Source organism: Cornus florida, unplaced genomic scaffold, assembly GCF_030987335.1.
Source record: "Cornus florida cultivar Cherokee Brave unplaced genomic scaffold, ASM3098733v1 CherokeeBrave_3.0.0_Hap2_Chr03, whole genome shotgun sequence".
NCBI classification, from domain to species: domain Eukaryota; kingdom Viridiplantae; phylum Streptophyta; class Magnoliopsida; order Cornales; family Cornaceae; genus Cornus; species Cornus florida.
The window spans coordinates 91,153,924-91,298,102 of record NW_026775573.1 but is presented as its reverse complement, the minus strand read 5'-3'; the positions used below and the strand labels follow the sequence as shown (position 1 = coordinate 91,298,102).

Genomic DNA, 144,179 nt, shown 5'->3' with positions numbered 1-144,179 from the left:
TCTCAACTAAAGTCCCTAGCAATGTGTATGAACCCAGAATATATCTAGACGACGTAAGAAATGAAAGGTAAAATAGAAATGAGGGAGGAATAAGGTTGTAAACCCTACGAAGCATTAGTGTTTAACGTTTCTAGCAAGACGTTGGGCTCTATTAGCCCGGATCAAAAATCTTGTTGTGCATCCCCTTCTTAACTGGGTGAATGGCACCTTGAATCCTACCCAACAAATGGTTCCCTAAAGAACTTGTTGGATTTGACTCAAAGAAGATTGATGGTCCTTTATCAATGCAATTCTTGGGCTTCCATGCCCTTTTAGCACTAGCTTTGCACATATTTTTCTTTGAGCTCTTTTTGGTAAGTAAACCATGGGAATGTTCAACATCAAGCAAAGACTCAACTTTATCAAGTTCATTTTCAATACATTTTTCAACAACACAAATTTCTTCATGTTTATCCATTGAATTCGGGGTTGGGTTGAAAATGTTCAACTTCACTTTCATGTGGCCAAATGAGATTTTCATTATCCCCATCTTGCAATTGATGTTGGTATTTACGGTTGTCAAGAAGGGATAGCCCAGGATAACGGGAATTTGGCTCTTGGGATTTGGAACCGGTTCCGTGTTAATGACAACGAAATCAACGGGTAAGAAGAACTTATCAATCTTAATCAAAATATCCTTAATAATACCCCGGGGCTTTTTGATGAATCGGTTGGTAAGTGGCAAAAATACCAACGTCGGTTTTAAGTCTCTTAAGCCCAATTTAACATATACTGAATATGGAAGAAGGTTAACACTTGCCTAAAATCAAGAAGAGCCCGATTAATGACATGGTCACCAATGATGTAAGAAGTAGTAGGTGAACCAGGGTCCTTAAATTTTGGGAGAGTGTTGTGTTGCAAAATAGAGCTCACTTGCTCGGTCAAGACCACTTTCTTTGGTGCTTGGCTTTTGTTCTTCCTCTTTTGGGTGCAAAGATCTTTCAAGAACTTAGCATAAGCCGGAATTTGCTTAATTGCATCTAAAAGTGGAAGATTGATCTTCACTTGCCTAAACACTTTAATTATTTCATTCACTTTGGTCTTTTGTTTTTCAAGAGAAATGATCCTTTCAAGGCATCTGGAAATGGAGCCTTTAGCTCAAAAACTTTTTCAAAATCTTTCCTTAAAACATCTTCAACACAAGAATTCTTCAAATCATTGTTCAAATCACTTTTCAAATCATTTTTCAACACTTTCTCATAAAGATGATCATGCATATGCAATGAAGGAGGAATAAAATGTGAAACGGGACGGGTGTCAACTTTTGGTTGCACCGGTTCACTCTTTTCATTTGAAACACCAATTCAATTGTCCACAATTTTCCCACTTCTCAAGGTCATCACCGCATTAACATGTTCAATTGTGTGACCTTCATTGGTTTCTACAACAAATTATTGCTTTGGTGGGGCATTTAGAGGTGTCTTCCCTTTCTCTCTAGCATTTAAAGCACTAACTATTTGTCTGACTTGGGTTTCTAGCTTAGTAATGGATTGAGAATGGGAATGAAGCAAATTGAGTGTTTGCCTCTAGAGTACCCAAAGCGGTTAACACTTTCTCCTTAAAAGCGGGACTCCTAGAATTTCCTTGGGAATAAAATGATTGATTAAGAAAATGAGAATTAGAGAATTGGTTTCTATGGGATGATTGAAATGATGATCTATAACCTTGGGAACCTTGGCTTTGCATTGGAGGTAGAACATACTTTCCTTGAAAACCACCTTGGGGTGGGTTTAAGCCTTCCCCTTGGCTTTTCCAAGAGAAGTTTGGATGGTTTTTCCATCCGAGATTGTAGTGTGTGCCATAGGGATTATTCCTTTGGTTGACAAATGCAACATTAACTTGTTCATGATGCTCATTTTGCACATATCCATGAGGACAATTAGATGTAGAATGTAAGACACTAGAACAAGTCATACAAGATTCATTAGATAAATGATAAATATGATTAGGGGAGGAAGACATTTGATTTGCCGAATTTTGGTTGACCAAAAATTGATCAAACCTTTTAAATAAAGATTTCACCTCGGTGGCTATGTCATTTGAATTGTCAACTTAATATAAGCCGACATTCTTTTTTCCACCTAGAATTCTACCATATTTAGAGGACAAAGATCGATGCATGGAATTTTCACTCATACTTTCATACAATTGCCAAACATCATTTTCATGTTTATCAACATAAGAAGCACCCATAGATGCATCTACCATTCCTTTTTGATTATCCGGTAAACTTTAAAGAAGTATTTGACTAATTGCCATTTAGGAATGTCATGATGAGGGCACTTCCTAAGCAAATCATTAAATCTTTCCCTTGCCTCATGAAACAATTCCCCTTCCCCTTGAGAAAATTCACGAATGGAAGTTCTCATAGCATTGGTCTTTGATACCGGGTAGTACTTTTTCAAGAACTTTTGTTGCATTTCTGCCCAAGAAGTTATCGAAAAATGCCTAAGATTGTTTAACTAATATTTTGCTTTGTCCTTAAGGGTAAAAGGAAAAAGTTTGAGTCTCAAAACCTCTTCCGGCATGTCCGTGTATTTCACGGTGGAACACACTTTAAGAAAATTATCCAAATGCTTGTACGGTTCTTCACTTGGAAGTTCATGATAGTTAGGAAACATTTGGATGGTTTGTGGTTTAATCTCATAGTGATGTGCTCTAAATGGGGGCAATTGAATGCATGTTGGCGCATTATATTCATTTGGAACATAATGATCACGCAAAACAATGGGAGTATTCACAACCGGTAGTGCTAAACGAACACTGTGATTAACTAGAACCATGGGAGGTTGTGGAGCAAAAATTAGCCGAGGCATTTCCAATGGAATTTGGCCTTGTTGTTGTGGTGGAATGAATGGTCTACGCATGACTAATGGTACTTGAATGTTGTCATGATGCACATTAGGGTGGAGGATGCCTTGTTGGTCTATGTGACCAAGGTCCTCCACATGGTCGTCATGTTGCTCGTCCATTGAAGAAATTGAGTGATGAGAACTACCTCTTCCCCTATGATTACGAACAACCAATTCAAGATGGAAATCGAATGGGACAAGGGTATGATTTAATGACCTACGACCATGCATGCACTAACAAAACAAATAACAAATAATCAATCAAATAGCAATCACTTCGCCCCCACAACAAATCAATTAACGAACATCCTCCACATACATTGATCCCATACTCCCATTCTTGAACAATATGCAAAGAAAGTAAATTGCCTCCACGCGGGTTCACGATTTATTTAAGAATTTAAGAACTTGCTACCACGAGGGTGGACGATTTAACTAGAGATTGAGTTAAGAAAAGCTCACAAAGGGTCTTTAAGCAACTTCATTTCATTTTTCAATTTTCGTTTAGATTTGCAAAATTTTTAGATTTTAACCTTTTTATGCTTAGCTTAGCTTAGCTCATTGCTTTTCAATTCTCCTTTGCTTGACTTACTTTGCTCAATTCACCTAGCCAATCTAGAACAAACACAATAAGTAACTAAAAATAAAGTAAAGTAAAAAGACGATTAAAAGAGTACTAATTCCGAATTGTTTCCAAAACACGGCGTTGCCAAATCAATCGCCGACAACGGTGCCAAAACTTAGTGGCGGTCAAAGGTCGTAACACCCCAAGTTGCAATGAAAGTGTAGCCAAGTTTAAATTTATAAAGTGCCATTATTACATCTAACTACTAATATTGCTCGGGTGAGTAGGGATCATCCCAAGGGATTGGGGGCAATGTTAATATGGAAACAAAGTTGGATTAGTAGGTCGAGTGATCAAAAGATGGTTTGATTGGTTAATTAAATTACAATGTAAATAAATTCAATACAAGGCAATTAAAACAAATAAAGGGGTAAAGAACAAAAGTGCGAGGTCTTGGGAACTAGAGGTCACCATTAAACATCACCATTCTAAATACTCAATGTGAAATGAATGAGGGGAAATATGTGTTGTAATACAAAGAGGTTTGATTGATTGAATCAACAAGCATGGATTGACTAGTTAAGTATACATTGTCTAGATAACCTAGTGAACAGTATAATATATCAAACTAAGCCATTATTCCTTCCTTTAAGCTCACAATCAATACATTAACAAGTTAGAGAATTATACTACTTGTATTCATAAGCATGGAATATTAAACAACAAACATGGATTGTCCTTACATCTAAGAAAGTAAAGCAACTACACTACATCTAAGTTAAGGAGATGAAAATTAAACTACTTAAACTAAGGTAGAGGCACAATCCATCAAGAAATGAGTATGAACCTGTAATACCCCTAATTTTAAAAAGGCTATTTCTGGTATTTAATTTATGATTTTTATTCATTTTTTTTTATTTAATGGATTACTTGAATTAATTGACTTATTTGCTTTAATTAATTATTTGCATTATTTGCATTAATTATGATTAATTGAGTTAATTGTTTTAATTATTTATTTGGCTTTAATTTTCATTAAATTGTATTATTTGATTTAATTACCTGATAAAATTGTTATTAATTAATTGTTTTCTTTTTTTTGAATTTACTGACTTATCGTAAGATAGGTTTACAAGTTTAGGTTTAAATTTACATGGGTAGCCGACGTTGATTATAACCTAGGTTTATCTATGGGCCGAGTTATATCTTTATGGACTCAGGGTTTCTGTAGTGTTTATATATATGTGTGTATACGTTGGTTTAGGGTTACAAATAAAACCCTATTCACCATAGTCACGTATACAGTGAGATAGGGGGAAAACAGAGCGAAAGATTGAAGGGAAACACAGAGTGAACTTGGGTGGTTAGCAAAGCATCTCAAGGAGGAAGGAGCGGGGTAGGGTGGAACTACAGGGTAGGACACGAACATATCACACAGAGACAGTGAATTAGAATTTCAAATCTGAAATTCAAAGACAAGTTCTGTTCTTCTCTCTTCCGTTAATTCGTGTTCTGTGCATGACTAGTTGGACTCCAGGGGTTAAATAAAGGTTAAAACAGATTTAAACCAACATAGTAACATGTTTTATGCATACATGAATTTAGTTTAATCTTTGAATTAACATTGTGAATTATCTGCTTTGAATAATTTTTTGATGTTCTGCTATTTGTATCATGTATGGTGGATGTTTCAGTTTTGTTGCGGTTGGGATTAGTGATGTGATTAGATGTCTTGTAATCACTCTAAGACTGAGTTTGAACTCTAGAACAAGTGCTTAGAACAATATTTAATTGCACTAAATTAAACTGAAGTAAATTCTGTTGGAACTTGCTTAAAATTGGACAACAGAGGTTCTGTAATCATAGCTTTTAAGCTTGTGTTCCATGCATGTTTTAGTTGAACATCAGTGGTTTAATATATGCCTAGGACTGAGTTTGAACTTGAACAAAGATTTAAAAACATCTCAGAGACTCTGTAATCACCGGAGTTGGAGCAGACGAAGCTGGATCAGGCAACGGTTGCAAAGGGGAAAGGAGCAGGCTTTAAATTACCAATAGAGCCGGCTCAAAGTGGATGGAGCCGGCTCTATAAAGGACTTGGAGCTGGCTCAATGATGAAGGAGCCGGCTCTAAGTGAATTTTAGAGCAGGCTCAATGTTTTTGTTGAGCCTGCTCTATTCTTGCCTCGCACAGTAGTGTTTTAAGGGGCTGTTTGGGTTTTCTGGGTTCTACACTTCATTTAAATTGTTTTAAGTGATGTATGGAACTGTATAAGACTGGTATTATGATGGAAAAATATAAATTCATAATTGGCTTGAAGGATAGAGCAAGGAGAACCTAAGAGGAAACGGGTAGCTTGCACACTGTCTAGTTGGTTTTAATTACTGTAACTTGGCAAAGATATTTTATATAATTTAATTATATATAATCATATACTTTTACAGTGTTATGAGTACGGTAAATTAATTACATTTAACTATACTTAGCTTGGATTTAAATTGATATTTAATTTGTATCAATTTATTGGCTGTTTTGGAGGATTTAAATGCTATGTCTTATTCTAGCTATTTAAATGATTAGAGCATGATATTTAGGTTCTGTAGTGAATACCTAGTGTTGGTATATGTATGAATTTATACAAATGCATATACTGGAGGATGGTTGTTGATTATATAGTGTTAAATTAATAACTATGTTATAATGGAGGATTGTGTGTACCGGTATGGGACGGTGACATACTAGGTATGGATTAGTCAAACACTAAATCCTACCTAATTTGGATTAAGGTATGGATTAACCTTATGAGTTAAGTCCATCACCTACTTGTGTCATATCAATCAAATAATTGAATGACTTAATATGGTTTCAGGATGGATTTGCTTTACATTTATCAAACCACTTTTCAGATGGTTGATATTTTGTAATAGGAGGACACGGACTTTATATATTTATTATATGTGCCATGGTATGAGCTTGAGTCTCAGGACCATGGTTAGGGTGCGTATACTGCCTAGGATGGATAGTTGGACAGAGGTGTTGTTCCCTGGTAGGTCTAGATACACATAACCACAGTATGTGCGATTTGCATGGTATCTCTATTCAGGCTGAGACAGACCTTTTTGGACTAGTGAGCATCTTATAGTGTGTACTTATACATATATGGACTACTCTAGATATTGTTGAGTCTTTCTAGTATGTATCTGCGTATCGGATTCTTGTTTGGATTGTAGTAGATCAGGACTTGCATGTGGGCCTGACCCACCCTTATATTTTTCAGGTACTCGTCAGTTCCAGGGTTAGAGTTTGATCGTGCAGAGCAGATACAGACTTCTATTCTACCGACAACGTAGGACTTCTTTCCAGATATTAGATTTGGATTTTATCTTCAGTTTTCTTCCATACAGTTTGGGATTTTATTAGGGGTCCACTAGAGATGGATTCCCGAGTTATTAAACTTATGGAGTTTGGATTGTCAAGATTTAAATATTTATATTTGAGGATTTATTTTTAGTTTCTTTCCGTTCATTATATTATTTCTTTAATCACTTTGTATTCTGTGTTCGTTTTTAAAATATTAATTGTCTGATATCCCTCGGATTTGGGCTTGGGCCTGATCAACCCGTGTCTCGGATCCGAGGGGTATCACAGAACCATCAAAAAAATCACAAGAGTATTCTATTTAAGCACTATGCCTTGACAACCTCTAGATTTATAGCATCAATACACATAGACATGCATCAATATCACAAAACCAAGAGATAAACACATGAACATCTATTCTAGCGTACATAGACATATGAATAGAACGAAATAATCAATTCGAAGTATTAATAAACACAAATCATTGTAAAAATAAGATTCATAGATAAATCAAATGTCAAGATAAGATTACAACACAAATCCCTTCAAAATACAAAACATTAAGTTCTATAAGGCATGCTTAGGGCTAACTCTAGCCCCAAGAAGATGTTTAGTCACCTATTGATGTAGTCATCCAACCCTCAAGGGCCATCTCCATGGTAAGAATGATCTTCTTCTTAATGGATACCCTAGAGGAATGGAAGAACTCTCAAATAGTGTATGTCTCTCTAATCTCTAGCCTCCTTTCCAAGATAGATATGATGATATGATATTCCATGAGATGTGATGTAAAAATGGCTCAAAATCCTTATATAGGTAGCTCAAATGTCACACCCAATGGTCAGGTCTCGTGCACTAGGGTCCTTTTAATGATTGCACCACGAGCTATCTTTTAATGAGCTGGACTCTGTTTTATTTTGGACTTAAGGAGGTTCGATCGATCGAATTCAGATAGGATCGATCGAACTCTGGCCAGATTAATTGAAGTAAGGCCAGATCGATCAATCCTTGGTGGCGCCTTTTTGGAATAAGACAAATCTAAGATATTTTTGGGATATTTTGGGAAAAAGACAAAAGTGGTAGGTGAGGATAAGATCAAGGAAGTTCCATCGATCTGAAGAAAGTTGAATTGATCGAAGATGGAAATTCTTGAGGATAAGGACAAAGGGTTTGATCTATCTTGGCAGGGCTGGATCAATCAATGTGAGATCGATCGAAAATATGTTTGATCGATCAAAGCTTGCTGTTTTTCACTACTTTGCTTTCACTTTGCTCCATTCTTCCATTCAACTTAAGATTACTTCTTTTATGCTCTAATTTGGCTGAATTGGCTTATTTTGGGGATAAGGACCTGAAAAGGGCAATAACATGAAATTAATCTAAAATTGGAAAATAAGATAGATAAAGGTCCTAGAATACTCGAACTTAAGAGGTTTAAATGCGCACTTTTTAGCGCTAATTAATTACTCTGTCCTTATATACATATATACTTATATATATACATATATATACCACCATCCATATATGGGTAGATATCCGTACCCCTAGTAACTCTTATCCATGTAGTTCATGCGACCCAATTGGTTGGTCCATTACTACTATCCAAAGCCATCCTTTTTAAAATAAATATAAAATAAAATACACATTTAAATTAATAAATAACTATTAATCATCAAACAACACTTAAACAAATAAATACAACCAAATATGCACATCAATAAAGTAAGCACACCAGATAACAATTTAATTCAAATAATTCATTTAAGCACACACAATTTAAATTAAACAACTAAGTCAATTAAACATTTAACAAATAGCCAAATAATCAATTAATCAAATAAAAATATAATTAAAATAATTAAATAAATACCGAGACTATTCTTTTAAAATTAGGGGTATTACATTTTTCCCTCTAACAAAAGGAATTCCGTCCTCGGAATTCGCTCTTACTTTTTTCCATTATTTCTGGAAACTCTGAGCAATGATATCCTCCTGTTCCTAAGTAGATTCAACCTCATGATGATGGCTCCACTTAATTCCTATGTATCAAATAGTATACATGGTTCCTATATTGGAGAAAAACAATAACCGTACTACAAATAGGCTATTTTTAACAATAACTCATCCTTACCCAATATTTATACAAGGGTACAGATCCATATTCCTCTAAGTTCCATAGTATAGATTTGTAAAACTTCTATGCACCCAACGTTAACGTTTTAGTAATGCTAATCTATAGGCTACCGCCTTCGTGGATAAACACAATCCTTGAAAAGTCAATTTAATAAGTAAAATTAACCTCCCTTCAAAAATTGACTTGCTTCCTATATGGAAGACATCACAAGCAAACTACTTCCTTATAAAAAATTCTAGTATACGAGTTCGACTATTTACGTAAATCTGTTGCCGCCTCCAAACCGCGCACAAACCATTTCAAAGGAGAGTATTTCTCTCCGATGTATCATTAAATGAAGTCAAGGTCGGATTGTACAACCCTTGCTTCCATTTCAAACCAACAAGTAAGAGGTCTGTACGATATAATATGCAAAACCTTAAACGTTGCCACACAAACCTCCTTGTGCCAATAATATGACAGACAAAAATCTGAAAAGTGAAGTAAACACTTCTAATTATCCATGAAAACCTAGGATATATGTCCCAAGCATATGTTCCATGATCAAATATAATTTCTCGATCAATTCCTTCCTCTAAAAATACGAAGCATAGCTGCTGCTCCAAAATCTTCAGAAAAATCCTCCTTCTAGATATCACTTTTCATCCACTATAATGAATATCCACATGCTATAACTCTACTATTAGTGTAGTGTAGAACTAATATGAAGCTCTAAGGTGAACACAACTCGAATTAATGTGCACAAGCGAATTTGCTCAATCCACCACTCTTAATCCATATGGAATTAAAATTCCAATCAATGTTAATAATTTCTATCAACAGTCCACTCCTGATTAGTCCTACTCCCATTTTGATATAGGAAGTGGCAAAAATCTCCAATAATATCTGATTATCAATTTTCTACCTTTCTAATAGGTGTTACACTTAGAGACTGTTATGTACATGTCCCTATCCGCACCGACTCACCAAAACTAACATTGGATGTCATGATGTAACTTATAACCAACTAAGTGCACCGTAATTAAAAATATGAATTTTACATCTCAGTCACTCCGACATCATTCACAAAACTTAGTAATCCTTTTCCAGTACCTTAAGCTCTATTAAAGTAGGATAACACCTCCTCCAGGGTCAGCTTCTATATTCTAAGTTGACCTCCTTAATTACCTTGGTAATAGCAAGTGTCATTATTACATATGCTATACATTCAATTGATAACTCAATAACTAACCGAAAGATTTAAATATCATATCGGTTGTTGCGAGCATCTACTTCCATATTTGCTTCCACTAGGAAAAACGTGATGCAAAGTGGGAATCACCACTTCCATCCATCTAAGCCATCTCGTGATCTGTTCTATTCGTATGAACTGATGTCCTACCAGTTCAAAATAGACAAGAATTAAGCTGATTGAATTTATCCATTAACCAATATCCCAACCAAAATTCTATTGTGTAAAGTCAATAGTCCCTTAACTAAATCCATGGAAAATACTCTCTCGTTTCCACTTCAGTATAGGAAATGGCTTTAAGGATCCGGTGATCTCTTATAGTCCATCTCAACTATCTAATAAATATTAGAATTGGGGACAAAATCACTATGTCCCTCCTCCTGTCTGTCCTCCAAACATCTGCTTTATACCGTGAAGCATCATATTTCCACCTCAATGAATAAAGAACTAAGAGTTGTGAACCTCAGTCCTTGTATCCTCCTTCAAATTTGTCTACAGAAAGTACCGTTAGTCTAGTACCACCAGCTTTCGTCTACACCTATTGTTTAAGTTGGAGCTTCTTTAAAAGCTAACTCTGCAACTGAATCCATGCACCACTGATCCGTGATAAACTTACCAAAAAAGAAAATCAACTGGTAATTCAATTCATCAAAATTGAACTAGCTATAACTTTTTCACACATACCGTGCACTTTTTCCTTATTATAGGTGATCGGTCTCACCATCTTGTCTTTGATACACCCTGCTTCTTTAACATAAGTGTTGGCCTAAGGATTTTATCTAAAGGTCAATCTTATGTTTTGATTATTACAAACCATTAATGATGTTTAAGTACTAATATTTTCATTGAGTACTAATGTATAGATGATCAATATTCAATCCTCAATGACGAGCTACAAGATCCATTCCAAGCATTCAAGCAATGGATTCAAGGAAGCCTTAAAAGTTGCAAGAAATCAAAGGCATATTCAATCAAAGAAAAACTTGGACTTCAAAGATCATTAATGCATTTCAAAGAAAGAAAACAAGTCTTCATCAAGCTTAAACGATTATGGTCAAAGAATGAAGAAAAGGGGTAGATAGGATGGTGAGTGTTTAGGATTCAATGTCAAAGTATTTGTGAATCCATTTGAAGCTCATCTCCATAGGACCATGCATATCATACATCATTTATATGCTCCTACATCATTAGCAATAGACTATGAACTTCAATACATATATATTTAACATATGAAGTCTTTGCTAAGAATGATTTAGTTCATGCTTGCATAAGCTTTGAAAGAACTCACAATTTAAGCTAGAAATGCTAGGACCATGCACATTAATCATAATATTGTTTTTTGGTCTCTAAAAAGAAAAGGAAAAGGCATTGAATTTAATATTTCATCTTTAAAGCCTTTATTGCCATAATTTGGTAAATGACTCTAGGACACAATGCACTTGAAATTTATCATCTTCATATGTCCCTAGACTCTTAAAAACAGGCCTTGAACTAAATTGAATCATTCATCAAAGTCCTAGGTGTTAGAAAGATGGATATCTCAAAAGAAGTAATTTTCAGTCCAGAAAAATTTTAGACCAGCTTGCACTAAAACTTCTATAACTATTTGTGTAGTTGGAATTTTTACATAAGGCCAGTGGCATTGGAAAGCTGTCTTCGAGCTCTTGAGTTTAGACTTAAATTTCACCTAAAAAGGATTTGAATTGAGAGAGATATAACCATCATAAGATGCTTGATTCTGCTCTCCAAAAATTATGACCAGGTTGCACTAAAATGGCCATAACCATTACTATGGTTAGAATTTTTGAGCAAAGCCAGTGGCTTTAGAAAGCTGACTTCAAGGCAATAAATTTAGACTCAAATTTAACCTCATTTGGAGTTTCATGGACTGAGTTATGTCCATTTGAAGTCATGTACTTTTTCTGTCCAATCCAATTTAGCAGCAGCCTTCATGAAGTAAGAGCAGCTTCTATAAGAAATAGAGCCAGCTCTCTCAAGACCAATGGAGTAGGCTCTATGTAAGATAGAGCAGGCTCTCAAAGAATGGAGAAGGCTCCATGAAATTAGAGAAGGCTCCATGAAAATGGAGAAGGCTCCAAGCAAATGAAGAAGGCTCAATGCAAATGGAGCAGGCTCTCAAAGAATAGAGCCGGCTCTGTTAAAGACAGAGCATGCTCTCTCAAACATTCCAGTAAGCTATTTTTTCAATGAAAAAATAAATCTTCCAACCAAAGAGCAGGCTCACAAAATAGGGAGCCGGCTCTCAAGGCTAGGGAGCCGCCTCCTCTTATTTTACAAGAGCCGGCTCCTTCTAGGGTTTTGAACTGCAACGGAAACATTTTCATTCATTGCTCCCCAACTACTTCTAACAGTTATATTGAGCTTCGAAATTCTATAAATACAGAGGGGTTGTCTGCTGAATAAGTCGACCATTTTTGAGAGACATTAAATTGCATCAAAGAGAGCTTTTGTTCTCACATCTTCTCCTCATCTCTCTTATTCACTCATATACTATTTGAGAGAGCATTCAAGAACATCATTCAAGTGCATCCAAGAGAGCTTTTGGCTCTACCATTATACAGAACTTTTGTTCTGGTTTTACTCACTCATAGAGCCTCTGTTCAGACATCGATCTTTATCTCATATACAAGCTTCCATAGTTGAATCAGAGTAAACTTCAGAGAGCATTTCGTGAGCCTTTGCTGAACTTTTATTCTAGTATTTCATCAGAGCTTTTGTTCTGCATTTTCCTCATTATCTCTCATACATTTCATACTTAGAGTTTGAGCTTCACTTGATTTCATATATACTCTATTGTGAGGTTTGATTTGTATCAGTTCTTGATAGGATTTCTTGTACTACAAAATCTATCTACAAATCTGCTGTAAGCCTAAGAGGAAAAGTTTCTCTTAGCAAAGAAATTGTAAGGGTTGATGTGGCCTATGTAAAACTAAGAGGGTGGTCTCTTAGCAAGGATATTGTAAGGGTTGGTGTGACCCAAAGGAAGACTAAGAGAGGTTTTCTCTTAGCAAGGAGTTACTTTTAATCAAGGTTTGCTCTCCACCCGTAAGGAGAAGCTATATTGGATTGGGAAGTCTCAAGAGGGATCTTGAGCCGAGGAGTAGGAGTTTCCGAACCTCGCAAAAATCACCGTGTTATAGCTTGCAATTTCTCTTCTCTTATCTCTTTTACAATTGTGCTATAAATTGTTTACTTTCATATCTTGATTTCATATGTTGATTATTGCACAATAGGTTATATTGTTGATTAGAAATTATATTTCTATAATTTGCGAAAATTTGCCATTGACTCTATTCACCCCCCTCTAGAGTCAATTCTTGGGTAACTATAAGTAAGTGTCTATTAGACTTCTTGTCTAATTTCAAAAGAATATGGAACCTTTCCATCCTCCAAATAATCATTAATTTCCTAGCAATAACTATTTGTTGTGAACTGTGACCTTAAAAAAAAAAAAAATTCTCCATATTATTTATACAGTGTTGAGACTTTGGTTCCTCCTTCAAGTACAACACCGGCAACTCCTCCAAATGACACGCCCTTATGAATAAAATTCTTGATTAAGAATAGACTGAAAAAGATTTATTTAGTCTACTATCCTCAATCGGTGTCATTCCAATAAGCACCTAAACCAGTACTAAATTCTCCTTCTGACTTGGGAACAACTTTTGAAATTTTTCAAAGCAGATGTTCTGTAACTCTGACACTTCTAATAAACCATCATGGAGTTACAGTAGTCTTTATTTACCACAATCTCATGAATACCGAAATATAACAACCACCATTATCATGGCGTTGTAATGTTATATGAATCCATACCTCGCTTAAAGTATATCAAACTAATCGTTCTAGATAATTTGACTCATAGTGATGGTTTAACTATCCCATCCCAAACAACATACCATAAGGACGCATGTCCAGGTCCAATAGATTGGCTAAATTTATGTGTATTTACCAAATCCTATGACTGTATGCTCACAAATCTAGCGTAAATAGTGCTATTACTCTATGGTATAAAATAATTGTTGGTTGATCACATACTTGTGTCCCTAACTAAACCACATACTAAAAAAAATCCCAAATAACAACTAGAATAAAACACGCATGTCAAACTCAAAACAACAAAATATACTCCTACTTAAGACATCATTATTTCTTAGGAAAAATCTCCTCTGAAATCAACCTTACCAGATTGTTTCATAATTTCCTTATATAGTTTCGTAGGTAACCATCCAACCTTGAAACATAACCTAAAAACATAGCTTAAAAGTAACATATGTTTGCCTAAGTAAATACCAAGGGCTCAACCCTAAGCGTCCTTATACGCGGAATGTAAAATGTCTAACTTGGTTTTATAAAGCGAATTAGAACGTCACAACATAATCCCCATGCTCTCTTGAATGTGTTATAAAATCATATATTTCGTTTTGATAAGAACTCCATCAGATACCCAAACTCCTGAAGAGTACCCCTTATATATCTTTTTTAAATATGATAAGAAAATAGTTAACTATATGTAGATTGGTCAACACCAATTCTACCAATATCATTCCCTATTCTACTAGTAAATAAGATTACCCTTGCACGATTAATGATCAGCAAGATTTAGTACCCTCTTTATTGGATACTCTAAAATCTCCTCTATTTGGATCTTCTTTGGACTCCTCCTCTTCGCTTTGCTCCTTTTTGAGAATAATTAAAGTCGTATTGGTCCCGATATGCAGCAACCTAAAACACACATAAATCATTCCTTGACTTATATCTTAAAGTAGCGCCAACTAAAACTAAACCTTCGATCCCTAATTCTGCCTTCTAGCAAAGAATCGATAACGTACTCCTTTACTTTTTTGGGTCTTTATCGCTTTCACCTTGGACCCCATCCTCTTCCTAGTGTCAACTATTCTATAACTACGAAATATAATTGACATCAGCTCCTTCTAACAAACCGTAAATAGAGTACAATGAATCCTAATATGGGCTCTAAGTTTTAAGAGACGCAACGTGGAAGTCATATAACGAAAGACACTCCTAAGGACACTTGAACCTGGAGTGCTCTAATACTAACTGTGATACCCCCGGATTTTCGAATGCGGGTTGGCCAGGCCCACGCCCGAATACCTGAGGATGCCAAAAATAAATCGGTAATAATCGAACACAGAATACAAATATGATAAATAAGAATAAATAATATGCTGAAAGAAAACTAAAATAATAATCCAATAACTCCTCATAATAAATTCTTATTAATAATAAAATCATCTGGATACACTTAATCCTCCATCAATACAAATCGGGAATCCATAATGTGTGGACCCTTAGACAAAATCCAAAATTGAACAAGTAACAGTAATGACTGTCTGCATAAAACATAAATGAATTTCCTAAATAAACTCAGAAGAGTGAAGTAGACTAATCCCTACTTAGCATGAACAATCCTCTAAATCTAAAGAATACCTGAAAAATAATGGTGGGTCCAGCCCACAAATAAGTTCTACTCTACTATAATTCAAGTAGAGATCCGATATACGTATATATCCTAGTTAATCCAATAATAACAAATAGTCCGTATATATATATATACACACTATAGGACGCTCACTGGAATACAAGTCTGTCTCAACCTGAATAGAAGGCAACATGCAAATCGCATATAAAGTGGGCATGAGTACCTAAACCTACTAGGGCACCTAGATGTCTACTATATCTAGTTATCCATCCTCGGTAATAGACGTACCCTGACCATAATCCTGAGACTCAAGCTCATATCATGGCTTATAACTATATATATAAATAAAATCCATCCTAATCCAGAACATAAAATAAACATCCGGTATGTCATCTAACTGATTCAGTTGACCTGACATGAATATATGTAGGATTTAACATTTTAGTTAATCTATTTCGTTATACATGAATAGGTAGGACTTAACGTTTTTAGTTAATCCGTCCTTAATATGCCACTATCCCATACTAGTGTATATAATGCATATGATCCATAAATGATGCAACAATTATAATATCAACATCAAATACATCCAGAAATAAGTATAATAGAAATCAGATATATACATGATCATATTATGCAACCAATATATGATTAAAATTGTATAACCAAACTGTTAGAATAGTTTTAAGCAATTAAATCATCCACACAATCCAATAATTGATGAAATAAGCAAAATAAAACATCAATTAAATCCAGAACCAAGCATAATACAATCAGACAATAAACTGAATATATTATACTACTAATACATTATAAAAATCATACAACATCCATTTAACTTGCTAAATTAACCTTAAGCAATTAAATTATCTGTTTACAATATGCAAATTATTTAAATTTCATATTGTTCAAGTCCTATCCTTTTAAAATTAGGGGTATTACATTAGCTTAGTTGTAGTGTAATTATTTTAATTTCTTAGGTAGGTGGACAATCATTTCTTATTGTTTGATATTTCATACTTATGAATGCAAAATAGTATATTTCTCTAGACTTTTGTATGTGCACTAATTGCGTTTTAATTAAATGGTTATTGGTTTCATTTGTTAGGTTGTGCTATTCACTAGATTAACTAGACAATCTATGCTTATTTGCCATCCATCATGCTTTGTTTTCAATTAGTGGCACACATACACACATTTTACAACTTAAATCTCTCCATTAATTTACAATTGCTAGTGTTTGATGAAATGAAGCTTAGTGGTGAACTCTAAGCCCCAAGACTTCTCTCTCCTATATTTTTCCCTAATTTCTAGATTGTTACTTACTTGCATTGTTTTAATTGAATCTTAGTTTAATTAATCAATCAACCCATCTTTTGATCATTCGACCTACTAATCCAACATTGATTTCCAATCAAGAATATGCTTCTTTTCCCTTGGGACGATCTCTACTTACTCTAGCTACGTTAATAGTTAGTAGTGGTAGTGGCATTTTATAAATTCAAACTTGGTCACACTACACACTTTTTGTGCTTTGGTATTTAACACACACCAGTTATGAAGTCTCCAAAACGAATCATGAGACGTCTCCAATGCTAATGGTCCTCTGTAGTGGGTCCATTCCTGAAAAATAATCAACAGGGGGGAGCACAAATGCCAAGTAGGATAATATGTTATATTGGTCAACTACATCTTTTGAATTCCAAAGGACATGCAAATGTGTTCTGCAGTGCAAGGATAAAGGGTCGTGCTCCCTAACACTAGGCTTTGTAACAACAACGGGGCCATACACCCTAACTCTAGTTGTTGTAGTATGATAGTTCGACCATGCCATAAAGTAAAGAGTTAATTCTCAGCTACTTTGATATGTTGCCTGTGGTCATGTATGATTCTCCCTTAAGGAACATTACTGGGAAAATGATTAGTTCAGAGCTAAGTGGTATGAGAGTGAAAGGAAGATTATCTGAGCCAAATACCAACTTTATATTCTGTTAGCATATATGATAGTCATGATTTATGGAACGACTTACCATAATAGTAGAGATTTGATTATGCATATATTAGCATATATGATAACCACGATTTATGGAACGACTTACCATAATAGCAGAGATTTGATTATGTTATAGAATATGCTTTAGAATATGCTATGATTTGATTTAGATTTGATTTAGTTTTTTTTTTCTTGTAATATGAGCATGTGCTCTTTTTATCTATAATATCTATAAAATACTAGAGTTATGAATGAGTGATTCATCTCATTCAAGGCTTTACACAATTCTTTCCTTCTTTTTATATTTCTACTTGGTATCAGAGACAACACCTTTTCACACCTTTCAGCAGCCTTACTACTTGTGCGACAACCACCTTAGGTTGTTTATGATATCGTGTGACGTTGCGTACACATTTTTTTTTCTGTGTTACTGTTTAATGATCGAAAACATGTATTTTTAAGTTTTACAATTTATTTTTTACTCTTCTAGGGTTGGGTAAATTGGGATAGTTGGTCTCTAGCACCTTGAAGGGCTTCGGTAAAAAAAATTTAGTCTATAAAGAGGTTCTGGATATTAAGAAGGAGGTTGTCTGGCTATATGTAAGCGGGCAATTAAAAAAAAGTATGTATTTGGTTTTTTAGGGAATGGTATGAGGAAACCAACTTTTGAGTTTCAAATCAGTGCAGCAAGGGTACTTGATAAGGGGTAAAATGGTCCTTTTAGATAGAATTGGATGCAACCGTGCATATCATTGGACAGACAAGCAAAAATTAATAATCTTGACTCAAAAATCACTTGATTCGGAGTCAGGACGAAGAAGAAATGAAGCCTCAAAATTTCATAAAAATCAACTTTCCAGCTAAGAAATCTGGGCAGGAATAGTGTTTTGACAGCCAGCATCTTTTGATTTTTTTTTTTTATAGAACTAAGGCTAAAAACGGACCCTTAAACAAAGTTTTCCGGAAAAACACGAAAAAGAAACCCCCTTTAAAATCACGTTTTCTACCCAGCTAAGCAGAAGAAACCAAAAAAAAAAAATACACTATAAAATCCCTATAATGCTCCTAGATTAGTGTAGGTCTATAGGGTCCAAAAAGCTGCTACATGGATTTTTTTCAGGATCTGTCCACAACTGAGAGCGAAAACAGGCTATCAAACGTATTTTTCTGGAAAAACACGAAAAAGAAACCCCTCCCAAAATCAAATTTTCTACCCAGTTGTGTGAGCGAAAATGAAAAAACACATTGAAAATGCCCAAAATGCCCCTAGATCAGAAGAGTGCTAAAAACTCAGAAAATGCAACTTTGCACCAAGTATGCATTTGACCCTAAATGCATTTCTAGGTTGAAACAAATGTGCACGCAAGTGTAATAAATGATTCTAAGCATGCGGGAATGGTTCGCGGCTCCCGAGAAGCCCCGACTCAAAATTCGACCCCCCGACGGCTAAATATGAGATAAATGGACTTGAAATAGAAAATTTGATATCCAAAAATGTGAAATGGTATCAAATTACCGTTTGGCCCTTGGCCATACTTCATACATGATTAATGAGACCCTATGAAAGAATAAAAATGGAATTCCCACACCCGATGCAAAAGTAATGAAGTAATGATTTATGAATTTTTAAGGTTTTCATAACATTTCATGAAATTAAGAATTACATAAGATGCAATATAAATGTCATTGGCCTCTGGCTCATCTCATACAAGTCAAACACATCGTAAAAGGGTGTACTTATGTACACATTACATAAATGGAATCAAAGATACAAGTTTTGACATATAAGGCCACAAAATGACATTTTATGCTAACATTTGCATGAAATAGAAACTTAAAAGTTACAAGCCATCCAAGGAATGATGACCATCATGAACCAAGTCTTCGTACCTGAAAAATGTCTCCGATAACTTTGGGGTGAGTAACATAAAGCTACTCATAGGAGATGAGCATGCATAGACCTAGCATTTTACAAATTTATCACCTTAAGGTGAAACATGTTAAAGGGGCTCATGCCACCTAACGTCTATGTCAAAGTGAGACTTAGGAAGCATCCTAAGCTACCTTAGAGTATTTCTAACATAAACCACATCATTCATGCAATTTAGGCAACATAGAAGTATGCGATACACGCAATAAAACATTCAATATACAAGTATACGTACACAAGTATACAATCAATATTGAAATGCACTTAAGACAAGTATACAAGACACAAGTATACTAGGTTATCCAGAAAGTAAATCATCAATATATAAGTGTACATACCAAGTGTGCTAAGTAATATTGAAATAGAATACAACATATATATTCAAGTATACATTTCTAAGTATACTAAGCAATGTTGACATACATGGCATACAAGTATACAAATCCAAGTATATAAAGCATTTTTGATATACAAGGCGTACAAGTATACTAAGTAAGAAACGAAATACCATGCGTCCAAGCACAAGTTAAAAGTAATCTACAATTACAACTAGAAATTGAATGCGAAATCAACCAATGGTGGAAAGACAAAGGACATATGGTCTCAATGACTAAACAAGTGATATCGGGTTACTAACCCACAAGGAACTACCTAGTGTGCACTATAAGTTGTAGAGGGAACTCTCATCCCCCGTACTAGAGACATACTTTAGCCTTAACACATTACAATGTCCATACAAGCTTTCTAAAAAATCATCAAGTTGAGCAACAAGTATATCACATATACACAATGCACATTGTCAATTACCATGCACAACCAAGTCATGGAATACACACAAAATATACTTTAGGCCTTCAAGCTAAAATGGTATATTAAATGTCATATAAGTATAATGTGTATACAGCAAGTTAAATCATAACTTCTACTCATAGAATACCATCTTGTAATCATACACCAAGTTGCAAATTATAAATTAAGCAAGAATATAACATCAATACTTAATTATCTCAATAAAAGCATACAAATGGAATTTAATTAAATTAAATAATTAAATTCTCAAGATTACAAAGCAACTCTAAGAATTCTAAATATAATATATGTCAAAGGTCATAGCAAGGCCTAATTTAATTTTAAGTCACAAACCAATTCTACCTTAGTTACAACAAGGTAAATTAAGATCAATGCCAAGAAAATAATTAAATAAATTTCTCAAAACTCATTCAAATATTCTCAATTTAATATATATTAAAGACCATGTCAAGAAATTATTTAAAATCAAGTTACAAGTTAATTCTACACTAGGTATAACTAGGTGAATTAAATTTCATACAAGAAAATAATTAAATAAAGTTTTCTAAACTCATTCGAATATTCTCAATTTAATATATGTTAAAGAACATACCATACTCATTACATTTATTAGGTCAAATGTCAATTTAAATGAATGTAACACTTGAATAGAAATTAATTAAACTAACTAATTAATTTTTCTAGAATTTAAATCAATTTTAAATGACTCCAAATAATTATATGCCAATGGTACTATCATGGTAATCATATATATCAACTCAAAAACTTAATTATGTAAGTGGAACAATTAAATAGAAATTAATTAATTTTAAATAATTAAATCTCTATATTTTAAAACAACTCCAAATGACTTTATACTAACACAAGTTATAGATCAAGTTATGGCCTTCAAGAATATTATGTCCTTGCTTAACTTCATGCAAGGTATACAACCTATTAATTTAAAAATATAAGACATGTAAACAATTTATTGTAAGCTACAAAAATAATTAAAACACTTAGATTAAAAACCTAAATTACCCCCTACCTCACAAGAGGATTGTCCCTCTTGAATCCAAAGTAAACAAAGGAATTTTACAATTTTCTTCAAGGGTTATATAGAGGAAGGTGAGGCAAGTATTTTGTGTTCCAAGCTTTTGAGTCTAAGATGAGTGGAAGGAGGCCAAAACCAAGGTTTTAAGCCTAGGTTAATGGTTTCCTTCAATGGTGGCTAAAGTTTTATGTGAGGAAGATGATGAAATAAAAAACATGTAAAATGAAATATTAACCTCCTTTGGTGTAATCCTCCATTCACTTGGTCAAATCAAGTCAATTACACCTAGTCTTGCACCATGCCTACACACACACAAAAACTAGACTTTAATTTGGAGCCTACACTTGTCATTAATCCAATGGTTCATTCTAGGCTAAATTTTAAGCCTACACTTGTCATCAATCCAAGCCAACAAGTGTATCAATGTTAGGCCAACAAGTGGGTGAATCTCCACCCTCTACATGTCATCATCCAAGGCTTCCAAGTGTAACCAATGAGATGCTTACAAGTGGACCAATGAGAATGCGACACTGGTCACACTTTCTGGTAATTGCAAAAAAGGTCATTTTTGAAAATATCTTCTAAAATAAATTATAAAAAGGTCCCTAAGAAATAAAATAATTACTTTCTATAATTACAAAAAACCCAAAACAAATAATTTTTCCGAAGAAATTATACATCCATGCCCTTTTACGTAAAAGTAAGCAACTAGCATACCTTTCTAGAAAAGTAAAAATATACAAAGCATGTAATTTAAATATCATGGATGCATGCAAAATTGGAACCAAATCCGAGCACAAAAAGTGAGGTTATGCGAAGAAAATCATTCTCGGGAAAAAGACGAAAGTGAATAGTGTCCACAAAAATAAAAATGTGAAAATGACACGGTCCTTAAAGGAAGTTGTCAATCCAAAGGAAAGTTTCTCGGAAACCATTTCAGAGGACTCGAGATGACACTATAAGTAACCGAACTCAAAAAAGAAAATTCAACGGAAAAAAGTTATTCGTAAAATTTCAGAAAAAGGGAAGGAAGGAAAATGACCGGGTAATTACAGTTCTCTTGGCTCAAGTTCTGTAGGTGGTGGTGCCATTTTTCCCACCAACACATCAAAAATCCAGGACTTTAAATTACCACAGTGAAGTTGGATGGTTCCTACTATTTGATTTGGGTACAGTCTACCAAAATGTTCATTGGTGGCAAAGGCAAGATTGGCTATATTACTGGTTCTAAGAAAGAGTCAGAGAAAGTATATCCATAGTGGTTTATAGATAACGCTATAATTATGTCTTGGCTAGTCAATCCGATGGAACCAAACATAGCTATTTGATATTCAGTTCAACACACTTATTCTCAAAGGCAGAATAATACACGTATTCTCCAGCTAGGGTGAGATATCACCAGGATTTCTCAGGGTGACTTGACAGTTTCAGGTTACATCGCCAAGCATCGTGCTATTTAGGAGGAGATGTCATATTATAATTCCTTTCACTTTTGGAAGGATCCAGATGAAGTAGTTTTCTATGCAGGGATTGTGGAGAAGAATTGAGTGTTTTAGTTTCTTACTGGGTTAAATGACGAGTTTGAGTATACTCGTGTTCATTTATTGGGCTTATCTCTATTCTACACTCTTGAGGATGCATACTCCTATGTGTTGTTAGATGAGAAAAGTCGGACTCATCCATTATGTGTTGCTTCTGTTGATCGTTCTGCTATTGCAGTTAGGTTCCCAACCTTTCAAGAACTACACCATCCCAGTCAGTTTAGAGCTCTTGCACTGGTCCTCCTCTAGGATAACAACATGAACAATGTGACCATTATGGAAAATTTAGGCACATCAAATCTCGTTGTTATGCTCTACATGCATGCCCACCGCAACAGAAACAACAACCTCGATCCTTTGCACATTCTGTGACACAACCAGTCTCGTTGTCAACTCTTGACAACTCTGCCTCTACATCTTCTGTCACAGTTACCTTGACTCAAGCTAATTTAAACAAATTCAAACAATTCTTTAACCAAATAGAGGCATTATCTCTGCCAACCTCCACTTATGCTCACTCAAGTACTATTGCGTCTACATATAGCGTATATTTTTGACACCATGGATCATTGATTCTGGTGCTTTAGACAATATAACTAGTATGTCCTCATTCTTCCAATCTTCTAGTATATGTTCTGACCATCGCAAGGTACGCCTTACGGATGGCTCTCCATCTTCTATTGCTGGGAAGGGTCACATATCAGTTACTCCTTCATTAACTTTGTCAGATACACTTCATGTTCCACAGTTGACTACAAATCTTATATATGTTAGTAGTGTTACCAAACAATTAAATTCTAATGCGACATTCTTTCCCTCTCATTGTATTTTTCAAGATCTGGTGTCCAAATAGATGATTGGCAGTGGGCATAAAGTGGACGGTCTATGCATGTTGGATGCTCCTTTGTCTCCTCAAGTACATTCAGCTTCAATTTCTAAATTTGTTTCATCTAATAAAGCCCAGCTTATGCATTGGCACATGCGTTTAGGACATATTTCTTTCGGTTATTTAAAACATTTATTTCCTTCCTTATTTTGTAACGTGGCAGTGTCAGATTTATCCTGTGAGATATGTTATATGGCTAAACATATTCGTTCCAATTATCTTAATATTAGTAATAAATCTGCTTTAACACATTTTAATCTTATTCATTCAGATGTGTGGGGTCCTTGCCCAGTTACTTTTAGTCTTGGATTTTGATATTTCATGTTGTTCATTAATGATCATAGTCATGTTACATGAGTTTATCTTATGAAAACAAAAAATGAGTCGTACACCATTTTTAAAATTTTATGACAATGGTTTAGACTCAATATGGTCGTACCATTAAAAAATTCAGATCTGACTGAGGTACATAGTACACTTATGGGGAGGTACAGTGGTTACGTACAGAATTTGGGATTGACCATCATTTTTAAAATTTTTTGACAATGGTTTAGACTTAATATGGTCGTACCATTAAAAAATTCAGATTTGACTAAGGTATATAGTACACTGATGGGGAGGTATAGTGGTTACGTACAGAATTTGGGATTGAGCATCAGATGGCTAATGTTAAAACTCCTCAACAAAATGGTTGTTTTAAGAGAAAGAATCGCCACATCTTTGACTTAGCTAGAGCAATCTGTATTGGCTTGAATGTTCCCCAGTCATTTTGGAGAGATGCAGTTCTTAGAATTATTTACATCATTAATAAGACTCTTTCTAGGGTGTTTAACTTTGCAGTCCGACTCTCAATCTTACATCCTAATTCATCTCTTTTTTTATTCCTCTGTGAGTCTTCGAGTGTGTGTGTTTTATTCAGCAGTTGGGGCAAACTCGTACAAAGCTTGACCTCAAGGCTTTAAAGTTTGTGTTTTGGAGCTATTCTCACTCTCAAAAAGGTTATAGGTGTTACCATCCTCCCAGTCGTTGTCGATTTATATCCATGGATGTTTCTTTCTTTAAGTATATACCATACTATAGTGGTTTAGTTGGTTCTTAAAGTGAATGGTTCCCATTGAATATAATGGATGATCACCTTCTTCCGTCCTCAACTCATCTACTATTACATGTTTTGTCTTCTATGATTCTTCCTCGTGATACCCCTTCAGCAGGGGGAATTGTTCCTTTTCCACAGGTTTATAGTCGGAGACAACATGTACAAACTTCTACTCCTACGATCGACTTCTGTGTTCCTTCGGCACCAGCTCCGCCTTCTCAAGCTATTGTTTCACTTGATGACCGCCTCTTTGCTCTTTAAAAGGGTAAACGTTCTTGTGTATACCCTATTTCTAATTTTGTTGCTGATTGTGCTCTCTCACCCTCGTATCGGAGTTTTCTTGATTCTGTTACCTCGGTTCTCCTTCCTTCTAGTGTTACAGATGCACTAGCACAACCTCAATGATGTGATGTTATGACAGAAAAACTACAAGCACTTAAGAAAAATCAAACTTGGGACATGGTTCCGCTTCCTATTGGACGAAAAGTTGTGGGTTGTCATTAGGTGTTTACAATTAAGCATAATCCAGATGGGTCAGTTGCTCGTTATAAGGCCTAGTTGGTTACCAAGGGTTATGCTCAGACTCATGGCATAGATCCTCAGGAGACTTTTGCCCCTGTTGCCAAGATGAATACCATCTATGTATTCTTTTTCGTTGCTGCGATTCGATCTTGGCCTCTATTTTCGTTAGATGTCAGGAATACCTTTTTCAATGGTGATTTGTAGGAAGAGGTGTACATGGTTCCTCCTCTGGGCTTTCGTTCTCTTGCTCATTCTGGTATGTGGTGTGTTATTACTTTGCACCAAAGCACAAATGTGGAAAAATAATATAGTATGGCCAAGTTTGAATTTGCAGAATGCCATTACCACTACTAACTATTAATGTAGCTCGAGTAAGTAAGGATCGTCTCAAGGGAAAGAAATCATATTTTTGTTTGGAATCAATGTCGGATTAATAGGTCGAATGATTAAAAGATGGTTTGTGGTTGAATTATACTACAATTTAAACTAAATAAATGCAATGTAAAACAACTAAAATAATATGAGGTGTAAAGAATATGAGAGAGGAGTCTTGGGTCATAGAGTTCACCACTAAGCATTACCTTCCTAGACATTCAATATTTGATGGATTAGGGGGATTGTGTGTTGTAAATGAAAGTGTGTGCCATTAATTGAAATACCAAGCATGGATGGCCAAGTAAGCGTACATTGTCTAATCAATCTAGTAAATAACACAACATATCAAATCAAGCCATTAATCCTTCCATAAGTCCACAACTAATGCACACTTATTAAATTAGAGAAATATACTACTTACATTCATAAGCATAGAACATCAAACAACAAGCATGGATTGTACACTTATCTAAGAAAGTAATACAATTACACTACAACTAAGCTAGTGACATAGAAATTAAACTAATTAAACTAAGGAGGTGGCACAATCCATTAAGAAATAAGTACGAACCATCAAATAAACCACAAGAGTAATCTGTTTAAGCACCACGCCTTGACCATCACTAGATTCATAATATCAACACACATAAACATGCATCAATGTCACAAAATCTAGAGATAAACACATTAACATTCATTCTAGCATACATAGAAATATGGATATAATTAAATGATCAATTGGAAGTATTAAACTATACAAATCATTGTGGAAATAAGATTTATATATATATAAGATGTCAAGACAAGAATTACAACACAAATCTCCATTAATTACAAAACATCAAAGTCTAGGAGGAATGCTTAGGGCTATCTTTAGCCTTAAGAGAATGGTTTAGCCACTCATTAATGTTGTCATCTAACCCTCAAGGGCTATCTCCATGGTAGAAATCATCCTCCTCCTCTTGAGTTCTTGGTAGAAACCCTAGATGAGTGGAAGAACTTTCCCAAAATTGTATGTTTCTCTCTCTAATCTCTAGCCTTTTGCCAAAACCTAATCTAACCTCTTTACTCAAAATAGCCAAAATCTTTATATAGGTAGCTCAAATGTCATACCCAATGGTCAGACCTCGTGCACTAGGACCTCTAAATGATTACACCACGAGCACACCTTTAATTTGGCTTGAAATATGTTTTTCATGCAACTTGAGGCAGTTCGATCGATCACAAGGTTGCTCGGATCGATTGAACTATGTCGGCGCACTTTTTGGATAATGACAAGGCTGAGATATTTTTTGGGAAAAGGACAAAAGTGGTAGGTGAGGATAAGATCAAAAGGATTCGATCGATCGAAGGAAAGGTTGGATCGATCGAATAAGAAATTTTCCTGAAGATAAGGACAAAGGCTTGATCCATCATGGCATGGCTAGAACGATCACAGTGTGATCGATTTGAGCTTAGTTCAATCGATAGGAGAAGGCTTCTTTCACCATTTTGCTTCCACTTTGCTCCTTTCTTTCACTAGGCTTGAGATTGCTTCTTTAATACTCTAATTCAGCTGAATTGATTTATTTTGGGGATAAGTGTCTGAAAAGGGAAATAACATGAAATTACACTAAAACGGAAAAATAAGATAAATAAAGGTCTTAGAACATTCAAGATTAAGGGGTTTAAATGTGCACTTTTTCAGTGCTTATCACACCCCTAAACTTAAATATTGCTAGTCCCTAGCAATGAACTACAAAGAAAATAAAGAAATGAACAACTAAACAATTATAAACTAGAAAGTAATAAATGGATGACACCACTTTTATAGGGAACACGATTGCATTTAACATATGCAACGAGCCTTTTAAACCCCTAGGTTACCCCTAGTGGACGAGTGAAGTCTCATGAGGTTTTTCAAAAATGATACCCACAAACATTAAGCTCTTTCTCACTAAAGAGGCAGCAATGTTCCAAATAAGCATTGGGAGAAAACTACCTCAAGTATGCAATTTTTCAACCATTTCTAAGTAATCTCCAAAAATTTCAACATCAAGTAAGCAAATATGGTCCTCCACACATCAAAACAATGATCATACAAGTTAAAACAACTCTAGAATCTTTTTTAAGTGAACCGGCATCAAATATGTTGCTATCTAAGCCAGCCAAAGAAATGATCACATCCAGTCTCAAGCTAGCACACAAATCTAACACCGATACCGATCATCAAGACAAAGAATTGACCTTTTATTAAAGCTTTATTCAACTAGTTGCTTTTTTTTTTTTTTTTTTTTTCCTAATCCTAAGGATTAAAGATGGAAGCATAGTGCAATGTTTTTATCTATTAAGCTTTTTAGCGATCCATGAGGTCAAGCGTTAGGTCAATGACTCCCTAACCGGACGGCTTTAGGGCATTAGGTGTTTAAGCACCCCTAAGGACTTACAAGCTCAAAACTACTAAGTTACAAATTAAAATGACATCTATTTAATCATTTCCCACTTCTCACCTTTTAGGAGAAGTCCTCACTTTTTATTTTCTTTTGCAAACATTTTTTTTTTTTTCTTAAAGTTATTAACTTAGAATTTGGGCCCTTCACCTTTCGGTGCGAGAAATTCAGTGCTTGATGAGGCTAGAATCCTGACTACTTAGTGAAAAGGGTTTGTTATCCACCTTTATCAAGAATGAAAGCTTTCAATGCATTACTAGCTCAATTGGGATATAATCAAATCAATAATCAACAAAGCATGAACCCCATAAATGAATGCTAGTGTGTGCCTGTGCTAGTGTAGAATTCTAGAGTGAATCTTAAAATAATCACAAAATCAAGACGATGTAGACTACAAGTGCAAGTAAGATATCAATCTTTCAAAAATTTTACTCCTAAATGACATCAACAAGGCATACAAGGAGTATTGGACTCTTAAGTCAAACAATTTTTAAATTCTAAGCAATATAGTCCTCAAAAGATCAAAATCATAGCTAGTCATGGACCAATCATAGAAAATCCCTCAAATACACAAGTTATGCTCAAAATCATGAATTGAATGCAAATAACACACATTACCCCCAAACTTAAATGGCACAATGTCCTTAATGTGCAAAAAGAACAAGAAAGAGGAAAGAGTATACTAGTGTAGCTATGGCAATGAATGGTCGGGACACAAGTATCCGAAGTGGGTGGTATAACCCCCACTCCCCCAAAACTTTGGATTAACTTTGGTCCTGAAAAGATGTCACTGGAATAAAACCTCATCAAATAACAAATGGGATAATAATGGTGCACAGTGGGCATGCAAGTGCAAGTGGGAAAGTAAATGAAAAAAAGAGAGGGTATGGATGGTCCTGAAAAAGTATGGGCAACACTCTCTCACTGAAGTAATTGGGATGCACCTGATAATGGAGTCAATTATCAACAGATATATCAATAGAAGATCAAAACATCCATAATATCTAAATATAAAAACAGTATAATGTACATCTCAGTAATCGGGCCAACAGACTGGCCGCAAAAATGGAATAACAATATCAAAGTATCAGTCTAAAAACACAGTCATATATATGGGATAAAGAAAGAGAGGGGGTCAGGCAGATGGAGATGGTCTGGCGGGGCGTGAACCACGGATATATCTAGAAATGTCCTGCAACGCCGTCATGACATCCGTACGGAGAGTGGTCACATCCGCTCTGAGGGAGACGACTGCATCCTCTAGTGTCTGGATACGCTCCCTTAAGTTGTGTGTTTGAGCCGGAGTGTCAAGAATGACTGGATCATCCCAACGGTGCAATCTGGAGTCATCAGAAGACTAATGCTCATCTTGGCACTGGGAGTGGTGACTCTGCTCCTGAGAAGGATGTGGTGATCCCACTAGAGGCTCTTATTCCAAGTCAATTTCTATATGAGCTCTCTCTACCGCGGGTGCCTCTGCTGCTACTACTGTTGCTACCTCCTCAGCCTCAAGATCCTCCGCCGCCTGGGCTGCCTCTACTTTCAGACTCTTAATAAAAGCATTGTAGCTCTTATTCCAGTCCTTCTTTCTATAGTGGCATGCCCCAGTCTCAATGTCCTCCTCCGGGTCAAATGGATAGTGCTGGTCCTGGAGGATCTATGTAATCAAATGTGCAAATTGGAGGAACTTGGGCCACTTTGGGTTACTCTTGCTGATGTAATCAATATACAGCTTCATCATAACACTCTAGTAGAGTGTAGGAATTGAAAACCAATGCCCTGTATAGATGGCATATAAAGCTGTAAGGAAATCTGCCCGCCGCTGGATCTTGTGCCCAGCCATAAAAACATTTCAGAATAAAACCGAATCAAAGAACCACATGCTGTCAGGCAAGTAAGTCCGAGTGGCATAAGTGTTGGCGGCAGTAATGGTACCATGAAGAGCTGTGGTCATGTCTACAAATGAGGGCCGCTGTAAGATCGGGTAATCAATGCCTGGAGGGCAGGCATGTGGGCATTGAGATGATGTCGATAGTGTCTCGACAGTAACATGGATAAGATGCCCGTTGATGGTAGTCCGCAGTTCAGCCAAGTTACTCGGAGCTGGCCGGAGGTTCTGGTAGAATAGCCAAACAAGCCTCGGGTAAACTGGGTTAGCCATTGGGCCAAGATGGGAGAAAGATGGCAGCGGTAGATCTCATCATATGACCATTTGGTCATGATCGACTGTGCAAAGAAATCCTCATCAAATATGAACTCATGCACCCCTGAAAGGCGCGCAAACTTCCGAGCCACCCAGTCTCGGACAATACCAGGCTGTGTCGGTGGTGGCACTAGAGCAGGTGAAGGAGGTAGCGTGGGCTCACCCTCCTGAGATGAAGAAGAAGAGAAGGAATGCTCGGACTAAGCAGTAGCTGGCTCCTCAAGCTTCTCTATCCTCTGCCGCACCCAGCGGTCATAAGTTCGGTTGGCTGTGGTCTTGAACCTAGTCATGGCCTACAAAAAGAAAAAAACACTTGCAACTGTAGTCAATAACAGGAAATAAGATACAGAAATGAACGCATAAAAGATAGAAATATGTTTATCAAATTAAGATAGACAACACGATGCTTAAGTAAAACAAATATTACGATATACATGAACATGAATCTATCTATGCAAATGGTCATGCAACCAAGTATAAGCAATAAATGATCAAAAAGTGTGAAACATGCTAGACATGGCAAGTACAGAATGTAACCAATGTGAAAAACACAGGCATTGGGCATATATATAATAGCAAAACAGTGAAGTTTGAAAGATCATAGAAAAATGTGATCGATCCATATTGGATGGATCATGACATACATTGGATAGATCGTGCCCTGATCGATCAGGGCATTGGTGTGATTGATCGAACCTGCTGAGAAATGAAAAGTCACCCGTTCGAGACGTGGAAGACACGTGGCGCATCCTAATGATCACTTCAAGGCTCGTGACCCCCTATACACCTCAACAAAACATATATGGTCACTTAAAATGGCACGTGACCCCCGAATCAAATTCAGAAATAAAAACTATATACACATATATACATCTATATACACATGCCCATAATTCCAAAAACGGAAACAAAATCAACATGGAAAGCTTTAATCTAAGCATGGCATAAGAATGAAACATAAATCAACACAAAAATTTAAAAAGGGAACTTGAACTTACTGAAATCCGATACGAGAGATGAAAGAGAAGAGAGACGATCTCGGAGATGGAAAAGATGGAGCTTGGGTGTGCCGGAATCTCGCCGGAGATAGAGAAAACGATTAAAGAGCCTCGGAGGAGAGAGAAGGGCTCTGGATCGATGAAGTGAATGATCCAAATGACCGTTGGGTCATTTTTTTAAAATTGTTCCCGACATGTGTGATCGATCACATGGTTCATCAGATCGATCGAACCTAAATCAATCATGAAGGTGCTCAGATCGATCAAACCTACAAAATGACAAAATATTTTTGAAAATTTTTGAATTTTGAAAATTTAATATCTTTTTGGACTTTTGATTTTTTTTTTTTTTGGTAGAAAAAAAAAAGTCAAAGTCAACGGAAGGAAAACAAGGAACTTTGATCGATCGGAGAATGATCGATCGAAACTCGATCGATCCAAGATTGAAAACCTGTAGAAAGCTTTGAACGATAGATAGAGAAATGATATTTTTAGAGATTCAAAATTTTTTCTAAGTGTAAAACTAAGATCAATCGAAGGGATAGCTGGATCGATTAGGGAACTTGAATCGATTGGAGAGGAAGTTCGAACGGTGGACAGAGATGAAATATGTAGAGAAAGTTCGAACGATGGACCAGAGAGATGAGAATATGCAGAGATGATGTTTGATCAATCGAATATCTCTTGTGATCGATCGAATAGGCACTAAATGCCTAATTTGGAGATGAAAGTATATGCATTCCCCATCAAAGTCTCAATCAACATATATGATCCCAGATTGTATCTAGACGATGCAAGAAAAGAAAAGAAAAGAAAATAGAAATGAGGAAGGAATAGGGTTGAAAAACCTTACGAAGCACTAATGTTTAACATCTCTAGTAAGACGTTGGGCTCTTTCAGCCCGGATAAAAAATCTTAGTATGCATCCCCTCTTTGGGGTAAAAAGAACTTTGAACACCACCCAATAAACTATTCCCTAAGGAAGTTGTTGGATTTGGTTCAAATGAAATTGATGGTCATTGGTCAACAAAATCTTTGGGCTTCCATGCCCTTCTAACACTTGACTTGAAAACATTTCCTTTTGAAACCTTTTTGGAAGGCAAAACATTTTATTATTCAATACCAAGCAAAGATGTATTTTTGTCAAATTCATTTCTAAGACATTTTCAACAACACATACTTCTTCATGCTTGTCCATAGAATTGGGGGTTGGATTAAAAATGTTCAACTTTACCTTCATGTGGGTAAATGAAATCTTCATTATCCCTGTCTTATAATTAATGTTGGCATTAGCAGTTGCCAAGAAGGGACGACGAAGGATAACAGGAATTTGGCTCTTGGGATTTGGAATCGGTTCCGTATCAATGACAACGAAATCAACCGGAAAGAAGAACTTATCAATTTTGATCAACACATCCTCAATGATTCCCTGAGGTTTTTTAATAGATCGGTCGGCTAGTTGCAAAACTACCGAAGTCGGTTTTAAATCTCCTAAGCCTAATTTAACATAAACTGAATATGGAAGAAGATTCACACTTTCTCCTAAATCAAGAAGAGCCCGGTTAATGACATGATCACTAATAATGCAAGAAGTAGTAGGTGAACCGAGGTCTTTGAATTTTGGGAGACTGTTGTGTTGCAAAATGGAGTTTACTTGCACGGTCAAAACAACTCTTTTTGGTGCTTGGCTCTTATTCTTCCTCTTAGGGGTGCAAAGATCTTTAAAATTTTTGGCATTGGTCGGAATTTGTCTAATTGCATCCAAGAGAGGAAGATTGATTTTCACTTGCTTAAACATATCAATTATCTCATTTGCTTTGCTTTGTTGCTTTTTAAGAGAATTTGATCCTTTTAAGGCATCCAGAAATGAAGTTTTGGGCTCAAAAGCCTTTTTTAAATCATTTTTAGCAACATTTTAAACTTTAGATTCTTTCACATGCAATGAAGGAGGAATATGATATGAGACGGGATGGGTGTTAACTTTTGGTTGCATCGGTTCACTCTCTTCATTGTGAACACCAACTTGGTTATCAATAATTCTTCCACTTCTCAAAGTGGTCATCGCATTTATATGTTCAATTGTGTGACCTTCCGAAGAGGAATTGGTCTCCACAATAAATTGTTGCTTGGGTGGTGGATTCAAAGACATTTCCCTTTTTCCTCAGCATTCAAGGTACTAGCTATTTGCCCGACTTGGGTTTCTAGCTTTGCAATTGATTGGGAATGAGAATGAAGTAATTGGGTATTTGCCTCCAAAGTACCCAAAGTGGTTAAGACTTTTTCTTCAAATACGAGACTTCTTGAATTCCCTTGAGAATATGAAGATTGGTTTGGAAAGTGAGAGTTTGAAAATTGGTTTCTATGTGGTGTTTGGAAAGATGAGCGCTAACCTTGGGAACCTTGGCTTTGCATTGAGGGCGGAACATATTTGCCTTGAAAACCACTTTGGGGTGGGTTTGAGCCTTCCCCTTGGCTTTTCCTAGAGAAGTTTGGATAGTTCCTCCACCCAGCATTATAATGAGTGCCATAGGGATTATTCCCTTGGTTAACAAAAGCGGCATTCACTGTTCATTTTGCACAAGTCCATGGGGACAATTAGAAGTAGAATGTAAAACACTAGAACAAGTCGTGTAAGATTCATTGGAAGTATGATGAGTATGCCTAAGGGAGGAAGACACTTGATTCGCCAAATTTTGGTTGATAAAAAATTGATTAAACCTTTGAGATAAAGACTTCTCTTCGGCGGCTATATCATTGGAATGGTCAACTTGATATAAGCCAATATTCTTCCTTCCACTTAGATTCCTACCATTTTTAGATGATAAAGATCGATGCATTGAATTCTCACTCATACTCTCATACAAACGCCATACATCATCTTTATGCATATCAAGCTAACAACCACCCATAGAGGCATCCACCATTCCTTTATAATTATCTGACAAACTTTCAAAGAAAAATTGAACCAATTGCTATTTGGGAATGTCATAATCTGGACACTTCCTAAGCAAGTCATTCAATTGTTCCCATGTCTCATGAAACATTTCCCCTTCCCCTTAAGAAAATTCTCGAATTGAAGTTCTCATTGCATTGGTATTTGAAACCAGCTAGTACTTTTTCAAGAATTCTTGTTGCACCTCTGCCCAAGAAGTTATCGAAAAAGGCCTTAAATTATTGAACCAATATTTTGCTTTATCTTTAAGGGTGAAAAGGAAGAGTTTTAACCTTAAAACCTCTTCCGCTATGTCCGTGTTTTTTACAATGGAATATACTTCAAAAAACTCATCCAAATGCTTGTAAGGTTCTTCACTTGGTAGCCCATGATAATTGGGAAGCATTTGAATTGTTTGCGGTTTGATTTCATAATGGTGTGCTCTAAATGGAGGTAATTGAATGCATGTCGGTGCATTATACTCATTTGGTACATAATGATCTCTCAACGCAATAGGAGGATTCACAACCGGTGGCTTTACACGAGCACCATGATTTCCTCGAACAATGGGAGGTTGGGGTGGAACATGGCCTTGTTATTGTGAAATGAAGGGCTTAGGTATGCCTAATGGTACTTGAATATTGTCATGATGGTGATGTACATTAGGGTGTAGGATGCCTTGTTGGTCTATGTAACCAAGGTCCTCCACATGGTCCTCATTATGTTCCTCCATTGATGAAATAGAGTCACTAGAATTACCTCTTCCCTTAGGATTACGAACAATGGATTTAAGATTCAAATTAAGTGGGACAAGAGTAGGATTCAATGATCTATGACCATGCATGCACAATTAAAACAAATAATAAGTCAACAACAAGCTAATAGCAAGCACTTCTCCTCCGCAACAAATCAATCAACAAACCTCCACATTCATTTTTCCCATACTTCCATGCTTTCAACAATATGCAAGAAAAATAAATTACCTCCATGCGGGATCACGATTTATCTAAGAAATTAAAGCTTGCTGCCACGCGAGCCGACAATTTAACTAGAGATAGAATTAACAAAGCTCACAAATGGTCCTTAAGCAATTTCAATTTATTTTCAATTATTTTTTTGCCTAACTTTGCTTTGCAATTTTTTTAGATTTTTAGCTTTTTAAGCTTTAGCTTTGCTTAGCTTAGCTTGCTCCTTTGCTTTAGAATCCTTATGCTTCACTTCCCTTTCTCAATGCACCTAGCCAATCAAGAACAAACACAATAAGTAACCAAAATTAAATAAAATAAAGACAAGATCAAAAGAATACTAATTCCTAATTGATTCCCAAAATACAATGTTGCCAATCCCCGGCAACGACGCCAAAACTTGGTGTGTTGTCGCTTTGCACCAAAACACAAGTGTGGTAAAATAATGTAGTGTAGCCAAGTTTGAATTTGTAGAATGTCACTACCATTACTAACTATTAATGTAGCTAGAGTAAGTAGGGATCGTCCCAAGGGAAAGGAAGCATATTTTTATTTGAAATCAATGTTGTATTAGTAGGTCGAATGATCAAAAGATGGTTTGTAGTTGAATTATACTACAATTTAAATTAAATAAATGCAATGTAAAATAACATAAATAATATGAGGTGTAGAGAATATTAGAGAGGAGTCTTGGGTCATAGAGTTCACCACTAAGCATTACCTTCCTAGACATTCAATATTTGATGGATTAGGGGGATTGTGTGTTGTAAATGAAAGTGTGTGCCATTAATTGAAATACCAAGCATGGATGGCCAAGTAAGCATACATTGTCTAGTCAACCTATTGAATAGCACAATATATTAAATCAAGCCATTAATCCTTCCATAAGTCCACAACTAATGCACATTCATTAAATTAGAGAAATATACTACTTGCATTTATAAGCATGAAACATCAAACAATAAGCATGGATTGTCCACCTATTTAAAAAAGTAAGGCAATTACACTACAACTAAGCTAGTGACATGAAAATTAAACTAATTAAACTAAGAAGGTGCACAATCCATCAAGAAATAAGTATTAACCATCAAACAAACCACAAGAGTAATCTATTTAAGAACCATGCATTGACCATCACTAGATTCATAATATCAACACACATAGACATGCATCAATGTCACAAAATCTAGAGATAAACACATGAACATTCATTCTAACATACATAGACATATGGGTAGAATTAAATGATCAATTGGAAGTATTAAACTACATAAATTATTGTGGAAACAAGATTTATATATATATACAAGATGTTAAAACAAGAATTACAACACAAATCCCCATTAATTACAAAACATCAAAGTCTAGGAGGCATGCTTAGGGCTATCTCTTGCCCCAAGAGAATGGTTTAGCCACTCATTAATGTTGTCATCCAACCCTTAAGGGCTATCTCCATGGTAGAAATCATCCTTCTCCTCTGGAATTCTTAGTAGAAACTCTAGATGAGTGGAAGAACTTTCCCAAAATTATATGTTTCTCTATCTAATCTTTAGCCTCTTGCCAAAACCTAATCTAACCTCTTTACTCAAAATTACCAAAATCCTTATATAGGTAGCTCAAATATCGCACCCAATGGTCAGATCTTGTGCACTAAGACCTCTAAATGATTGCACTGCGAGTACACCTTTAATTTGGCTTGAAATATATTTTTCACACAACTTGAGGTAGTTCAATCGATCACAAGGTTGCTCGGATCAATCGAACTATGTCGGCCCACTTTTTGGATAATGATAAGGCTAAGATATTTTTGGGAAAAGGACAAAAGTGGTAGGTGAGGATAAGATCAAAAGGGTTCAATCTATCGTAGGAAAGGTTGGATGGATCAAATACGAAATTTTCCTGAAGATAAGGACAAAGGCTTGTTCCATCATGGCATGACTGAAAATATCACAGTGTGATCGATCGGAGCTTGGTTCGATTGATCGGAGAAGGCTTCTTTCACCATTTTGCTTCCACTTTGCTCCTTTCTTCCACTAGGCTTGAGATTGCTTCTTTAATGCTCTAATTTAGCTGAATTGACTTATTTTGGGGATAAGTGCCTAAAAAGGGAAATAACATGAATTTAGACTAAAACGGAAAAATAAGATAGATAAATGTCCTAGAACATTCAAGATTAAGGGGTTTAAATGTGCACTTTTCAGCACTTATCAATATGGTCTGTCGTCTTCGTTGTTCTCTGTATGTCCTTAAACAGTCTCCTCGAGCTTGGCCTTATCACTTTGGCACTGCCATGCTAAATTTTGGTTTCTATAAAAGTCCAGTTGATCATACTTTGTATTTACATCATTCAGGCGGTAAGATAGTTACTCTTATTGTGTATGTCGATGATATTGTTCTTACCGGAGATGATAATTCTAGAATTGCTCAGGTTAAAAGCTATCTTGGCTGTCAGTTTGAGATTAAGGATTTTAGTCCCCTACGGTACTTCTTGGGCATTAAGGTGGCTCACTCCAAGGCTCGCATTTTCATTTTTCAACGCAAGTATGTTCTTGACTTGTTTTCTGTTTCTGGTCAGCTTGGCATTCGTCCTGCTGATACTCTGATTGAGCAGAATCATCGGTTGGCTGATTTTGATGGGGAGTTGTCATCAAATGTTGGTTAGTATCAATGGTTTGTGGGGAAGCTCATCTATTTATCCATGGCTCGACCTGACATTGCTTATGATGTGAGTATCGTGAGTTAATTCATGCACTCTCCTCGTACCCCTCACCTTGATGTAACTATTCAGATGCCTCGCTACTTAAAAGGGTATCCGGGCTGTGGTATTTTGTTTGCCAATCATAGTCACTTACGTGTTGAGGCTTGGGCAGATGCTGATTTTGCAGGATTAACTTCAGATAGGAGGACAACTTTGGGTTATTGTACCACTATTGGTGGTAACTTGGTTACTTAGCGCACTAAGAAGCAGGATGTTATCTCTCGATTTAGTGTAGAGGCAGAGTATAGGGCTATGGCTCTTGGGGTATGTGAGTTTCTATGGCTGAAAACTTTAATGGCAGACTTTTGCCTTCCAATGTCGCTTTCAATCTCGCTCTACTACGATAATAAGTCTGTCATTAGCATAACAACAAATCTTGTTTAGCATGACATGAGGTGGACCCGTCACTTCATTTGAGAGAAGATCATCTTTGGTCAAATTTTCGCTCCATTTGTCACAAGCTCTCAGTAGCTTGGAGACATTCTTATAAAGGGCGTCAGCAAGATTATGTTTGAGAATGCATTGTTCAAGTTAGACATTTCAGATATCCGCGCACCAACTCGAGGGGAAGTGTTAATATATATGATAGTCACGATTTATGAAATGACTTACCATAATAGTAGAGATTTGATTATGCAAATGTTAGCATATATGATAACCCGATTTATAGAATGACTTATCATATTAGCAGTGCTTTGATTATGCTATAAAATATGCTTTAGAATGTGCAATGATTTGATTTAGTTTCTTTTCTTGTAATATGAGCATGTGTTCTTTTTATCTATAATATCTTTAAATAATAGAGCTGTGAATGAGTGATTCATCTCATTCAAACCTTTATACAATTATTATTATTTTTTTTTATACTCCTACTTATTCACTATCAACAATTTATATTGCCTCAAGTGAGCTGTAATGTAAGTGTGGGTATATTGCTAGATTTCAATGGGTTAAGTATAGCTCTTAAAGGGTTTTGAGATACTTAAACCGATGTGACTAGACGGATCTAGGATATACCAAGACACTATGGGCCTCAAGGTTGTCAAAATCACGATCTTGGATCGTAGAATCGCACGATTCTACGATCCTACCAACCCAAAACGAGTCAACTCGTATAGAAATCGCTTCCTGTGCAGAATCGTAGTAGAATTGTAGTAGAATTGCAAATAGAAGATTCTGAGATATTTTTTGTTTCGGCTTTGTTTTTGGGCCTGGTTCACTTTCTTAAGTGTTGGGTTCTCTAAATAAGAAAGGTCCGCAGTTTTGGGGCCCAAAAAAAGTCCATATAAATAAGAAAAAAACATTATTTAGCCCTAATCCCCAATTTTTATTATTTTTTTTTTGTTGCTGTTCAATTTTTTTATTTTTTTTAAGCATGAAGAATGGACCCTTTAATTCTATTATGTACTTTACTTCTTTACATTATGTTTTGTAACTAATAACTATGTTTAGCTCCTTTTCTATTTTATTTGTGTTCTCTTCTTTTAAGGGAGCTGTTGAAAGTTTGGATTAGGATTTGGGATTTGTGAACTTATGTTATGGATTAGGATTCAAACCTCGATCATCTCATATACTTTACAACTTGCAAATTGCATAGTTGTCATGAGAGCCCTACCTTTTGAGCTACATTCCCTTTTATATTATATTTGAACTTTGGAATTGTGCCTTTATACATTTTTGTGTGTGTGTGTGTTTTGGCCTTATTCTTGCTATATTTTACACATTATATTGTTTAAGAAGTTAGTTTGAATAATTTTTTTCACTAGTTAGTAGAATCTTAAGATTCTCGATCAGATTCTACGATTCCGATTCTACGGAGCCCAAAACGATTCTATGTAGAATCCTAATTTTAACAACCTTAATGGGCCTACTTGATTTGTAACTTTGAAAACAGTTCTTAAGAACTCAGAAAACGGAAAACAATTTTCAGAAAACTGAACCAAATAGAGTTTTTTTTATACAGTTTTCTGATTCCAATTTTCTGAAAACAAAATATTGTTCTAAAAGTTACAAACCAAGTAGACCCTATATGTTTTCTTTGAGAGTTGATGTCTCTATACTACCTCTTTATGACTTGCTAGTTTAGAGCTCCTATATACAGGTGTTCTCGAAGGTCGCATGGTCCATTAGCTTATATGAATTGTCTCAACAATTGGACATTTTGAGAAAGAGAAATAGAAGTGTCATGCACACCATATGCGAGTTAGAGATGTTGGACTTTGGGTTTGGACCCAAATCGGGGCGCCATGGGTGTGCCTGACCCAGTTAGGAAAGTCTAGGTTATATTTAGTAGCTTTCCTTATCCAATTTTCTTGGGGACCAAGGAAGGAAACAATATAAATATATGATATTGTTTAGTTCATACATATGACAAGATACACACAAACTCTGGCACAAAAAATATTCTCTCTTTATCAATTATTTTTGGAGATCAAGAAAAAAAAAAATTGGACCAAGGATTCAAGGATTTCACTCGTATTTGTAGTGTAGTTCCTTTGCGAAATTAATTGAGACTATGAAAGCATGTGACACATCCAATAATTCTTTTTTGTTTCAGGTATAATTACTTTGAGATAACCCGATTACGTTTCCATACTCATTTCAATTTTTTCTGCATCATTAAATTATACGGTCCACCAAAAATCAAAACAATCTTAATTCAGCGTGACCTTAAACAAAAATCCCATGAAATTAGGAAACTACCAAAAATGACTTAAATCAACATTAACCTAATTTCGAGATTAAAAATGGCTCTTTGTAGAATTATGTAATTTGTCTCAAGTTTTAGAGTGTGCATATTATGGATCTTGATCATAGTTTTTAATTAGGCTTTTAACAGTTCAATTACTTTGTAACATTATAATTTGTGTGGGGAGGGTAAATATTATATATATATATATGTATGTATAGTGTTTTTTTTCTTTTTATTTTATTTTATTTTATTTATTTATTTATTTTTTGTCGCTATACAGCAGCATTGAATGACCGAAGCCAGAGACTTTTTTGAAAGGAAATGATGATTCTTTGAAAATTTTGTTACTGGAGCTGTTGGGTGAAAATACCAAAACAGTCATCTTCATTGGGCTGGGCCAGATCTATTTGGGAGCCATGGAATGAACCTGAGCCTTCACTTCTGTTAGAGCCCATTCTTGAGAAAGCTATGGGATTGACTTGGGCTAAAGCTTCCATAAGGAAGGCTTCATACTCATCTTGGGATTTTGCTGAAGAAAGCCTTGCTTGGGTCTGGCTTTTGGACAGGAGGAAATCTGAAGACTCTCCTAAGCCAGAATATGTAATTGCTGGATGCTTTGAGAACCATTCTGAAATTGCTTTTGAAATAACATCATTGATGGAGAATTGGTCCCACCATTTAACTTTGAAAATTTTTCCTAGAAGAGGAAGATTGGAAGGGGAATTGAGGATTTGGAATTTCCATAGAACTATCCATGACAATGCGAAATTTGCAAAAAATAAGAATGATTTGGGAAATTCCGAAAGCTCAGGAGGAGCTTGGAATTTTTCATAGAAGATTGAATATCCCTTGGACACAGAATCGGGGATAATTTCTTTGCAAGGACCAAACATATGCCACCAATCAATGATCCATCTGGGGACATTCAGATTGAAATTCTTTTGGAAAAGGATAAGCTAGGAATGGCTATAATCTTGATTTTGGAAATAAAAGGTATTGTACCAGGCATCCTGATAGTCCCAGTAATTGAAAGTTTGAGGATTGCGAGGTTGAGAAAATTGCCTCGAAGCATTGATGTTTTTACCCCAGGCTACTATAAGGACTTTTTGGATTGTACAAGTGGTGTGAGAAATGAAAAACTCATCACCTGATTTTGAATGAGTTCGAATTTTGATGGAATCAGTGTCTACTAGAATAAACTCATAAAAATTTTGTGTTTTACGAAAATCTGATATAGGATATTGAAAACTTTTGACAAAATGATTTTGAGAAAGTAAAATTGGGTTTTAGTTAAAAAGTTCTTTTTCAATCAAACAAATGGTTGATGAATTTGGTTTTTGAAAATAACAAGATTTTTTTAGAGTGGGATTATTAACCACTACTTGTTGTGTAACAGTTCTTAAGGAAATTTGTTTGTCTAATGCTGAAGAAATTGCAGCATAAGATTTTTGAACTAGAGGGAAAACTGGTTGCTAGGATTGTAAGTGTGTTTGAATGAGATCATACTGCATTGGGGACATGTCGACATGTTGGGGCATTTTGGTTAGTGCTGAAAACTAGTTTGTATTCAATGGAGATTGACTAGCACACATTGTTGTTTCATCTTCCTCAACTTTATCATACCAGGTTAATTTGGAAGCGGTTTGGGAAGAGGATGATTGTGCATAGGCATCTTTTGTTTTGTGGGGTTTTGTGCTTCCAACTGAAGCTCTTCTACCTATCTTGGGAGGCATGGTGACCGCCCTTAAGCTCCTGTTTTTCCCTGCAAAAATTATCTAGTGAGAAAATCAGGAAGAGAATTGTTTTTTCCTTTTATATATTCAATATCAAAGTCAAATACAGAAAGAATAGCTTGCCATCAGGCAAAAATTTGTTTTGAGGCTATGTTATGAACATCTTTTTTTAAAACAGTTTTTGCAGATTGGCAATCAACACGAACCAAAAATTTTTGATTTAGTAAATCACTTTGAAATTTTGAAATGCATAAAACTATAGATAAAATTTCCTTTTTGACTGTAGAGTAATTGTGTTGTGCTTGGTTCTATGTGCCAGAGGCGAACTGGACTAGTTGTTCCCTGCCACCTGTCTTTTGTTTAAGGATACCTCCGTATCCTAATTCAGAGGCATCAGTTTCTATAATTTTGAAGCCTTCTGGATTAGCAATAGATAGGCAAGGGAGGTTTTTTGCTTTGCTTTTACGGATTCTAACTGTTCTAGTATGCTCATCGGAACATGGTGGAGGGGACTTTTTTAGTGTTTGGCGTAATGGAGCACAAAGAATGGAAAGATCCTTGAAAAACCCAGAAAGATAATTTAGGCACCCTAAAAATCTTTGAAGCTAGGTTTTGTCTTTAATTTCATCAGGGAATTTGTCAGCAAATTAGATGGATCTGTTGATTGGGATGACAGTTCCCTGGTGGATCTGAAAACCTAGGAACCTGATCCTGGTCTGAAACAAGATTAGCTTTGATAAGGAAAGGACTAATCCATTATGCTTGATGGTTTGAGCAAATATATTGAGATGTTTCCAATGTGCATCTATGGAAGAAGAAAATATTAGTATGTCATCAATATAAACAATTGAAAAATTCGTAAGATGAATAAAAATATCATTCATGATTTTTTGAAATTCTGAAGGGGCATTTTTCAACCCGAAAGGCATCACATTCCATTCGTAATGGCCAAAAGGAACCGTGAAAGCTGTTTTGTATCTATCTTTTTCAGCAATTTGGATTTGCCAGAATCCTGACTTGAGATCAAATTTTGAGAAAACTGTTACATGAACGAGACGTTGGATTAGGTCCTTTTTATTGGGCAGGGGATATCTGATCCATTGAAGGACTTCATTGAGGGGCTTGTAATTGATGACTAATTTGGGAATACCTCTTTCTATTTCAGTATTCTTTTGGACATAGAAAGCAGCACATCTCCATGGGGAACAGCTTTTTTGGATGAGGGATTTGCTCAATAATTCCTGGACTTCCTTCATGCAGTAATCAAGGTTTTCTTGATTCATTTGGCTAGGACGGGCTTTGGTAGGGATATCCTTTTTATTGAAAGATTTTTCGTAAGGTAATTCAACAATGTGCTGTCTTCTGTGCCAGAAAGTGTTTGGGAGATCAGAGCAAACCTTACTTTCTAGTCTCGATCTAAGCCTTTGAATAGAGTCTTGGAGACTTTTGTGACTAAGCCGTTAATCAATCTATTTGAAGGTCAGCTCTTGTTTAAGAAAATCTAAATGCTTTGTTTTGCTCTCAATCCTGTTGACAACTGGGATCTGAGTAACATAAGAATCTTTGATGGTATTGAGATCCTTGGTGTCTATAGGATGGGCAAAAGGAAAGCAAATTTCTTGTCCGACCAGAGTTGTTGAAATGCCCTGGCTATCAACTTTGAATGGGTAAAGAAGAGAAATAAATGGAGTTCCTAAAATAACAGGGGTATTGAGGTCTTTGACAAGGATGAAAGGTGTCTTAATACAGAGACCCTGATTACAAGTATAGGCTTTGATTAACTTGTACTGAATAGTGAGTCGCGAACCATTAGCACCTTGAAGTCGTTCTTTGGTTTTCTCAAAGTATTTCGTAGGGACGAGTCCTTCATTAGTACAATTGAGATCAGCACCAGAGTCAATGAGGGTTACCATATGAATGGTAAAGTCTTTGTTGATGACAATTTTCAGATTAACATGCCATTTTTGGAATGTTATTTAGGTCAGAAGGTTAATGTAAGCCTCATTGTCCTTGGTAGGATTTTCAAAAGCTTGTTATTCAAGTTTTGCGGAGGACTTAGGTATTAAGGCATCTATCTGGGATTGTTGAAAAAGGATTTGGCTTCTGAGAGTAAGAATATCAAGAGTAGTGGAATCTTTTAAAACCTTGCCCTCTTGCTTTAGGATTGAAATCTCTTGCTTGGTTTGTTTGATTTCTTTATGGAGGTCTTGAATCATAAATGGCATCTGGGGCTGTGTACCAAATCTTTTAAAGATATCAATAAGGTTGTAAGTATTTGGTATAACAGCGGGAGTCTTGTCACTCTTTTGGCCAATGCTGTTGGTGAATTTGATCAGGCATTCTTTGCATTGATCAAGATCCTCAATTTTGTCAATAAGTTCCAGCATGAATTCTTAATCCTTGGTAATCATACAAATGCATTTGGTTTTGATAGGTTGGTTATCCAAAGATGGGTTGGAAGAATCAAAATCATAATCTGTATCAGCATGATAATCATCCTCTTGAATACCATTGATATCATGTTCGGATTGTTCATCTGAAGAGTTTAAAAGAATTTGCATCAATTGGCTTCTGACGGTTTTAGGGAGATCAAGCTCATTGATCTTCTGTTTAGTTTTGCAATCACGTTTGTAGTGACCCAACTTGCCACACTTGAAGCATTTTATTTCTGCTTTTGAAGTGGCAGGCTTCTTTTGAAAATGTTTTGGAGGAGGGGCATTTTTCTGTCTATTTTTCTCCAAAGAAAGGTATTTATCTGCAAAGGAGGGCTTGTTCTTGTTGTATCGTGACCTGTTGTCGTATCTCTTGGGAAAAGGCTTCCTGTAGCGGGTTTGACTTTTCTGTTTGGAAGGAGGGGTTAGGTTTTTAAAGCCACATTGTTAGCAAAAAGATCCTAATTCCTTTCTGCTAGTGGCATTCTCATGCTTGATTTGCTGTTGGAGTTTGAAATCAGTATAGAGAGCAATCCCTTCAGTTGTGATGGTACTAATGATGTCACTATAGGTGAGGGAATCATAAGGAATATGGCCATTGTGTTTTGTTCTAAAATGCTTGCAGATTCTTTCAGCAAAAAGATTGGGGAGTCCAACAATGAACTTTTCTTTCCAAAAGGCTTGGTTACAATCAGTCTTGGTGAGGACCATTGAGAGGAAAACGTCTTTATACCATCCAAAATCCTAGAGTTTACGGCATCTAAGGTTGGCTAGGATTTCTGAGGTCTTGTCTCTAACAATTGAGAGGTCGCCAAGGAATTGTTTAGCGATAGAGAAAATGAGTGTAGCAACTGCATCTTCTATATCTGCACCTTCTTCTATTTTGATCATTATTCCTTCAGGAGTTGTTTTAACAGAGTGAAGAATGGCATGACGTTTATCCGGAGTGAGGATGTTGTCCCACCATCCTTTGAGTTGACCTGTGAATCCTCCTACTAAGAGTTGTGCTGTAATTTTAGTGTATATATATATATATATATATTGTGGAAGGATCTAGGCTACATTGTTAGGAAATTAGTTAGGGAGGTTTTTTTTAGGAATTATCTATAGTTAGATAGTTGACTTTTTAAAATTATATTATAGGAATTATGACTTGTATATATCTTTTCCTTATATAGAATTTGTCATACACTTGTATATATATATATACCTGTAAACTAACATATATGATATGAAAAAAGAATATCATAATTTATTCTTTTTCACCTTTGTGTTCATGGTATCAGAGCCGCCATTAATAGGACAATAAATTACTCCATTGTTCTACTGATTATCTAATAAAATCAACAAACATTCATCATTAATTTTGGTCATTTATACCATAATTATAGAAGACTTATTCTTCTATTTCTCTTCGTCATTTCTGGACGATTTCTTTGGTTAAATCTGTGATGTCTGGAATCTCCACTGAGGAAGTTTCGGTTAATTCCTCAAATGCTTGGAAATCCTAGATCACTTCACCAGTTCAAGTGATAACCTAATCCTCCAAATTACCACTCATAGGCTTAATGGACAGAATTTTCTATAGTGATCTTAATCCGTATTGTTCGTCCTAGGGCGAAGGAAGATTGGTTATTTAACTGGTGCAAAGCAGGCCCTAAAGGAAAATGATCCAACATATGCCATCTGGGACACAAAAATTCTATGATTATGTCATGGCTAGTGAACTCCTTGGAATCAGAGATAGGCCAGACATTTATGTATCTTTCCACTGCTAAAGAATTATGGGATGTATTGAGTAAGACATACTCAGACTTAGGCAATTCCGCACAAATCTATGAAATTAAAACAAGGATCCGAGAAACAAGACAAGGAGATCAAACATTACAATGTATTATAAGGTTTATGGCAAGAACTTCACCTCTTTTATGATTTTGAATGGAAGTGTACAGGTGATAGTGCCCAATTCAAGAAAACAGTTGAGAATGACCGTGTATTTGAATTTTTGGCTGGACTCAATGTTGAGTTAGGCGAAGTGAGAGGACGTATTCTAGGCAAAGGGTCGCTGCCTACCACTAGAGATGTCTTCTTGGAAGTTAGGAGGGAAGAAAGCCGTAGGTTGGTGATGATGGGAAAGAAATCCTCTAGCACTCATAGTGAGAACTCTGCAGTCAATGTAACAACCACTAAAATGGCAGCAGCTGCAATTAATCCAAAACCAATAAATCACTAACAACAGAAGATTGAAGAGAAAACCAAGATCTGGTGTGATTTTAGTAACAAATAAAGGCACACGAGAGAAACATGCTGGAAACTACATAAAAAACCAGCAAATTGGAAGGTAGACAGATTTGGAGACAATAATAGGCATGGAATGCAGGCTACTACTGAAATTGAGACATCTCCATTCAGGAAGCAACTTGATCATCTCTCCAAACTGCTGAACCAAACTCAGGTTTCAAGTGTCTCCTTAGGTTTTCTTGCCCAAAAAGGTAGCTCTTTAAGTGCTCTCACTATTTCTTTAAATCTGACACCTTGGATCATTGATTCTGGTGCATCTAATCATATAACTAGTTTAGCACATTTGCTTAGTACATATTTTCCAAGTTCTGGTCACTTAAAAATTCGTATTGCTGATGGTAGTTTGTATCCAGTTACAGGAAAAAGTTCTATAGTTTTCTCAGAAAACCTTGTTTTAAAATCTGTCCTCCATGTGCCTAACCTTTCATGCAATCTTTTATTAGTTAGTAAACTATCCAAGGATTCTAACTGTGTTGTCAAATTTCTTGATTCTCACTGTGAATTTCAGGACCTATATTCAGGGAAGATGATTGCCAGTGATAGGATGGTTGATGAACTCTATTATTTTGATAATGAAATCTTTAAGAGTGGACAAGCTTAAGCTACAAGTAGTAGTGATATGTCTATTTCTATTAAAAGTCAAATAATGTTATGGCACTATAGGCTAGGCCATCCCAGTCCATGTTCAAAAAATTAAATCCTTTGTTATTTTAATGTGAATTATCAAAGCATCATCATGTTTCTTATCCTTCTCATTTATATCAAGGATCTAAACCATTTTATTTGATTCATAGTGATGTGTGGGCCTTCTCGGGTTACTAATGTGACTGGAAATAGGTGGTTCATCACTTTCATTGATGACCATACTAAAGTGTGTTGGGTATATCTTTTGAGAGAAAATTTTGAGGTTGCGAGAGTGTTTAAAGAGTTCTATGCCATGATTGAAAACCAGTTTCAAACCCGGATTCAAGTATTTAGAACCAACATTGGAAAAGAATTCTTTAACTCTATTCTTAGTGATTTTTTAAAAGAAAATGGTATTTTCCATTAGTCCACTTGCTTTAATACCCCACAGCAGAACGGGATAGCTGAGAGAAAAAACCGCCAGTTACTTGAGGTTGTTAAGGTCAATAATGTCCATTATGGGGATTCCTAAATATCTATGGGGGGAGGCTGTTCTTACAGCTTCATACTTGATCAACAGAATGACAACTAGGGTGTTGAAATTCGAGACGCCCCTAAACAACTTGTTGTCAGTTTTTCCCCATATTACGATCTTCACCTTATTACCTCTTAAACTATTTGGATGTTTTGTTTTTGTACATTTTCATACACTGGACCATTCAAAACTTGATCCTAGGGCTGAAAAGTGCGTGTTTGTTGGGTACTCTCCTAAATAGAAAGGGTATATATGTTATAACCTCACCTCTAAAAAAATCTTTGTGAGTATGGATTTGACCTTTTTTTAGACTTAACCCTATTTCACAAAAAATACTCTTCAGGGGGAGAGTATTGAGAGGGAAGACCATTTTTGGGAAGCGTTAGGCTCTTTACCATTGCCAAGTGTTTCACCGAACTCTACCCTACTGAACCTACTAAACCCACTATTTCAACCTCTCCGAAGCCTATTAAGTCAAACATTATAGACTACACTTTAAAGGGAGAACCACGTCAAATTCAACCTCAATCTGAGCCCCGTGTTTACTCTCGAAGAAGGAAGGATCAAAATAAAGAGCACCAACCTACTCCTTGCCAAGAAAATTCTCTGGATAAAGGCAACTTGAATGAAACAGGTATTTTTGTCTTTAATCCATCTTTAACTCCTAAAACCAGCAATTAAGAGAGCCTTTCTCATGACCTTGATATTCTTATTGCACTTAGGAAGGGTACTAGTTCTTATACAATGCATCATATTGCTAAATATGTGTCCTACCATAGATTGTCTCCAAATTATAGAGATTTTACCACTAATCTCTTTAGTGTTTCAATTAGGGGTGGCAATTTTTACCGCCCCGTCCCGCCCCGTTAATAATGAGACATGGGAACAAATTTTATACCGTTGGGGCGGGCATGGATACGTTTTTTGTACCCGCCGTGGGTCACGGGGCGAGGACGGGTTCTGATTCATATCCGCCTCGCCTTGCCTTATATACCATTCTTTTAATTTAAAAATTTATATATATATACATATTATAAGTTACTATATAAGTTATAACCGTAAAGAATAGTACTCTCAGTGTCTCCACATCCGCAAGGTCACTACACAAGGTCGGCTCATCTTACCCAAAAACCAAACCACCGTCTATTTCTATCTCCTCTTTTCATTTTCCTCCTCCCTTTCCATCTGTTTTTCTCTCCTTTGCAGCTCCTCCTACCACCACCACCTCCACCTCCACCAAACGCCACCACCGATCTCTTCCTTTCAACACTGACAACACGGTAAGCATATCCCGTCTTCAAGCTATGTTTCGCAGCCTCGGGATGGAGATGATCCTCAGAAGGTAAAGCAATAATAATCTTTTTGTTTACAGATCTTGTTTTTCTCAATGATTTTCATTTCAGAGGAGAAAGAAGCAGATGGAAAGAAATCGCCTTCAAGGGCCGTGGTTTTGAATCTGGGTCTTTTTTTTTCTTCTTTTTTTTTTTTCAACAAGGCTCTAAATCATTCAGTGGTCTTCAAATATTCCTTATATATATATATTTATAAAATTTGGGTATACTGATTCATAGATGTGTAATTGCAGATGCCTGATAAATGTTATTCTAGAAATAAAAAAAAGAAAAAAAATAAAAAAAAAAAAAAGTTAACGGGGTGGGCACGGGTATTGCCATCTCCCAACGGGATAGGGATGGACTTGAGAATTCAACCCATCCCGGGGCATGGGGCGGGGATGGATTTGCCACTAAACAGACGGGGCGAGGACGAGTTTAGTCAAACCCGCTCTAAACCCGCCCCGTTGCCATCCCTAGTTTCAATTCCTAGAACTATACAAGAGGTATTGAATCATACTGAATGGAAGGCAACAATTATAGAAGAGATAAGGGCTCTTGATAAGAATAAAACTTGGGAGATGTTGAGTTACCAAGGGAGAAAAAGACCGTAGGCTGTAAATGGGTGTTTACAGTCAAATATAAGGCTAATGGTAATATTGAGACATACAAGGCGAGACTCGCAGCGAAAGGCTTCACCTAAACATATCGAATGTAATGACTCAAACTTGTGGGTCCGAACCGTTAACTGGGTCCTTACCCGAACCCGAGGACACCTAAGTCAATCCCCATCATGTCTAGGGTCAACACACCATCATTATGCCTTAAATATATTTCAAGAAGGCTTTAGAAGACTTTCTAAGGTTTGGGGTTAATTATACCACAGAAGGAGACAAAGTGCACAAAACAGCCACAGTTCAGTCGACCGAAATAGAGTTCCAGTTGGCCGAAATAACCCCCCTGTACTGGTTTCGGTTAGCCGATTGTGACCCAAACAACAACTAAAGCTACTAGAATGTTCGGTCGACCGAAATAGCCATTTCGGTCGGCTGAAATGACCCTACGAGCTCTGAACCTACTACTGCATTTGCTGAAAATGATGGAAATGACGAAAACTTTGATAGGGACTAGGAAATTGATCTAAAACCTGCTTGAACATATTGTGATATGACATACTAATTTCCATGATCTCATACATTAGCAATTTAATACCATGCAATACCATTAACTCCCTTTAACTATGAAATAGCAATGCAATCATACAATGAGCCCAATTTACATAAAAAAACATTCATGGGTACATAGTCATTATATAAGGCCTTGCTAAACAAACTTAAATACATTCTTGTCATGGTGCTCTACAAAAGAATGGCTCTATACACAAAAGATTCCAAAACACTCCTCTAACCCTTCATGCTTGTGGTGGATTGTCATCCGCCACCTCATTTCCGTGACCTGAAAAATGTTAATATAAAGGGGTGAGCATAAGCTCAGTAGGAGGTGCCTAAGGCACACCTCTTGAGACCCCGTGAATCCATACGATGAAAAGAAAATAAATTAGTGGGATCATGCTATGTAGGGGAAAATATAACTACAATACCACATCATTAATCCAATACCACAGATGAATATGCCGTACAATTAGATGCTATGCCATGCAATGTCACTCCTCATTTTCCAAAACTATTTCCATCGTCATTTCCAAACTGTTAATGCAACCCGTCCCATGGCAGCTCCATGGCGGCACGAAAGAAGGATTGACTAACTGTCCCTGACCACAAGGCAACTCCAGGGCATCATTTGGGGCCCAAGTAACTCAACCAAGCTAGGGCAGTCTCCCTAGTTCTCTGTAGGTCACATTAACGCTACGGACTCATAGACAACTCCTAAGCGACCGGGTTTTTCATAAACCTTTTCAAACTTTTCCCCCAAAAAACCCTTTTTTATTTCTTTCAAAACCAATTTCCCATTTCCTTCCCAATGTAATGCATGGATGCTTCATGCTTTTCATGCCATGCCAACATTTATCATTATACAATTAAATTCAAGCTTAAACCACTTAGCATGCTTTACAAGAAATTAAAAAAAAAAATTACAACATGCTTTCATTCAACAATAATCTAGCAAAGTAAGCATATAAGGCATGGATTCTACATCATACAAGCATGCTAGTTCATGTAATATCAACTAAAGCACATAGTCACATACTTTATTTACAACAATTTAACCATTTAAAAGGAAAATCAACATAATCTAGCATGCTAAACAGGAAATCATGGAGAATAATTCATAAAAATCCTAAGAAAGTGTGAATTAGAAACCCCTATCTCAAATTTGTAGAAAAGCCCCAATTCTAAGCCTTAGATTTTGAAAATTCAATGGTTGGCCAAATGATGAATTGCTTATATCAAAGCGTAAATCTCGCCGAGCTCTCCGTTTTGCCCCAAATGGCACAACCAAACTCCTAATGGTTGAGGAGAAATCAAAGATTGAAGTTTTTGATGAAAAAGGAAAGAAAAAAGAAAAGAGGTGAGGGAGAGAGAGCTAGTGCCGGGAGAGAGAGAATTTTAGGCCAAAGTGTGGCCTTTTGGCCACTAAAGACTTAAGTGGTGGGTCCCACCACTAAAATATCTACCTTTTTTTTTACTTTTCTTTTATTTTCCACCACACACACATATATATATACATTAAACATGTAAAAGCCACATAAAACATATTAATTTAAAAAATAAATGAGATACAAATGGACCCAAACAAAACCCCTGTACACGACAATTCCGGTAGCGTATCCCACACGAGACTTTCTGGCCCGAAAAAACAGAAAAATGCCGAAATGGCAATGGATGCATTTCCAAGAGTCCTTAACTCAATGGAATACCCCAACCAACTCTCGGACACACCCGGCACATCCCACGGTGTTTGGTACGTAAAACAAGAAAAGACGAAAATACCCTCGACAAATCAGGAAATTCCTGAAAATGAAAAATGGCGAAAAACAGAAACATCACAATCTACCCTCCTTAAAAGATTTCGTCCTCGAAATCTACCCTCTTTAAAGAAGGAGGCCCACAACCAAACACTTTCCCGAGAAAACCTCACAAAAACCCCAAAACCATGAACTCACCAAAAATATTGCCTTTGACAGCGGACGTCACTAGGAAATCACACACCCCTGCCACTAAAACCTAATGCGGGTACCCATTTCTTACCTCATCAAAACACGAGACCAACTAGACCTTATGCCTGACTCAAAATGGACATCGACCTACTCTACACAGCCACGAAAGGCTCCAAAGCCCGAGAAAAGAATAGTCACCAGACTACCGATTGAGACACATCCAACCTTAACTCATCCTTCAAAGGACACACAAAATCCCTATTCTATACATCTCCGTCAGACCAAGCACTCGTCATCTAACAAGTAGCTACACCATCACATAACTACACCAACAACTATTGATCTTACTATACGACGATCATTACACTTAACAACCTCAAGATGACTAAACAATGAATCTCCCAATGTCTGCATAGACATTAGTCACCAAATCAGTAAAGCGCACTATCCTGTACCCAAAACACAATCCTCAAAACAAGATCTTTGATAATCAAACGGATTGGACACTTGGTCCCGCCTAACACACCTCATCACCCGAGATAACTCCCTGAATCCACACCACTACATCGACACACATCCAATACCATACTCTCACTATTCGTGACGACTCAAAACAATCATTAACCTTTGACCTGACATCGTGCTAAAGAGGGATTGATTCAGGAGAAATGGTTGGCCAGGCCATTCTCATCCTCGATCCAGTCTCAACATAGATGTCGTTCCTATCCTCAGGTCCAAACCTCAAACACAGTCTCACACAGTCCACAAAACAACCATGAGATCCACTCACTATCCATCCATCGTTATACGTAACCTCAACAACTATACAGTCATCTACCAGCTCTAAGAATCTCAATAATTCCTCAATCATACAACTCGTAACAAGTTAAAAACAATACGGCACCAAACATCATAATCATCAACCAGCATAAAAGATCTCTAATTTCCTTATAACACTCATACCAGGTAAATAACTCATAACATTATTCGATTCAATTCTTACTTCTTCAAAACACACAACACGACCGTCTTATGCCTGAAACCTCAAAACCAAAGTCAATCATTCCTATTATTCTTCAACGGAATCCCATAATCACTCTCTAGCTGTATAACATTCAAACAATACCAACACCTGTCCTCAAAACACTGATCATATTAGACATCAACAAAAACACCTGAGTACATGACTCATATCAGATCACCTAATCATCCTCAATCTGTCGTTCAAAACATATTCCCTAGCCATCACCGCTAGTACCAAGCATCGGAAACACAATCCCTATTCGGCAACCCGTGCCTCACACACCACCGGTTAAAACCATACCCAAAACAAGTACAACTAAAAACCAATGACTCCACCTCCCTCCATGGAAGTAAGTCAACCCATTCAACCAAACCAATACCGGACGCATACAACTCTTATGTTGAGGACAAAACATACGATAAATGACATCCTTGTCAAGACCAGAACAAATGGAAGGGTAATGAACCCCGCACTCACCAGAGACTGACAACTCGCACCTGAATGCACCTGACACCCTGTTACACGCTACTCACCAATCATCCAACCGTGGATACCTAATCTCACCTGAGATGAAATAAACTTCTTATGCATAAGGAGAAAAACCAACTAGAAACACATATGGGACTACGAACACAAATCTAGGCGACCTTGTGATACCCCCAGATTTTCGGATGCGGGTTGGCCAGGCCCACGCCCGATTACCCGAGGATATCAAACAAATTAGCAATTAACGAACACAGAGTACAATTTTAAAGTAAATAGGAATAAATAAAATTTACTGAATAGAAAACTAAAATGATAATCCATTGAATGAAATCCCGAAATAAAATTTCATTAATAAATAACCTTTATGATACAACTGATCCTCCATATACAACTCGGGAATCCATCTAGTGGACCCCTATTCAAATCCCAACTGTATTCAAAAGAACTGGAAATAAAACTCAATTCTACCACATGAAATACAATCCTATGCCAACGGTGGAGTGAATGACTGTATCTGCTCAGCACGATCCAGCTCTATGACTGGAGCTAATGAACACCTGTAAAAAAATAATAGAAGGGTGGGTCAGGCCCACGAGCAAGTTCTAATCTAACTGCAATCCACACAGTGACCCGATACGCAGATACACCCTAGATATCTCAACAATAGCTAGAGTAGTCCATATATGTATATAGTACACACTATAGGGCGCTCGCTAGTCCAGTAGGTCTGTCTCAGCCTGAATAGAAGGCAACATGCAAATACGCACCTTAAGGTGGGCATGACTACCTAGACCTACCAGGGAACAACACTTATGTCCAGTTATCCATCCCAGGCGATATACGCGCCCTAACCATGGTCCTAAGACTCAAGCTCATACCATGGCACGTATATTATATATGTAAAGTCCATATTCCTCCTAATACAAAATATCAACCATATATATAGGGGTCTGATATATGTAAAACAAATCCATCCTGAAACCAAATAGGTCATTCAGTTCTCAATTGATATGACACAAATAGATGATGGACTTAACCATTAGGGTTAATCCATACCTTAATCCAATTTAGGTAGGACTTAGTGTTTTGAACTAATCCATTCCCAATATAGGTAGGTCTTAGTGTTTTGAACTAAGCCATCCCTAATATGACACTGTCCCATACCGGTTCATATACATCCATTTAAGTAGGACCCATATCCATGTAAATTACCACATATATATAATAAGCAAGTAATTTAAATCCAAAACCAAAGCCAAGTAATTGCAGCATCGTTTATACAATATTATAGCAATTTCAGTTCAAAACCCTAATCCAGTTGATTGCAGAATAATATATAAGATTTCACAATTGGCATCCAAACCAAGTAAATTACAACACCTAAATTAAAGTTTAGCAATTTACTGTCCAAAGCAATATCCAAACCATTGTAAGAAACTGTTTAAAGTTTCAATAATCTAAATCCAAACAGTTAACCATATAGTTGCAGGAGATGATTTAATAAATCAACAACTAACATCCAGAGCATGCATAGATCACAACTAACACACCAATGACCCTATAATATATTTAAACCCATTTTATAAATATATTAAATCCCACTGAAATGCCTAAAAATAAGCTTAAGCATTTAAAACTCCATCCATCTACTAACCGTATACAATTGTACGTAAGTGTCATACAGTTTGATCCGTTAATTTAGAATTAACCTTAAATCAATTTAGGGTCTTAATAACACCCAAAATTAACTATTTAATCCCCCCGTGAAGTCTCTTTAAATTTCTAAAATTTAATCAAGCCATTTAGTTCCTTTCTCTGTTAGTAGCATACACCGTTGTATATTTTTATACTGCTTCATCCTTTGTCTTAGAGACTTAAACCATACCACAATAAGTTTAATAACACTTAAAATTAACTAGTTAGATCCTCTGTTAAGTCCCTACAGTTCATTAGCATCACTCAGAAGCTCAAACAGTGCTCAAATCACCAAACAGAGCCCTTGAAAACATTTTCTGGACGTAAAACAAATTGGAGCCAGCTCTTGGAATGGAAGAGCCGGCTCTTCCCCTATTGGAGCCGGCTCCAATTCCCTATGAGCCGGCTCTTGCTGAAGGGGAGCCGGCTCTTGACTTTTTAGAGCCGGCTCTCTCCCTCTTGAGAGCCTCCAGTTCATCTCTGCTCCGTTTCCGTCAATCTGCTCCTTCTCCGATCAATTCCTACCCCTCTGCTTGTTTCTTAAACTGATCTAAAGGATCTAACACCCTCCTGATAGCATCCCCAAGGTTTGATTATAGCAATTTAAATCAATTACAAAGCTTAAGTTTGCTACCCAACTTAACATGCTGTTAGTATTAACACTGGAACCATATGCAAATTGAAGCGGAACGGATTGCAACACGTATTTAAAATAGAATAATAACATCCCTATAAGCTTTGTATAACCCCAGTAGTGTTCCTATATTGTGTTTACAAAAATACAATCAAATACAGAGACTAAATTTACAACAGAATCAATATACTTAACGTACAGGATACTGAAACAAATATACACAAACTGTAAATATATTGGATTTTAAAACAAACAGACTATCACCCAAGCATATAATAAACATGTAGGTTTCAATCATTGATTAGTTATTCCCTAGAGATCATCTAGGTGCACAAAACACGGCCCAAAGGGAAAGAGGAAGATAGAACTTGCCTTTACAGTTTTGGATTCAAAACCATGTCGCCGTCTCCTAAGCTTTCCGACGATGTCCGAGTACTGTCAACTCCACCCTCTATTGCTCAGCCTTCCCTTCCCCTAAGTTCAAACCCTAAACTGCAACCAAAACCCTCACCTAGGTTACTCTGTTTTCCTCAAACCCTCTCTCTGTTTGCACTCTACAACTCTCTGTATTTTCACTGTATGTGAATAGGGTTTGAAAATAGGGTTTGTGTTTATTTTTCCAAAAAACCCTAAGAAAATATAATGATGTATTTATAGAGGTTTAAGGAAAACCTAAATAGAATTCTGAAATTCTGAAAGGAGCCGGAAAAACTCGTGAGAATAGAACAAAACCCTAAAATTATAATACATATTAAATTAGGATTGATAACACCAGTTTAATTATTAATAAATACTAACAATTAAACTAACCCTATATACAGATATACTCAAATATACATGTATATACTTCCATGAGTAATACTGTACCCATCCCCCTCTTATCCGAATAATCCATGAGACCCAAACGGTTGGTCCATCACTACTATCCAAACCCAACTTCCATTAATCAATAAAACTTAAATTTACAAATAATTCAATTAACATTAATCCAAATAAAAACATATATAAATACATATTCAATTTAAAATAATTTAAACATTAAACAAACAAAACACACATAACTACAATTAAATCAATTAATAAAATAAAACAATTACACACTTAAATAACTAGTCACATAAAAAAAAAAATGTAATAAAAATAATTGAAATTCTAATTTTATCCAATTTTATCCTTTTTAAAATTAGGGGTATTACAGACCTCGCCACCAACAGACTATCAAACATTACCAACACCGGAACCTCGTACACGCTACTCCACAACACCCATGCTAACCAAAACCAATCAGATAAGAGCACCCCTAACTCACAGCATACCAACGCCAGAACGATCACAACCCAAATGACAATTTCTATGCTATAAAACAACACTTTACCACCTATTCCATCTCTACCTTCCTAGACGATACTGCCTCGATCACTGTGCACATAAGACCCGTAACCTCAGTCACAACAACCCATTGACTCGCCAAAAGAAAAAGGTGCCTATCTGGCAACATCGTCTTCACTAGCTTCAGAGACTAAATCGTCCATAATCACCTCAACTAGCACGCAATCTATCACCCACCTGACAACACACAACAAATAACTCATACTCTTTAATCCACCCTTGGATCATATCTTAAACCATTCTGTTCATTAGTACTAAACATCACATCATTAGACCTCTACTACTACTCATTCCAAACAAGAATTCAAATCTATCATCCCATCGGACCATTAAGCCATCACCAAATGATTTTTCCTCAAACATCCTTAAGATAATACCATCATAACAAAAGAACAAGCATTACTCTCGATACTTCTTATATCGACCACTATATACCACTAAAAAAGAGCCTCAATACGGCAATGTCATGCCGACAAATCCTCAAAACAAAAATGAGCATAAAACCCAGAATGCTTAACACCTAACTGTCTCTTCAAAATAATCTACAACACAATCAGTTACCAATACTTAATCGGTTACTCTAACCATTCTTCCCAAAACAACCTACCTACCCAGAAAAATAAACTTTATACCCTAGCATCAACATTATTACCTCTTTTCTTCACTGTTACTCAGAACACCCTTGGCCACAACAAAAGTCAAATGGCTTACAAACTAAACCTACAAGATCAACCTCGTCCCAATCATTCTTGTCATCAGTGTACCTTTTTGGATCCTTAAACACCAAGCACTATTTCCTGATACTTCAGACACAACTTGAAACTTAACTCCAGTCCACAGCTTTCAACTTTTAAAACATAGTCCATTTGATAACACAGTACTTACCATCAATCATTTCATCTGCAAACGACCGAACACTTCAATGACCTCACACAACCTGCCTTGTACTGCAATCCTGCACTACACAGCTAAACTGACCATTATACCCTACCTCCAGACTCTCTCGACAACCGTGACAACCTATAACCCAGCTCATACAACGAGCCATGCAATCAACTTACCGAGAGCCAATTACCCGCAACACGGTCTTGTAACTATCCAAAATGAGAATCACTCCTTGACAAACTAGTCTCTAAAACAGACTCTTACAAGACCACAAAATGATTTATATCCTATAACCGGTCCTACATCATTCCAGACCTACAGAATCCAACAAGTCCCCACGACAGTCAAAACCAACACGCCTTCTTAAACCGTACCAAAAGATACACATCTACAACCCATAGACTACATTCGTGACTTAAACAACCTTTGTCACACCTACCACGACTAGTTCGAAAAGAACCTCCGCACCAAACCGTAACCCAAGTCACAAACACTAACCTCCTAAGGTCATACCGAAATCCTCACTCGCACACCTGACCTCCACGGTCACCAGAACCTATACACTAATGCATAAAACTCACACACAACTCAGTCACTGTGCCATGAAATACGAACCCATTCTAAAGTCGTGTTCTAAGCACCGCACAAATGCAACAAGAAAAATCAAAATGGCTACAAACCAAATAGCTCAATCCACGAGCTAAAAGACTAAGCCATTCGTTCGATAAGAACTGGCACCCAACAATCCTGGAGCAACCAAGCTCTTTGCCTACTCAGGTCAAAACTCACACAGCTATCCCATGCTCGATCGCATAAACTCATGGATATATACTTATAATAATCATAACCCACATCATGATACAACCATGCTCCTAACTTGTCACATTAACATAAAAAATAAAAAATAAACAAAAAAAACTACTCACACTGTGCCTACCACTTGCCGCTACCATACTCCTTGTACTTATTATCATATTAACAGCAATATACTTTCAGTCATTATTATGGTAACAATATACATTATTTTAAACACATAAGCATGTAATCACATAAGCAAATAAATAGGAAAGCAAGTAAGCATACTTTTTGAACAATTGAACACCTTAACACATAAGCACATAATTATGCAATTCAACTTCCCCATGCAATCCTAGGTAGGCTTCTACCCATCGTCCTAATGGCATTCGAACCATCGCTCTGTTACCAACTTTGTAATGACCTGAACCCATGGGTCCGAACCATTAACCGGGCCCCTACCCGAACCCGAGGACACCTAAGTCAATCTCCATCATGTTTAGGGTCAACACACCATCATTTTGCCTTAAATATATTTGAAGAAGGCTTTAAAAGACTTTCCAAGGCTTGGAGTTAATTATGCCAAAGAAGGAGACAAAGTGCACAAAACAGTCACAGTTCGGTTGACCGAAATAAAGTTCCGATCGGCCGAAATGACCCCCTTGTACCAGTCGACAGAAATGGCCATTTCGGTCTGCCGGTTGTGACCCAAACAGTAGCTGAAGCTACTGGAATGTTTGGTCACCCGAAATGGCGATTTCGGTCGGCCGAAATGACCCTGCGAGCTCTAAACCTGCTACTGGATTTGCTCAAAATGATGAAAATGATGAAAACTTTGATAGGGACTAGGAAATTGATCTAAAACCTGTTTTAACATATTGTGATATGACATACTAAGTTTCATGATCTCATACATCAACAATTTAATACAATGCAATGCCATTAACTCCCTTCAACTATGAAATAGCAATGCAATCATACAATGAGCCCAATTTACATCAAAATACATTCAAGGGTACATAGTCATTATACAAGGCCTTGCTAAACAAACTTAAATACATTATTGTCATGGTGCTCTATAAAAGAATGGCTCTATACACAAAAGATTGCAAAACACTCTTCTAACCCTTCATGTTTGTGGCGGATTGTCATCCGCCGCCTCCTTTTTGTGACTTGAAAATTGTTAATATAAAAGGGTGAGCATAAGCTCAGTAGGAGGTGCCTAAGGAACACCTCTTGAGACCTCGTGAATCCATACGATAAATAGAAAATAAGATAGCGGGATCATGCTATGCCGGGGAAAATATAACTACAATTCCACATCATTAATCCAATACCACAAATGAATATGCCGTGGAATGAGATGTTATGTCATGCAATGTCACTCCCCATTTTCCAAAACCATTTCCATCGTCATTTCCGAACCGTTAATGCAACCCGTCCCATGGTAGCTCCATGGCGGCACGAGAGAAAGATTGGCCAACTTTCCCTAACCATAAGGCAACTCCAGGGTGTCATTTGGGGCCAGGTAACTCAATCACGCTAGGGCAGTCTCCCTAGTTCTCTCTAGGTCACATTAACGCCACGGACCCAAAGACAACTCCTAGGCAACCGGGTTTTTCATAAACCTTTTCAAACTTTTCCCCAAAAAAAACCCCTTTTTATTTCTTTCAAAACCAATTTCCCATTTCCTTCCCAATGTAGTGCATAGATGCTTCATGCTTTTCATGCCATGCTAATGTTTATCATTATACAATTAAATTCAAGCTTAAACCACTTAACATGCTTTACAAGAAATTAAAAAAAAAAATTTACAACATGCTTTCATTGAACAATAATCTAGCAAAGTAAGCATATAAGGCATGAAATCTACATCATATAAGCATGCTAGTTCATGTAATATCAACTAAAGCACATAGTCACATTCTTTATTTGTAACAATTTAATCATTTTAAAGGAAAATCAACACAATCTAGCATGCTAAACAAGAAATCATGGATAATAATTCACAAAAAGCCTAAGAAAGTGTGAATTAGAAACCCTTACCTCAAATTTGTAAAAAAGCCCCAATTCTAAGTCCTAGATTTTGAAAATTCAATGGTTGCCCAAATGGTGAATTGCTTATATCAAAGCGTAGATCTTGCCGAGCTCTCCGTTTTGCCGCAAACGGCACAACCAAATTCTTAATGGTTGAGGAGAAATAAAAAATTGAAGTTTTTGATGAAAAAGAAAAGAAAAAAGAAAAGAGGTGAGGGAGAGAGAGCTAATGCCAGGAGAGAGAGAATTTGAGACCAAAGTGTGTCCTCTTGGCCACTAAAGACTTAAGTGCTGGGTCCCACCACTAAAATATCTACCTTTTTTGACTTTTCTTTTATTTTCCACCACACACATATATGTATACACTAACCATGTAAAAACCACATAAAACACATTAATTAAAAAAAAAAAAAAAAAAATGAGATGCAAATGGACCCAAACAAACGTACACGACAATTCCGGTAGCGGGTCCCACACGGGACTTTCTGGCCCAAAAAATGAAAAAATGCCGAAATGGCAACCGGTGCATTTTCAAGAGTCCTGAACTCAATGGAATGCCCCAACCGACTCTCGGACACACCCGGCACATCCCATGGTGTCCGGTATGTAAAATGAGAAAAGGCGAAAATATTCTCGAGAAATCAAGAAATTCTTGAAAATGAAAAATAGCAAAAAACATAAACATCACATGGAATAGATTACCAGGAAACCTTTGCCCCAGTGGTAAAGGTAAATTCCATACAGGTGCTGTTGTCTCTTGCTCCAAGCTTAAGTTGGCCATTGCAACAGTTAGATGTAAAGAATTCGTTCTTAGTGAGCTAGAGGAAGAAGCGTTTTTGAATCTACCACTAGGATTTGAAAATGATTATGGAGCTGGAAAGGTGTGTAAATTGAAGAAATTGCTACATGGTTTGGAAGAATTACCCATAGCATGGTTTGATCGATTCTCAAATACCTAAAGGGATCGCCTGGAAGAGGTTTATTGTTTGAAAACCACGGCCATCTAAGGATTGAAGCCTATACCGATGATGATTGGGCAGGTAGTGTGATGGATAAAAAGTCTACTTTAGGTTACTATACTTATGCTGATGTCAACTTGATTACTTGGAGGAGCAAGAAGCAAACCATTGTAGCAAGGAGTAGTGCAAAAGTTGAGTTCAGAGCAGTTGCTTATGGAATTTGTGAGCTTTGTGGCTAAAAATATTACTTGAAGATCTTTAAATCTCAAGTCCGATGCTTATGAAGCTTTACTATGATAATAAAGCTGCAATCAACATAACTCACAATCCTGTCTAACATGATAAGACTAAGAAAGTGGAAGTTGATCGACATTTTATTAAGGAGAAATTGGAAGGAGTGACGTGTATGTCCTATATTCCTATAGGAGAATAGGTAGCAGATGTCCTCACTAAAGGATGACTGAAGGGGAAATTTGACAATCTTACATACAGGGGCGGCTCGAGCCTTGGGAGAGTTAGGCGGTCATCTAATATATTGTAATCGTTTCCTTATTGAACACTAATTCTAAAAAATTTATCTCCTAAAATAACTGTTCTTTTTATTATTTTTTTTTTTTTTATTTTTCATTCAAGCCTTTCATTAAACTTTAACCAATAGAGAAATTATTTATCTCCTAAAATATCTCAATTTTTTTTTTTTTTTATCTCCTAAAATATCTCATTAATATTTTATTTCTTTGTCTATCTTATACATTTTTTTTTTTTTTTTCTTACACCAGCTCTATATATTTAATATTTTTTCGGTAAGTTGCACCATAATAAATATTTAGCCATTGTAACATGATGAGTCTTATAATATTGATGGTTTATATTTATTTTTAGAATTAAAAGTTTTAAAAGAAATTTTACACATGGAAACAAACACTTCAATTGAAATATTAAATTATATTAAAAGATTAGATTCTTTTCCAAATGCATGCATTGCGTACACAATCTTATTGACAATACCGGTAACCGTTACGGTAGCATAAAGAAGTTTCTCAAAATTAAAGTTGATAAAATCATATCTACAATCAACTATATCACAAGAAAGATTAAATGGATTAGCTATATTATTTATTGAAAAAGATATTTTAACCACACTTGAACATAAGAATTTAATTAGTGAGTTTACATTTCAAAAAGCAAGAAGGATGATTTTTAATTAATTATTATTTAATAATTAATATATTGCATATTATAATATGAAAAAGGCCACTTTTTATTTTTCGTCTAAGGCCCCGAATTACATCGAGCCGCCCCTGCTTACATGCAAGCCGGGGAATGCAAGATATTTTTCGAGCCCGCTTGAGGGGGTAGTGTGGAAAGATGTAGGCTGAATTGTTAAGAAATTAGTTAGGGCGGATTTTTAGAAATTATTCATAATTAGATAGTTGACTTTTTAAAATTATATTATAGGAATTATGATCTGTATATATCTTTTCTGATATTTTCTTTTCATACCACATATGTTAGCTTACAGACCTATATATATATATATATATATATATATATATATATATATATATTATATGTTATTAGGGCAGCACTTCCTCTTTTGATTTTATGTGTGATAAGTTGTACTTAATCTCTTGGGGAGCATTACATATCATATTGAAAGGGGTTGCGTCTTTCTATTATGTTTAGGTTGTTCTGTGAAAAGAAATAAAAACCAAAGACGAGCTAGTTTATCATCTATATGCATCTTAATCATCCTCTTCTTCACCATCATCGTCTACTCATATAAATAAAGAATGTAGAGCATGTATATGAAATTAGGATTTCATCTTTTGCCTTCCCAAAAGAAAGGAGATGACTATTTTGCCTTGAGGTAAAAGTAGTCCCCATGTATTACTACCCTGAAAAATTCTCCGACGTAGAGGGATGATTTTCTTGCTATGGGGCATGAAAGTTTTCCAGGGATTGCCATCCTGCATAAGGTTTTTCTGCATGCACGCAGCATCTTCTATTGAATACAGAAGATAAAAGCTTCTTAATGGTCAAATTCCCATTCCATGTCTGCACACTGGAAAACGCTGTCATTGGGGTGGTTTTTGGACATCATTAGTATGTAAAGAGTATCCGTATGTCGTTCACGGCCATTAATTGGCTACTTTAGAGCAAGAATGACGGAACTGAAATGTTCTGGGATCTCACAAGTGTAGCATTTCTAAAGCTCTTGTTATATGTCTTTCCATTCCACTGCCAGCAACACAATTTGGTAAAGGGTTCAGAAAGGTTTAACATAGATGGTACAACAATCTCTCTCTGTTTTTTGCTACAGTTAATAATCTAACATGAGAAATTACATTAAAATTTTTTTTTTTTCTTGTTTGATAAGAAAGAAAATTTTAAAAAGCAAATACACTAAATTAATAGAACTATCAAGTATTGGACTATTTTCAATTTTAATTAATCAAGCATTGTTTTAACTTCATGCATAAGAGAAGAGAGATAAAAAAGAATAAAAATATTTTAGCAATATTCCTACCATTTCATTAATAACAACACTTCTTATGTTTACTAATCATACCAACAGGCAAACTCTAGCTTAGATTCTGGTGGCTAAGTCCGGAATTGCTACTATGTAGATTGATTGAAATTTCACCGGGCAAAGTACGACAATGTGAGATTATTCCTATTTTTCCTTTTTAAGGTCTGCTTGCAATTTGTATATGTATTTCTAGTTAGTCATAAATAGTACTGTATAAGATGATATTGTTTAATAGGTCATTGAAACACAAAAATTAATGCATATTGGTCTAATCAAATTACAGTCCAAAACCCAATCATTTTTTATTGGAATATGCTAACACAACCCAACCAACAAGGTATAGCCAGCCATTCCAGAACTTGCTGGTATGATGTGGATGGTTGAAAATGAAGCTTCAAGGCAATTACATTATGGTAATCTTCCATACTAGTCTTGCAGATACCATGAAGCATATAAATCTATCCAACATCTCCTATTCGTCAACATCATATATATATATATATATATATATAATTTATAAAATCTCTTTCCAAGCAGTTCTAATAATAAAGGTTGCAGAATCTCTTCTAGTATAATTCACCACTCATTTACAAGCAAATGCAAATAGGAAATACTAATCATGAGCTCAAGAACCACACTGGTTTTCACTCGTTAAATTACTGAAAACCAGTTTTTCCAATGTGATGCTACAGTCACTTTAAATACCAAAGAATTCTTTGTTTACAAATTCAATATCAACCTACCATTTTTGACATGTGCTCAGTGAAATTCCAGGGTTAGGAACTTTTACCTGTGGAAGACGATATACTTCTTTCTGGGTGAAAATGACAAAAACCAGGCTTTTCATTCTCCATCATTGCTTTGGCCTTTCCATTGTGGAAAACCAGCTTAGGCATTCTCTGGTTGCTACAATTCTGTGCCATGAAGGGGAAAAGGTGAGCAAACACAATACTGAAAGGTGAGATACTGCAGAGACATATAATGTGGTTCTTGAAATTAAACACCTACCTTTCATTTTCTTTTTGATATATTAGAAAATATTTCAAGTTTGGCTTATCCATGAATTTTTCTAATTGCCTATAAAATAAGCACATTATTTATTTATTTTTTTCCCCACCTATAACATAACTTTTATACATGTGACTATGCGAGGAATAAATTCATATCACCCTCAACTCAAAGAACCCAACATCTAGCCTAAACTGACAAAACTTGAGGTTGGATTAATCTCTACAAGGGTAGTCTCGGGTTATGGACATCTTGTTCAACTCTTAAACTTTGTCTGGTCTTCATCCCGAAACTACCTGCCTAAGTTGCACTCTATATTTGTGGAAACATTTTAAGGATACAATATTAATGCAGAGAAAGAAGTCAGTGACAACACCTGCAAGCTAGACTGATGCACTCTGTGTCTAAGATGCCAACAGGGAGTCCTCTGTGATCTCCAACATGCTCCAAGATAACTGGAAGAACACTTTCTCCATGTCTGTTCATAATTGTTTGAGCAGAAAGGATACTCATGCCTGGTGTTAGTGTCCACGATACCACACATTTATCACCTTTCAATGAACATACGTGATATACTAAAAGCTCCTGTAACAAGAACATCCAACCAGTTGAATTCAAATAGCTGGAAAGCAAGGTGGAGAAATAGAAAATGCCATATGTCAAATACTTGAGGAAGGCCAAGAGGGAAGGACCATTTTCTAAACTTGAACTACTATTCATTTCAGAAGTTTGCATGCAAGATATCTAAAAATTTATCGTTCTTTTATATGAATGTATGAATGAGTTGGTTACTTTTTCAAGTTAAAGACATACTAGTCCATTGATTTAGCTAGGGCTCAGCTAAAACACTCTAAATTTTCTTTTCCTGATTTAACTTCATTATTTGCTCTGTTTCATTAATCCTTGATCTTCCTTCTCTCTTTTTTTTTTTTTTTTGGCACTACACAGGATAACAAGTATCTTTGCTAAATTTGATTTGTATTAAACTCGGTGTTAAATTGTAAGTTAATTTTTAACAAGCATTAAGAGTAGGGTGCCCTACTTCTGGTCTTTTGCTTCTTGCTTTTGAAGATATGCTGAACTCTTGAATGTCCCCCAGTCTAAGTAAACCAATCAGGAGATTTTCATTATCAACAATCACTGCACAAGACTGCTTCTCTGTGAGCATGAGAGTCACTGCCTCTGTTAGCAAAGTACTCATCTGGACAGTCACATATCGTGTTTTCATGGCTTGTGAAACAAGAATCCGCTCTTCTAACTCCATATCATGATTAGAATCACCTACACAGTACAAAAAGGCCATTAACCATTCTGGTTCTTGGTAATTGATTGTGATAGGAGGGGTAGACTGGGCACAGACCTAACCTACACAGAGTGAACTTTCAAATTCACAAAGATTACTCATGTAGGACGTTTTTTCAACAAGTGAGTCAGTATAGGAAAGCACGCTTTGGGTGCAAGAAGACATTTCAGGTTGTTGATTTGCAGTGTTTCCCTCTTTAAGTTTCTTATTATCCCAGACATCCATTCTCCTCGTCTTCCCAGATGTAATCCATGAAGTCACCCCTACAGCTCCCAGAAGTGGTAGAACTATTCGATAGTCCTGTGTCAATTCAAAGAGAAGTAGAACTGCAGTAAGAGGTACCTGACAAACCCCTGCAAGAGTAGCAGCCATGCCAACCTGCACAACAAAATCTAGCACAGTAAACCACATCATGGATTTTGGAACTCTAGGGAATCTACTTATCAGCAAAAAATGAAGAAACGATAAATATCAGTTTGAAGCCAATGGCATGGTGACATCCAATTTAAATGCTAAAACATTTTTTTTTTTTTTAATAATATAAAAGACTCCATTGAACACTTTCATATAAGAGTTGGGGTCAAGTAGACAAATACCACTTCGTCAGTGTGCTCTATTTATGATAATCTTATAGTTAAATAATAGGTAAAATATAATATGCCATTAGTATATCCAAGTATATAGGGTACATTACTACATTAGTATATGCAGAAGGAACGCCTTCTTGGCAGGTTTAATTTTCCAGAAAGGAGAAAAACAACAGAACGTTATGCAACAAGATGCACTTGATGACTCGAGCATAATCATACAAAATATCCAGAGATCTACAGATCGGATCATGGCTTCCTTGATTTCAATGGAGAAAGACCTAAAGAAGTTTCCATTTAAGTACAATTGGTAATTAGAAAGGCTATTACTCACTGTAGGTCTCGCCAGTGCAGGATGCTGGGAGAATAGACTGGGTACAAACCTAATTTACACAAAGTGACAACTCTCTGATTAAAATCTGCTGTAGTATTCCAAGCATTTTACTATTTCACCAAGCAATGGTAGCTAAGAATAATTAGTAAATGTTCAATGACTACAGACTTACAGCGAAGCATTTGGTAAACATTCAAACCTAGATTATCAGACTCTAGTACCTGACTGCAAACCTTTGTGATAGTCAATGCCAGGAAGTCTACCGACCAATCAATGTTTGACTCATTTTTTGTCCAGCTAAGAGTTTTTGCCTGGTTGACTTTTCAGAATATATAACCACCCTTTAAAAAGCAATGATCACTGTTGGACTATATTAGCATCTACCCTCAAATTTAACAAGGTGAAACAAAGATGACCAACAGCCCATGCATATGTCATATTGAGAAATTTATAGAATATACTGACAATGGTGCACAGCATATAGTAGGACCTGTAAATGATAGTTGTCCGGTTAAAATGTTTTATAAAGTAACGATATAAATTTTCAAACCTGAATTTTAAACAGAGTACAAACAATATAGCAAATAAATTACAGTGAGTTCCCTAGATAAAATGAAAAAAAATTGTGGTGATGTATGCCTGAAATGTTCTCCACTAAAATGTCATCATGCTCATATAATAGTGTAATAGATCTATACCAGGCCATATGCTTGTGGTGATGCAACTTCCAAGATAGAGAGATGAAACATTGGATTGGATTGAGAAATTGCAAAACTAACAAATTTCCCATATGCCATTCCTGTTGCTGCACCAATAAAGAGAGATGGGGCATAGTAGCCTCCTACTAATCCAGCTGCCCGACACAAAGAGGTTGCAACTATCTTGACCACCACCAACTGAAGCAACAGATCAGCAGAGAGGCCTTCCACATATGGCCGGGATTCTAGCAAAATGTCAACATTCTCGAAACCCCAGTAGAGAATTTCTGGATATGCCAAGGCTATCAGGCCAACAGCTAAGCCACCCAGTATGGGGAAAAAGGGCTTTGGTATGCCAATGGTCTTGTGAGCACTGTCAACAGTTACCAGCATAAACGATGTGCACCTAGATAAGGCCAATGAAACCAAGCCACAGAGGATACCCAGCAAAAGGTACAGTGGAAGTTCTGAAAATGAGTTGAAAAGTTTTAACGACACAAAACTTATCTACCAAATGAAGCTTGAAATATACTTCTAGTTTATCACAACAACTAAAATGGATTAGATGGGAATGGAATGATATGGTAAAATAAAAATTTATGCATCATGAAATGATTCTTTTGCTGAAGAACATACCATATAATTGAGATAATCTGTGGTAAGAAGGTAGAATGCCTTTTATGTGAATTCACATATGATCTAGTGGTGGAAAAGGTGTGACAGCAGCACTGGTTCTTTGTAAAGAGTTGAGTAGTTGATCAAGGTGTTACACCTAGAATGTTTACTTACCAAAGAAAAAAAAAAAAAAAAAAAATTAGAGAGAGAGAGCTTTATATGTTTATTTATTTATTTATATCCTTTTTAAAGTTGTTATAATTCATTTACATAATTTCAAAAGTTAAAATCCTGCACATGATATGGAAATTCAATAGTAGAAAGTTTATGATTCAAGAACACTTTTTGACTGGACTGAAGATTTTGAAGAATGTTAGACTGATAAAACATTTTCATAATGCAAAACGAAAGCGTCTAAATTTAGGACACAGTAACTCTCAGATATGTTTCTAATTTCTTAAAGTTCACAAACATGAAAAAGGAAAAAGAAAAAGAAAAGAAATGTGTGAGGGTTGTATGTGAAAAACTTGGATATAGATTTCATTGAAAGCAATTTAAAATTTTCTTTTTCCTAATGTGCTGCTGCAAGAAATTGGAGGCCGAATGGTACAATAATGAGCCAGAACAAAATAATAAGTCATGAATTCGAGTCAAATGAGACTAGCTCTTACAGCTAATAAGTTATAGGGTAAAAGAATAGCGTGCGGGATTTCAGATCAAAGAAGTTGATTTTGAAGTGGCACTTTTGAGTCAAGTTGACCTCAGACCTTATATTATCTTTTATTATTTTTATATAATTTTTATTTTTGACAAATACTAAACTAGAAATGTAAGATTTTGTGATATCATAGCCATACCATTTAATTTGTCAGATTCCCAAACCAGTCATGAGTTTGGTTTTACCTTCAGACATATTAACAGACTTTATTAAAAAAGAAGAAGTTTTGGGTTTTGGCTTACTCAAACCGAGAGCCAAGAGCTAATATGTATATATAAGAATATGGTACAAAGAAAGGAAATCAAATTAAAGAAAAACAGGAAATATGCCAAAATCTACGTGATCCCATGATTACAGGGATCTTATCTATGTGATCCCATGATAATAGGAAGCTTACATAAAACACCTAATAAAAAGCTGAAAAGAGCTAATAAAAATAATAATAATAATCATAATACAGATATTTAAACACTCCCCCTCAAGCTGGAGTGAAGATATCAATCAAGCCCAGCTTGGTAATTGAGGAATGAAGCAAAGATGGACCAACGGATTTGGTGAACAAAGCACCGAACAAAGCACGGCTTGATAATTCCCGAATGAACCTTCTCTCTGATAAAATGAATGTCCACCTCTATGTTTAGTCCTCTCATGAAGAATAGAATTTGAAGCAAGCATAATGGATGACTTGTTATCACAAAACAAGTTTGAGGACTGTTTTTCACTTAGCCCTAGCTCCTCCAAGAAAGATTGAAGCCAAGGAATCTCACAAGTACCGTGGGCCATGGCACGATACTCAGCCTCTGCTGAAGATCTTGAAAATACACGTTGCTTCTTACTTTTCCAAGATATAAGACGATCTCCATAGAAAGTACAGAAGCCAAATATGAAACATCTGTCAATCTTGGACCCAACATAGTCAGCATTACTAAAACAGGATAGCCCAAACTGCCTACTAGAAGAATGGAATAATCTAAGTCCAGGAGAGGGCTTAAGATATCGAAGAATATGATATACCGCATCTATATAAGCTATATGAGGAGCATGCATAAACTAACTCACAACACTAACCACAAAACCCAAATCAGGACAGGTGTTTGTAAGTTAAATCAATTTTCCTACCAAGCACTGATACTACGAGGGATCAGAAAGGAGATCTCCAGACTTAGCCGAGATCTTTAGATTAGGATCCATAGGATTGGAAGCAGGTTTACACCCAAGCATACCCGTCTCTCGAAGAAGATCTAAGACATACTTCCTTTGCGATAAAGAGATACCGTGCTATAAACAAATATGGAGAGAAAAAAGTATTTTGCCGTGTGTTTAAATTGTTTACAAGGTATTTCTTAAATAGAATTATAGGGAGATAAATTAGGAAACTATCAACTGTACACTAGCTAATTTCCCTAATTTCTAGCAGTTGACAAAATCTCTTTCTATTTATATTTACATGCCTATTCTACTCCTAAAATCCGATGCAATAACCACTAAATAGTCTCCTTTCCAACACTCCCCCTCAAGCTGGCTTGTAGATATCTTCCATAGCTAGCTTGTCCATCAAAGTGTGAAATAGCTTCTTGTGTAGCCCCTTCATGAGTATATCTGCAACTTGATCAATAGTAGGAACATATGGTATACAAATCTGGCACTTTTGAGTTTCTCTTTGATAAAGTGCTTGTCTACCTCAATGTGCTTGGTTCTGTCGTGAAGAACTGGATTGTGAGCAATCGAGATAGCTGCCTTATTATCACAGTAGACCCTCATAGGAGGAGGAGGTGAAATCTTCAAATCTTCTAGAAGTCTCTTTATCCATAACACTTCACAGATTCCGTGAGCAAGTGACCTGAACTCAGCCTCTGCACTGCTTTTAGCAACAACATTCTGTTTCTTGCTCTTCCACGTGACAAGATTTCCTCCAACAAATGTGCAATAACCTGAGGTTGACCGTCTGTCAATCATGCTTCCCGCCGAATCTGCGTCTGTATAGACTTCAACCTATAAATGACCACGCTTCTTAAATAACAAACCTCTTCCTGGAGTTCCCTTTAGATATCTCAGGATCCTGTAAACGGCATCAAAATGTTCCTGTCCAGGAGAGTGTATGAATTGGCTCACCATGCTAACTGCAAATGCAATATCTGGGCGTGTATGAGACTAGTAGATTAATTTGTCTACCAAGCATTGATACTTATCTCTGTCTATAACATTCTCAGGTTTTGCAGTATCAAGTTTTAAGTTGGCTTCAATTGGAGTTTCAGCAGCTTTGCAACCAATGAGCCTTGTTTCTCCAAGTAAATTAAGTATGTACTTCCGTTGATTTACGAATATGCCTTCTCTTAATCTGGCAAACTCCATCCCGAGAAAATACTTTAGTACTCACAGATCTTTAATTTCAAAATCCTCCGCAACTTTTTTCTTCAAGCTTACTAGTTCTTCAATATCATCCCGTCAATATTATGTCGTCTACATAAACGATCAGAACAGCCATCTTCCCATTTTCAGTGTGTTTGAAGAACATAGTGTGGTCTGCTTGACTCTGACAGTAACCATATCCCTTCACGGCTCTTCCAAAGCGTTCAAATCACGCTCTTGGAGACTGTTTGAGGCCATATAAGGATTTTTTCAGTTTGCAGACCTTATCTTGAACGAACTTCTCCTCAAATCCTGGTGGCAAGCTCATAAACACCTCTTCCTCTAAATCACCATTTAAGAAGGCGTTCTTAACATCCAACTGGTATAATGGCCAGTTAGAATTGATTGCCAAAGACAATAGAACGCGGATGGAATTTATTTTGGCCACCGGAGCAAAAGTTTCTTGGTAGTCAATTCCATATTTTGGCCTCGCTTTATACCTCTCCAAGCTTCCATCAGCTTTACATTTAACTGTAAATACCCATTTACATCCAACTGTCTTCTTCTCTCTGGGTAAATCCATAATTTCCCACGTTCCACTTTTTCTAAGAGCATTCATTTCTTCCATCACTGCTAATTTCCAATTTGGATCATCAAATGCTTGCTAAATATTTCTTGGAACAAACCAGTGTGAGATTTTTTATGTGAAAGCCCTATGATTATGAGAGAGTTTATCATACAAAAGGTATTTTGCAATGGAATGTTTGGTACAAGAGCGAATTCCTTTTCTAAGTGCTATAGGAATATTAAGATCCTGAGGTTTCATGGAAGGCTCATTAGACTCAGGAATGGCTGCTTGAGGTTCCGTGGAAGGTGTATTAGACTCAAGGATGGGTGATAAGGTAGGAGAAATGGACGATAAAACTTGTAAAACAGAATTTTGTGTACCTGGTTGGTTCAGGAGTTCATTACTCAGAGTTTTCGATTGGTTTTGTGCAGCGATGATAGACAGATCCCTACCCTTTTGTTGACTTCTTTTCCTGGAATAAACCAGAAGCTCTGAGTTGAGTTCCCTTAGAACTATAGGTAGTATTTCTCCCCCTGTCGAAGACACAATCACGTTTGGCAAGCTTTGGTTAGGTTCACCAATTTCCCTCAACTTCGAAGTGGTATTAATTTCCTGTTCTTTAAAGCCAGGTTCAAACACAATGGTTTTAGGTAAGGGAACATCCCAAAAATTTTCTTCATTTTCCTTCTCCCCTTGAAGAAAAGTTTTCTGAAAATAAGGTTGTGTTTCCATAAATGAAACATCTATGCTAACAAAAAATTTCCTAGTTTGGGGATTAAAACATTTATATCCCTTTTTATTTGGAGCATATCCTATAAAGACACATTTTTCAGCTCTAGGATCCAATTTTGACCAACCTTTATTGGGTAAATGAACAAACGTAATACAGCCAAAAACCTTTAAGGGTAGGTTGGATTGAATTCATGTTGCTGAAAAAAACTATTTTAAGACACTCAAGAGGAGTAATGTAATTAAGAACACGAGTAGGCATTCTGTTGATCAAGTAAGATACAGTTAAAACAGCCTCGCCCCATAGATATTTAGGAACATTCATAGAAAACATGATAGCACGAGAAACTTCAAGTAAGTGTTTATTTTTTTCTCAGCAATGCCATTTTGCTGAGGTGTATCAATACTAGTTGACTGATGATGAATTCCCTTTTCTTTCAAAAAACTTCCTAGTACTTCATTAAAATTTCAGTGCCATTGTCGATATGAAGAATACCGATTTTAGTTTGAAACTGAGTTTCAATCATGGTATAAAAATTTTTGAAAAGATTTTCAACTTCTAATTCTCACTCATTAAGTAAACCTAACATAAACGTGTGTGATCATCGATAAAAGTCACAAACCACCTTTTTCCAAAAATAATTTTGATCCTCGAAGGACCCCAAACATCACTATGAATCAAATAAAATGGCTTTGAAGCCTGATAAGGTTTTGAAGGATAATAAATACTATGACTTTTTGCCAAAATGCAATTTTCACAATGAAATAATGAATAATCCAATCCTTTAAATAAAACAGGAAAAAACTTTCTTAGATAAGGAAAACTTGGGTGCCCTAGCTTATAGTGCCAAAGCATTATTTTGTCTATAATAGGGATAGAACTGATACTACTCAAGCCTTGACCTTTTTTATTACTGGAGACTTCATCTTCAAAATAGTAGAGACCATCTATCATCTTAGCACTACCAATCGTCCTCCCAGAGCTCTATTCCTGAAATTCACAGTGGGATTCAAAAACGGTGACACGACAGTTAGAGTCTCTAGACAGTTTACTAACAGACAAGAGGTTACAAGCAAGTTTAGGGACATGAAGAATAGATTTTAGAGTTAAACTTCTTGACAAATTGACCAAACCTTTGCTGCAATGGGTGAAAAAGAGCCATCTGCTATTCGGATTTTTTCTAAACCAGAACAAGGAACATAAGTATGAAACAGATGGGCAAAACTGGTCATATGATCAGAAGCTCCTGAATCAATGATCCACAGAGCAGAATTTGAATGTCAACGACAAGACAGGGCGTTTGATTCAATACCTGATTGCGCAAGAGAGGCATTAGGTGTACCAAATGACCTGGAGTGGGACTTCAACAGTTTTAGAAGGTGATCCATTTGCTCCTTACTGAAGGGAATTGCTTCAGCTTCATGGGCAGAGGGAGATCGAGTGATTATGCTATTTTGTTTGCTCTTCCAGTTTGCTGGTTTACCGTGGAGCTTCTAGCAAATTTCACGAGTGTGACGAGTAGGGGCGGAGCCAGAATCTTGAGGTTGGGGGGGCCAAAATTATAAGCAACATTAGAACTTTTAAGGGAAAAAAAAAATTATGTAGGTAAAAATATTTTACTATTTATTATATTCATACAAAATTATATCTATCTAAACTTTTGCTTATTTATTTAAATTTATCAAACTCTCTGAACAAACATAAATAAGATTTATGCCAAAATTAAAAAAAATAATAATAATTAAACAATTAGATTTTAATTTATAAAAAAATTAAGAAATTCATGTAATACTTGCACAAATGAATAATCATTAGACAATATATCAATAAAAATTATAACTATGATAAAAATAATAATAATAAAATAAAATAAAATATGAATTTTTGTTGATATTCAAAACTTTAAATGAAATTTTTGTTCTAGATTTTGTGAAAATTAATTTCTTATAGAATTCTTATAAAAGCATTCCAATAAAAATAAATAAATAAATAAAAAGTGATCGGAAAAAATCATGTATGAGTTGAAATTCTAGAATAATAAAGTTATGAAAGTAATAGTCGCAAGGATTTTAAGATAGTCAGTCACATTATGGAAAGAATTGTGTTTGAATTGAAATTTTAACACAATCACATTAAATTTGTATACAAGTCAGTTTTTATTGAGATTCTATAGTATTCAATTAAATCACTTTCCTTTAGATTATATATAAATTATCTTTTGTTAAATGCTAATTAAAGAAAGAATTTTTTTTTTCTTAGGGGGCCATGTATAGATTTTATACCATATCTACTATATTATTTTTATTTTTACCTATATTAAAAAAAATTCCAAAAAATTAGGGGGGGCCATGGCCACCCCCAGCCCCCCCTTGGCTCCGCCCCTGGTGACGAGGCTTGTTGCAATAGTCACACCAAACACGGGGCTAGTCTTCAGTTTTCTGTGGAATGGCTCGACTCATGTTCGCCTTGGAGGCAATCAGCACTGAGTTTTCAATTGAGCCGCTGGAGGACTTTTTTCCGAGCATAACAAGGTGGCGACTTTCCTCCCGTCAAACTTCAGAAAATATTTCTCCAATTGAGGGAAGAGGCTGCCTGCCAATGATTCTTCCTCTCACCTCATCAAACTCAACATTGAGGCCTATGAGAAATTTGAAAATACGATTATCTTCAACAGTCTTCCGATAATGGTTGCAATCTTCAGAAGACTTCCACTCGTAATCGTTGAATAGGTCTAGGTCCTACCACAAACGCTTCAAAGAATTGAAGTACTTTGTGACATTGTCTTCACCTTGACGAATTTCACTAAGTTTCAGTGTTAATTCATAGACTTGGGACTGATTTCCCAAATCAGAATACATTTGGTTAATATTGTCCCAAAGCTCCTTAGCAGTGTGATAACACATATAGTTGGAGCTTATATCTTCATTCATGGAGTTCACCAGCCACGTCATCACAATTTAATTCTCGGCATCCCAAGTAGAATACGTTGGATCTTCAGGCTCAGGTTCCTTCTTATCTCCAGTCAAATATCCGATTTTTCCTCTGCCTCAGATATACATCCGTATAGATTGCAACCAGTGCAGAAAGTTTTCTCCATTCAGTCGGATGGTAGTGATTTGGACAAAGTATGAGTTTTCTCCATTTAGTCGGACGTTGTTTGAATCGGAATTAAGGTTGGCTTGAGATTCAAAGGGTTTTGGTTGCTGGACATTGTCGTTGGAGGATTCAAAAACAACATCAGACATGGTGTTAAAGGTATTTTGATGTAATACGGCTAGGGTTTTTTTTTTCAAGGGGATCGACACTCTGATACCATATAAACAAATACAGAGAGAAAAAAGTATATTGCCATGTGTTTAAATTGCTTACAAGGTATTTCTTAAATATAATTACAAGGAGATAAATTAAGAAACTAACAAATGTACACCAGCTAATTTCCCTAATTTCTAGCAGTTGACAAAATCTCTTTTTGTCTATACTTACACGCCTATTCTACTCCTAAAATCCGGTGCAATAACCACCAAATATTCTCCTTTCCAACACATGCTTAGATCTAGCAACCTCAATTCCCAAGAAATATCTGAGCTTGTTGGAAAGTCACAGTTTTTCTATTTATAGGAAAACCGGGACAGCTGTAAATTAGTGGAAAAATCTTTGACTTTGTAATTAGTTGGAAACTAATCCTCATTTAGCTATTATCCTGATTTAGTTAGGAAAATCCCATATTTTATGGGATTCAAACTTTATTCTTTTTCTGATTGTACAGATTGTATTTGGCTATATATGGCCAACTCTCCGTGATGTATTTTATTCATTCCCAAGAATAATAATTTGAGTTCTCGCTTACATGGTATCAGAGCTTTAGGCTCTCTTCTTGGGAATCAATCTTTTTGTAAAAGGGCGAACCAATGATGTCAGATTCTTCTGGAACAACTGGTCAATCCGAGGAGACGACTACCCATCAGGCCACGGGTGAGTTGCAGAACATTCAAGCCCTATATCGACTGATTGGTAAGAACTATCTGAAACGGTCCCAATTTGTTCGAACTTTTCTCAAAGGGAAAGGGAAACTTAGCTATCTCCTTGGAACTGAACCCGACACCAAAGACCCCAAATTTGCCGCTTGGGACGAGACAGACTCCATGGTCATGTCTTGGCTTTGGAGTGCAATAGTGCCAGAAATAAGTGACACCTGCATGTTTCTGACCACGGCCAAAGATATATGGGAGGCAATCCGACAGACGTACTCCAAGGTGAATGATTCGGCGCAAATCTACGAGATCAAGACTAAACTCACAGCCACTAAACAAGGTAATCTCTCGGTCACTGAAAATGCCAACTTGTTAAAGAATTTGTGGCAAGAGATGGATTACTATAGATGTATCAAAATGAAAGATAGTGAGGATGCTGCTATTCTTAAGAATTTTATTGAGAAGGATAGAACATATGACTTTCTGGCGGGACTCAATATCAAATTTGATCAAGTAAGAGTGCAGATTTTTGGAAAAGAGGAATTAACGTATTTGAACGAGACTATTGCAATCGTTCGTGCTGAGGAAAGTCGAAAAGGAGTAATGGTTATTACTTAACCATTGGAAGGCTCGGCTTTAACTACAACAGACCTGAAGGAACCAACTCTAGAAAAACCATTCGCTGCCAACACCGAATGCAGACGTCCAGATCCAAGAAATGGGAATAAGACAAATCTTGTATGCAACTATTACAGGAAGCCAAGACACACTAAGGAGCAGTGTTAGAAGCTTCACGGGAGACCACAAGGCTCTGGCCGAAATGGTGGAGGATCAACGAACTGGCAAAGGAAAGCCCAAGCCAATCTGACACACGTTAATGATGATAGTTCCAGTAATCGAGAAAATTCCAGTGGCAATGAATTCAACAAAGACGATATAGAACGGCTTAGATCCTTGCCGGGTATGTGTTCATTTGCACATTCAGGTATGTTTTCTTCTTCTCATGCCCTTAGTGCCTCAGATCACCACCACTTTGGCTCCTGGATCATTGATTCGAGAGCAACCAACCACATGACACATTTGTCCCACATTTTTTCCACATACAGCCTATGTTCTAGTAGTAGAAAAATCATAGTGGCTGATGGTTCTTATGCTACTGTAGCAGGTCAAGGAAATATTCACCTAAGTTCTTCATTGATTTTAAAAAATGTCTTACATGTTCCAGAGCTTACCACAAACCTTGTCTCTGTTTAACATCTCACAAACGACCTAAACTGCAATCTAATCTTTTTACCTACTCCATGTGTTTTTCAGGATCGAGTTTTGGGGAGGACGATTGGGCGTGTTAAGGAAAGCAGTGGCCTCTACTACCTGGATTTGCCGAATAAAATTGTGAACAATAAGGTCAATTCATCACTTTCTTTGCTGTCCGATACCAAGTCATCAATAAAAAACCAAATTTAGCTCTACCATTTATAGTATGGGCATCCTTCCTTTAGAGTTTTGAGAGTCATGTTTCCCTCCTTGTTTAGGGGTGTAGATTTTAGTCAATTTTATTGTGACATTTGTGAGTTTGCTAAACACAAACGTGTTCCATTTCCCGTGAGTAATAAAGATCTTCATTACCCTTTTTTTCTATTTATAGTGATATTTGGGGTACCTCAAGAATCGCAAATATTTCAGGGGCTAGATGGTTTGTCACTTTTATTGATGATTGTACTCATGTCATGTGGGTTTTTTTGATGAAACAAAAATCTGATGTGTGTACGCTTTTTCCAATCTTTCACAACATGATAAAAAATCAATTTGGGGTTAAAATAAAAAATAAAATAAATAAAGATCTGACAATGCAAAAGAATATTTTAATCAAGTTTTATCTCCCTACTTTCAAAAGGAAGGGATTATACATGAATACTCTTGTATTGATACACTCCAACAAAATCGAGTGGCAAAAAGGAAAAATAGTCATCTCTTATCAACAACCCGAGCACTGCTATTCCAAACAAAAGTTCCAAAATATTTATGGGGGGAAGCTGTCCTTACATCCACTCACTTGATAAACCGTACTCCATCCCAAATTCTTGACTTTAAAAGTCCCTGGGAAGTGTTATCAAATTTTTTTCCAGATTTTACCTCTCACAACCAATTGGCTCCTCGGGTATTTGGGTGTGTTGCATTTGTTCATATTCATTCCAAGAGTCGTAGCAAACTTGATCCTTGAGCACTCAAGTGTGTCTTCATACAGTACTCCTCAACGCAAAAAGGATACAAATGTTATCATCCACCGTCACGTAAAACCTTCATTTCCGCTAATGTTACCTTTGTTGAAAATGAGAATTTCTTTCACCCTTATCTTCCGGGGGAGACTTCTAATAGGGAAGATAAGGATTTTAGTGATCTTGGTTTTCTCATGGACCTTCCTGCTCAAAACAGCCACCCCATAACCTCACTTGATTTGCTACCTACTGAGTCACTTGATCCGCTGCTCCAACAGCCTCAACCTGAAACACCAAAACAACCACTTGATCCCGAGACTCCAAGAAAACCTGAAAATCTGATGGAACTTGTTGTCACTACACCATTGCGGCAATATTCAAGGAAAAGAGGTCCCACTGCTAAACTGAAGCAGCCCAAGTGTCTAAGCCAATTCTAGGGAATGAGGTAAATATAAAGGTTTGTATAACAAATGTCCCAGTTCTTCCTACTCTTGATTTATCCTCTGAAGTAATTGAAAAAAATGACCTGCACCTACCCATTACAGTAAGGAAAGGCACTCGAAATTGCACACAACACCCTTTGTCTCATTTTGTGTCATTTGATAAATTGTCATCTTCACATAGAAGTTTTCTCACCCACCTAAACTCTATAACCATACCACAAACACTGTCTAAGGCTCTACGGAAAGAAGAATGGAAATAGGCTATGAAAGTGGAAATGGATGCACTTAAGAAGAACAAGACTTGGGAGTTAGTAGAATTACCCAGAGGAAAGAAGCCAGTTGGATGCAAGTGGGTGTTCTAGGTGAAGTACAAGGCAAATGGATCGCTGGAATGGTATATGGCCAGATTAGTTGCGAAAGGTTATACACAGACCTATGGAGTTGATTATCAGGAAACATTCGCACCAGTGGCTAAGATGAATATAGTGAGGATATTGTTGTCTTTAGCAGCCAACCTGGATTGGAGCTTACATCAATTCGACGTAAAAAATGCTTTCCTACATGGGGATCTTGAAGAAGAAATTTATATGGAAAGGCCCCTAGTATTTGGTGTTGACACTAGAGAGGAGAAAGTATGTAAGCTCAAGAAAGCATTGTATGGATTAATGCAGTCACCAAGAGCATGGTTTGGGAGATTTGCAAAGGCAATGCAAGGAATGGGCTACAAACAAAGTCAAGGTGATCACACGTTATTCGTAAAGCACTCGGACTCAGGGGGAGTAACCGCCTTGCTAGTATATGTGGATGATATCATCGTCACTGGAAACTACATAAGAGAAAAAGAAGCACTTAAGAGATGCCTTGCACAGGAATTTGAAATAAAGGATTTGGGAGGCCTAAAATATTTCTTGGGCATAGAGGTTGCTCGGTCAAGGGGAGGAATATTCATCTCACAACAAAAGTACGTGCTAGACCTTCTCAAGGAAACTGGAAAAACAGGGTGCAAACCAGCCGCAACGCCAATAGAAGCCAATCATAAGTTAGGTGAGGGTACAAAGGAAGAATTAGTGGATAAACGAATGAATCAACGCCTAGTGGGGAGACTTATTTATTTGTCCCATACTAGGTCTGACATAGCATATGCAGTTAGCGTGGTGAGCCAGTTTATGCACAATCCTAAGGAAATACATCTTCAAGCTATATACCGGATACAACAATACTTAAAAGCTAGTCCTGGCAAGGGAATTTTATTCAAGAAAGGGACGGGCTTGAACTTAGAGGCATATACAGATGTAGATTTTGCTGGATCAGTGGTTGATAGAAGATCGACATCGGGCTATTGCACGTTTCTAGGAGGAAATATAGTGACATGGAGGAGTAAAATATAACCAGTGGTGGCCAGGTCAAGTGCAGAAGCAGAGTTTCGAGCAATAGCACTAGGAATTTGTGAACTTTTATGGCTCAAGATAATTCTGGAGGATCTCAGAATCACGTGGGAAGGACCAATGAAGCTATATTGTGACAATAAGTCAGCTATCAACATTGCTCACAATCCAGTATAACACGATCGAACAAAACATGTGAAAGTGGATCGGCACTTTATAAAGGAAAAACTTGATAGCGGTCTAATTTGCACTCCATATCTCTCAACAGCAGGTCAACTCGCAGATGTTCTAACGAAAGGACTACCCGGACATGCATTTCAGAAACTCATTAGCAAGCTGGGAATGGAGAACATTTATTCACCAGCTTGAGGGGGAGTGTTGGAAAGTCACAATTTTTCTATTTATAGGAAAATCGGGACAGCAGTAAATTAGTGGAAAAATCTTTGACTTTGTAATTAGTTGGAAACTATTCAAAGTGATGAGAAAGAGAGAGAGAGAGATCATGGTGGTTACTAAAATGTATTTCTCATATGTATAAAGCCCTAAGACTACAATGGCTTATATAAAGATACAAGACTCAGCTAATTACACAATGACCCTACCAACTATATGTAATTACATAATGACCCAAAAACATTCTAACACTCCCCCTCAAGCTGGAGAGTATATATCAAATAATCCCAGCTTGGAACAGATAGTCCTTAACCGATTATGACCCAATGCTTTGGTAAACATATCAGCTAATTGATCTTTAGACTTCACAAATGGAGTAGAGATGCTCCCACTTAATAATTTTTGCTCGAATGAAGTGACAATCAACTTCAATATGTTTGGTCCTCTCATGAAACACAAGATTTGATGCAATGTGAACAGCTGTTTAATTATCACAGAACAATGGAGTAGGAGTTTCAACTGTCAACCCAAGTTCTTTTAGAAAATATTGTATCCATGTCAACTCACTAGTGGTATGGGCCATTGCCCTGTACTCAGCTTTAACACTAGATCGAGCTACCACCGTTTGCTTTTTACTTTTCCATGTAACAAGATTTCCTCCTACAAATGTGCAGTAGCCTGTAGTAGATCTCTTGTCTAAAGGAAAACCAGCCCAGTCAGCATCTGTAAAACCTTTCACCCTGAGAAAACCATTTGATTTATATAGTAACCCAAAACCTGGAGCTTGCTTGAGATATCGGATAATCCGAAGAACAGCAATCCAATGTGGCATTCTAGGAGCTCCCATGAACTGACTTACAACACTAATTGCATATGAAATATCAGGTCGAGTGATAGTGAGATAAATTAATTTCCCAACAAGGCGACGAAATTTGCCCAGGTCATTAAATAGGTCACCCTCATCAGACACAAGTTTTGTATTTGAATCTATAGGAGCATCAACTGGACGATCACCCAACATACCTGTTTCTTATAATAAGTCCAACACATATTTGTGTTGAAATAAACTTATACCCTTCTTGGATCTAGCAACTTCAATACCCAAGAAATACCTAAGTTTACCCAAGTCTTTAGTATGGAATTGATTTTGCAGAAACAACTTCAACTTAGCAATGCCTTCAGAATCATCACCCGTGATCACAATATCATCTACATAAACCACAAGAAAAATGAAGCCAGCTTTAGTGCGCTGGTGAAATACCGAATGATCGGTTGGCATCTGTTAAGACCAAATTCTAATGCTGCCGCAAAGAATTTTCCAAACCAAGCCCGTGGAGATTGTTTCAATCCATACAGGGCCTTTTCAAGGCGACAAACAGTGTGACAATACTCCACTTGAGCAACAAACCCAGGTGGTTGCTGCATATAAACTTCTTCAACTAAGTCACCATGCAAGAAGGCATTCTTGACATCCAATTGAAACAACGGCCGGTTACAATTGGCAGCAATGGAAATAAGTACCTGAATAGAAGAAATCTTAGCAACAGGAGAAAAGGTCTCATCGTAGTCAATACCATATGTCTGAGTGTACCCTTTTGCCACTAGACGAGCCTTCAACTGCTCAATAGACCCATCGTGAACGTATTTAACAGTGTAGACCCACTTACAACCAACCGTTTTGGAGCCCGGAGGTAAGGGAACAAGATCCTAAGTCCGATTACGGTGAAGGGCATCCATTTCATCTACCATAGCTTTGCGCCAATCCGAATGAGAAAGAGCATCCTGCAAAGTCTTGGGAACAAAAGTAGCCGACATTTTGGATAAAAAACAAGATAAAGAGGATGAAACATTATGGTAGGAGACAAAGTTAGAAATGGGATGTGCAATAACACATGACCGAGTACCCTTACGGAGAGCAATAGGCAAATCATCAGGCAAAGTAGATGGTGTCGGATCCAAAGACTCTGAAGGAGATGGAGGGAGCGAAGTAGGAGGTCGAGGTCGTCGAGTATAAACCTGCAAGGGGACAATGGAGCGAGGAGGTGTGGGAGCAAGAAAGAGAGAGGGAACAGTTGGCATAGGTGGCTCAAGAGTAATATCGAGAGGGGTAGTAGAATCAGAAAAATATGGGAGACTCGGAAAAGGAGACATCAGCACTAGTAAAATAACGCTGAAAATGAGGACTGTAGCAACGATAACCCTTCTGAGTTCGAGAATACCCAAGAAAAACACACTTAGTGGCACAAGGGTCGAGTTTGTCAAGACCGGGCCCAAGGTTATGGACATAACACACACATCCAAAGACCCGAGGAGTAAGATTAAACGATGCGGAGTTGGGAAATAGAACAGAATGAGGAGATTTCCCTTGTAACACCGATGAAGGCATCCGATTAATAAGATGACAGGCCGTAAGAAAAGCATCACTCCAAAAACATTTGGGAACATGCATACGGAATAAAAGGGCACGACATACTTCCAGGAGATGACGATTTTTATGTTTAACTACTCCATTTTGTTAAGGAGTACAAGTACAAGATGATTGGTGAATGATGCCTTTAGCATGAAAATAAGTCTTAAAAGGGTCCGAGAAATATTCTTTGGCATTGTCAGGACATAAAACTTTAATGGAACATCCAAATTGAGTTTTTATTTCTTTGCGAAATATTTGAAAAATAGAGAATAACTCAGAACGATTTTTCATTAAAAACAACCAAGTCATACGAGACTGATTATCCACAAAAGTCACAAAATAACGAAATCCATTAATAGAAATATGTTTTATTGGGCCCCATACATCTGAATGAATTAACTGAAAAGGACTAGCACACGATTGGTAGCTCTCGGTTTGAAAGATACACGACAATGCTTACTAAGCTGACATGCTTCACAAGGCATGGACTCAACACGACTAAGACTAAGACTGGGGATTTGACGCTGCAAAACTGATAAGGACGGGTGGCCGAGACGACAGTGCTACTGGAAAGGAGACAAAGATGATTGAAGAGCCGTGGGAGATGGTGCAAGATCAAAGTAATACAAGCCACCTACTTCATGTCCCGTACCAATCTCCTTCATCGTCTTGAGATCCTAAAAAATACAACATGAGGGATAAAATGTAACGGAGCAATTAAGAGATTTAGTAATTTGACTAATAGACATTAAATTAAAAGGGAATTGAGGAATATATAAGACAGAGGAAAGGGACATAGAAGAGGTGAGTAGGGTGGTTCCCACACCCAAAACTTTAGTGGAGGAGCCATTAGCAAGAGTAACACTTTGAGAGGAAGGAACAGACTGAAAATCAGATAAGAGATGAGAACTACCAATCATGTGATCTGGTACGCCAGAGTCAAGAATTCAGGGACTCTGACGAGAGGATAAGAGACATGCAGGTGCACTACCTGATTGGGCAAAGGAAACCATGGAAGATAAGGTGGAAGGCCGTTGTTGAGACATAAACTGAGCATACTCATCGCGGGAAACTGTCATGGTGACAATAGCAGGCTCAACAGCCACTTGTGGAGCAGTTGGTGTGGCAGAGAAAGAAGAATCCCCTTCATTAGAGGTTACTTAATGTGCATAGGAAGAAGGTAGCGGTTTCCCATGAAGATCCCAACAGTAATTGACAGTGTGATTAGTAAGACCGCGTTGAGTGCAGAGTTTGGAGTCTCTGCCTCTGCCACGACCATGGCCACGGGTAAAACGACCGCCACTACCATGAGAAGACTGATAACCACCCTGGTTCACAACTAATGCAGAACGTTCACTGCTAGGAGGAGCAGTGACACCACTTGAAGCACTCTCGGAAGCGCTACTAGATAGAGTAGCACGCTGGAGCCTGGAGAACATATCAGGAAGAGAAGGAAGTGCAGGGCTACCCAAAATCTGTGCACGAACAGATTCATATTCTGGTGACAACCCCGTGAGAAACTGAAAAGCATTAAAATCCTCACGTTGTTGTTGCATGCTCTTCACATCAGAGGTGATAGGCTGATACAAGTTCATTTCTTCACAAATTCCCATGGACTGTGAGAAGTACTCTGCGAGACTGAGTACCTTGCCGGAGGTCAAAGAATTGTCTGCACACCTCATAAATTCTAGTGATATTACCAGTACCTGAATATAGCTGTTGGAGGCGGTTCCATATCTCCTTGCCAGTATCCAAATACAACTAGTTGGAGCTGATATTGGGTTCAATACAATTCAGCATTAAGAAAATTATCTGAGCATCCCTTTGTTCCCATGAACTGAAATTTGCATCACTGTCTTTAGGCTTATCCTTAACCAAATGAGAGCCAAAGCCTTTGGCTTTCAAAAAAATAGCTACTGACTTGGCCCATAAAATATAGTTCTTCCCATTAAGCTTGACCAAAGTCATGGGAGGATTGAAAGAAGCAGAAGAGAGCAAGTCTAAACCGGCAGCCATGGAGGACGAAAAAGAGAGAAGAAAACCGAACCTGGGAAAAAAACTGAATCCGGATCTGGGCAGACGGGCCGGATCTGGGCAAATGGCCTGGGCCTGGTCAAACGGGCCGTGCCTGGGCAAACGGGTTTGGCTCTGGGCAAACGGGCCAAATCAAAACCAGTTCTCTGCTATTCCGGTTTTAGTAAACCAAGGTTGGGATAACTTCACGCCTGCAGCCAAACACCACCTTTCTCCTTTACAATCAGAGCCGGCAAGAACCAGAACTCTGCCACTGACAATAAACTCCAACACCCGAGGTTCGCAATGGAGAATCAAGGCTAGTACACACCCTAGCCCTTGCAGCGGTGACGGCAACCCAACACAAGCGGCGATCTAACAACCGAGCAGAAAGGGTTCGCGATGATGGAACCTCTGCAACTTGCGCCAGCCAAGGCAGCCTCGGTCAACAAAACGAAGGGCTTCAAATCTGAGAACGACGAACAAGAAGAGCTGAACACAACGACAGCTTCAAACCTCCAGCTCGAACAACGACAGCCAAACCTTCGGCGAAGAACATAATCGACTTCGATCTCGATTTCGATTTGTAGAAGAACACCACAGATGCAATCACAACCACAATCTTAGTTTCCCATTGTTTCGTACCGCTTTGATACCATGTTCAAACTGATGAGAAAGAGAGAGAGAGAGAGAGATCATGGTCGCTACTGAAATGTATTTCTCATATGTATAAAGCCCTAAGCCTATAGTGGCTTATATAAAGATACAAGACTTAGCTAATTACACAATGACCCTACCAACTATATGTAATTACATAATGACCTAAAAACATTCTAACAGAAACTAATCCTCATTTAGCTAGTATCCTGATTTAGTTAGGAAAATCCCATATTTTATGGGATTCAAAGTTTATTCTTTTTCTGATTGTACAAATTGTATTTGGCTATATATGGCCAACTCTCCATGATGTATTTTATTCATTCCAAAGAATAATAATTTGAGTTCTCGCTTACAGAGCTGCCCAAGGTCTTTCACATCAAAAGCTTTAACCAATTGAAGCTTTACTTAAGCAATCCTAGGGATGTCATTGCCAGTAATGATGATATCATCAATATAGATAAGAAGAATGATACATCGATGTATGGTCAGAATGGCATCTAATAAACTCTATGGGTAGAATTACACCACTGAAGCGGCTGAACCAAACTCTAGGAGATTGTTTTAACCCATATAAAGACTTCCGCAATCGACAGACCTTTCCAGCATACTCCCCCTCAGCCTGAAAACTGGGTGGAGGATCAAAATAAATAGTCTTAAAAAGATCACCGTTAAGGAAAGCATTCTCCACATCAAGCTAATGAAGAGGCCAATTGTGAGAGGCAGCTAGAGAGACAAGCAAAAAAACTGAGGTTAATTTAGCCACTGATGCGAAGGTAGCATTAAAGTCTTTACCAGGAATTTGAGTAAACCCTTTGGCCACTAAACGGGCCTTATACTGAACAATAGAGTCATCGGCCAAATATTTAACACTGAATACCTATTTGCAACCAACAGCCTTTTCAGCATAAGGGAGCTGAACTAAGCTCTAGGAGATTGTTTTAACCATACAAAGACTTCTGCAATCGACATACCTTTCCAGCATCCTCCCCCTCAGCCCGAAAACCGGGTGGAGGATCTATATAAATAGTCTCAAGAAGATCACCATTAAGGAAAGCATTGTGTTGGAAAGTAGAAGATTTATTCCCTCCATAGGTGGATTCGTTAGGAATGTATTTTATATGTATCATTGACTTTCCTAGAATCATGAGATAATAAGTTAGAGAATCCCACTAATATAGAAATTCATTCTAATTCATTTTTAAGAAAGTTAAGAAGGTTAGTTTCCTATTTTATCTCCCTGTGATTAGCTCTGTACAGACTGTAATTTGTGTATATAAGTCGTGTATTGGATTTCTCAATTGATATATAATTTTAATATTTTCTCCTAAATTTCTCACATTCTTCATATCAAGCTGATGAAGAGGCCAATTGTGAAAGGCAGCTAGGGAGACAAGCAAACAAACCGAGGTTAATTTAGCCACAAGAGTGAAGGTATCATTAAAGTCTTTACCAGAAATCTGAGTAAACCCTTTGGCCACCAAACGGGCCTTATACCGATCAATAGAGCCATCGGCCAGATATTTAACACTGAATGCCCATTTGTAACCAACAATCTTTTCACCAGGAGGGAGAGATACAAGCTCCCATGTTTCATTTTGCTGCAGAGCATCCATTTCTACCATCATAGCAGACATCCAATTAGGATTCCGAAGAGCCTCAGATACATTTCTGGGAATGGAAATGGAATCAAGTTTGTATAGAAAGGCTCGATAACACTCTGAAAGACCATCATAAGAGATATACAGCGAAATAGGATGATTAGTACTACAAGTGAATCCAAATTAAGCAAGGGGTTTGCGGTCCCGAGTGGGATACCAAGACTCAGGAACGAGGTTAGGGAAATGTAAAAGAGAGAGAGGAGATGTAACTGAACGAGTATCTGAGGAGGATGAAGGCAGTGGAGGCAGAGCACAAGGGCGGCGAGAATAGACCTGCAAAGGGGGTGAGGAAATCACAAGAGAAGACTCTTTTTGAAAAATAGGAAGAGGACGAGCAAGAGGAGAAACCTCTTGATCGAGAGTAGAAGTTTCCTGCAAGATAGTGTTAGAACCATAAAAGGGGTATGCTCATGAAAGGTGACATCAAGAGATTGATACATGTGTTTGTGTACAGGATCATAACACCGGAAACCTTTTGACATTGAAGAGTATCCTAAAAAGATACATTTAATGGCCTTGTCATCAAGTTTAGTACGAGAAGGGCTATGATTCTGAACAAAACATGTACTTCCAAACATCCGAGGCATAATGGAAAAAAGAGTAATATCAGGCAGAAGCACTTGTAAGGGGGCCTTACCATTTAATACTCTACTAAGGGTACGATTAATAAGAAAAGTAGCTGTAAGAACCGCCATGTGCTAGTATGACTTTGGCACATTCGTACCACTTAAAAGACATCGAACAACTAACATTAGTTAGCAATTTTTACGCTCTACCACACCATTCTGTTCAGGGGTATTCGGACAAGTTGATAAAGAATACCCTGTTGGTTAAGTTGAGACCAAAACTCGTTGGAAACATATTTACGACCATAGTCAGACTTAATATTCCTAACAACAGTTTTATATCGAGTTTTGATCATTTGAAGGAATTGAGTGGGAAAAACTTCAAATTTTTTTTAAAGTAAATATACCCATGTGCAGCGGGAATAATCATCAATAAATGTGACATAATAACGATGTCCCGAAAAAGTAGTAATAGGAGAAGGACCCCACACATCAGAATGTATGAGATCAAACATACTAGGTGCACGATGCATATGAGAATTATAAGTAGTTGAATATGTTTAGAAAACTCACAAATCTCGCATTGAAACTTATTATCCTTACAAGCCGTTATTAATGAAGGGAAAAACAGACATAAGTACTGAAAGTTTACATGCCCAAGGCGAGCATGCCATAAATTTAATGTCTGAAAAGAAAAATCATAAGATCTAGAAACTGAAAGAACAGAGGCTTGAAGGCTTGAAGCAAGTGGAGGAGGTGTCAGAGGAGGATCCCTAAAGTAGTAGACGCCATCGTGCTCATATCCCCTGCCAAATATCCTCTTTAAACACAATCCTGTAAAACACAATAAATGAGGAAAGAAAATCATTGCACAGTTTAGTGATTTGGCAAGTTTGCTAACAAATAGAAGATTAAATGCAAAGTTAGGAACATGAAGAATAGATGGCAAAATAATATTAGGGGATAGATGAACATCTTTACTACGAATAATGGTGGTTGACCCATCGACTAGACTAACAACCTGATTAATAGGGGTAACGGGAGTAGAAAATAATGACAACTCACCAGTCATGTGATCAATGGCTCCGGAATCCAGAACCCAAGTAGGTTTTCTCGCTTTAACATGAAAAGTAGAAGGAGTACCTGTAGCTATAGTAGCCATGGGAATAGAAGAGCAAACCCTGGTAGATAAAGCTCCAAAATGCTCCTGAAGCTGACCAATTTGGGACTGTAACTGATTGAAGTCCTAAAAAGATGGTCTGAGAGGAGTTGAAGCAGGAGGGACAACAATCTGTGGAGTAGTATATCTACCAATAGAATCGGCTACTGCAGCAGTGCAGCCACGGCCAGAAGGACAATTGCGAGAAAATTTTTGCTTTAGCTCGGGATGAAGCTTAAAGCAACGATCCTTTACATGACCCGTGGCTCCACAATGTTGACAAATAACCTTTCCCTCTAAAAGTCTAGAATTAACAGCAAGATCCATTTGATCAACTGGAGTCTTTGGTAAAGCTATAGGCCAAGAGATCTAACGTCTATGATCCTCATGGTCAACAGTAGCGAAGGCATTATATAAATTAGGCATAGGAGAGGTGTTTATTATCTGAGTTCTAAGAGCATTATACTCAAATCGTAAACCCATCAAAAACTGGTAGGTATGCTGGTCCAGTCTCTTGACCAAAAGAGTTACAGCTTCTTCAGAGAAATCGGAAAGAGGGTTATACTGTGCTAACTCTTCCCACCTAGACCGGAGGTATTCAAAATACTCTGATACTAACAGCTTGAGTGTCTCCTGAGATGCATGAGCAATCTCCTGATAGAGTTCAAAGATACGAGCGTCATTGCGGGAATGGGCATACATCTTGTTAAGGGCTTGCCACAAACGAAAAACGGAAGTGTGAAACATGAACATATTATAGATACGCTCTATTGAGTTAAAATTTCAACCCAGAATGGTGCAACTGTCCATGTCCCATGCAATATATTTAGTATTCGTCTTTTCCGGTTCCTTAAATAGACCCAAAAGTTAACCAGTTTTCCCTTTCCCTCCAATATAAAGTTGAAGAGAATAGGACCAAGATACGAAGTTGCACCCATTCAAGAGCACACTAGTAACCCGTTATGCCGGAGTATGATCTACCGAAGATAAACTATGCTGGACAGAGGATAAAGTGTCCTTTTGGCTACTAGAATCAGTCATAGTACCAAAATAAGGCTGGTCCACACGTCAAAGCAGAGGAAAGAGGAAAAAAAAATAAAGGCCGGAAAAATCGGCGCTTTTCTCTAAATATGTTGCCGAACAAACACCAGCAGCCCACAAAGGAGAAAAAAAACACTATAAGGACGCTTAGGTCATAAAAAACCTAAGGGAATTCTCCTAAAAAAAGGAGTAAAAAACAGAGGGTTACCTGAGGGGTCCGGCGCAAAGGCTGGGAGGAGATGGAGGTACGCCTCGGAGGTGAGGAAAAATGGAGAGAGGGAGAGAGAAGGTGACGGCGTTGGGGAGGAAGATGGGGAGGCGAAGGTTTTTGTTTTGCTTTGATACCAAAAAGAAGTTTTGGGTTTTGGCGTACTCAAACTGAGAGCCAAGAGCTATATTTATATACAAGAATAGGGTACAAAGAAAGGAAACCAAATCAAAGAAAAACAGAAAATATGCCAAAATTTACGTGATCCCATGATTATGCGGATCTTATATACGTGATCTTATGATTACAGGGATGACATAAAACACCTAATAAAAGGCTGAAAACAACTAATAATAATAATGATAATACAGATATTTCAACAATATATAAATATATATATATATATAAAGCAAGTTTAAGTAAATGCCCTATGATGATGTCAGATGGACAAGATCCAATTCATGCATATTGCTCCCTCCACGCCAGGTAGCATCTAAATATTGTTGATTATATAATACGTATAATTGTTATAAATATTCAGAAGTAGTTTTCAAAATAATTTGCATATTTTTCCAAAATTAAAAAATGTTCCCTTTATACGATGGTAAATGGGGCCTCTCTGGACCATGACGAAAGGAAAAAAGCGATGTAATCCTTACCACTTGGGGATCGAAAATCATATTCTGGGACTGTGAAGGCTGGTTCGGAGCCAAGACCAATTTCGGACACCACAGAAGCTATTACTGCACTAAGTATGACCATTGAAGTTGTATTTGTAAGTGATAACGATGATTCTTGTGGTGATGGCCATAAGACTGACTCTATCGCAAAAAAACAACCAGCGACAGCAGCATTGAACCCTGTGGATCAGAACAATAACACCAGTATCATAATCAATGATGGATAACATGAAAATATTACCACTCATGAAGTTGAATAACATTAGTTTTAAGATCACGTGATTGTAATGCAAAACAGGCTTACACCCCTTATTCCTTTCTTTAAGTTTGAACCAGAACGGCAAAAAGCAAACAAGGGCAATAATATGATAACATCTCCAATTTAACGGTGACCTGTGTCTGGCTACAAACGAGTGGAGCTAAGCTGCATAGGAGGTGATTGGAGCTCTCCTTTGGTCGGAACTAAATAAGGATGTTCAAGCTCTTAAACCAGCCACTTGATTTCAGTTTAATTGGGTCCTATGGATTCATAAGCTGTTAAATCTAGGTTCGAAACACATAATAATTGTGGGGCAATAAATCTGACCAACTTTATTACTTCATTTTTTATGCAAAAATGACCAGCAACCATATTGAAATTACACAGTAGCCTATGAAGAATGTTTTTCCAAGCCACTAAGCCAGCTTAGCGTAGCATTGCTCAAACTCGGCTAGTTCAAGAAACAGACAGATCAGGCTTGTATACTTAATTATAGAAGACTTAAACAAGTCCTTTATGGAGTCGAGCACTCAAGTCAAGTTGCTTACCAAATGCCTGATTCATTTGTAGTTCTAAAATCTGTGTTCCATGTTTGGATGATATTCATAATCAAATCTAAAAAACTTGGCGAATATATTTAATTTAACAACCAAGTGATAGCTAGCTTTTATAGTGCAGAAAGGTGAGCAGATGCTTAATTTAATAAAGGGTCATCTCCATGCATGTAATTTGACAAATTTATAACTGAGAAATGCCAACCAGAAGAGATTCCAGCAGCTGACCCTGCAGCCACAAGAGAGAGCTTCCTCTGAGCACTTTTATCAAACAAACTACCAACTCCCTTGGCTATAGATGCACCTATCTCAACACTTGGACCTTCTGGCCCTAATGAGTTCCCTGTCCCAAGGGTGATACATGCAGCCATTGTCTTCAAAATTGGCTCCAATGCAGCCTTAGATATGAAAATTCCTTTTGTAGGGCCCTCTAGAGCACCTCGAAGTGCATTCAGTATGCCAACAATAAAACCCCCACAAACTGGTACTGCAATTACTCTTTCCCATGTTACTTCAATGGGTTCCTCTCTTAACCATGAAGCACCACGATACGGGATCCCATCCCAGAAAAAATCACGAATTTCATGCACCTAAAAATCGAGTGAGTTTCCTTTATTAAACAGTTGTTTGTAGGTAATAAAGTCACCTAAAATATATAATACCAATACAATTAGAAAGATGCATGTAGTCATAGAAAAGGATTGGGAATAATATGTATCATACATGCGTGTGTGTGTGTGTGTAAATGTTTCCTCAAAGAATAATGAGTGGCACCACCAAATTCCAGTTGTCAACAAAGGTATTTTGGTAGCTTGCATGACCTACATCTGCTGTACTCTAGAAAATCCCAGAAAATTCAGTTTTAGAAAATCTCATTGATGACAATTATTCTCTTATAGGCAATAGCAAAAAGAAATACCTGATAATCTGGTAACTATCTCAAGGAAAATATTCATAAGCAAAAAACGATTACCTGACTTCTCAAGACAATTGGAAACTAATGCAAGGACCTAATAAGATGCCAATGGCCATAAGCTCAATGAAGACTAACAAGAATGCATAGCATATCATGACACCCAAAACCATGACATTAAAATAAGTTTCCTGTTAATATTACAATTATAATTAAGCTGTCATGCTCACCCTCTACTTTTTTCATATTATCTAGGCAAATAGAACGTAAAGCAAGATAAAAACTCCATTGTGCATGGAGAAGATTCACACATTTACGTTCAAATGAATGAAGTCTTGGTTTCATCTTGATATATATATATATATATTTTTGATAAGTAGTTTCGTCTTCAGTTTTTGAAAATTATAGTAAACCTAATCTGTCATTATAGTCCTAAATGGTTAATGATAGTTATGAATGCTTCAAATTATTGCTATATCAAAAATACATTAGTAGTCAACCACTATTTTATTTGGCATTTCTGTTGATATGCTTATTTATTGCTCATGGTCTGAAGTCTGGAACTTTAGTATTTACGTAAGGAATCATATTCTGGGATAAAGAGCATTTGGAACATGGCATAGAAATTAATAAAAGCTTGGATAAGACTACTGGAAATCCTACACCTGAGTCCCGACAGACTAGTTGACATCATAAATTGGGAAATTTTGTGGCAGCCTCTGGACAAAAAATTTAGAAACATATGGTAAAAATAGTTTGGGTGAGATAAAGGGTAATAACTAATCAATCCAAAACAGAGAAAATAGTCTCAAGATCGTCAAGGATATTCTGGCAGTGGACATGACCTGAATCTCTGTAAAAACATTTGATGGGTCAGTTCTAGTTTAATTTCTAAGTAAGGCTTATAATTATATCCTTAGTAATTAATTTCTAGTTTAGAGAAGGACAGTAGGTGGTGGAATTTAAGAGGGGAGAAAGTAGGATATTTAAATATAGGATGTTAAAAGAAGCAACATGGAATCTAGAAGAAGAAACAAACTTAATGTGGAATAAGATGACTGCATATATTAAAAGAGTAGCAAAAGAAGTCCTAGGGATTTAAAAAAGGAATGGGCCATTATTTAAAGCAACTTGGTGGTGGAATGCGCAAGTCCAAAAAGTCGTAAAAACAAATGGGAATGCTATAAGGTTTGGCAAAAAGTTAAAATTAGTGAAACCTTTGGCAAATATAAAAAAGTAAATAAAGAAGTTGAGAAAGTAGCAAGTGAGGCAAAACATAGAGCATATGATGATTTCTATTCTAAACTAGGCATAAAAGATGGGCAGTAGAACCATATAAACTTGCTAAGCTAAGGAAGATGAAAACTAGAGAATTTAGCCATATTAAATGTATTAAGAATGAAGATTCATGGGTTTTAGTAAAAGACGATGAAATTAAAGAAAGATGGAAAAGTTATTTTGAGAAATTGCTAAATGAAAACCATATAGGAGGTCTAGGCTTAAAAGAATATGTTAGAGATGACATATTTTTTTGTAGGGTCAATGAGTGGGAGGGGGAGGTTTGGAATGCCTCAAGGAGGATGAAATCGGGGAGAGCTTTAGGACCCGATGGCATTCCCATTGAGGTGTGGAAGTGTCTTGGAGAAGTTGGCTTGTCTTGGTTAACAAAGTTGTTTAATAAGATAATAACAACTAAGAGGATGCCTAATGAGTGGCGCCAAAGTATTTTAGTACCAATATATAAAAATAAAGGGGACGTACAAAGTTGTAATAATTACCGTGGTATTAAATTAATGAGTCACACTATGAAAGTTTGGGAGAGAGTGATTGAATAAAGCCTAAGACGAGAGACGGAAGTGTCGGAGAACCAATTTGGATTCATGTCAGGTAAGCCTAAGAATTTTCCCTTAATCTCCTTTTCCAATAAATATGTTTGTGATATTTGTCCACAGGCAAAACAAACAAGATTAAGTTTTCCTGCTAGTTCCATTTCATCTGATAAGCCATTTCAATTAATTCATGTTGACATTTGGGGAAGTTTTTCTTAGCAATCTTTTAGTGGTGCACGTTTCTTCTTGATTATTGTGGATGATTTTTCAAGATGTACTTGGGTATACCTCATGCGTTTTAAGACTGATACAAAGTATTATTTAAAATCCTTTTTTGCCATGGTAAAATCCCAATCTATTGTGAGATAAAACATGTATTTTCTGGTGAAGGGGACTTGTTTCTTCCTCAAATTCAACAAGTCCGTTCTGAAAAATGGCACGGAATTTTTCTCAAATGAAATGCAAGATTTCTTTTCTGAAAATGGCATCATTCATCAACACAGTTGTGTGTCCACACCCCAACAAAAGGTGTTGTAGAGCGGAAACACTGGCACCTTTTAGTGGTTGCTCGGGCATTAAGATTTCAGGCAAGCCTACCTCTTTCTTTTTGGGGAGAATGCATACTCACTGCTGCCTATTTAATTAATAAAACTCCCACACCCTTGTTACAAAACAAATCACCAAATGAGGTATTGTTTCGTGAGCCACCTCTCTATTCTCACCTTCGTGTTTTTGGTTGCCTAGTTTTTGCTCATAACCCTCACAGCAAACACAAGTTTGATCAACGTGCCAAACCCGGAGTCTTCGTTGGATATCCTTATGCGCAGAAAGGATACCGAATATATGATATCAAAAGCAAAAGAATTTATGTGTCCAGAGATGTTGTTTTTCATGAAGCTATATTTCCTTTCCACGATGTTACTTCAATTTCCAAGCTCTCACTAATCATCCCACTACCTATTGAGGATCATCCACAATAACCCCCACCCTTAATTGCACCCACTACAAAAAATCCAACTTCCCTTCCAATGGAATTACCTCAGGATCAAACAGAGCGTCCTCCCATTACTCAAACATACCATAGAAAAAGATTTGTTCCACCTGTCCTTGTTGACACCCAATCAAATCAGCCAATGCCTTCATCTTAAGGAGACACTCCTCATATCACCATTCCTCCACCTGCCATTCATTCCACTCGAGAACGACGTAAACCAGCCTACCTTCAAGATTATCATTGTTTGACAGTCACTAATGCTGCACTATAGACTCCAGCGACTTCTAGTCAAATCAGTATCATCTGCCCAATTGATCAATATATTACATATACTAACTTTTCAGGTGCCCATCGAGCCTTCGTTTCTGCCATCTCCTCCAACGAAGAGCCAAAGTCATTCTCCCAAGCAATTAAGGTTCCATATTGGCGTGATGCTATGACCGTAGAACTTAGTGCCCTTGAAAACAACCACACATGGAGCCTCACTCCTTTACCACCCAATAAGAAACCTATTGGGTGTAAATGGGTTTATAAAATCAAGTACCACTTTGATGGCAGCATTAAAAGATATAAAGCCCACTTAATTGCCAATGGCTTCACACAAGTTGAAGGGCTTGATTACCATGACAATTTCGCCACCGTCGCTAAGCTTGTTACTGTACGAGCTCTTCTATCAGTTGTTTCTTATAATGACCCGGTCATTTTCCTTCCTTTCTTTTTTTTGAAATTTTATGGATAAATTTTTTTTCGTTGAATTTTCTTTTCTGAGTTCAGTTACTCATCACTTAGCATCGTCTCGAGGGCTCGGAAATGGTTTCCGAGACTCTTTCCTTTGGATTGATAACTTCCTTTAACGACTGAGTCATTTCCACATTTTCATTTTTAAGACACAATTCACTTTTTGTCTTTTTCCCGTTTGTCACTTTGTTGGCACAACCTCCCTTTTCACGTTCGAAGTTGAGTTTTGACTTCACGAGTTTTCATTTCAGTTAATTTCCTCAAAACGCGTAGCTTTACTTTTGGAGAAAAGCTCGCCGGTTGTTTCTTTCTCCCGCAGGGACATGGATGAAAGGATTCTTCAAAAACATTGATGTTTCTTGGGGTGTTTTTCATAAATATCTTTTGGAAATTTTTGATTAGGGGTTTTTAAGAAAATATCTTTTGGAAGATATTTTCATTCTAGGCAGCTTTGCAGTTACCTCCATTAGATAAGAACATAAACCCTAATTTTCTAGAGAGAGAAAATAAATTCCTTTTTCCTTCTCATTAAAAATCACCCCCTAAAATATACATAGACCATGTATATTTATAGGCAACATAAAAATAAAGAAAAGGAAATAACAAATCCTTCTCCATCTCTAATTCATATGTCTCAAATCTAATATGATTCCAATATCAAGTTGGGCTATGAGTGAGAATCCATTGGGCCTATTATTTTATTGGCTACAATGAATTAATAATTGGCCTGGTCCATGGACCCAATTAAATTAATTCATAAATTAATTTCTACTCCACTAAAAGAAATTAATTAAACTCCAATTAAATAATAAATAACCTCTAAGTCAATATTGCACTTTGACCCCTCTATGCATAATTAGTTATCGGATAAATAAAGCCATCAATCCGACTACTTAATTAATATATCTATTTTGGTACCTCTGATTATTTCTGCCTCGATCATAATAAAACATTTGTTTGACAAAATTAATAATTTAAATAAATAAATATATAATAAATCATTTTGTCTAAAAACACATGAAGGCCTTCGAATTTACTTTGTGATCAACCATAATCATTTTGTAAGGGTCATTGTGCAATTAACGAAAATTATTGCAAAATGCCTCGTTTTGAGCCTGGATCCTCGTACGGGATTCATTTTCACTTTTCGTCGAGTCATGTACTCTTAGAATTTCCTCACAGTCGTTTTCCCCAGTTTTAGGGTTTTCGACCCCGGTTGCCGCCGAACTTGTTCGGGCATATCTTTTTGTACGGGACTCGGTTTTTGACGCCGTTTCTTCCGTTGTTCATTTTTTTTTCATTTCGGTTCTTTTTTGTTTACTATGTTTTACACTGTGTTGAGCGTGTGTGCGCAAATTCCACTTTTTCCGGACCTTGCGGGGCCCTTTCGGGGCACTTTTAGGGTTTTATTATAAATAGGGGGTAATAAAATTAAAAACATTTCATCCTCTTCTTCTCACATTGCTGCAGATCAGCCATGGCAGCCCAAGGGGGCCGCCACCCTTCTTCTCTCAAATTAACCTTCTTTCCCTTTGTAAAATGCCGTAGTACCTTAGTGTTTATCATAGGCCTTGGTGAGGCACTCCTTTCCCCCTTATTAGAAGCCGATTCCGACCATTTTTGAGTTCGGGTTTGGATTTTCATGGTGCCTCAAGGGTTAAAGTTGCTTCCCTCGTAGTCCCCGACATAACCTAGAAGTATCGTCGGATTCAGAGCGATTTTCTTCCGATGGGGATTTGAGATTTCATCTCAAAGTGAGGTAAGGGATGTCTTAGGTTTACATAATTGTTGCATTGATTGTTTTATAAGCTTATACAACTTGTATGCATGCCTATGTATTTTATCTATAATTTAATTTAATTATTTTCTTTGTATAAAATTTAATTCTCATGGTTGTATATAGCTTGGAATTAAATTGTGGCATGCTATTAAATTAAGCCTTGTTCATTAACATATATTAAATTTGACGATTTGAATAAGTATTGCAACTTTTATTTACTCTTTCACTTGTATGAAAATTTAATTCACATGGTTGTAACTAGCATGTAATCAACTTGTAATGTGATATTAAATTAGGCATTGGTATGTTCTTTAACATATGTGAACTTGAGAATATTCGGAATTGTTTTAAAATCTAGAGAAAATCAATTAATTAGGTTAATTAATTTTATTTTAAGTGTTTTACTCACTTAATTGGTTTTTTAACTTAAATTGTTGATGAGCTTGGCATGTACTATCATATACATTAAATTGAGAATAATTGAATAGGTTTTGAGACTTTTATTTAATTATTTTCTTTGTATGAAATTTAATTCACATGGTTGTACCTACCTTGGAATGAATTTACAATGTGATATTAAATAAAGCCTTAATATGTTCATTAACATATATGAAAATGAGAATATTTGAATGAGTGTGGAAAACTTTATTTAATTATTTTCTTGTGTGAAGTTTAATTTACCTAGTTGTGAGTCAGGTAAAAATAACTTGTAAAGTGTTATTAAACTAGGTCTTGACATGACCTTTGACTTGTATTAGTTTTAGAATATTTGGAGTTACTATGTAATCTTGAGAATTTAGTTATTTAATTTAATTAAATTCCATTATATGCTTCCATTGAAGTAGTTAGGTATTGAAGTTGTTTTCATGCTTAACTTGTAAATTTGTAACTTTTTGTATGATTACATTATAGTAATCCATGAGTAGAAGTTATAGTTTAACTTACTTATATACACATTATATATTTGACATGTCGTATGCCATTGTAGCTTGAAGACATAGGATGAAAATTGTGTGTTTTACTTGACTTGTTTGTGCATGGTAGTTGACTAATATATTGTGTATATGTATTATACCTTGATGCACAACTTAATGATTTTAGGAAAGCTTACAAGAACATTGTAATATGTTACAGCAAGGGCATGGCTCTAGTACGGGGGATGAGAGCTCCGCCTACAACATATAGTGCGCACTGGGTGGTACCCTAAGGGCTAGTAACCCAAAAACACCAATATACGGTTTTATTCCGGGTTTAGTGCACACTAGGTAGCACCTTGAGGGCTAGTAACCCGAGATCACTTGCTTGGTCATTGAGACCGTATGTCCTTGTCTTTCCGCAACTACTTGATTTCGCATTCAATTTCAAGTTGTTTAATATGGATTATTTATAACTTGTGATGTGGTGTTTGACATTTCAATTAGGTATAGTATACATGTGCTTAGTATACTTGGATGCCTTGTTTTTCAATACAAGTTAATAGCACTAAATTGTCATAACTCGTTGTTTCCGTAGTTTAGATTTCAAGTTGTTAACTTTGATAATCTATGCCTTGATGCGTTGTATTAGAAGTTCTAATGTTAGTAAAAATTGTATTGATATTGTAATTTGGGTATTAATTATTTAATGTAGCCTCGGATGATTCCTTAGACTCATTTGGAACATAGACATTAGATGGCATGAACCGTTTCTGTTGTTTTCGCATTTTAGGTTACAAGTTGATAACTTTGAATACCTATGTCTTGTTGCGTTACACTATATGCTCCTATGTTGTTAAATTGCATGCATGATGTGCTTTATGCTAGAAATGCTCTAAGGTAGCTTAGGATACTCCCTGAATCTCACCTTTGACATAGACGCTAGGTGGCATGACCGTATGAATTGATTTATAACAACTTAATAAGTTTGTAAAATGCTAGGTCTATGCATGCTCATCTCTTACGAGTAGCTTTATGTTACTCACCCACGTAGTGGAGGCATTTTTCAGGTACAGGATTCAAGATTTGGGGCTTTGCATTTGCTTTGGGATGTCCTATAGACTTGAAGTATCTATTTCATGAAAATGTTAGCATGAAATGCTATTTTTGATTCAAAATGTCAAAACTTGTATATTTGGTTCTAAATATGTAATAAACACATAAGTGCGCCATTTGGGATGTTTTTGACATGTATGTAATGAGGCCATGACCAAAGAACATTTTATTTGTATTCTAAGTACTTTTATTTCTAAGCTATATTGTTAAAAATAGAAAAATGCAAATGCTTTTCCTTCACTACATTTGCATAGGTGGTGGGAAGTGGGCTTTAGCACTTCCATAGGGTCTCTTCATTTATGTATGAAGTGTGGACAAGGGCCAAACGATCCTTTGAAACCATTTGATAATTTTTAGTTTCAAGTTTCTCTTTTAAAAGCCATTTTAGGCATAATTTGAGGTTTAATAGGTGATATTTTGTATATAGCGACCATTGAGGCCGTAGGCCATTGGAACGCGTATAAGTATGTATATTACGTTTGCGTGAATACTCACCTTGCACAAAATATCACATTTGTATGAAATGGATGCTTATTGGTCTCAAGTTTTCCATTTAAGGCATTTTCTTTGCATTTTGAGGTTCAGATAGGTCGTATTTTGCATCGGGCATTTTTGGGAGCCACGGACCATTCCCGCGCACTTAAAATCACTAAATACGTTTGCGTGCATGATCGTTTTAGCACACAACACCATTTAGGGTCAAATGAACACTTGGTGCAAAGTTTTTTTTTATCGTTTTTGACCTAATTTGATCTGGGGGCATTTTAGGAATTTCTTTTGAAAAATAAATTCCGGCCTTAACATGGTCACATAGAAAACGTAATTTTAGGGGGGGGTTTCTTCACAACATTTTTTCATAAAATGCTGTCTCGGTCTCGAAAACCCCGCGTCAAATCTGATTTTCTGTGCGCATATGCACTTTTTGAAAAAGTCTGTTATAAGGGCATTTTGAAGATTTCATGTCAAAAATAAATTTTTCTTTCGATATGGTCAGCTTGGAAAAATTATTTTGAGGGGGGTTTCTTCTTCGTGTTTTTCCAAAAAACGTAATTTAGTGCCTCAAAACGGCACCCGATTTTCAACATTTTGCCCAGGTCACTATTCACTGCTGTCAAAACACTATTCATTGCTGTCAAAACACTATTTATGGCCGCGGCGACGTCAAAACTTTGTTTTGACTTTTCTCTTCCATCCGGATTCCGAATCAAGTGATTCTTGAGTCTAACTTGATTAATTTTTCGCTATCTTTCCAATAGTGTGCTCGGTAGCACCCAAATCTTGCTAGAAATTATCATTTTGCCCTTGGGGCTAAACTTGTCCCTTTTAAAAACGTTGCTTCCGCTTGTATTCTTTTGGGTTCTATGACTTCATGGGAAGCCACGCTTGTGTCTTGGGGATGATGAACATTTCTAAAGACTTTTTTCCATGTAAAAAGACCATTTTGCCCTTGGGGGCTTATTTGGTTCTTTTTCCGATCTTTTTCTTCCGCGTTAGTTCTCATTGAGTTCCGTGGCCTTATGGAAGGTCACTTTGGCGTCTTAGAGATGCATTGCACCTCTAGAGACTTAATTTCTATTTTCACTTCCGCATTCGAATCCGTTATTGGGTCAAACTTTGGTTCATCACAGGACGCATTGGCTTGGAAAACCAGGGCCGTCACACTTCTGTTAAAAAATGGTCTCCCCATCAACTTGATGTGAACAACGCATTTCTTTATGGTCATTTGGATGAAGAAGTGTACATAAATTTTCCACCTGGTTTTGCTCCACAGGGGGAGACTCGAGCTTGCAAACTACATAAATCTCTTTATGGTTTGAAGCAGGCTTCTCGCCAATGGTTTGAAAAGTTTTCTCACACTCTTCATGATGTTGGATTCTCCCAATCACGAGCAGATTACTCTTTGTTTACCCGGATCACAGGCCAATCTTCCACTTTTGTCTTGGTGTGTGTCGATGACATCATCGGTACTGGTAATGACTTATATGCAATTCAGCAATTGAAACACTTTCTTGCACAAAATTTTTTCATCAAAGACCTTAGGCGACCGAAATATTTTCTTGGAATTGAGGTTGCGCGTTCCCAGCGAGGCATATTTTTGTCCCAACACAAATATACATTGGACATCCTTAAAGATGCAGGATTACTTGGTGCTAAGCCTTCTGCCACTCACATGGAACAGCACCTTTGTTTGACTCCTACTGATGGTACACCTTTATTAGACCCTTCTTCATATCGTCAACTAATAAGCCGTCACATCTACCTCACAGTTACTAGACTTGATCTTGCATATTCAGTTCACATTTTGGGTCAATTCATGCAAGATCCTCGCACTCACATGGATGCAGCCACTAAAGTGCTTCGCTATCTCAAAGGCACATCTGGAAAAGGTATAATGCTCTCTTCATCAACCTCACTCACTTTGAAAGTTTTTTGTGACTCTGATTGGGCAGGATGCCCCACAACTCGTCGCTCTACCACTGGTTTTTCTGTTCTCCTTGGTTCTAATCCCATCTCATGGAAAACAAAGAAGCAAAGTACTGTCTCTCACTCATCCGCTGAAGCAGAGTATCGTGCCATGGCAACACTTACATCTAAACTTTAGTGGCTGCAATACCTTTTGAATGACCTTGGTATGTCTCACACAACACCAATCACTCTCTATTGTGATAACCAAGCAGCATTCACATTGCCGAGAATCCGGTGTTTCATGAGCGCACAAAACACATTGAACTTGATTGTCATTTTGTTCGCGAGAAAATTCAGTCCAAATTGATTTCTCCTTGTTACATTCGATCCACTGAACAAATCGCCGACATTTTTACAAAACCTTTGGGAAAGGATCAGTTTCATTGTCTCATGAGCAAGCTGGGTGTTACTCACATACACGCTCCACCCTGAGGGGGAGTATTGGAGACAATCAAGGCATTACAACAATAGACCAGCAAAATCAAATCTGGAAAGCTTGATTACAGCAATTGTAATTTGTACATTAGTTTGGTTAGCTATAATTTTGGGATTTGTTAGCCGTCAATATTTGTCAAATATTTATTGTATTAAACATCTATATATACAGAACGAATCTGTGGTTTTCCATAAGGGAAAAACCGATTAAACAATTTTCCATTCTTTTCATTCCCTGCCATATTCAATTTTTACAGTAGTTGTTGTATTTTTCATAACATTCCAGATGGTTCTAGTGTATGAAAAAATAATTTCATGAACTTTAGAAAATACAAATTAGAAGTTGAGAATTTTGAGATCTGAAAAGTCAGTTATAGACAGTCAAGATCTTTATCTTGAGGTAGATCAATGTTAAGTGGCTTATACTTTGCTAAACACTTAATTAATTGAGTTGGTATTTAATTATCCTTGAAACCTTCAAATGGTTTGGATTATGGGGTTTGGGCACAACAGGGTGGTAACGAATCTCAGTTAGTACTAATGGGGTTTGTGTGATGAACGATATTTTGGAGGCCTGTGAAATTATGTGGAGAAATTATTTTTTTCCTAGTCAATTGATCATTCATCCATTCATTTATTACTATTATTATTAGCCAATGATCACAAAATCTTTAAACATTTGTCTAATATGCTCGTAGAAAGTGGGGGGAATTCCTCGTCGTTTGCTTGGATATGGTACCATCAGAGCAATGGGTGAAGGATAGCTACAAAAAGCACAGCACCCTAAAAAAAATTTTATATATATATATATATATATATAGAGGGACTCACCGCATTATTGAAGACAACGACACTAATGCCAGTGAGGAGACCAACAAAGCAGGCGGAGATTATTGCTGTGTTATTCCCACTGGGTAGAGCTGCCACTCCTCTCTGCTGATTATCAGTAATCGATTCCCTTTCCCTTTCCCTTTTTTGTAATACATCATCATCATCTTCTTCTCTAGGGTTGCCGTTGCCGACCCCAACCCTGGAATTGAATTTTGGATGGGAACGGAAAAAACTACCGCCAAATCCGAGACCATGGTGTCGGAGCTTACTCGTAACGGAAAAAAATGATTTGAAGTTGGAGTTGGAGTCGGAGTCGGAGGACGAAAAATAGTAGGTGAAGGAGGAGGACGGTGCCGCTGATTTGTTGCAGCAGAAAGAAGCAGCAGCAAGAAAGATAGGAGGCGGCGAGAGACAACACAGTGAGTTGGGGAAATGCAAAACACGTTCGCAGCCACAGGCAGTGGTAATCAGTCTCAGTCCTCCCATAATCCAATACGCACCCACCCACCCACGGCTCGGAGGCTGCCGCTATGGAGATTGAATAATGTCATAACCCAGCAAACAAAGGAGATATACTCCTTCCTAACCGTTGGTTAATAGTTCGTTGGGAATCTTATCCATCTATTTAATTAAGTGATAATACACTTACCGCCCTCGAGGTTAAACTTAATTACAAAAGGTACCACTACCGTTCCAAAAATTACAGTCACCTCCCTCAAATGTGAGAGACATTAAGTTATGCTAGAAATGCATGTGAAAATATTAATATAATCTCTATTATTATACTAATATAACAACTTATCGAATTATATTGTCAGATGACACTTTTACTCACCTTTATTATGATGTAGCCTTTCACAGTAGTACTATTTATATACGAGTGTGTGTATATATATACAAGATAGAATATATGATATATACACAAATAAGTTGTTATATAGCGGCCTTTTCTCTTGGTTTAAGGTTGACGATCTCGCTGACTAGCCAACAAGAATAATTGGCGACATGAATTGAGCCTCGACATGGTTAGTCAATTTCTCCAAAATTAAAGTATTGGAAATCATTCAAACCCGAACCCATCTAAACCCTAATATCCTCCATCACCTCGCTCTCCTCCCCGACAGCTCCCCACGAATTCGTGACCACCCACTCCGCCACCGTTGCCATCTTCTCCACCTAAACCCTCGAGCCCAAATCCACCATCTCCACCTTCTTTGACACTACCACCTCCGCCTTCTACAACTCCAATGGCCACCACCTAGCCACCGGATCCCTTTCTGGCCTCGTCCAGGTATTCGACATCAAGACCCGCCCCCCTTTCCGTCAAATCCGAGACCATTCTCACCCCGTCCACCTCTTCCACTACCCCCACCTTAATAATCTCCACCTCTTCTCCTGCGGTGATGACTCTGTCATCAAGTATGGGACATCATGTCCCAAACCCAGATCAGTGAACTTCTAGGGCACAAAAAACTACTCCAACTCCTCTATCTAGCAATCACTTAACTCCGTTTCTCCAACTATATCTAATCCGAAGGTATGATTTGCGGAAGAGCAATCGTCGACGACGATCCATAGAACCCATGAAGAAGAAAGGACACGAGATGTGGACATGAGTTCTTTGACCCTGGTGAAGAAGAAGATGGGAAATTAGGGTTTCAATGGAAGGGGTAAAAAGATGTGGTGGAGACGTTTCTAATTGTGCTGGATAGTGGTTGTGGCGCCCCTGGTGCTTGTAAAGTGAGAATGATGGTGGTTGTAATATCCCTAATTTTAAACGGATAGTCTCGGTATTTATTTAATTATTTTATTTGCATTTTTATATTATTTATTTGATTTCTTGGCTATTTGTTTAATTGCTTATTTGAATTAATTGTTTATGTAGTTATTTGAACTAAGTTGTTTGTTTATATTGTATAATAAATGATTAGTATTTGTTTGCTTATATATTAGGTGTTTACTTGTAATTATTTGTTAGGAATTAAATAATTTAAATGTTTGTTTTATTCTATTCTCTTTTATTTTAATGGATATGGATAGTAGTAATGGTCCAAACTTATGGGTCACATAGACTACTTGGATAGTGTTATCAGTGGGTACGGATAATTACCCATGGATAGTGGTACATATATATATATGGGTATATATGTATCCTAGGATATTATAATTATTAGTATTTTAAATAATTAATATTAATGAATATAGTTAGTTTATAGATATATAGTCATAAGTAAATTATATATATAGATATATAAATATATATGTGTGTATTCACATTACAGACTTAAAAGTTATATACATACGTATTTTATTTTATTTTTAATTTATTTTCCCTTATATTAGAGTTGGGGAAGGAATGGGATTAGGGTTTTATTTTATGCCTATATATATATACATATTATGGGTCTGCATAGGGTTGTTATAAACCCATTAAGTAGACATAGAGAGAGGACGTGAGAAACAGAGGGGCATAAAAAGAGAAAGCTGAGAGTTTGGTGAGGAAGAAGGAGATTCGGCCATGAGAATTGAAGACCGAACCCAAGGGAAAGAAAGAGAGGGCTGTGCGTGGACTAAGGTGTGCAGCAGAGAGGTTTGAAGGCCACAAGGGTCATCAGAACAATTAGAGAAGAAGAGAGTTTAAGGGTTTCATTTCGAAACATTGAAGGCAAGTTCTTCTCCTACTCTCTCCCTTTGATTTGTGTTTCTATACATGCCTAGGAGATTCTAGGATACTTAAATAATATAATTAAACAATTATGCATGTTTGAATCGGATTAGAACAGAGGATTTCATAGTTTTATTCACCTGTTCTTATTTTGTTTATGTTTTTGATTTATGTTGCATGATTTGTTGTTTAAGTTTGATCTTTATATGGTAGGACATCTAAAATAAATTATTATGAGAGTATGGGACTTAGATCAAAGGTAAGAATTCTATCAATGGAGGTAGGACGGAAAAACAGAGGAGTTACAGGAAAAAGTAGTCGACTATATTGAAGGGCATAGTACACTACGCATTATAACGACCCGAACTCGGGGGGCCAAATCGTTTACCGGGTCCTTACCCGAACCCGAGGTCATCTAACGGCACTATGGTAAATTTTAAGGTCAATATTTAATATACGTGCCATCCCAAGGCTTATACAAAATGAATGAGATCACAAGTACAAAAAATGATAAAACAGTCCACTAACCCATTCAAACCTATGGAGGAACATCGTCCGCCACTTCCTTCCCGTGACCTGAAAAATGTAATAATATAATGGGGTGAGCTCAACAGCTCAATAGGTAATGCCTAAAACACTGGTTTTGGACTCCCTTGAGCCAACAACCAAAGAACGAGGAAAAAAAAGTCAGGATCATACGCGGGGAATTATAAAAATCACAATCCACGTCATTCAATTAAAAAAAAAAAATTATCATCACATAATCAGTCTAATCATAGGTGTCAAAATGCCATGAAATGCAATGTATTGCGTAACCATCCCGAGCTTGGTCTCATACTAACCCCAAATCCCTACCCACGCTAACTGACTTTATCGAACTAGGATTGACAATCTTAGGGTCAACTTTTTCACACCCTTCATCGGGCCGCACCCACTCTAGGTCACGTTAGCCGTTAATTGACTTTGCCGAGCCGGAATTGGCACTCTTATTGCCACTTTTTCACGCCCTATACTGGCCCGCGCCCACTCTAGGTTAAGTTAGCCCGAGGCTCGCGATATCTGGTTCGTTTCTAAATCATTTTCTCACAGTTCCCTTTCAATCACATTTCTTTACAAGAATCATTTCAACCTTACTTTTCCCAAACTATGCTCATGCCATGAATGGAATCATGCATGAATAAAATTAACAATAAACATGCTTGCATTTTATCAACTTAATCATACATACTCATCATCATCATCATGTATATATATATAACCTCAAGAGAACAATTCAACACAAGGCATGCTCATTTAACAACTTTGCAACTAAGCACATATATATATACAGTTAACATCATTTAGATCATGTTTCGCCACATAAATATGTAAACACATAATCAACAATTTAATCCTAATATTCGTCATTTTAAGCATACTTAGCAAGAAATCAAATAACGAACTCAACTAAAGTCAAAACGTGATGGCTTAGACATCCTTACCTCAAAAGTAGCCAAAATGCATCCCCGACCGGAAAAAGTCAACATCAATCAACGCGGTCAATGCTGGTTAACAAAAAGTCAACGCCAATCAACGGTGGTGGAATGAAAAACTATATGGTGGGAACGTAGCCGTCGACAAGGAGATTCCACTGCTCCAAAGGGTCAGCTCCAGAATCCGACTCCAAATGGCCCAAAACCCCCTCCGAAGCCTTAGATCCAAAAATTTTAAAAATTCGTAAAATAATCACCATTCCCCATAAAATTAAATCCTTTGACTATGTAATAGAGAACGACGAGAGAGACGTTTTTCGTCAAGGAACCAAAATTGAAAACCTGATCGATTGGCCGAAAAATGAAAGAAAAGCTTGAAGCTTAAATAGAGGAAAAAAATGAAAAGAAAATAGAGAACAGAGGATGAGAGAGACAGCGTGACTGAGAGGAGAAGAATGATAGTCAGGTAATGGTTGTGAAGTCATTTGTAATGACTTAAATCATCTGCGGGTCCCACAGCTTATTAAAATATCAACCTTAACATTAATATATATATATATATATATATATATATATATATATATATATATATATATATATACAAGCACATTTAAACACAACACTAAGTAATTAAGTATAAAATAATAATGCATGAAATGTAACAAACCAGAAAAATAATCCCCGTGCGCTATAATACGGGTTGCGGGTCTGCTTGGGACCTCCCAGCCCGAAAAATTGAAAAATGCCGAAATGGCCAACAATGCATTTCTAAGAGTCCCGAATTAAAAAAAAATGCCCCAATCAACTCTCGGGACACACTTGGCACGCCCCACGGTGGCTGGCACGTAAAACGAGATAAGACAAAAATATCCTTAAAAAATCAAAAATTTCCAAAAATTAAAAAACGGGGAAAATCAAGATCATTACAATTTACCCTCCTTAAAAAGATTCGTCCTCGAAATCTACTCTCATTAAGAAGGAAACCCATAGCCACACACCTTCCCGAGAACCACCTCACCCAGCCGCAGGACTATAAGCTCACCAACCTTATTGCATGTGACACCAGACATCAATAGGCAATCACACACTACTGCCACAAACCCAGTGCTCGCCACCCTATTAGGATACTCATCACTCACAACTTCATACACAAAACCCGCTGGATTCCATACTCAACTCAAAACCGACACTGGTCCACTTTACACCGTTACGCAAAGCTTCGGAGCCCGAAAGAAGAACGGTCACAAAACCTATGACCATGACAACATTCGATCTCTTGAAAAATTTAATTAGGTCATTAAAACAATATAATGGAATTTAATTAAAACATGATAATTAAATTCCTAGATTCTAAAACAATATTGAATGGTCCCAATTTAACATATGCTAGTGTACAAATCCTAGTCATCACAAATATTAAGTTAAAAACTTAATTAAGCCAACGAAACCTTTAAATAGATTTTAATTAATCATTTTAATTAAAATCTTTAGATTTTCTTACTTAACCAAATGCTCTCAAATTAAAGTATGTTAAATAACATGCCAAGACTTAATTTAAAAGCATGCTACAAATTAATTTCATGCAAGGTACGTCCATGATAATTAAACTTTCACAAAAGATAATTATTAAATAAAAAGTGCAATTCTTATTCAAATAATTTCAATTTAATATATGTTAACAAACATATCAAAACTTAATTTTCTAGCATGCCACAATTTAATTCTAAGTCATATAACATCATGAGAATTAAATCTTACCCATAGAAATTAATTAAATTAAATTCTAGATTTTAAACAAAAGCATGCATACAAGTTGTATAATCATGAAAAACACTCCATACAATACATATAAAATCCTAAAACATCCCCTACCTTAATTTGAGATGAAAATCTCAAAAGCCCACCGAAAAAAAAGTGCTCCGAATCTGACGATACCGAAGGGTTTTGTTGGGGACAACACGATCTACATGAACCCCCAAGAAGCCCTATCAAAATCATAACTTGACTTCAAACCCAAACTCAAAATTTGGTCAGAAATGGGTTCTAATAAGGGTGAAAGATGCGTATCGCCAAAACGGGCAATAAACACAAAGGCCCTACTATGTTTTGACAAATGAATGAAGCTCAAAAGAGGAAAGATAAGGTGGCAGCCTCCCTTGGGATACCATGGGAGCTACTGGTTGTGCAAGGAGAGTGGGGAAGATGAAAAATGAAATATCTCATCCCCCTTTTATAGAAATTTCAAAAAGTGCCCCGAATAGGGCCCCCTGGGTCCGAAAAAGTGAAATTCAAGCAGACGCGCTCAAATGGCAAAAATCTGTGAATGGAAAAGATTTAAAATGAGAAAATATGAACAACGGAAGAAACGGCGTCAAACACTGAGTCCCGAGCAGAAAGTTATGCCCCAAACAAGTTCGGCGGCAATTGGGGCCAGAAACCCTGAAACTGAACAACGACCAAGAGGAATTTCTATGAGTACATGACTCAATGAAAAGTGAAAATGAATCCCGTACGAGGATCCAGGCTCAAAACAAGGCATTTAGCAATAACTTTCATTAATTGCACAATGGCCCCTCCAAAAAGTGAAAACTGCACTAATGGCCCAGAATGAAAATATCTTCCAAAAATATTTTCTTAAAAACTCCTAAAATAAAATATCTTCAAAAGATATTTACGAAAAACACCCTAAGAAAAGAAAAGATTCTGAAAAACTATGCATCCATGCCCCTATGGATACCGGGAGCAACCAGAGTACTTTTTTACAAAAGTAAAGATACGTATTTCGTGGAAACCACTTAGAATGAAGATACATGAAGTCAAAAACCAACTTCGAACACAAGAAGTGTGGTTTTGCAAACAAAGTGACAAACGGGGAAAAAACAAAATAGGGAAAAAGACGAAATAGGGAAAAGGACGAAAAGTGAATAGTGTCGAAAAATGAAAAATGTGAAAATGACTCGGCCCTCAAAGAAAGTTGTTAATCCAAAGAAAAGAGTCTTGAAAATCATTGCAGAGCACTCGAGACGACACTAAGCGATGAGGAACTGAACTCAGAAAGTAATATCCGTGAAAATCTGAGAAAAGGGAAAGGAATGAGAATGACCGGGTCATTACACTATGTATGTGAAGCAACAGTTTGGCCAGCAGAAAAAGACGGTGATAGGTATGAACAATCACGAGGGTGAAGTTTGGGTTCGAATGGTGTCCAAGAATCAAACAGATAGCTTTGCTTTCTCGTTGACTGAATTAGGTAGACCAAATGTTTACTTAAATATATATACTTATATGTAGAAGTATATATGAATTTTCTACTCTAATTCAATCAAAAAATAGCAGGAGGAGGATCTTAGTTAATATGTATGTTTCCTGCTACATAAATGAACCAACAGGTTGAAATTTTTTTTCTCTCTCTCTTTTTTTTTTTTTTTTGGTTATATGTGTCTTTATGTTATTTTTGGTTTTTAAAATTTAATTTAAAAGCTGTCAAATCAGTTTACTTCAGTCTATTTTCAGTAATTTTTTTGGATGTTACTAAACGTGTTCTGATATCACAGATGATATGTCATCTTCAAACCTTTTTAACCCAATGGAATGGGTTTCAGATATATATATATATATATATATATATATATATATATATATATATATATCTGAAACCCATTCCATTGGGTATATATGAATTCTGAATTCTCTATTTTGAAAAGTATTATATAGAGGATGCTAAGATGTGTGTTTGCTGCTATATGGACAAACAATGTTGTCTTTGGTTTCTTTAATTTAGAAGCTGTTAATTGAGTTTACTTCTGTATTTTTTAATTTAATTCTGTTTACTTCTGTTAATTCAGTTTAGTTGAAACTAGTTAGTAGTATCTCTTTTCTTTCAAAGTGAAAGTTTAAAGTTAGAACTATCTTAAGAGAGTGAATGAGAAAATGACAAAAGAAAAAAAAAATACAATAAAATAAAGAATCATTATAAATCCTTGCATTAGAGTATTGGATAGCTGATATTTTGTAACTCAGCTCAACTTCTTTAATACTACCATGTTTTGAATCCTTCCACTACATCAAATGTTCATAACAAATAATATATAAATAAGCATCATTTGATGACTTTATTGTACTTACTAAAATGTCATGCCATCATTCACCAAAGCTCAAGACAGACTCAAGAGAATGTTGTGGACTCCCAATTTGGAGGATTGATTATATGGATCTTTGGCCAATCATTTCCTATGCTACTTGTGTTTATAATGGGTGTAGGCACTTGTGGGGATGGGATCATAATAGAGAAATAACCATGCTTTAAATTTCAGTGTTGAAAGATGTCATTTTACCTTTGGTTTTCGTTGTTGCAAAGTTCCAACAGCCATGATCATAGAATTGAGAACCTTTCTTTAGTCTAGAAAGAAAAAAGTTGTTCAGTTAGTGATTGCTATATTAATTTTTTATTGAGCTACTGATGGAAACGCTACATTAATCTTATTTTCAGGATGAAATAAAAGAGAAGTTTTCACAAGTTTCTCACAATTCTAATGGTAATAGAAATGATGTTGAGATAGTGGAAAACCAATTAGGTATCAGAAAGGGATATCGTCGTGGGTTCGAAAATGGTTTTGTAGTTCCAAGCCATCAACGTGCATCCTCATCTTATGAAGAGGCTTCTAGGAAAAGGGTGAAAAATGTTGAAGAAAAAAATGTACAACTTACGAAGAAAGTTACAAATTTGGAGGAGAAGTTAGATACAATTCAAAAGCTACATGAGCAGCAACAATAGCTCCTTGAGCAGCAACAACAACACCAACAACAGTTCCTTGAGCAACAACAACAGCACCAACAACTGTCACCACGGTTCCACCAATATCAACATTCTCCATCACATTCCCAATAGCAGCATGCTCCACCAAGCTAGTATCAACAACCACCAACATGGTGGCAATTTCAACACCACCCGCCAGCACCACCACAACAATCACCTGAATGAGCTATAAAGATAATTATTTTGGTAGATATATTTTGGAGCTTTTTGATTGCTAGCTAGCTGATTTCTAACCTTTTATCTGTTAACTAGCAAGCCGATTTCTAATTATTTTGGTACGTGTATTTTTTGGGCTGCATTTACACGATTGCATTCGGTTTAAAATGATGTTTTAATTTTTGAGGATGTTTGGAACCATTTGATGTTAAAGCAACTAGTAGATATTTTTAGTTCCTGTTTACAAAACTGGAGAATTTATAGTTTAATCATGAGATTAAGAGCTCATTTGTTGATACCGTATTGTGGTGATAATCTATTTTTATCTTTATAGAATTAATGATATTGTAATTTGTGGATATACGTACTTTTTATGTTCCGATGTTTTGATATACAAGGTGGATGTGGTTTAATAGTTTTTCTAGAACACAAACCCAGCAATGCAAAATATATATATATTAATAATAAAGTATTAGAGAAAGTTTATAACTGTCACAAATTTAATAATAATAATAATAATAATAATATTAGGGACAATACAAATTGTGCCTAATAAGTATTAGTCCCTAATAAATCAAAGGGGACGGTCCTATTTGGGAAGTAAGTCTATCCCCAAAGGTTGATTTTTCTAGGGACGGACAATTTTTACCGTCCCTAAAAATTGTTTGTGACACAATTATTAGGGACGGTCGAATTCGATCATTAGGGATAGATTTGACCGTCACTAAAGACCAAATTTCTTGTAGTGGCACCTTTAGTTTCACGTGGTAGCATCTGAGCTATTCCATGCTTTCATCCCAATTTGTAGCTTCTTTTCATGTTACAGGAATATTAATCTCGTATGGCAAGTCACATGGAACTCGCCACGTGCCGCCTTTCCAATAGCTAATATTGAGGTAAACATATAGAAATAAGAAAGTGTAAAAGGTAATAACAGAGTCCTTGGATGATAAACCAATTGTTTCCTATGTGCTTCAATGATGATCTGTAACGGAAAAGAGAGATTATGCATCTATTATGATCTACCAACCGGAATTTGAGAGAGAGAGAGAGAGAGAGAGAGAGAGAGTGAGTGGGGGTGATGGAGAATGAATGAAATAAATTGGTTATACTGGTGTTAGAATGGAATGTTTCTCAATTTTATTTTAATTTTTTTTAAAATTTTTTATTTTAAGTTTATCATTGATTAGTGACCAAGTTTAATTTGTGTTCGAATCCAATCTATGTTCAAACTTGCAGCAATTATGAAACCTTAATATAAAAGCCCGTTTTTTTTGGTGGAGTTCGAATCCAATTTTTTATAAGTAATTCGAGATTTTGTATATTATAATATAAATTCAATCCAAGGCACATGTTGTGCCCTCAAACCACGAGAAACACTGGCATAAAAAATGCAGTTAGGCAAGTGACATTATTACCATTGTACAGTATGTACTCCATCACAAGAGTCACGGGTCAATATACTGTTGAGCAATGCTCTCGACTATTGCTCAAGTTCAAAATTGGTACCTCGATTCTCAGCACTACACTTCGTATGGTGCTATTTGTTTATTTTTCTTCCTAACTTATTATGATCTACCAACCGGAATTTTAACCGTTCGTACAAATTCATTTTTTCAATAATATTTTTTTCTTGACACAGTCGAGGCCGGTCGGGTTCGTTTATTTTTGCAAGGAATCATTAGTATTAATTAATTGTATAGCCTAGCCCCCCACATACACATATATGGACATATGTAGTCTATCATTGTAACATATAGAGAGAAAACCAAAGTAAACAAAGAGAGAGATGGAGAAGCTGTCCTTGATTCTATTGCTTTGCTCAATGTTCATAGCCATTCCGGTGGTTCGCAGCATTGCTCAAGAGCCCGAAGCAGTGGAAGAGTGGTTCGAAAAGGTCGGCCATGCAAAGGAAAAGGTAACCAAGCTTCGTTTCTACTTCCATGACCTGTCAAATGGGAAGAGCCCAACTGCTGTGCAGGTTGCACAAGCCAACATATCCTATACATCATCCACCTACTTTGGCGCGGTTAATATGATGGATGACCCATTAACGGTTGGGCCTGAGCTATCTTCCAAACTCGTGGGCCGATCCCAGGGGCTTTATGGTTCAGCATGCTTTGCAGAAATTGGAATGCTCATGGTTGCCAACTTCGTCTTCACAGATGGAGAATACAATGGCAGCACTCTCGCTTTCATGGGCCGCAATGCATACATGCATGAGTACCGTGAGATGTCTATCATTGGTGGCTCCGGCATTTTTCGATTAGCACGTGGAGTTGTTACATTGAATACTTACTTCTTCAATGCTACCGCGGGTATCGCTACGGTTGAGGTCAATGTTTTAGTTATCCATCATTAAGTTATGAAAGGTATTGTGTCACAGGTCTAGAGCTTTCACTTTGCTCTTTTTAAACGATCTCTCTCTGTGTTTTTCATTATTAAGTTATGAAAGGTATTGTGTCACAGGTCTAGAGCTTTCACTTTGCTCTTTTTAAACGATCTCTCTCTTTGTTATCTATTATTAACTTATGAAAGATATTGTGTCACAGGTCTAGAGCTTTTACTTTGCTCTTTTTAAACGATCTCTCTTTGTTAAGTTTATTATGATCAGTGAGTTGAACATTGTTAATGGTTGTGGAATATAATATGGATAAGTAATCTAGAGAGGTAAATAGATTCAACTTACTTTTTTATTTTATTTATTTTTAAAATTAAATTAATTTAAATAAAATAAATTAAACAACCCACAAAACAAAATTTTAGTGCAAGTAAGGTAAAGTGTAGGGTTAAAGTGATACTGGGTTTTAACGGGAAACCTAGTTGGAGAAATTCACCCAACTTCAAAAAAATCTTAAAAATTGTCGAGCGGTCTCGAGCGAATATATCCACTATAGATAAAACAAAGTATAATGGTTTTCCTTTCACCCTACGAAGAACCAGTCACTAAACGTATTTGACTTTGCGACTTTCTCATCGAATTGTACTTAACTTAAGCCTTACTCCCTTGATTCCTATAGAAGGGATATTGGTAAATCAACAAACACTCCACGAATGCCTTAATTCCTTTGAAATTTGATCTCTTCCACATTTTCTTCAAATATGAAATTTCAATGTAGAAATACAAACGGCTTTTGACGACCGGTAGCAATAAAATTTCAATCACGCAAACTCTAATTAATGAATAATAGAACAACCACCTAAATCACTCAAACATAGAGTTGTGTACTCGTAAAAACAAAAAAATAAAACTCTCTGAAAAACTCACACAAACAAAGGCTCTCTGTGGTTTTGAAATCTTTAATCAAAAAGTTGTTATAATTTGTGTGTGAAATTAAAAGAGTTTATATAAAAGTTTAAAGAGGCATATTAGGATTAGAAAACCTTTACAATTTCGCGCTAAAACTGTTAACTCCATTATTTTTGGCCCAATGGAAATGCGACATGTGGCGAGTTCCAATGGAACTTAGCACGTTGGATCGCAACTCTAATAAATTATTATTGGAAGCTATGTAATATTACGTTGTAATTAGACAAATGGGTCAGTATAATCCTACCATGTGGGGTTTTGTATTTTAAAAGGAAAGAGGTGAGTCCTATTAGGAATTGCCATCTTTAAAGGAAGGGTCCACATATTCTTATTTGGAAAATGATTATTTCATGGAAAAACTACCATACATGCAACCTCATGCAATTATTCAAGACAAATTCAACCAATTAGCTCTCAACACATGGCGAGTTATATGGAACTTACCATAGTATATCAATTCTTTTAAAGAATTGTTGTTATAGAAGGTTTATGGGTAAAAATCATGTATCCCTAAGTAATTTGAGGTTTCCCATCATGGCCAAACCAAAGTTGAATAAGCAAGGAAGAGGAGAACGTGGTGCCAAAAATCTCTCCTACTTTGTAGGGATTTTTGGTAGATATTCAGTTACTAAACTTGCTAAGTCAAAATACAAGCTTGCAAGAGAAGAGGAACATGGGATAATTTGTATTTATGGATGCATATATATATATATATATATATATATATATATATATATATATATATATATTTGTGTTAAAATACAACCACGACGAGGACTCGCTGAAATAAAGGAGTACATAACGCCATGAATTCCAAACTCAGAAGGAAAGTCTCAAGAAGGGGAATTACCAAAAATCCAAGGAACGTGGTTTGCTGAACGAAAGGGACGTGGGAATAAGTTGTAATTATGGAAATATATATATATATATATATATATATATACTGAAAACCCACGATGAAGCAATCATTGAAATTATGGAGTCCATGGCGTCATGAATTTCAGGCCCAGAAAGGAAGGTTTGGTTGAGAGAAGTTGCAGAAAATCAAGGAGACGTGGTTTGCACAAAAGAAGGAACGTGGGATGACACATATTTATATATATATATATATATTTGTATTATATGCAGCCCATGATGAAGAAGTTGCTAGAAAGAAGGAGCCACAATGCTATGAAAGGAAAGATCAAACTGGAAGGAAGTTACCCAGGTTAAGGGTAACGTTGGTCTGCAAGTAACTTCTTTATTTATGCATGATATATATGGAGTTGTATGGGGAAAGAAGGAGTCTGCAGATGGAAAGGATTATAAAGATCGTGGGACACCTGGCCAAGTAAGAATATGTCGATTGAAAGTGGTGGAGATTCATAGGGGAACTACCACTAACTGAGGGAAGTTACCAAGGATCATGGATAACGAGACTAAAATTGATAAAATCATGTCTGAAATTAAGGAAAGAAGTCGACAACATGAGGAAAAAGAACAAAAACGTGGGACATCTGTCAATTGATAAAGAGGACAAGTGGGAATTCACTTTAAAACTACCTACGACACAAGTTTATTGAAGACTAAAGAGAACATGGCTGAAGTCTGCAACAGAGGAGGGAGAAGATAGAAGGAAGAAGTTGCAACTGCCAAGAGATCATGGGGCACTTGGCAGTCCAAAATTTGGCCACGTGGAAATCGCTGGAGCTGCCACTTCAAGCTGCTGCATGCATGGAAAGTTCTATAAATAGAGCACTTAGAGCTATTTTGCAAACCATTTTCAACACACATAACCAACAGCACTTCAATTTCTTTACATTCATGTAATGCAATTCCAATATGTTTAATTCAAGTCCCACACTTACTATTCCTACTTTCCTGCACTTTACTTTGAAGTCCTGCACTTTCAATACCGCTTTCCTTTCCACTAGCCATAGGTCAGTCCAAAAGTCCTTTTTTAAGGCAAAAAGAACCTTTGAAGGCGGTAATTCCAGTCTTTCATTCAATCACCTGATCCCTACAATCTCCTACTCGATAGTTGTTCGGATATCCACTTTGGAACGACAGCAGTTCCTGGCACGCCCGACATTTACCCTTACTTTCCACTCACCTGGAAAGCAGAACTAACGCTTTTTCGCGAGCCGAACATATAGTTGTTTCTTTTTCGCAAGCTGAACATATAGTTCGGCTTGCGAAAAAGCGCTAGTTCCGCTTTCCAGGTGAGTGGAAAGTAGGGGTAAATGTCGGGTGTGCCAGGAACTGCTGTCGTTCCAAAGTGGATATCCGAACAACTATCGAGTAGGAGATTGTAGGGATCAGGCGATTGAATGAAGGACTAAAATTACCACCTTCAAAGGTTCTTTTTGCCTTGAAAAAGGACTTTCGGACTGAACTATGGCTAATGGAAAGGAAAGCGATATTGAAAGTGCAAGACTTCAAAGTAAAGTGCAGGAAAGTAGGAATAGTAAGTGCGGGACTTGAATTGAACATATTGAAATTGCATTACATAAATGTAAAGATACATGAATGTAAAGAAATTGAAGTACTGTTGGTTGTGTGTGTTGAACAGGGTTTGCAAACTAGCTCTAAGTACTCTATTTATAGAGCTTTCCATGCATGCAGCAGCTTGAAGTGGCAGCTCCAGCAATTTCCACGTGGCCAAATTTGGGACTGCCAAATGCCCCATGATCTCTTGGCAGTTGTAACTTCTTCCTTCCATCTTCTCCCTCCTCTATTGCAGACTTCAGCCATGTTCTCTTTAATCTTCAATGAACTTGTGTCGTGGGTAGTTTTAAAGTGAATTCCCACTTGTCCTCTTTATCAATTGACAGATATCCCACGTTTTTGTTCTTCTTCCTCATGTTGTCGACTTCTTTCCTTAATTTCAGACATGATTTTATCAATTTTAGACTCGTTATCCATGATCCTTGGTAACTTCCCTCAGTTAGTGGTAGTTCCCCTATAAAGCTACACCACTTTCAACCGACGTATTCTTACTTAGCCAGGTGTCCCACGATCTTTATAATCCTTTCCATCTGCAGACTCCTTCTTTCCCCATACAACTCCATATATATCATGCATAAATAAAGAAGTTACTTGCAGACCCACGTTACCCTTAACCTGGGTAACTTCCTTCTAGTTTGATCTTTCCTTTAATGGCATTGTGGTTCTTTCTTTCTAGCAACTTCTTCATCGTGGGCTGCATATAATACAATTATATATATATATACACATAAATATATATATATATATATATATATATCTATAAATATGTGTCATCCCACGTTCCTTCTTTTGTGCAAACCACGTCTCCTTGATTTTCTGTAACTTCTCTCAACCAAACCTTCCTTTCTGGGCCTGAAATTCATGACGCCATGGACTCCATAATTTCAATGATTGCTTCATCGTGGGTTTTCAGTATATATATATATTTCCATAATTACAACTTATTCCCACGTCCCTTTCCTTCAGCAGACCACGTTCCTTGGATTTTTGGTACTTCCCCTTCTTGAGACTTTCCTTTTGAGTTTGGAATTCATGGCGTTATGTACTCCTTTATTTCAGCAACTCCTCATCGTGGTTGTATTTTAACACAAATATATATATATATATATATATATATATATATATATACAAATTATCCCACGTTCCTTTTCTCTTGCAAGCTTGTATTTTGACTTAGTAAGTTTAGTAACTGAATATCTGCCAAAAATCCCTACAAAGTAGGAGAGATTTTTGGCACCATGTTCTCCTCTTCCTTGCTAGTCAACTTTGGTCTTGCTATAATGGGAAACCTCTAATTACTTAGGATACATGATTTTTACCTATAAACCTTCTATAACAACAATTCTTTGAAAGAATTGATATACTATAGTAAGTTCCATAGAACTCGCTATGTGTTGAGAACTAATTGGTTGAATTTGTCTTGAATAATTGCATGAGGTTGCATGTATAGTAGTTTTTCCATGAAATAATCATTTTCCAAATAAGAATATGTGGACCCTTGCTTTAAAGATGGCAAGTCCTAATAGGACTCATCTCTTTCCTTTTAAAATACAAAACCCCATATGGTAGGATTATACTGACCCACTTGTCTAATTACTACGTAATATTACATAGCTTCCAATAATAATTTATTAGAGTTGTGATCCAGCGTAGTAAGTTCCATTGGAACTCGCCACATGTCGCATTTCCATTGGGCCAAAAATAATTGAGTAAACATATGCCCCCAAATTCCATGCCTTCTGGAACAATTTGATGATAAGGCATGGGATTTGAATTCCGCCATCATGAAGAAGAAGAAAAAGAAATTGAAGAAGAAGAACTAGAAGTACTAGAAAAATGGAGAGGATGTTTTGTATAAAGCAAAGGGATAAGAAAAAGTTTCTTAGGTACTTTCAATATGGCTGGACTTAACTTGGAATGGCTAACATGGAAATGCATGTATAAGCAAGATGAGTAATTTCTAGTATGAATAGAACCTGGACCATGTAGTGTAGCCTCTTTCTCAATGAAATGCTCCATACTCAGGAAATCAGCTGATCTTGGAAATTCAGCAAAGTCTGCTTCATAATTTTAGCCAATGTACTTTTCTAAGTACTTAGCTTTTCCTTCTTTGAATGGCCGAAGTATGGCCATTACGCTCCCTTTCCAACTTTCCGGTTCACTTGGAAAGGACGGTGCCAGCCACATTATGTGGCTGGCTGAATGACTGTGGCTTTTCAATCTTCATAGATGGAAGGATGATACTCTTTCAAGTATACCCCATTCACGGGATGCTTGTGGGATCCTCCATCAATCAAAATGTAATTGGCGCCAAAAGCTGAACCTTCTTGTCCATATTGGTACTAGGCCCCTGCAAAAGTTGGATAATTGGTGTTCTCCAATCTTCCAAGTCTAATCTATCTATATCAACATTGAAAATCTCCCATGTCCTTTTGGCAGGCTTGATCTTTTCTGGCTCGTCAGTTTGGAAATAACCTGCCATCTCATATCGCGACCTACAGAAGGGAGAGTACTTCTTTTGATTGTGATCATGGTCTCTTCTACACCCAGTGAGACTTTCACTCGAGAGGCTATTTGTGCTAGATCATCAGCCTCCGTGTTCAAATGTCTTGGCCAATATTTGAGTTGGAAATCATCAAACTGGTAAAGTAATTCTAAAGCCAAAGAGTGGAAAGGCCTCAAATGCCAGTTGAGACATCTATATTCTTCAGAAAGTTGGCTAAGTATTAAGCTGGAATCTCCAATTATCTGGACATTATGCACCTTTAGCTCTAGCAGGATTTCCAGCCGTAATTCAGCTAGATATACTTTCAACCTGGCAAGGCAAACTATTAACCGCTTGGCTAAGTATTCTATCTTCTTTAGGTTTCTCTTCCATAAAAACTTTTGTTTGAGATGTAGTGTTAAACACCGGCCTTAGGTAGAATTGTTGGCCTAGGTGTTCCTTGAAAAAGCTCCCTTACGTCTTCTTCGGTAAGAGTTCTCCTCGTGGTGGCCTTCCTTGGACGGCCCTTGCTATCCATTCCAATAAATCTGATTGGAACAAATTCATCACTATATAACTCGGCATCCGCATGGTAGACCCTTGCCACAAATGGCCGGCTATCAGCCTCCACCACTTTTACCTCATCTGTATCCCAAAAAATCAGCATTTGATGGAGTGAAGATGGAATGCAAAAGTTCGAGTGGATCCATTCACTGCCTAAAAGCAAATTATAAGCCGTTGTGGATTCAATAACAAAGAATGCCGTGATTGAAGTTCTATCCCCCACCGTTAATTCCAATGGTAGAATGTCTTGTGTTTTCACTATTCCTCCCGTGAACCCATTGATGGATACATCAATTAGAATGATATCTTTAGGCGACTTTCCAAGTATACGCATAACATTGGCTGGAACAACATTTAACACTGAACCATTATCCACTAGAACTCTTGCCAGGGGCCTTCCTTCCACCAGTACTTTGATGTACAAAGGTTTGAGTTGCTGAGTCATGCCATATGGTGGCTTTTCCAACACAATTTTCTTTGGCCTCATGGGGTTGTTCTCTTCAACCACAACACCCTTTAATTTCTGGAGATGCTCAGTTTCATCTTCAAAGACCTCTTCTATATGAATACCATTATTTGGCTCCATATTGATTGGCCCAGAACTAGACTGTTCAGGGCTTTCCATAGGAGGACTTATATCTATTACATCTCCTTCCATTGAATTGGGCTGATTTGGCTATGGCTCAAAAAATAAAGGAAGAACCAATACCATATTACAAGTAAATTTACCTGGAAGGCTCCCAAAATAGATTTTCTTGCTACTGCTACTGGAATTGTTGGAGATTTCCAAGTTTGTTCTATCTTTCGTAGGAGCGTTGACGAGCCCCTTTCCAAGTGTTTAGAAAACGGACTTTTTAATGCAAGAGGTCGCTTCGCAAGGTCAAGATATGAATGTGGTTTCGGAAGCTTTTCTAGTCAAATTTACATTTATAAAAACCACTACTACAACTAATGAAGTATAGCGAGTAGGGATCGTCCACAGAGATTATACGTGTTGGAATTTATCTTCAACTCTAGCGTATCAATTGATTGCAAAGACAGAGATTGGTTGATTAAACTAAGGTGGAATGAAATTAAAATGCAAGTAAAGTAAACTAATGAGAGATAGGGATTTAAGAGATATGAAGAGAGGTCTTAGAGTGTTGGAATCACCACTAAGCTCATGCAATTAACTACTTGCTTTCCATTAATGGGGAATACATTGTTGTGAACAAAATGCGACTACCAATTGCAATATTAAGTATGGACCATCAAATTCATGTATGAATTGTCTACCTAACCAACAAATAAACTAAGTGTAGCACAACCAATCAATTATATGCATGACTCATCAAATTAGTAACAATTATAGCACACATCAATCTAGAGAATCATGGAATTTGCAATAATAAGCTATGGAATATCAAACCAAGTATAGATTGTCTACCTACCTACAAGCATGAATTAAATTGTAGAACAACCCATCAAGTATAAGAATAATCCATCAAATTAATCTACAAACCCATTCAATGAAAACCCATGCTTAGCCATCACTAAATCCTTAATTAATCACACATAGACATGCAACCAACATAGAGAATCTAGTGTTGAGATCAATTCCCAAATAATCATACATAAGACAACATGTAATCAAATAGAGAATCAATAGAAAGAATTAATCCATATGAATCATGTAAGAAATAATTCCTTATTTAATCACACATAGACATGTAAATAAATTAGAGAATTAATAGAAAGAATTAAACCATAGAAATCATAGAAATATACCAAGATTCATTAAATTCACAAGGCTAGAACACTAATCACAACAATATATATAAATCCCCAAAAATATAAATACAAAGGTTTATATAGCTAGGGCGAGTAGGGATCGTCCCAAGGGATTGGAGTCGTATTTGGTTATGGAATCATAATTAGGGTTAGTAGGTCGAGTGATCAAACAAATAGTTGGTTGGTTGATTAAATTAGAGAGCAAATTAAACTAAATAATTGAATGCAAATAAGAGTAAGTAAGAGAGAGAGAAATCTTGGAGTTTAGAGATCACCTTTAAGCAATGCTTTTCTACACCTCTAGCTAGTGACTAATGAGGGTAATGTGTGTTGCAATATTGATGTGTATGTGTGTTTGGTTGATTCAATTAGCAAGGGTGACCAATTAAGCATACATTGTCTAATCAACATGTGAAAAGCACAATATATCTAGCAATTAAGTATATATTGTCTAAATAGCATGTGAAAAGCACAACATATCTAGCAAGTCATTAATCCTTTCATTAAGCTCATAAGCCAAATACACCACAAGGTTAGAGACATATGCTACTTGCATTCAAAAGTATGGAATATCAAACAACTAGCATGGATTGTTCTCTCATCTAACAACTATGCTACCACTACACTACAATTAAGCTAATGACATGAAATTAAACTAATTAAGCTAAGGGAGAGGCACAATCCATCAAGAAATGAGCATGAGCCATCTAGAAAATCACAAGAGCATTCTTTTAAGCACAATGTTTTGACAATCTCTAGATCAATATCATTAATACACATAGACATGCATCAATAACACAAGAAATAGAGGCAAACACATGAACATCTATTCTGGCATACATAGACATATGGATAGAATGAAATGATCAATTGGAAGCATTAAACCACATAAATCATTGAACAATCAAAATCTATATATATCAAAGTGTCAAAACTTTAATTACAACACTAATCCCTCAATAATACAAAAGATTAAGATATAGAAAGCATGCTTGGGGCTAACTCTAGCCCCAAGAGGATGTCTAGCCACTCATGGTGATGTTGCTCCAACCCTTAAGGGCTAACTCCATGGAAGAGATTTGCTCCTTGTTGATGAAGAACTCCAATGGTGTCTCTAGCCTCCTCCTCCTCTAAGCTTGCTCTCCAAGAGATGATATGAAAAATGATATTAGCCCCCCTTTGTAAAAATCAATCCTTATCCTTATATAGGGAGGTCAAATGACACCCAAAATGAGTTGGGATCGTGCACACAATATTCCCTAATGATTGTATAAAGGAAAACTTTCAATGAGCTGAAAATTTAACTTTTTCGCACTGGAGGAAGTTCGATCGATCGAACCTTGGACTTGGATCGATCGAACTTGGCTGAGATCCATCGAACTTAGGCTGGATCAATCCAACTGGTTGAGCTTTTTGGGAAAAAACAAATATGAGATATTTTGAAGATATTTTTGGGAAAAGGACAAAAGTGGTTGGTAAGGTGGTACAACTAGATAAGATCAATCATTTGAATAAAGGCAAAAGTATTCGAACGATCAAAGGGTGGTGTTGGATCGATCGAACTTTGGACTTTCTGCTTTGGGTCAAGGTCTGGATCTATCTTGAAGTACTGAGATCGATCAGCGTTCAATCGATCGAACCTTAAAGTTGGATCGATCGAACTTTGCTGTTTCCCACCTTTGGCTTCATTTGCTTCTTTCTTTCTCCACTTTGCTCATTCTTTGTTTAATCCCAGAATTGCTTCAATTAAGCTCTTATTTTGGCTGAGTTAGCTTATTTTCGGGATAAGTGTCTGAAAATGGAAATAATACGAAATCAATCTAAAACGGTAAAGTAAGATAGATAAATGTACTAGAATGCCTAAGCTTAAGGGGTTTAAATACGCACTTTTGGGCACTCATCACACCCCCAAACTTAAATATTGCTAGTCCCTAGCAATGAACTAGAAGGTAAAGGAATGAAATGAACAATTATACAACTATGAACTAGAAAACAATAAATGGATAACGCCACTTTCGTAGGGAACACGATTGCACTTAGCATATGCAACAAGCCTTTTAAACCCCTAGGTTACCCCTAGTGGACGAGTGAAGTCTCGTGAGGGTTTCCAGAAATGGTACCCACAAGCATTAAGCTCATTTTTTCAAAGAGGTACTAATATTGCAAACAAGCATTGGGAGAAAACTACCTCAAGTATGCAATTTTTCAAACATTTCCAAGCAATCTCCCAAAATCTCAACATCAAGCAAGCAAGTATGGTCCTCCACACATCAAGAAAATGATCATGCAAATCAAAACAACTCTAGAATCCTTTTTGAGTGGACCGGCATCAAGTATGTTGCTATCTTAGTCAACTAGAGAAATGATCACATCCTTACCCTCAAACTGGCACACAAATCTAGTACCGATCATCAAGACAAAAAGTGAACCTTTTATTAAAGCTTTATTGTTCTATGTGCGCTTATTTTTTTCACTCGATTTTTTTTTTTTTTTTAGGATCAAAGATGGAAGCATGGTGCAATGTGTTGATCTATTAAGCTTTCTAGTGATTCATGAGGTCGAGCGTTAGGTCAATGACTCCCAAACCAGACGGCTTTAGGGCATTAGGCATTCAAATACCCCTACGGACTTACAAGCTTAAATCAACTAGGCTACAAATCAAGACAATAACCATTTAATCATTTCTCACTTCTCACCTTTTGGGAGAAGTCCTCACTTTTTTTTGAATGAGTTCAATTATTAACCTAGAGTTTGGGCCCTCCACCTTTTGACGCGAGAAGTTCAGTACTTGATGAGGCTAGAATCCCGGCTACTTAGTGAAAAGGGGTTGTTATCCACCTTTATCAAGAATGAAAACTTTCAATGCACTACTAGCTCAATTGGGATATAACCAATTCAATAATCAATAAAGCATGTACCCCACAAATGAATACTAGTGTGCGCCTATGCTAGTGTAGAATCCTAGAGTGAATCTCAAAACAATCACAAAATCAGGATGATGTGGACCACAAGTGCAAGCAAGATATCAGTCTTTCAAAAAATTTACTCCTAAATGGCATCCATAAGGCATACAAGGAGTATTGGACTCTCAAGTCAAGCAATTTTTAAATTTTAAGCAATATAGTCCTCAAAAGATCAAAATCATAGCTAGATATGGACCAATCATAGAAAAATCCCTCAAATACACAAGTCATGCTCAAAATTTTGAATTTAAAACTAACACTGTAAAGCATCATTCCCCCAAACTTAAATGGCACAATGTCCTCAATGTGCAAAGAGAACAAAAGAAAGAGTATACCAGTGCAACTAAGCAAGAATGATCGGGACTGAAGTATCCGAAGTGGGTGGCATGGCCCCCCTAAACTTGGGATGAACTGTAGTCTTGAAAATTGACACTTGGATAAACTCATCAGATAACAAAATGGGATAATTAGTGTACAGTGGACATGCAAGTGTAAATGGGATAAATAGATAAAGAGATGAGAAAGGTATAATGATGGTCCTAAAAATCGGGTTGCACTCTCTTACTGAAGTCACTATAATGCACCTGATGGAGTTAAGAGGACAGATGTATCAATAAAAGCATACGACATCCATCATAGATAAAAACAACAATAAAGTGCAATACATCCAGTGTCAAAGCCGACAGACCCGGCTGTAAAAATAATAGTATCACAAGTGTAGTAGGCACACAACATAGATAGAGAGCATAAAAAGATAAAGAGACTGGGAGTCTCAGACAGAGGGAACTCCGCGGATCTCCCTGGCTAAGTTATCAATGGCAGTCAAGATCTCCATAAGGAGGCGAGCAATGTCAGCTCTAATGGCAGCCATCATATTCAGACAAAGGGTAGCAATGTCAGCTCTAAGGGCAACCAGAACATCCTCCAAACTCTGAAGGTGCTCTTCTAAGCGACATATCTGATCATGAGCCTCAGGTATGGCTAAAGTAGAAGAACTATCATTCTTAGTCATGGTCTGCAAAAAGGAAATCTTGCAATGGGAGTTAGCTCCAATGTGCATAAATGTCCAATGTGGAATATCACAGGCATTGGGCATAAATATGATAGCATGAAGTGAATACAAGATGAATGAAGTGTGTATGTAAGATCGATCACAAAGGTTGGATCGATCGAAAGTAAGTGAGATCGATCTCACAACTTTGATCGATCTGAGACACAAGTTTGATCGATCGAACTGTGCTCTGTGAAAAACGAGAAGTCACAGATCTGTTACTGTGGAAGCACGAGACCCACATGAACATGTTCATGGGCCCATCAACACAACAAACATCAATCCCAATCACCTAGAATGGCTCATACTCCCAAAAATCAAAGTAACTCATTACAATGAACATGGTATAATGATCGGTTGAGAATTCGATCTATAATAAATCAACATTCGCAATAGCACGAATTATTGTAAAATAGGGCTATTGGTCGGGTAAGTCGAACCACTGAGACTGCGCTAATCTATGGCAACCTAAGTGTCTAGAGTCTTTTTAGAATGATAGGGGTGTTCATAGAGGATTTGTTGGTTGTTACTTAAGCTATGAAATTAAGATGCATAAAATAGAAGTTTGTAAGAGTTTAAAGGAGATGAAATACAAGTAAAGAGGACTAGGGAAGTGAATCTGCCTCCATCCCTATACACATGCTAGATTAGAGCTAAATTAGGGGAAAAACAATATATAATGGTCAAGAAATATATAGCAACACATAGTTGCCATATAATCAACAAGATGCACATTAAATCTCAAGCAAGCATAATCCATCAAAGGTTAACATGTTTAGACTACCTAACTAAGGTGTAGCTTAACCACATTTACTTGAATGAAAAATTATCAAGCCCTAGATAAAATGATGAAGCACATGAAAGTAAGAAATAAGCATAAACCATCAAAGGCTTCACCTAAGCAATGATCTATCAAAGTACTTATCAACATGCCATTAAACCATTTCATAACCTTGTCTCTATTCTCACCATGAAAACTCAAGCAATATGATTAATATAAGACATCATCTAAAATAAGATAATCAACTTACAGAAATCATCCATACATATATCAACATTCATTACAATAAATGAAGTGCTCTTGGTTATGAAAAGACCATAGAATGTACATTGTAATCCCCAAAATATAGCCTAAATTAGAACATGCTTACAAGGGAGGGGCCTCATCACCTCTTTAGATGGAGGTTTAGTTACCCATGGGAGCCTTAGAAGAAGGAAGAAGCTTGGAAGATCCCTCCATTTTCGAGCTCCTTTGTTGTAGCTTCAAGAACTCAACCTTTTCCTCCTCATTCTCTCTCTAGAAATCATACAAGATGAGATATGATTCTTTGATATGTTGTGACGACCCTAGTTTTTAGGTCAGCGTGTCCTGTGATGAACGGTAAGGATGATCCGATAACGGATCCGAATGCAGAAGCGAAAATAGAAAACAAGACTCTAAGAAGTCAAAGTGACCTTCCATGAGGTCATGGAACTCAACAAGAACTGATGCGGAAGCAAAAGATCGAAAACATGACAAATAAGCCCCCAGGGGCAAAATAGTCATTTTTGAAAACTATAGATTTGGGTGCCACCGAGCACACCACTGGAAGGACAACAAAAAACTAATCAAGATGGACTCAAGAATCGCATGATTCGGAATCCGGATGAAGGAGAAACGGCATGACGAAGAAAAACGAGCACTTAAGGCAAAAAGGGTAAACTGGTAATTATCCAGGAAGAACCGGGTGCAACCGAGCACACCGTTGGAAAGACAGCAAAAAATTAGTCAAGTTCTAAAAAAAATTCACTTGAATCGGAGTCCGGACGAAGGAGAAAAGCCTAAAAGAAGAAATGACGTCGCGGCGGCCCGACGAGGGGCCACGACAGCCCCATGCGCACGCCCATGCACGCGCCCATGCACGCCGTGCGGCGCCGGTGCACACATGGCTGGCAGCAACAGCCCATAAAGCTGCTGTGGGTTTATTTTTCAGAAAAATCCGGAACAGAGGCTGAATTTGGAGGCCTAGATGAATTTTTTTGCAAAAATACAGAGAAGAAACCCCACTCAAAATTGAGTTTTCTATGTGACTCGCAAAAGAATTAAAAAAAAAACGCAATGTAAAATGCCCAAAATGCCCTCCCAAGAAATCTGGTCCAGAGGGTCGAAAAAGCTGCTAAATAGAAAACTGAAAGCTGAACTTTGCGATCGATTTCTGGCACCAAAACGACATTTTCTGGAAAAACACGAAAAAGAAACCCCCCCCCCCCTCCCCAAAATCACGTTTTCTATTCAAGCATGTTGAAAGAAGGAAATAAAACCATCGTGAAAGGTCCATAATGCCCCTAGATTAGAATATGCAAAAAAAATGCGAAATGAATTCACAAGAGGCTCAAAACACAAACAATAAGGTTTTGGCTAAAAACGACAATGCACGCAAGCGTAACTTACCTATTTAGACGCGCTACAATGCTCCATGGCTTAAAAATATAACCGACGCAAAATCCGACCCCCCAACGGACAAAAAGGCAAAAATGGAACTTGGAATGAAAACTCAGAATCCAAAAATGTAAAATGGAGTCAAATGACCGTTTGGCCCTTGGCCACACTTCACACAAGATTAATAAGACCCTATGAAAGAATGAAAATGGAATTCCCACACCCGATGCAACCATGGTGAAGTAATGACTTGCGATTTTTCAAGATTTTCACAATATTTCATGAAGTTAAAAAGTACATAGAATACAATATACATGTCATTGGCCTCCGGCCTCATCTCATACACATCAAATACATTGAAAGGAGTGTACTTAAGTACACATTACATACATGGAATCAAATATACATATTTTGACATATAAGTCTACAAAATGACATTTCATGCTAACGTTCGTATAAAATGGAAACTTGAAAGTTACACGACATCCAAGGAATGCTAGGCGTCACGAACCAAGTCTTCGTACTTGAAATATGCCCCAGTATCGTAGGGGTGAGTAACATAAAGCTACTCATAGGAGATGAGCATGCATCGACCTAGCATTTTACAAATTTATCACCTTAAGGTGAAACATATTAAAGGGGTTCATTCCACCTAACGTCTATGTCCAAGTGAGACTTGGGGAGCATCCTAAGCTACCTCAGAGTCTAACCAACAAGAATCATGATATACATACGTGTATGAAATGAATCATGGTTGGGATAATCCAAAGAACACGACAAGAAGAATGCTTGAGCATAAATTAATATGAATTGCATTTTCAATACAATTGAACTAGGTCTAGAGTAATCCATACAACATGACAAAAGCATATTTGAATACAAGTTAACAAGAATCACATTATCCATGCAATTCAACAACAAAAGAGCATGTTATACAATGCAACAAGGTTTAAGTTCTCAAAGCCATCAACTTAGAATCTAAAGCACAAAATAACAGTAGTGGTTCATGCCACCTAACGGCTATGTTATAAATGAATCAATAGGATCAATCCTAAGCTTTATTAGAACGTCAAAACACGATTTTCAATATTGATACAACTTAGCCAACATTGGAACTTCCAATATAAAGCATAAAGCACAATTTCGCAAAGTTAATATCCTGTAACTTAAAATGGAACGACAAATAAGAAACAACAAGTTACAACATCATCTAGTTATCAACTTGAAAATGAAATGCGAAATCAAACAAAGTGGATACTCGGACGTCACGCCGGATCAGACCGACAACATAGTTACTTTAGGGTTACTAGCCCATGGGTAACCTCCCTACGTGCGCACTAGACCATATAGAGGGACTATCCCCCGTACTAGAACCACGTCCTAGCCATAGTCAAACAACGACATCCCCAAGTTTCCAAAATCAACAAGTTGTGCAACAACGCATATATCAACAGAAATATGCAAGATAATCAACTATCTACTAAGCACAACCAAATTTGGAAACCTATACAATACATGCTCTAAGTCTACAACTAATATGATGTGATGAATGTCGAATCTTCAGTGTGCGATTCGTTACACGCTATACATGAATGATGTTAAATACGAAATGTGCAAATCATTACACAAGGCAACAATATATTCAATAAGGAAAACATATTCTCATGAGTATAAACATAGTAACTATGTTATCCAATGCTCAAAACATAACCAAATGAATATACAACAAGTCTAAATCCATGATTTGAATATAGAAACCACTCCTAAAACACAACTAGATCATGAAGCAAATTGATAGAATTTAAATAGATAAACACAATTAAATTCTATAGATTTCCGATTCAATTCCAATTAACCTCAATTTAACACATGTTAAAGGACATGATAAGGTCATCACCTATATCCATTCTAAAACTCAATTAGGTTGTTAGAACAACAAAGTAGAACTTTAATTAAATCATGCTAATTTAAATCCTAAGGTTCTAAAACAATTTCAAATAATCCCAAATTAATATATACTAGTAAACAAGTCAATGCCAATACAAACATCAAGTTAAAACCTTAATTAAGCTAATGGGACCACAAAATAGATTTTAATTAATTCTTTTAATTAAAATATCTAAATTTTCAAACTTAACCAAATGCTCTCAATTTAACATATCTTAGAGAACACGCCAAGGACTAATGTAATATCACATTACAAGCTTATTTCATGCAAGTTACACCTATGTAAATTAAACTTTCACTAAAGTTAAATATAAAATAAAGGTTGCAATTCTCATGCAATTAATCCCAATTTAATATATGTGAACAACCACACCAAAGCTTAATTTTCTAGTATGCCACAATTCAATTCCAAGTTGTATATCACCATGAGAATTAAATCTTAAACAAGGAAATTAATTAAATGAAAGGTTTCAAAACCTCACCGAATATTCTAAATCAAATATATGTGAAGCTATATGGCATGTAAATCATATTTATCAAGTCAGAATTCAAATGGAGTGAATAGTGCACTCGGGGCAAATTAATTAATCAAATTAATTAATAATTACTAATTTTCAAAACACCTCCAATTACTTTCAAATTCAACTATATTGAAGAGCTTGCTAAGGCCTAATATAATATGCTAACACGTATTAATTTCATGCTAGTTAAGGCCATGTGAATTAATCTTTCACCTAAGATAAATATTAAATAAAATCTTTAATACTTATTCAAATGTTCCAATTTTAATACACGACAATGAGCATATCAAGGGGTAATATAAAATCATGCTACATGTTTAAACCAAGTCATGAGCAACCGGAAAAATTAGATCTCGTACAAGAAAAATAAATAATAAAATCTCTAGATTTTATATTTAATCATGCAAACAAGTAGTATAAGCATCACAAGCATGCTATGTAACAAGAATTTAAACCTAGAACATCTCCTACCTCAATTTGAGATGAAAATCTCAAATGCCATCAAAATGGAACGGCTCCGAATCCGACGAAACTACTAGGTTTTGTCGGGGACAACGCCGTGAACATAACCCCCATGAAAGCCCCATCAAAATCATAATTTGATCTCAAAACCAAACTCAAGAAATGGTCAAAACTGAATTCTAATAAGGGGGAAAGGTAGAGCACGGCGAGGGGAACAACAAACGTTAAGGCCGAAGACTTTCCATCAAGGAAAAGTGAACCAAAAGAGGAGAGAGAAGATGGCAGCACCCCTTGGGCTGCCATGGGAGCTCCAGGTCGTGAATGAAGAGGGGAGAAGATGAAAAATGAAATATTTCACCCCCCTTTTATAGAAATCTCAAAAAGTGCCCCGAACGGGCCCCGTCGGGTCCGAAAAAGTAAAATTTGAGCAGACGCGTTCAAATGGCAAAACTTTGGGAATGAAAAAGATCCAAAATGATAAAATATGAACAACGGAAGAAACAACATCGAAAATTGAGTCCCGAACAGAAAGTTATGCCCAAAACAAGTTTGGCACAAACCGGGGCCAAAAACCTTGAAACTGGAAAACATCGACCAGGAGGAAATTCCAAGAGTACACAACTCGATGAAATGTGAAAATGAATCCTGTACAAGGATCCAGGCTCAAAACAAGATATTTTGCAATAACTTTCATTAATTGCATAATGGCCCCTCCAAAAAGTGAAAACTGCACTTATGGCCCAGATTGAAAATATCTTCCTAAAATATTTTCTTAAAAACCCCTAAAATAAAATATCTTCAAAAGATATTTACGAAAAACACCCCAAGAAAAGAAAATAATTTCAAATAACTTTGCATCCATGCCCCTATGGACACTAGGAGCAACTAGAGTACTTTCTTGCAAAAGTAAAGATACGTATTTCGAGGAAACCACTGAAGATGAAGGCACGTGAAGTGAAAAACCAACTCCGAGCATGAGAAGTGAGGTTGTGCCAACAATGTGACATATGGGAAAAAGACAGAATAGGGAAAAAGACGAAACAGGGAAAAGGACGAAAGGCGCATAGTGTCCGAAAAGTGAAAATGCAGAAATGACTCGGTCCTCAAAGGAAGTTGTCAATTCACATGAAAGAGTCTCATAAACCAATTCTGAGCACTCGAGATGACACTAAGTGACACGAAACAGAGCTCAGAAAAGAAAATTAAACGAAAAAAATTCATTCGTAAAATTTCAAGAAAAAGGAAAGGGAGGAAAATGACTAGGTCATTACATATGTGGTTCCCCTCACCTTCTTGTAGACATTATCCTACCAAACCCCCACCAAACAAGGCTCAACTCCCCACCAAAAGACATCTCCAACCAACCCATAAAGATGGAAATCAGAAATGAGTGAATCAAGGAGCAAGTGGGCTAAAGTGATGGATCCCGAAGAGCATTTTGCCCAAAGTTCGAGCGCTCAAAGTAAGCCTTTCGAGCGCTCAAAGTTCCATCAGTTTGCTCTCTTCTCTTGACCTGCTTTGCATTACTTTGATAAAACAACCATAACTTTCTGCTCCGAGCTCCAAATGATGAACCGTTTGAAGATTTAGATAGCTAATTCAAAGCTCTAAATACACCATGCTTTAATGAAAGTCCAGTTCTCGAGTTTGTTAAGTCAAAAATGGAGAGAAAAGTCAAACTCCACTGCTGCCAGAACTTCAGCCTTGAGCACATTGCTATTCAAAGAATCAACAAAACATCATTTTTGCTCCTTTTTGGCCAATAAACCTGAAAATATATAAAAACATGCAAATGAAGATAATCTACACAAAATAATCAAATAATGGACTTAACTAATGCAACTAAGGGCGCTTGAATATGCAATATTCGACGCTTATCACATAAAGACGAATATAGACATATATACATGAAAAACTTAAAACTTCATCTATGGCCAACAATCATCATGAATATTAGAACGGATCAAACACTTAAAGCATACTCTTAACAAATCGATGTGTGAAATCAATAATAGGGTCTCGGATCTTACCTTGAATCAAAGAGAGGAGAGATGAAATGTGAAGAGGAAGAAGATCCGAGAAGAGGGATCGACACCTGGTTCACTTCGGATATCTCGCCAGAGATGGAGGAAATGGGTGAGGTTATAGCGGTGTAGGAACTAGGGTTTGGAAATGAGGGAGAATGAGATCTCATCCTCTATTTAAAAACTGTCGCTCTTTAGTTCGATCGATCGAACTAGAATCACAAATCAATCGAACTTTGAATGATCTTTTCACAATGTTTTTTTTTTTGTTTGTTTTTATTTTTATTTTTTTAAATGATCAGATAAAATAAAATGTGAATAAAATAAAATAAAAATATTTTTGGATTTTTGAAAATTGAAAAAGTCAAAATAAAGTCAAATAATGAAATAGAGAATTGAGATCGATCGGAACAAGAGTTCGATCGATCAGATAGAGAGCAAAAATATGCAGGTTTTTGGTTCAAAATTTTGGCTAAGTGTTGGAACTTGAAGATCGATCGAACTTTGAAGTTGGATCGATCGAAGAACTTCCGATTGATCTTGAAATGTTTCGATCGATGAGATAGAGAGGTGAAATATGCAGGTTGATGCAGGCTCAAAATTTTTCTAAGTGTTGATGCATGAGATCGATCGAACTTTGAAGTTGGATCGATCGAAGGTCTCCTGATCGATCTAAGAATTAGTTAGAACGATGGGACAGAGAGGTGATTTGGATGCAGGTAGATGCAGGTCGAAAATTTTTCTAAGTGTTGGATGCAGGTGGAAGTTCAATCGATCGAACTCTCATTTGAGATCGATCGAACTTATGCAAAATGCTCAATCATAACACAAAATTCATACAATCCTAATTACAGTTCCTAGCAATGCATATGAACTAAAAATAAATATCTAGACTTCGCAAGAAATGAAATTTAAGATAGAAATGGGGGAGGAATAGGGTTTTGACACCCTACGAAATGTTTTTGCTAGTCTTTAACGTCTCTAGCAAGACATTGGGCTCTTTTTAGCCCAGATCAAAGATTTTATAATGCATCCCTTCCTTATTGGGGTGATGAATGCTTTGAACTTTTCCCAACAAATGGTTCTTTGAAGAACTTGTTGGATTAAGCTCAAAAGGAGCTTTTGGTTCCTTGTTAATGCAATCTTCTATGTGTTCATACACCGGGTCAACTAGATGTGCAGCTTCCAAATGTCTTTGAAAGACTTGACCCTCTATGTAAGGTTTCAACCTTTGTCCATTAACTTTGAAAATGTTCCCCTTCTTCAAGTTTTTGATTTCAACCGCCCCATGAGGTGCAACAGAGATGATTTCATAAGGACCCTCCCATTTGGTTCTTAATTTCCCAGGAAAGAGTTTCAGTCTAGAGTTGAAAAGCCAAACTTTTTGACCGGGTTCTAAAGACTTTTTCACAATATGCTTATCATAAAAGGCTTTGGTTCGTTCTTTGTAGATTTTGGCATTATCATCAGCATTGTGTCTCAACTCTTCTAACTCACTCAATTAAAGTAGCCTATTCTCTCTGGCTTTATCAAGGTCAAAATTGAGCTTTTTAACTGCCAATAAGGCTTTATGCTCTAGCTCAACCGGAAGATAACAAGGCTTTCCATATACAAGTCTATAAGGAGACATGCCAATGGGAGTCTTATATGCTGTCCGATAAGCCCACAAAGCATCATTTAGCTTTCTTGACCAATCATTCCAGGTGGTGTTAACCGTTTTCTCAAGAATATGCTTAATTTCTCGGTTAGATACTTTAACTTGCCCACTTGTTTGAGGATGGTAGGGAGTGGCTACCTTATGAGTGACGGAGTACTTAAGAAATAAGTGCCTCAAGAATTGATTGCAAAAATGTTTTCGTCCATCACTTATTATAGCCCTTGGCATACCAAAACGAGAAAAGATATTGGATTTAATGAATTGAATAACCACAGAGTGATTACTTATTATAGCCCTTGGCTCTACGAATTTCATGAGTTCCAATTACACAAGAAATAGTCGGAGCACCGGGATCTTTGAACTTAAGCGGAGTGTTTTGTTGAAGAATAAAACTCACTTGCTCCGTAAGGAACACTTTTTTAGGGCTTGGTCCCTTACTCTTCCTCTTTTGTGTGCAAAGATCTTTTAAGAATTTTGCATAAGGCGGAATTTGCTTAATGGCATCCAAAAGAGGAAGATTGATATTGACTTGCTTAAAAACTTCCATCATGTCATGTGTTTTCCCTTCTTGCCTCCCATAAGGCGAAGTTTCTTTTAAAGCATAAGGGAATGGAGCTTTTGGCTCACAAGACTTTGTAATTTGAGAGGATGATGGAGAAGATTGAGAGTTCTGGTTAGGAATATTTTCATTCAAAGGAGTAGGAGTGGAATTGGGAATTGGATGGGTGACAACTTTAGGTTGCACCGGTTCACTATCTTCCTTTGGTAGTTCAACCCTATTATCCACTTGCTTACTACTTCTCAAGGTGGTGATGGCTTGCGCTTGAGCTTGGGAAGAACACCCCGATGTAGGGTTTGCTTCCATACAAAATTGGGCTTTTAGATTCCTCTCGAGTTGACTAGGCAATTTCCCAATTTCTCTTGCATTCAATGCATTAGCTATGGTCCCAATTTGGGATTCAAGCTTTGATATGGAGCGAGAGTGGGAATGCAACAAGTTGGTATACTTTTCTAAGCTACCCAAGGCCATCAAAAGCTTATCTTCAAATGTAGAATTACTAGAAAGTGCTTGAGGATAATGAAAGCCAACTTGGGAATCATACATTTGAGAAGGTGAGAGGTCATTCATCCTTTGATGATGAAAAGAAGAAGAGACGAACCCTTGAGAACCTCTATTTCTTTTATAAGGTGGAATGTATTTTCTTTGAAAATTTTTAACTTGATAAGGGCTTGAGCTTTCATTCCACAATGGAACATATGCATTTGAATAAGGGTGAGCAAATGTAGCGTTAACTTGTTCAAAGTGTTCATTAACAACATGTCCATGGGGACAATTGAAAGTAGTATGCAAAACACTTGAACATGTCATGCAAGGCTCACAAAGATGAGTTGTATGATGAAAAAGGGGTGAAATGATAGCCAGTTTTTTATTCAACAAGAATTGATCATGTTTTTGAGAAAGAGTTTTAACCTCGGCTACAATTTCCCTTGAACTTTCAATTTGACACACTGTTACACTTTTCTCCTTTTTATTAAAACCATGATCAAGCCGAGAAGTGTAATATTTTTGCAAAGAGTTTTCACTCATTTTTTCAAAAAGGTGCCAAATGTCATCTTCATGTTTTCCAAAATATGAACCTCCACATGAGGTATCAACTATGTCCTTTTGCATGTCGGATAGGCTTTCGTAGAAGTATTGGACAACTTGTCATTTTGGAATACCATGATGCGGACACTTTCTTAGCAAGTCATTCAATCTCTCCCACGCCTCATGCAACAACTTTCCTTCCCTTTGAGAAAATTCTTTAATTGAAGCGCACATTACATTGGTCAAACTTACGGGGTAAATTTTTTTAAAAAACTCATTTTGCATTTGTGCCCAATATGTCATTGAATTTACCCCTAAAGTATTGAACCAATGCTTTACTTTATTTTTAAGTGTGAAAGGGAAGAGGAGTAATTTAAGAACTTCCTCCGGGACATCCATGTACCTCACGGTGGAACATAGTTCAAGAAATTCATTAAGATGCCTATATGGTTTCTCTTCATCCAAGCCGTAAAAGAGTGGACACATTTGAATGGTCTCGGGCTTGATTTCATATTGATTAGCCTCAAAATTAGACAACACAATGCAAGTGGGTGCATGGTATGCGTGAAGATTATAATGATCACGAAGGACCATTGGAGGAATTGGAGCTTGAACTCCGGGGTCATGTTGATTAAGAGGTAGGTTTTGCATGAAGCATGGGCCTAAGTAGCCAAGATTACCTTCTAGATTTTCCATGTGAATGCCTAGAATGTATGATATGACAAGGTCTATACAAGGCTACAAATGACACACAAATCACCACAAAACAAGCAAGCACTCCTCCTTCGCAACAAATCAACAATTAACAAACTTCCTCCACATACAATGATCCCATACTCCCATGCTCAAACAATATGTAAGAAAAGTAAATTGGCTCCACGCGGGCTCACGATTTATCTAAGAAATTAAAAACTAATCTCCACGCGGGCCGACGATTTAACTAAGGGATTGAGTAAGAAAGTCTCACAAAGATCCTTTAGCACTTTAACTCCAAATTTAAAGATTAGCTAAGCAATTTTTTAAAAAAATTTAGCACTTTTCCTTGCTTGCTTAGCTCCTTTACTTGATGGCTCCTTTGCTTGCCTCTTAGCTCAATGCTCCTTGTCAAAGATGAACAAACACAATAAGTAATCTAAAGAAAAATAAAAACAAAGTAAAGACACGATCAAAAGAGTACTAATTCCTAATGAATTCCACAAATACGACGTTGCCTAATCCCCGGCAACGGCGCCAAAAACTATGGTGTGTCACCGCACCACAAGCTTAAAGAGTGTGCAATTTAGGCGAGGGCCAAGTTTTACATTTATAGAAGCCACTACTACCTTCACTAAGAATATAGCTAGGGCGAGTAGGGATCATCCCAAGGGATTGGAGTCGTACTTGGTTGTGGAATCGCAATTAGGGTTAGTAGGTCGAGTGATCAAACAAATAGTTGGTTGGTTGATTAAATTAGAGAGCAAATAAACTAATAATTGAATACAAATAAGAGAGAAATCTTGGGGTTTAGAGATCACCTCCAAGCAATGTTTTTCTACACCTTTAGCTAGTGACTAATGAAGGTAATGTGTGTTGCAATATTGATGTGTATGTGTGTTTGGTTGATTCAATTAGCAAGGGTGACCAATTAAGCATACATTGTCTAATCAACATGTGAAAAGCACAATATATCTAGCAATTAAGTATATATTGTCTAAATAGCATGTGAAAAGCACAACATATCTAGCAAGTCATTAATCCTTTCATTAAGCTCATAAGCCAAATACACCATAAGGTTAGAGACATATGTTACTTGGATTCAAAAGTATGGAACATCAAACAACTAGCATGGATTGTCCTCTCATCTAACAACTATGCTACCACTACACTACAATTAAGCTAATGACATGAAATTAAACTAATTAAGCTAAGGGAGAGGTACAATACATCAAGAAATGAGCATGGACCATCTAGAAAATCATAAGAGTATTTTTTTAAGCATAATGTTTTGACAATCTCTAGATCTATAACGTTAATACACATAGACATGCATCAATAATATAAGAAATAGAGGCAAACACATGAACATCTATTCTAGCATACATAGACATATGGATAAAATAAAATGATCAATTGGAAGCATTAAACCACATAAATCATTGAACAATCAAGATCTATATATATCAAAGTGTCAAAACTTTAATTACAACACTAATCCCTCAATAATACACAAGATTAAGATATAGAAAGCATGCTTGGGGCTAACTCTAGCCCCAAGAGGATGTCTAGCCACTCATGGTGATGTTGCTCCAACCCTCAAGGGCTAACTCCATGGAAGAGATTTGCTCCTTGTTGATGAAGAGCTCCAATGGTGTCTCTAGCCTCCTCCTCCTCTAAGCTTGCTCTCCAAGAGATGATATGAAAAATGATATTAGCCCCCCTTTGTAAAAAGCAATCATTATCCTTATATAGGTAGGTTAAATGACACCCAAAATGAGCTGGGGTCATGCACACAATATTCCTTAATGATTGGATAAAGGACAACTTTCAATGAGCTGGAAATTTAACTTTTCATACTGGAGGGAGTTCGATTGATCGAACCTTGGACTTGGATCGATCAAACTTGGCTGAGATCCATCGAACTTAGGCTGGATCAATCCAACTGGTTGAGCTTTTTGGGAAAAGACAAATCTAAGATATTTTGAAGATATTTTTGGGAAAAGGACAAAAGTGGTTGGTAGGGTGGTACAACTAGATAAGATAATTCATTTGAATAAGGACAAAAGTGTTCGATCGATCGAAGGGTGGTGTTGGATTAATTGAACTTTGGACTTTCTGCTTTAGGTCAAGGTTTAGATCTATCTTGAAGTACTGAGATCGATCAGTGTTCGATCAATCGAACCTTGAAGTTGGATCGATCGAACTTTGTTGCTTCCCACATTTGGCTTCATTTGCTTCTTTCTTTCTCCACTTTGCTCCTTTCTTTGTTTAATCCCAGAATTGCTTCAATTAAGCTCTTATTTGGCTGAGTTAGCTTATTTTCGGGATAAGTGTCTAAAAACGGAAATAATACAAAATCAATCTAGAACGGTAAAGTAAGATAGATAAAGGTACTAGAATGCCTAAGCTTAAGGGGTTTAAATACGCACTTTTGGGCGCTCATCACTTTTCTTAGTCATTAAGTCAGAAATATAGCCCCAAAAATATATAATCCCGCAACTATATGGTAGGTAGAAATCGGCGTGTTCGAGAATTAGACAGCTCACTGCCAGCACATTTTCGATTGATCAGACTTTTCTTCGATCGATCAGAGTTTGTTTGATCGATCCAACTTTTGATCGATCTGGGTTCAATCGATCTAACTCTGATCGATCTCACTTTTCTCAGATCTATCAAACTTTTCTCAAATCTATCTAACTTGGCAGTTTTTCAGCATCAGCGTCCTTTTAATCCAAATCAGCTTCATTTTGCTCCAAATTCTCACAAAGACTTAGTTTGACTCCGAAAGGCCTTAGGAAGCCATTCTTAGCTCATTTTAACATTATTGACCTGAAATAGACAAAAACACAAATAAGTACTAAAACTGGTAAATAAAGATAAATGAATGGACTAAAATACCCTCGCTTAAGGGGTTAAAATGCGCACTTTTCAGCGCTCATCATTCGTCCGCAGTCAAGGGATTTCCAACCTCTGAAACTAGATCCAATAAATCATCAGGATCTCTAACCCCTCCTTTAGCTGGAAGTTCAGATAAGTCTGATGGCTTAGTAGTCTTCTTTGGCCAGTTAGACCAACCATGGTCTTTCTCCCATAATTTCCTTCTATCAGCCCTCTTCCTTTGCTGCCTTCGCTTTTGTGTGCGGGTCATATAAGAGTCATCATGAATAGAGAACTTGGGATTATCAAGCCTTCTCCACCCCTCATCTTGATAGGTAGGAGGTCTAACCATTCTTAGTCGGAGATGCTTACCTCCCCTTCTAACCCA

The 144,179-nt window shown here is 36.7% G+C and overlaps 2 protein-coding genes across 6 annotated transcripts; one reads left to right on the top strand and one right to left on the bottom strand.

Annotated features, from left to right (window-relative positions):
* Nucleotides 1-51,103: 51,103 nt before the first annotated feature.
* LOC132300855 (chloride channel protein CLC-e) lies at nt 51,104-106,414 on the bottom strand. Of its 5 annotated transcripts, none has more exons than XR_009480603.1 (9): nt 105,862-106,414; nt 94,051-94,435; nt 93,012-93,212; nt 69,250-69,716; nt 67,693-68,008; nt 67,370-67,608; nt 66,704-66,912; nt 66,110-66,233; nt 51,104-51,219 (listed from the first exon to the last, which is right to left on the bottom strand). XR_009480603.1 is itself a non-coding variant. In XM_059798108.1 (8 exons), the coding sequence occupies exons 1-8, from the start codon at nt 106,345-106,347 to the stop codon at nt 66,173-66,175; spliced, it is 2,364 nt and encodes a 787-aa protein (XP_059654091.1). In that variant the 5' UTR covers nt 106,348-106,414; the 3' UTR covers nt 65,312-66,172. The 5 variants fall into 5 exon arrangements, 2 of the variants coding, with proteins under 2 accessions (XP_059654093.1, XP_059654091.1); XR_009480601.1 differs by lacking the exon at nt 51,104-51,219 and adding an exon at nt 54,728-54,949; XR_009480602.1 differs by lacking the exon at nt 51,104-51,219 and adding an exon at nt 64,350-65,027.
* A 10,345-nt stretch (nt 106,415-116,759) lies between these two features.
* On the top strand, nt 116,760-117,332 carry LOC132301791 (dirigent protein 22-like). Its single transcript, XM_059799019.1, has one exon. It carries the CDS (start codon nt 116,760-116,762, stop codon nt 117,330-117,332), a length of 573 nt encoding a protein of 190 aa, XP_059655002.1.
* The last annotated feature ends 26,847 nt before the right edge of the window (nt 117,333-144,179 follow it).

Bases quoted from the DNA above. Each gene is read 5' to 3' on its own strand.
- LOC132300855 (XM_059798108.1), bottom strand. From the start codon at position 106,347: ATGGGAGGACTGAGACTGATTACCACTGCCTGTGGCTGCGAACGTGTT. The intron at 67,609-67,692 runs GTTAGGTCTGTG...TGTACTGTGTAG, and splicing joins TGAAAGTTCACTCTGTGTAG to GTGATTCTAATCATGATATG. The intron at 66,234-66,703 runs GTGTTGTCACTG...TTCATGGCACAG, and splicing joins TGCATCAGTCTAGCTTGCAG to AATTGTAGCAACCAGAGAAT.
- LOC132301791 (XM_059799019.1), top strand. From the start codon at position 116,760: ATGGAGAAGCTGTCCTTGATTCTATTGCTTTGCTCAATGTTCATAGCC.